We start from the raw sequence: 144179 nt of genomic DNA on the forward strand, positions 1-144179 counted from the left end.
TACTGATACAACTGTCCAAATGTGCAAGTGGGATGACTGCACATTCCTTTGATGGACCTGGGACCATCTTCACAATTATTGACATTCCATTTGTGGTGCATGTACCCACCATATTACCAACTGCAACAGATCCAGCAGCTCCAAGTCAAACATCCATCAGATTCTCATCTGCAGCAGCCCATCTGCATGTCACTACACTTGTTAACTTTAGGGTGTGGTCAATCCTTTCCCACTTCATTCCATTAACAAGTTGACCAACCTTAGTTCAATTCAGGGCAATATGATTAGAGCGGTACCATGGGAACCTGAAAACTAGGTATTAAGTAGGTGAAGCTACGACTTATTAATACATACACTAATGCAAACTGCAGCCAAGTACTAATGAGTAAAATAATCCAACAATTAACAGATCAAAGGAAAGCTTTTGAGTTCTGTCATGTCAGTTTGAATTATGATGGGAAATGTAATAATGAACTGGTGAAGGAGTCTTCATAAACATCAATCATAAAGCAAGACCAAACTGATAACCTTTTTTCTTCAAAATGAATTGAGTGGCTAATCCATTGTGGTCTTCTCCTGAGGCTCCCATCATATTGTTGGAAAGGCACAATTAAATATACATGCTGCCACGCTAAAGCCAGTACTTTGGAAAAATCTCCAAATTGCGCCATAATGTTCCAGCAAATCTACATCTGTATATATCTGACCTTGTATTATGTTTGCTAAGCATGTGCTGTCCATGAAATGCTTCACAATTCTTATTTAAAACAACCATGAAATGTGCTATGGCACCTTATTATAAAATTATTGAAACATAAATCACAGAAATAAGTCCTTTCAGCCCACCTTGTGATGCCTATTAATGATCTGGATGATGGAATTAAATGCAACATTTCCAAGTTTGCGGATGACACGAAGCTGGGGGGCAGTGTTAGCTGTGAAGGGGATGCTAGGAGGCTGCAAGGTGACTTGGATAGGTTGGGTGAGTGGGCAAATGCATGGCAGACGCAGTATAATGTGGATAAATGTGAGGTTATCCACTTTGGTGGCAAAAACAGGAAAGTAGACTATTATCTGAATGGTGGCAGATTAGGAAAAGGGGAGATGCAATGAGACCTGGGTGTCATGGGTGAAAGTAGGCAGGCAGGTGCAGCAGGCAGTGAAGAAAGCAAATGGTATGTTAGCATTCATAGCAAAAGGATCTGAGTATAGGAGCAGGGAGGTTCTACTGCAGTTGTACAGGGTCTTGGTGAGACCACACAGTATTGCATACAGTTTTGGCCTCCTAATCTGAGGAAAGACATTCTTGCCATAGGGGGAGTGCAGAGAAGGTTCACCAGACGGATTCCTGGGATGTCAGGACTTTCATATGAAGAAAGACTGGATAGACTCGGCTTGTACTCGTTAGAATTTAGAAGATTGAGGGGGGATCTTATAGAAACGTACAAAATTCTTAAGGGGTTGGACAGACTAGATGCAGGAAGATTGTTCCCGATGTTGGGGAAGTCCAGAAGAAGGGGTCACAGTTTAAGGATAAGGGGGAAGTCTTTTAGGACCGAGATGAGAAAAACAATTTTCACACAGAGAGTGGTGAATCTGTGGAATTCTCTGCTACAGAAGGTAGTTGAGGCCAGTTCATTGGCTATATTTAAGAGGGAGTTAGATGTGGCCCTTGTGGCTAAAAGGATCAGAGTGTATGGAGAGAAGGCAGGTACAGGATACTGAGTTGGATGATCATCCATTATCATATTGAATGGCGGTGCAGGCTCGAAGGGCCGAATGGCCTATTCCTGCACCTATTTTCTATGTTTCTTTGTTTCTATCTGTGCTAATCCCATTTACCCACATGAGGCATGTAATCCTACCTATCTTTCCTATTGAAATACCTGGCAAACATCTTTTGAACATAGTTATCTGCCCTCGCTGCCTCCTGTAGTAACTCATCCAGATATTCACCATCCTTGCTGCAAAAAACATAACTCTCAGATCTCTATCAATTTCTTCCCTCTCACCAAAAACATGCCCCCCAGTTCCAGACACTCCTGGCCTGGGAGAAAGATCCTGACTATCTAGCCTGTTCCTGTCTTTCATAATTTTATAAACCACTTCATGTTTACTCCTCAGCCTCGTCCGTTGCAGAGCAAATAAACCATATCATCGATAATGTTAATCACTAATGATACTTTGAGGTCCACCAAGGCCACTTAGCCAAAACTTAATGGTAGATTTTGATTCCATGGTGAGATGAGATTAATGTCATGGCAGCATTTGACCTGATGTGTCCACATATGAAAACTTGAGGAACTACTCAAGGAAATCAGTAGGAAAGATCTCCAGTGATTGTAGTTATGCCTAGCACAAAGGAAGATGACAATAGCTATAAGAGATCAATCAATGCTGTTCGGGACCGTGTACCAGGTCCAACAATGTTCAACAGCTTCATCAACAAACTTCTCTCCTTAGTAAGCCCAGAGATGTTCATTGATAATTGCACATGGTTGAACGCTATTTGAAATTCCTTAGATAATGAAACCATCTATGTGTGCATGCAACACATCCTGGGCAACATTCCAATTTAAGCAGATATTTAACAAACAACTTTTATGCCAAGCCAGTGCCAATTACTGATCATCTTCAAAAAATACAGTTAACCGCCTCTATTTGACATCATCACTGAATTCCCATTATCAATTGGGCTGTCATTGGCCAGAATTTCAAAAAGACCTGCCATAAAAAAAGTGGTATTATTAGAGCAGGTCCATGATGCAGCATTCTTGGTGACCGCCTCACCTTCAACCCAAAACATTTCCATCACCTAAAGATACAAACCAGAAGTATCATACTATTTTGACTGCTGGATGGAGGCAGCTGCAACAATACTCAAGAAGCTCAACACAATCCAAAGAAAATAAGCTTTCCTTTTGATTTTCCATTCATTAGCTGTTCATCCTCCAATATCATACTATTATCTAAATCCCAGAGCAATTTGTCAGTGTCTTCCCAAACCCATGTCCTCACGGCCTAGCAGGATATGTACATGTGGAAGTGAAGTGACCACTGAGTTCACCGCCACATCACACGCAATTTGGACCGCCATTCCTTTATTTTTACTGGTTCAAAATCTTAGAATTCCCTATCTAACATAACTGCAAGTACCTACAAAACAAAACAGAAAAACTTGTCAGTTCTAACTACTTCATGGTAAATTCTATTTGCCAACAGAAACAGGTTATGTGAAATGTTCATCTCATTTATATTTATAAATACGTGTATACATGGGTGAGAGAAAGACAGATGTAGTTTTCCACTCACGTCTCTGTAAATACATGATTGTGACACCTCAAAACCTAATATTAATTTCACCTTTTACTTTTACATTGCAATTTTTAATTTTTAATGTACCCATATAATAGATTATATTATATTATATGGGTACATTAAAAAATAAAAATTGCAATGTAAAAGTAAACGATTTTCTCAAAGAGAGAATTATTTTGTCAGAAATCGTCTCAATCATATGCCTCTTAATTTTGTGGATAGCAATTACAAACGCTTCCAAAAAAATAGAGCTGCTGAAACCATTACTGAAAAATTGCGCTGTTGGATCTGAGAAATAAATTTTACTTAAAATAATATATAAAAACGGAATTATTTCATGAATTAACTTGCAATCACTGTGTCTTGCAGTTTAAAGGCCATAAGGTATTCTTACTAACCTTCCCAGGGGAGGCATGACAGCTTGTAATCTTGTGCTGTTATATTTCACACTTGGGTTGCAGCACACAACAGGAATCAGCAGTTCTTTATTGATTGTGACAGCTAAGCATCTGACCACATATTCTGGTATGGACTCACTATTCTATTGAGGTAGCTACTTCATGTTGGGAAGTTCAGTTGTCCTATTTTACTCTCAATTGAAGTGTGAAGGTGTTCAAATGACATTACACCGTAAAATGTTGGTGGCATTAATCGAGGGGCATTTTAACTTTTTTCAATGTTTCCTCTTGAGAGTGCTAACCAGATGTGTCATACACATATTAACCCTTAGATTGTCAGCAGAGGAACAACTCCAGGACTGTTTGGAGTCTGTAGACTGGGCAATGTTCAAGGACTCGGCAACGGACTTGAACGAATACGCCACAGTCGTTACAGACTTCATAAAGAAATGTGTGGAGGACTGCATCCCTACAAAAACCTTCTGAGTGTTTCCCAATCAGAAACCTTGGATGAACTTTGAGATCCGCACTCTTCTGAAGTCCAGACACAGGGCATTCACTTCCGATGATACAGTGGCCTACATGAAGACCAGATACGACCTTGGTAAGGCCATCAAAAAGGCCAAAAGGGATCTGCTCCAAACTGGAGGATGAGACAGATGTTCGGCAGCTGTGGCGGGGCCTGAATGCAATCACCTCCTACAAGGAGAAACCAGGAGGCAGCTCGAATGTCGGCGAAACATCACTCCCTGACGAGCTCAATGCGTTTTACGCACGCTTTGATAGGGAGAATACTGATGTGCCTTCCCGACCCCGCATTCGCTGTGATGGTATTTCAGTCTCAGTCACAGAGGCCGACGTCAGGAAATCCTTCAGAGGGGTGAACCCCCGAAAAGCACCTGGTCCTGATGGTATACCCGGTCGTGTTCTAAAAGCCTGTGCGGACCAACTGGCTGGAGTTTTTACGGGCATTTTCAACCTCTCCCTTCTGAGGTCTGAGGTCCCCACCTGCTTTAAGAGGGCATCAATTATACCGGTGCCCAAGAAGAGTAATGTGACGTGTCTCAATGCCTATCGACCAGTGGCACTAACGCCGGTGGTGATGAAGTGCTTTGAGAGGTTGATCATGGAGCAAATCAACTCCTACCTCGACAAAAACCTGGACCCACTGCAGTTCGCTTACTGCCACAACAGATCAACGGTGGATGCGATCTCGCTGGCCCTCCACTCCGCTCTGGACCACTTGGACAACAAAAACTCATATGTCAGGCTGTTATTCATCGATTACAGCTGGGCATTTAACACAATCATCCCCTCCAAGCTGGTTACCAAACTCGCAGAACTGGGTCTCTGTGCATCCCTCTGCAATTGGATCCTCGACTTCCTCATTCACAGACCACAGTCTGTTCGTATTGGTGGAAATGTGTCAGCCTCGATAACCATCAGCACGGGAGCACCTCAAGCCCCCTGCTGTGCTCACTCTATACTCATGACTCCATAGCCAGTCACAGTGCAAACTCCATCATTAAGTTCGCTGACGACACCACTGTTGTGGGACGTATCACTGATGGGGATGAGTCAGAGTACAGAAGAGAGATCGAGCAACTGTCCATATGGTGCCAGCGCAATAACCTGGCCCTCAACACCAGCAAAACCAAGGAACTGATTGTGGACTTTGGAAGGAGTAGGAGGGGGACCCACAGCCCCATCTATATCAACTATATGGTTGAAAGGGTCAAGAGCTTCAAATTCCTGGGCGTGCACATCTCTGAAGATCTCTCCTGGTCCGAGAACACTAATGCAATTATCAAGAAAGCTCATCAGCGCCTCTACTTCCTGAGAAGATTACGGAGAGTCGGTTTGTCAAGGAAGACTCTCTCTAACTTCTACAGGTGCACAGTAGAGAGCATGCTGACCGGTTGCATTGTGGCTTGGTTCGGCAATTTGAGCACCCTGGAGAGGAAAAAAGTACAAAAAGTAGTAAACACTGCCCAGTCCATCATCACTCTGACCTTCCTTCCATCGAGGGGATTTATCGCAGTCACTGCCTCAAAAAGGCTGGCAGTATTATCAAAGACCCACACCATCCTGGCCACACACTCATCTCCCTGCTACCTTCAGGTAGAAGGTACAGGAGCCTGAAGACTGCAACAACCAGTTTCAGGAATAGCTACTTCCCCACAGCCATCAGGCTATTAAACCTGGCTCGGACAAAACTCTGAACATTAATAACCCATTATCTGTTATTTGCACTTCATCAGTTTATTTATTCATGTGTGTATATATTTATATTATGGTATATGGACACAATTATCTGTTTTGTAGTAAATGCCTACTATTTTCTGTGTACTGAAGCAAAGCAAGAATTTCATTGTCCTATACAGGGACACATGACAATAAACTCACTTGAACTTGAACTTGAACTGTCATGTAACCAACATCCCACATCCTTTGCACCAGTCTAATAAATCTATTCCACATTCTCTCTAATGTCTGGACATCCTTCATAAATGTAACATCCCGAATTGAACATAATTATCCATTTTAAAAGCAACAATATGTAGACATTTAGCTTTAACAGTCTTTCCCCTTTTTAGAATATCCCTTCAATTCTCTGGTACTATCTTGAGGAGGAAGGGTACCTGTTATCTCCACCCGACATCTTTCAGCAACCTGATATGGATCCTATCCAGATTGAGTTAATATTCTGCTTTGGGTAATGTCAACCTTAAGTACTCTTTCCACTTATCCAATTTAATCCCCCGCTTTTATTTCACTCCTGTGTTCTTTATCATGATGTTGACAGTTTCCATTTCATCTAACAAAACTACAGACTCAGATTCCATATAGTACCCTAGAGATTATCTTGGCCTCCACAAGAAATGTACTCTTTTGCTCCTTATACAGCCCACTTTAGCTTGATTTCTTATCTTGAATGATATCTAGATGTTGCAGTATTAGCTAAAGTGAACATATTAAACATTGTTCTCATTCCTCTGTAGTTGGAAGATGAGAAAATGCTCAAGGCTGATCTTAATGAATTGAAATCTGCGAATATTGTCCTCTCAGTTGTGAGCTTGCATCAAATGGTCTCCTGGTTGGCAGAGCAATAACCAAAGTCATTATTGTTCTGAAAATGAAAGCAATTTCATAATTTTGGCAGTGATATTAATGTTGCTGCCACTGATTTAACATGCCTCCATAGTGTGCATCATTTGCAACCTTCTATGCCACAGCCAAGCTGAAATTATTTGAACTGGAAAGATTTCCAAAATGATACAATTATACATCCAGTCTTATGCATGGTTACATAAGGTTGAATAATGAATATTTCTGGACAAACCCATAATTGCAGTAAACTACCAAATAAACCTAGACATTTTTCCTACTTGAATATTTTAAAATATAAGGGACTTTATTATAGTTTAGTGATATAGTATAGTATATAGTAAATATACTATATTTTCAATTTTCCTTTATCATAGTTCAGCTTCTACTTTAATTATTTATTTGTGACGATCTTTCCTTACAATGTTTTAAAAGTTAATTAAAAATTGTTCCCTGGATCCCCATAGCTGAGGAGTCAATAGACAATAGACAATAGTTGCAGGGGTGGGCCATTCGGCCCTCCGAGCCAGCACCGGCATTCAATGTGATCAAAGCTGATCATCCCCAATCAATACCCCATTCCTGCCTTCTCCCCATATCCCCTGAGTCTTAAAAGTGACTAGCTACAAGGTGATTTGATGACCACACAGCTGTTGGACCCAGAAATTTCCTGGGAGTGGTGTGCAAAGTGTTAAACTCACATCTAAGATGGCTGGATAATTGTGTAGACTTCATTTTAGGTAAATGAATGTTGGCGTTCCTGCAAGACTTACTACAAATTTGAAGTTTATATATTTATAGAAGACTTCTGACCCATCTACCATTCAGCACCCACCCTGCACTTGATTCACCTATCACTTGGTAGGCTTTGCCCCACCCAACTTCTCTTTTCTAGATTTATCTCTTCCTCCCCACACCTCCCCCTCCCCCCACCCCTTCACATCAAATCGAAGAATGGCCCCAACCCGAAATATCATCTTCTGTTCCCTCCACGAATGCTGCCTGACCTGTGAAGGTTTTCCTGCATTTTGCTCACATTTCCAGCATCCATATGTCCAGCAACCATCTGTGCGGAATGGCTGAAAGAGGCAGGCTTTGAAGAAGATTGTACTGCAGATACAGAATAGCATGTGCAACCTCGAAAAGCATAAGGTACACGCAGGTACCTGCCCCACCCCCTCCCTTTGAAGATGGGTAGCCTGTCCATTCCCTTCACGGATGCTGTCCGACCTGCTGAGTTGCTCTGCTTTGTGTTTTGCTCAAGATTCCAGCTTGTGCAATCTTTTCTGCCACTTGATGACTTCCCATTTATCTTACTCGCCAATGTATTCTTATTTTTTCTGCATCCCTCATTATTTTATCCCATGTTTCTTGGAATTCTGTATTCAGCTTGATTCGTTATAGAATTATGAGTATGTCTTTTTCTAAATTTTAATCTCCTTATTTTGTCATCCATGGAGCTTTAACTTTTTCTCTGCCATTTTATCTGCAGGGAAATTGTCCAGTATGTATCTTTTCCCTGAAGATAGACACAAAAAGCTGGAGTAACTCAGCGGGTCAGACAGCATCTTCAGAAAAGGTTACGGTCTCGGCCTGAAACGTCACCTACAGTATTGCTTTTCGCCAGAGATGCTGTCTGACCTGCTGAGTTACTCCAGCTTTTTGTGTCCATCCTACCTTCCTACGCTATCTTCGCTCTGTTGTCTTCCCGTTGTCCATTAACAGTTGTTCCTGATTTCAATCTGAAATCATATCAGTGACAGCCTAGGAACATGCACCAATTCAATAAGTGAAGTGAATGAAAATAAAAACTGATGACCAGCGTGTGTGTTTAAACTTTCAAGGCATGATTTCACACTAGGGGGAGACAAAGATGAGGTAAACGCTTGGCCGGGTCACATGTTTGAACCCACCACGCGAAAAGGGTTTATTTCGGCGAGAATACAGAAGTCTGAAGCAACCATAAAGATAATTTGGTTCGATATGGCGAAGTTACTACAACAAATCATTTCAAATCTATGGCATTCAGGGAAAAAAAAAGATGTTGTTAATCATGACATCAACATTAACTTTATCTGTATACTTCATTGATTGTAACTCCGCAGATACTGTCTGCATATTCTGTTTGTTTATCAAATATTTGTAAAATAGAAAAAAAAACATACACCAGACCAATGATTACGTATCAAATATACTTCCTTAACATGTGGAATGATGGTACTATCGTATGTGTGATACACAAATCAATAAATGCAAAACCGATCGAGGCACGTTTCTTTTCATCGTTCAATGAAAGATATATGAGCTCCGCTCGTATAAACATATTGGTATGGTACTGCTTTTATGAGGCTGTGAATATTTGCTATTTTATTTTCGGGGGGTGGAGAAATAGAGAGGTCTTGTGGTTTTGTTTCAACGATTCCTTAGTCATTAAAACTATAGGTGGGACATAATTTTGAATTAACAGGATTGATGTTGAAAATAGCTGATCAAACAAAAAATTGACATACATAAAACCGTCCACCAATCCCATTGGATAACGTTACATAGGAACGAGTTCATCTTGGAGTGATAAACAGCTTTCACTGTTTCACGGTTTATAGTGCTATCAGAAGCCGGGGCTTGTATTGTTCCTTACAGTGGCCTCGGGTGGAACTCTCCACCAAACCCCAGCTGGCAGCGTCTCGCTGCAGGGTACCTGCCAGTGGCTCTGCGCCCTTCCTCTCAGCTTTCCAAATCGCAGTGTACGATTATTAACATCTCAGGTAGCTGATTCAAACTTCGGGGAAAATGATCCCGCTGTACTCGAAATTATATACATAATGAAATGTTCAAAAGCAATCTCAAAAACGAATGCAAGATGAAAGAACGTCAACAGTTAAAAACAAATCGAATGGGATGTAATAGAATTCTGGTTGAGAAAGTATCCAAGACATTATAATGCTTTGAAATGCTGTTGGCATAAAGTGGAACCTTTCAGTTGAATTAAGCGCCCGTCTGCCGTCTGCTCTTCAGTCGGATTACACTCGCCCTCTTTGATGCATTCCACCAAACTATTTAAACCTTCCTCTTTAAATTATTACAATAAAATCATCCTTGGTATGCAATTGTGTGCATTTTTGTGAATTATCGAGCCTTTCGTAAGAAAACACGAAAGCGAATTTCTATTTTTTATATAAAAATGCAGAAGCTAAAAACTTGAAGTGTAAATGCCAGGATTTCCGGGTTAGCTTTGAGATCAATTTCTGCTTCTTGTCGTTGATCTGGGTTCATTGAAGCGGGAATCTACCCACGCAGCTTTCCAAAGCAGTTTTGCATAGACTCATCTCACCTGTCCTTGAATGAACATTTGAACTCGTTTCAGCCCCACTGCGAATTAGATCATGTTGTCTGCTCTCCCTCCCACATGCATGCAGCATCGACAATGCAGTCTGTGCAGGAATCACAGTTAAATAATGAAACCAGATAATACTATTTTAGTCAAACAAGTGCAAGATTTCTAAACAGGTTTAACAAAAAAAACGCGTGTTCTTCCACTGTACATTGGAAATATGAAATAAAAGTAAAAGATTTGAACGCCCACAACCGAGACATTTTAGACCGTGTGACCGCCTTCAATGCAACATGGATTGTTATTTCACCTTATAAGCCAGACAGTTCTAATACATTTCAAATTATCCAGCTAGCTTATGTTTTAAATGTTCGTGTACGTGAATTTCCAAAATAGGACGAGATTTGATTTTCTTCCACGCTGCATGACGGAACAAGAATTGCTCAGAAATATTCCATTTGGTCAGCGGCAGACCTCTGCTGTGTTAATGTATAGTATAGACTGTCAACAATCATTTAGCATTGTGGATGGAGACGCGGAGTCCATATGCAGTTTTTTTCTTGATGGCGCCTCTTGACGGACTTAATTGCAGCAACTTTTAAAAAGTGTGTATTGTTTCCCAATTTGATTCACCACATGAACTAATTTATCAAATATTTAGAAGCAGTGATATACATTAAAATACATTATTAAATACTACCTTTATTAATAGACGTGCAAGTTATTAAAAACCACCAGATTCTATATTTGAAATGAAAGCCTACATTTTTAATTATTTATCAGAATTAAAATATAACAATACGCCAGCGTACCCACATTTAAAAATGTGTTTCATTTCTATAACTTGCAGCGGAATTTTAAGGAAAATGAAAATTGCCGCCCAAAAACATTGCAATAAGATTAAAGTCGCGATGAGAAATCGTATGCCAACTAGGGGACGACTTGCTTAATATGAATTGTGAAAAATATATATATATTTAAGGAAGAGTGTGATGAATATTTAAGGGGTACAAACTCGAGTCTCCATTTCTTTAGGTTTTCGATGTTGAACTCTAAGGGCACGTTTAATTCGAAACGTAATACCCTACCAATAACACACTATCAAACGGTCTTGAAAGGTCTAGTGTTATACTGACAGGTGCTAAATAATAATTTATAATACTACACTTCGCATAACGAATGCATTGAGGAACATTTTAAGACAATGTCGATTTAATGGGCTTGTGAATTTGCTTTGAAATAGTTTTCTGGATCCTGTGCAATGTGTAAGTGATACCATTCCTGTTGATCGTGGAGTAGTTTCTTTATAGTCCGGGGGCAGTGTTGATATTTCCTATTTCTTTCGCTTCGCAGTCCTGCCAATTATTCCTGTTGTCTGGGTCACGGGAAAAGGGAAAGATCAGACAGTTAGCAAATCCGCCATTTCCTGTAGGTTTGAGGTTAAAATTAAAACTATATCCAGAAAACAGATCAAAGTCTGCAGGTCCGCCGCGGAAAAAAATCACTTGGGTTTTCAGCTACTTGGTGTTAGCTTGAAAATATAGTGACCGCGCTATATAATATATATATATATATATATATATATACACACATCAGCTTATGTGAATTTGCAAACACTTATTCCCCGCCGCTCACTTTCATCCTAATCTACGTTTTCAATACGGAAATGCAATTCTCACAAGTTGTAGCCTACAGTCCGCAGGTAACGCAAACCGGGAAACAACAGGAAATTCAACAGAGACTAGTTTTTGAAAACAAAGATTCGCACATGCGTTGGACGGGGACGCTGCGAGTTCACGGGGTACCTATAAACTCAACAGCTGATCTTCGGTTCCACTTACTTTAGGCTACAGTCGCGAAACTGAAGAACCTTAATGCTTCTCAGCGCTGATTTCCTCTCCGCCCATCGATGTTATTAATCACCAAATGTTCACCGACCTGATGAGCATCGTGTAAATTGCCACATAAAATTTTGCAGTAAACGTGTCGACAGCTGTCTTCGTTAGGGATGATGTTGAAAGGGTTTACGATCATTTCTAATGCCTTGCTGTTGTTGGGAGACACGCGTGACGATTTCTGTTTAACTCATTTATTCCCAGATAGGTGGGCAATGCAAGGAAACGCCCAGGTTAGCACTAACAGCATATCACTAATAAAATGCAATTGTAGTTTCCGTCAAACACAAAATAAACCGATCATTGATCTTGATGCATCCACTTTGTATCAAAATGCAAACTTGGATATGTGTACGTCTTTCGACGGTGCAGCCAAACATCCAGCAGAATGTATTTGCAACTCATTTGCTACTTTGCCTTTATGAAAATGGAGTTAACCGACACGCGAAATAGAGGACGGGTGGAGAGATAACGAGATTTAACACCAATTCATGTCTATCGAGGGTTCTTTGCGTTGAAGACTATCACTATAAATATGTGACCATTTAAGATATTTGGCTGATCCAATCTATTGAATGGCGAAACCGATAAATCAAGATGCACCATAACATCATGCCCTCAATTCATTATTTAAAAGTATATACTATCAATATAAATTAAGAATTGAAAACTATTTATGTCATAATTGGTAATTGCTTTTTAATGTTTTTTAGCTTAGTAACGTTTTCAAATCACAAGTAAAGCCGGAACAAAAAAATACGTTTCTCTTTATCATTGGAGAACTTGTCACCGTGCTGGATGATTCAATCACCTGCATTGATTATATTAGAGTTTTCTTATTTAATGTTGCACCCCACGTTCTCAATTGAAATCTAATCACCCCCATTTAAAGTACATTTAAAGTAAATTGCGTTAGGAGCACGGGATTCCGATCAATCTGGTTCCCGAGACTAACTGTAAATTAGATCGTGTCTGGCGATTGGAATATTTGATTTATAAAACGAACCTCGCTTTTAGCACCTTCGAAGTCCTTACCCCATATTTAAATATCCATAAAGAACATGTACTCTGTGGGGCCTTTTGTTTAACGCGATTAACACTTGATTTTCCCACTAGCTGCACTGAAATGTAGAAATACAATTTCCACCAACTGTATGCTTCAATTGCTCGTTGGAAACACATGTTTTCAGTAATTTTTGCATTTTTTTTGTTTCCTATTTCCCAAAAAAAACCGTCTTAGTATAGATTTGGAATAAGCCTAACTGCATTGAATGGGTTTGTGCCAGGAGTTAACGGCAAAAAATGAACAACTATTTACGCGGGGTCTGATTCATGATGGTTGCATATTTGAACGGCTGACGCTAAACGACCAAACACGTTCCGAAACCAGTGTTGCTGCTTAAGAAAACAGTGTGTTAGTTGAAAAATTTAAATAGTATTCCGTTCCCTTGAAGGGCTCAAAGTTTGGATTTGAACATTTTCCCCGGATGTTTAGTTCAAATGAGTTTCGTCTGAAGTTACAGTTCTAAATCATCTCAATGGATTTGAAAATAACTAAATGATCAAAGCAACCCGCTTTTCGTAGTATTTTTTTTAATAATTAACATTAAATCGAGAAAAAAACCGTTCACCGTGCAGTGGATTCGCCTCGAGTCTGTCTCCGGGCTGAAATCGATGGGACTGTGAGAGGATTCGTCTCGTCAACATGTTATGAAATATTCAAATGAAGTCTCTAGTGGGCGCTGTCGATCCATGGAAGAGACGCAGGTCGGTCGGATCCAGGCTGGCGCCTCGCATGCCCTACCTTACATCATTGCATTTGGTGCCCAGCCCAGGCGTGTCATTCCTTCCATACAGCATAATTGCACGGAATTGCAGCAAGTCAGTAAAGAAAGCAATACGGTGCACTTCCCGTTAGCTACACGATTAATTACCCCATTAAATTTAGGTTTCGTTCTTCACTTGACTCATGTAATCCCGTCTCATTCCCCGCCCCATCCCCCAATGCAGCGTAAGGTAACTGCTCCACTGGAAAACAATTCGCAGGGAATTACGGGGAACCCACATTGTAAAGTGCAAACTTTACCAGTTCATGGAAGTGATAAAGTGTGCAGTGGCCGAGGGGCATTTCCACCGCCCACCATCTTGCATCTCCTATCATGCAAATCAAACAGTAACATGTAGGAAGATGCTGCTTTACATCGAATCACTTGGTTAAAGGTAGACACAAAATGCTGGAGTAACTCAGTGGGCCAGACAGCATATCTGGATAGAAGGAATGGGTGACGTTTCGGGTCGAGACCCTTCTTCAGACTGTTACTTTTTTTTTTGCATATATTTTATTCTATATCTCTCTATAATCACCGTCTATATCTCTCGTTCCCCTCTCCCCTGACTCTCAGTCTGAAGAAGGGTCTCGACCCGAAACGTCACCCATTCCTTCTCCCCTCAGGTGTCCCGCTGAGTTTTTTCAGCATTTTATGTCTATCAAACAGTGTAATGCGATTTGTGATAATCGGCAGAGGTTCCAATTATCAAGTGCAAATGAAATGGTGTGTGGGTTTGCAGAAAAAAGCTTATTGGTTTGGCTTTATTTGGTTACCTGTGCTTTTGGGCAGACTGCAAATAAACTCTGCGATCAGCCTTAATCCGATGAAATAACAATGGAGGTGCGAGAACGACCAGAGTGACTCTTGGCGTGTCCAATGGTAGCGCGGAGAGGGTTGTCTGTCGGGCGGAGTTGCTGGGGCAGGTGGCCGGAGGGACCAATGAGCTGGCGGCAGACGCTGAGTGCTCTCACCCTGGGTTAGTGGGAGGTATAAAGCTTTCTTGCAAAGAGCAAGATCATCACGTCCTGGATCGTGAAAGTGTCCAGAGCGATATACCCAGCACAACACACACACACACATACAAACACACACACGCCACACGCAGAGCGCGTTTGCATGCGCGCACATCGGCTCGTACCTCTGTTGACAGCGGAACAGACTCGGGCATCGCAGACAGCAAAGGTTACAAGCGGAAAGCAGCGTTGCAACTGAAATCTTTGGCTCTTACTGCTGTTACGATGCAAGCGAGTGCCTAGCTGCAGAAAAAATAAGAGTTGCAGCAATTTCAAGGAACACAAGGGGAATGAAGAGGACATTCTGCCGAGAGTAAGATCCGGAGCTCCGCTCAGCTAACAACCCCGGCCGATCAGTAGCGACAGCAACGCGACGCTCCATTTCAAGTTTCGACCAGGCAGTCTCGGACCAGAAGTGCGTTTTTTGTTAAAAAGGGATATCGTTGAGACCTTTGAGAGGAGTCGGACCCAAGAGGAGGACAGGCTAAAAATATATATTTATACCAACATTGCCGGAGAAGAGTGATCAGCGACGATGGCGATAAGGAACTCGTTGTGGAAATACTATTTGGGAGTTTTGTGCGTTTTATGCAGGATGGCTGTATCAAATTGTGAAATTTTGGCACCTATATATTGGAATTCCTCAAATCCCAAGTAAGTAATGACCCTGATCAGGCTCCACACCTGCAACTTTGCTGTTTTATTTCTTATGATATGATATATACATCATACGCAACTCGGCGTAAGGTTAGAATGACTAGCGAGGATAGTCCTCATTGCTATTGTAATCACAAAGATCGACACACGTGCAATGTATCGCAATTTAAAGAGATCCCCAATAATTAGCGAGGGGGGTCTGAGCAGTCCACAAGGACTGTTTGCTTGCTTGTTTAGATTGAAGCCGGAGGAGAATGTTTAGAAGCGGCGATCTCGGGGACTGGGACTGGGCGCCGATTGCTTAAAGATTATTGGCCTTGGTATGTCCAAGGGAAATGTTTCTGAATGTAGAGGGAGTGGGACGGATTTTACGAACGGCGGGAATTGAAAGCAGAACGATATCTGCAGCAGAGATCCAGTTAGTCCCGGTGGCTCGGCTGGGAGAACGGGATCGGAGCGTGGCGAGATTGAAACAGGATACTGCTGGGTCGAAACAGAGACCTCGCAGAGAGCTACTCATAACCCCAGAGCGCTATCTGTTCGAGCAGCGGGCAAACTGACAAGGAAGCAGGTGGCGTTAGTGCAGGGTTCGGGGCTAATGTTCGACAGTATCAAGCGATTCTACCTGATTATGTGCTGGATGAGATTCTACAGTCAATAATCAGGCAGCATCTGAGGCTTTGCCTGAATTTTTTTTACTGCAGGGTGATTATCTCCAAGAAATCTAATCTTTTACACAGACTTCACTCCATGTGTAACGCAAAAGCAGGTTACAGTCGGTATGGATGATCGATCCGAAATCTCATTGGTTTCTTCATACAGGGAGATGCGCACCTTATTTAAATAAAGGCAACATTTAAACTCAAAATATACACCTTCCCCACCCCCACGACCACCCTTTCCCTAAACTCTGCCGGTTTGCTTCTCAGACTACTAATGGTTCTGATTACACCAGGTCCCCATAGTAAAATTACAGTTACATCAGAACAGATCATTAACCGAAGATATTTAATTTGCTCAGCCTTTTATGTGATGGTGTCGTCTAATCACTTCCTCTGAAGGATAATTATCTTTTCAGATTTTCAGTTCGCAGTCTATCACTTTACACGAAGGAAAAACACAAACAGTTAAAACCGTGTACGCCTAGAACTGCCCTGTGAATGAATCAGCATCTTATCGGAGTTTCAGTAAATCCTTAGTTTGAAACTCATTGAGCAAATGTTTGTTTAAAGTGTTAAGAGTAAATGGATTATCCCAGTCCCATCTACCACACAACAGGCTAAGATAAGAAGGTTGGATGACAAATCTAAATATGCTCAGTTTTGGCCCCGCGTTAATTACCCGCCCTCTCCGGCCCCATCCCGTCAAAGTTTAATCACGAGCACACCCGCTCGGTCACTCATTTTTAAGTTACCATAGTATTTATCTCGGCATCAATGCATCGGATCACAAATGAGAGTAGAATATTTCCTAAGCGCTGGTATATGATTAAATCGTGTTTTATTACCATTATTTACTACACGGCACTCTGTGCCTGTTCGCGCTCCCTCAACATTTCATGGTTATCGGTTGCAGATTAGTCGTGTTTTACTGTCATATGTCCCAGATAGAAAAATGAAATTCTTGCATGCAGCAGCTCAACAGAATATATAAAGATAGTGCAGAATCAGAAATAAAACGCGAAAATAAATATCTCCAGAGGGCAGATGGCGGGCATCTAAATTACCCCCAAGAGCTCAACATGTAACTTGTGGTTTGCTTCTGGGCTTTGTCTCTTTGTCAAACAGAAACTCAGGGTCTCCTTCCCCGTTTAAAGAAGCATTCAGGCCACATAAGGGGGAGATGGGCAGGAAGGAGTACTGCCAGCTAAGGCCCGTTCGCTGGTGGAAATCAAGGATCGATGGAGTGTGATCAAACTCGCCCAGGTTTGGATTAGATTTAGGAGTTGGATAAGATACTGTTAAATTGATTGAGAAATCACATTACGGCTTGGCCATTTATCTTCAGTGAAGTGACACTTTCGTTCAATAAAAGTTGCATCAGTTTTCTCCAGCACGTTGGAGTGAAAGAGTAGTGGAGTTTGTTCTTACCGCGCCATCTGCTCCAAATAAAATGTCCACAAAATGCCGAGAAGCGGGTGTTGTTGACCGATGTGGCTTCGGAGTAACTCGCAGTCAGCCGACAGGTGCGACGTTTTACTCAGATTTAGCTGGGAGAAAGAAATGATCAATTACAATGTAGGAATACATTGCAAGTAGAAGATTCGAACTAACTAACTTTGCTCGACTTTTCGTGAAATAAAATCGATTTCACAAATTAAAAAAAAAACAACTTTCTCTAACCCGACACCCTCTGCTAATTTGAGTGATTAAAACACACAAATGCTGGAGGAAACCAACGGGTCAGACAGAATCTGTGACGGGAAATGGACAGACCACGTTCTTCAGACCGACCCGAGGAGTTCCTCCACCAGATTGTCTTTTGCTGAAGACTCCAGCATCTGCATTATTTTGTGTCCCCACTCTACGCTGTTCCCCCGGTTATGCACCGCACTCTTGCTCCGACAACTCTGCTTCCAGTGCCTTGCACTGGCATTCCCATCAGTTACCTACCAGGAAATAAAGTTGCGACGGGAATGTAAACGTGTATCGTTCCTCATTTTTCCCCCCCAAGGTCAATCCAGCCGCCGCTGATTTAGAGGCAGCCGGAAAGACGAGTGGTGTAATTCTAACCGGTGGTTAAAGGACAACACCGGTCAATAGCTGGTGCAGAAATCGCTCGAATCAGCAAATACTTTTTTAACTCTCAGTCTCCAGGTGCTGGGGCATTCTGTGGGAAGTGGAACTTTTGATTTGGTTCAGAACATTTCCGATTAAAAAAATGTTTATCCCAAACGAGCCACGCAGGCCCAGCGCATTAAACTGGTGATTGCAGTGAACTAATCATGTTATCCATTTCCCCCTTTCTTAGAAAATAAACCCATACAATTATTTGCAGGCAATGTTTTTTTTATATTAGCGACATGTAAGCAAATCGTTTTGATCATTGAGTTTGCAAAATTCAAAATTTAGCCTGTGGTATATTGTGTTGTTAAATATACGTTTTATATCCTGTCTGAATATTGCCCATTTTCGTAATCTCGTATATGTAACGAGAGACACATTGACGTTAAGTATAGATGACACCGTTTACATCAGTCCACAAAGTGAAAACCCCAAATTAAACTAGTGTTTTGCCAAGGTTTAACATTTCTAACATCTCTATTCAAGAATTATTTCTGAATTGAAAATCTGGCACCAGTAATTACATCAATAAAATATCGAAACCTCCTTGTAGAAGTACAAGGAGAAATTTCAGTCAAAAGGTAGATGCGTGTGGGTGAATGGTAGCTTTTAGCTCACTCCAGCGATGACATACAGATCTCTCCAAATAGTCCTACAGAGGTCACTCTTCAGATGCTTAAAAAAGCCCAAACCCAACAAGAGAGTGTAGTCAGTCAGTAGCTGACTGTGTGCCTCTTTCCCACATTGTGGTTTATTGATATTTTCTAGAGCTTCTAAAACTATATTTTCCAGAGGTTCGTGGGGTGTGGTTGATTCTGATGTAATTATTGCCAGACTTGTGCAAAATGGTTTGGAACAGATTCACAATCTGAATTGGATGATCAGAATCATAGTATTATGTCTGATTGTACATTGGAAATATTCTCACATTCAAGTTGGAGGCTTTGAGAAGTGAGTTGTACAAAGTTGATCAAATATAATGTTGGTTAACCAGTTATCTTATTTAGTTTATGCAGGTGATACTCCTACAGCTTTGGCCCAGCATTTCATTGAATTACGAAGTAACTTCCTGGACACTGCTATAAGCCAAATAGAGGGAATATTTAACATTGAAATAATGTTTTCTCATTTCCTTTAGTAAATTGACATTAATGAGGCTGAGAATAATATTGATGGCAGGAGATGGAAAGTCTAATGACATTTACAAGAAATATCTCACCAAAACTAGCAAACCCAAGTTGGGCGAGTCCAGAACCAGGGGCCACAGTCTTAGAATAAAGGGGAGGTCATTTAAGACTGAGGTGAGAAAAAAAATGTTCACCCAGAGAGTTGTGAATTTATGGAACTCCCTGCCATAGAGGGCAGTGGAGGCCAAGTCACTGGATGGATTTAAGAGAGAGTTAGATAGAGCTCTAGGGGCTAATAGAGTCAAGAAATATGGGAGAAGTCAGGCGCGGGTTATTGATAGGGGACGATCAGCCATGATCACAATGAATGGCGGTGCTGGCTCGAAGGGCTGAGTGGCCTCCTATTTTCTATGTTTCTATGAAATATAAACCTTGGAGGTAGACAAAAATGCTGGAGAAACTCAGTGGGTGAGGCAACATTTATGGAGCAAAGGAAATAGGCAACATTTTGGGCCAAAACGTTGCCTATTTCCTTTGCTCCATAGCTGCTGCCTCACCCGCCGAGTTTCTCCAGCATTTTTGTCTACCTTCGATTTTCCCGCATCTGCAGTTCCTTCTTAAATGAGATATAAACTTTGTTTTGCAGTTGTTATATTTTCCTCATGTTTCCTCTGTTTACTGGGCCTTTTAACCTGTGTGGCAAGGGTGGATCGTCTTATCTGCCCAGTCTGCTCTGCGATGTGTCGCATAGTGTTTTCATGCATTTTAAGGAACTGATTATTTTCTACAGCTTATTGGGTTGATGCAATGAACTCTCACCAGAGAATATCCATGCAGCATTGAGATTAATGAGCATCCTGCTCATAGACACGTTGTTTTACATTGGCACATTGCTCACAAATTGCTTTGTTGCCCGTTCACTCTCAGGCGAGGAGAGAGAGGAATAGTTTTGCTTGGTTGCTGTGAAGTGCTTCTATAATGCACTGAAGGCAGCAAGCACAGATCAATCTTGATAAATTCATGATTGAAAAAACCCCAAAAGTTTTTAAAATTCATTTTTGGGATCTACCAAGGCCCATCCCTAAGGTAATGGTGAACACCATTATCTCTATTACTCTCCTGCATCTCAAAAGGATGAAAGCACAATTTACGCTTTCAGTCCGTGATCTGATCAGATGAGTATTTTTTTTACAATATAGTAGAAACATATGTATAAAGTTTTTCTTTACGTGAATTGCTTTTTAAATTTCACTTATGATGGTTAATGGTAAATTGGTAGTTTTCCCCCCTCAAGTTCTATTCATTCACATCAGCCCTAAATTGAATTGATTTACAATTGTCACACCAGTTAGGGTGTGGGCATACTAATTCTTGAGAACTTGTACTGTCTCAAGGTTGTACTTAAACAAAGAGCCTATGCACATTTACTGTCATCTGATTGCTGCTGTTTCCTTATTTATAATTGTCCAGTGCAGCAGAATCTTATGATTTGGGCAAAATCATCAAGGCTAGCTGGAACATTTGACAATTAACATTTTCCAGTCAGACTAATACCAAAAATTGGTTTTCAGATGTGCAAAAACCCATTGCTATGATGTCCATACAAAACAACAGAGAGGTTTGATTTTTTTAATCTGTCTTTCACCTCTGCTTAAAAGTAAAAGATGCAAGTCTCAATTCCATTCAGTTATGTTAATGTTCTGAACCATATGCATATGGAGATCACATGCCCCAGTGCCACTGTGCACGTTTTCACCTGGGGCCATTCATCCAAATCTAATTTCTCTGTTCCTCATATCCTTTGATTTGTTATTGGCCACTTCCCATACAACAGTCACTAGGAGCTCTGTTTTAATGCAAAGGTATCCATGTTCCAATAACCATTGGTTCAAAAAATCAGTCAGTTCTTTTTTTTAATCCGTTCGCCAGTTGGTTAAAAGAGCCCATCATAAGATTCTTTATAATTCCCGGATGTCAGGGGTTAAGGGGAGAAGGCAGAAGAATGGGGTTAGAAGGGAGAGATAGATCAGCCATGATTGAATGGAGAAGTGGACTTGATGGGCCGAATGGCCTAATTCTGCTCCTATCACCTCAGACCTTATGAAGCCTCTGTAAGATTTCTCTTAATCTTCTCTGACCGACTGAGAAAAACTGCTATTTAACATGCTTCCTGTGACATGGGAATAATAATAAAGAGGCGACCTTTATTATTAAGGAATATTCTTTTATTTTCCCCCAAGAATTAATTTTTTTCTGGTGCAATTCAATGTGTCTCCAGGAAGTTGATGAACAAAGGAAGCTCAATGATAAAATTGTTTAGTTCTGATCTTTCAAAGGACTGTAGCAAAGGAACAAACTATGATTATTAATTTCTGTAAATGCTTTCAGGACGAGTAAATTTAATAAAGAGGCGATAATTTTTTTTTTTATAAATTAAGGTAATCAAGGGAATATGGAGTTAGTGCAGCCAAGTGGTGCTGTGATACACAATCAGTCCTGGTCTTGTTGAATGACAGTATATGTTCATTATGTGAGATTTTTGAGAGTGGTTGTACTGATACCATTACTCATAGCACTTCTGAATCTGACTTATTTCCTTCAGTTAGTAGTGAGAGATGCCTTCTTTAAAAGTACTGTCATGAAAGGTGTTGGTGGAGGAGGCAGTTGTTTCTGGCTTACATTTATGAGGTTTGTCTGAAAGAAATTCAGAGGTGAGCGTAACATCACTGCTATCAAATGTGGTGTTGTGCAAATATTACCTGAACTTCTTTGAATAATTCAAATGATCAAAAAACTAGATATTGGGCAGGGTCCTAGTGTACATCATGATAAACCTAACCATAAAGAAATAAAATGCTGATCTGTATTATAGACAAAGTATCTAAGTTTTTTATTTCTAAGGGAAATATTGGGGTTGCGAGCAAGCAGCAACAGCTGAAGGCATAGAACAAGTGAAATCCAAGCATCTCAGTCTGTAGAAGGGTCTCGACACAAAACGTCACCTATTCCTTCTCTCCAGAGATACTGGCAGTCCCGTTTTACTCCAGCATCTTGTGTCTATCTCGTGTGAAGTGTAAACCAGCATCTGCAGTTCCTTCCTTCACATCAACACGAGTGCAGAGCCAACAGACAGCTTTCTGTTCAAAGAACCAGAACGTCTAGGCAGTGAATTTTGCTTCATTAAGAAGCATGCCACTTTTCAAAGGGAACAGATTTTGAAAGGACAAGCAAATCCATTTGTGGTTTGTAGACACATTAGCATCTGTGCTGGTGAGGCATTTTGCATTCACTATCCTAACTTGACTAGAAGGTGTTGTGCTCTGATACGGCTAATCAATGCCAGAATAAAATTTGTTTGAGTTTTGGTAAATTAATATATTCTCAATTCACAGTCAGCTACCTCAAATAGCTCAGGTGATTCATTCCTACCAGTTGCGTGTTCAGTATTAACACATTCCTACTCTGCAAAATAATATCTTTGCATTATTGGGCTCAATGGTGGGTTGTCTAAGTAAATGCGATATATGACACAGATAGAACGATGGGGTGCTACAGTATGCTCTGCGCCCCTGGACTGGGAGGAGAATGAACCAGGGTTCCCCTTCTGATTAGCCTTAGTGAGTAAAAGCATGTGTGATGTGAGCAAAGATCATATTATCAGGCTCTCCATTCAAAGAAATGTCACTTGAATATGTCACTACATCCTACCTCGACAAATTATAGGTAGCCTTTCTATGAAGGAAGATGTTAAAAATATCACTAGCAAATATTGTGACGTTTAGGAGATATATATTATTGTAAAAAACACGAAGATCAGGTGGTTTGGGATATATTGAGATAAAAAAATGGTTTGAAAATATATTGCGCACATGTTTCTTGTTACTTGAGAAAGTCCTTTCTTTGCAGTCCTAATTAAATAAAAGTTCCAGTTCCTGAATGCTAATGACTGTTGTACCCAATCTCTTCTCTTTATCAAACTTAGTTATGTCGATTCATAAATAAGTTGCTTAAAGGTACAGAGAATACACTGGGCAAGAAACACTTTGATAAAATTGGATTTCAAAAATAGAAATGTTCAATTTGTGCATTATGCCAGCTGTGAACATAAATAATCAAGGGAATGATATTATGCAAAATGATGATGCAAATAATGAATAGCTTGATATGCTTGTAACATATTCATCTGTACAAAACATTAAATGAAACATTAAATCTAATGTATCATAGCATATTCAAATCATATTTGACAATGAGTCATTTTATGTAGATCAGAGGTGTTGTTATATTATACCACTCTTTTGAAGGTAAATGATGACATGTCTTTAGGTTTGGTACCTTGTGGATTTTAGAACAGTAAGAACAAAACTTCATTGATACATAAAAGGTCTCAAAGATACTTGACATGTTAAATATGGAGAAGATTTATTTGTTGTGGGGAGAACATAGAATTAGCAGAAACTTTTAAAATAATGGTATACCCATTTAAAGCAGAGACAAAGTAATTTTTTTTCACTCAGAGTTTGTGAGTCATTGGAACTCCCCTCCTTAGTGACCCTTAAAACAATTTAAAATGAGAAACTGCGAAGTACTGTGTACAGTTACTGCCTCACAGCGCCAGAGACTGAGGTTTGATGAGATTTGTGATAGAAAGAATCACATGTTATTAAAGTGCACATTGTCAGATTTTAATAAAGGCCATTTTTAAATATTTTGGTTTCACCATGTAGTAATTACAGCAGTGTTTGTACATAGTCCCCCATTTCAGGGCACCATAATGTTAGGGGCACAGCAATGTCATGTAAATGGAAGTAGTCATGTTTAGTATATTTAGTATACTTTGCTTGAAACTGCTTGAAGTCTGCGATTCATGGACATCACCAGTTGCTGGATGTCTTGAGATGTCTGGTGATGCTCTTCCAGGCCTGTATTGCTTATGCTTGTTTTGGGGGCTAGTCCCCTTCAGTTTTCTCTCCAGCATATAAAAGGCATGCTCAATTGGGTTCAGATCGGGTGATTGACTTGGCCACTCATAAATTGACCATTTTTTAGCTTTGAAAAACTCCTTTGTTGCTTTAGCAGTATGTTTGGGATCATTGTCTTACTATAGAATGAACCACCGACCAATGAATTTTGAGGCATTTGTTTGAACTTGAGCAGATAGGATGTGTCTACAAAGAATTCATTATGCTACTACCATCATCAGTTGTCTCATCAATGAAGATAAGTGAGGCAGTACCTTCAGCAGCCATATATGCCCAGGCCATAACACCCCCACCACCATGTTTCACAGATGAGGTGGTATGCTTTGGATATTGGGCTGTTCCTTCTCTCCTCCTTACTTTGCACTTGCTATCACTCTGATATGTTAATCTTTGTCTCAAGACCTTTTTCCAGAACTGTGGTTGCTCCTTTAAATACTTTGTGGCAAACTATAACCAGGCCATCTATTTTTGTGGCTAGCCAGTGGTTTGCATCTTGCAGTGTAGCCTCTGTATTTCTGTTCATGAAGTCTTCTGCGGTCAGTGGTCATTGACAAATCCACACCTGAAGAGTGTTTCTGATCAGTCGGACAGGTGTTTGTGGATTTTTCTTTATTATAGAGAGAATTCCTCTGTCATCAGCTGTGGAGGTCTTCCTCTCTTTCGTCTTAATGATGTTACTACAAACAGTTGATTTTGGTAAGCCTGAGGTTTGGCTGATGCCTCTAACAGTTTTATTCTTGTTTCTCAGTCTCATAATGGCTTCTTTGACTTTTATTGGCACATCTTTGTCCCTCATGTTGATAAACAGCAATAAAAGTTTCCAAAGGTGATGGAAAGACTATGTGCTGAGAGTTATCTTCTACCTGCATGAAGGAGGCAATTAAACACACCTGAGCAATTACAAACACCTGTGAAGCCATGTGTCGCAAACATTATGGTGCCCTAAAATGGGGGAACTATGTATAAACACAGCTGTAATTTCTACATGGTGAAACCAAAATGTATAAAAAATACCCTTTAATAAATTCTGACAATGTGTACTTTAACCACATGTGATTTTATTTCTATTACAAATCTCAAATTGTGGAGTACAGAGGCAAATAAATAAATGATGGGTCTTTGTCCCAAACACTGTCAACTAAACTACTTGATAAACAATGGATGAAAAGTGATGGTACGACAGGCTAGCAAGATGCATTGCAATTTGATCAGCCATGATATTATTGAGAAACATGGGAGGCTTAAGATGCTGTGCAGCCTATCGCTGCTCTGCTGCTCCTTCTCACCATATAATTGTGTTCTGAGTTTGGCCCAGAACTGGACATTGCAAATTTATCTGGGGTCACCTTGCTTTAATATTTGAGAATGGAAGAAGGAAGTATTTTTGTTGTATAAATAGAAGTGCATTGCATATACATGGTCACAGACTTTTATTAAACAGATAGAATGTTCTGGTTAAATTAAACTCATCAGGTTCATTAATTTTTTTAAAGTGCAGATTTTAGATAAATTCCTGAAAATGTGACAATTAATAAGAATATGGAATTTAGACTCAGCATAGTGCAGGTTTTGCCATGTAACAAAAGATTGAGACCTGTTGCAGACATGATTAGACTTAAGATGCATAATTGTCTTGATGATTTTGGTGTTCATAATAGAATGGGTTTTGAATGCTGCTCTTTGAACATGTTACTGTGTGCTTATTAAAATCAGGCTGTGTTAAAATCATAATGTGTTATTGTCAGGAGAGGTTTAAATTGTTATACTCTTGCGAAGTAGGCATTAATTTAATTAAAATAAATTGTTACATGGTACTGTACATGGGAATCAGCATGAAGTGATATGCGAGGTCATAAATACCACTTGAAGAGATATGATAAAACAGACCTGCACTTGCTTTAAGAATAAGCCTCACTGCAGTGGATTTTGTCCCATGTCCTTCATAAAATTGCATGGGTCTAGAAGGTGCGGCTGTCTTACAGCAAAAAAAAAACAAACGAGAAGCCTGTTTCTAGACATTGCATTCCCACCCTTATACTTAACCCCTGAGGAATTTTAATTCTGACAGATATGAAAGAACATTTCCCGATCCTACCTAACAAGATCGGTCATGGGAAAGGTACTGTTTTAATCTGTTTACAGTATGAGAGGGGAATCTGCTTATATTAACGAGTGAAACAAATGTTTATTTATGAAGTGTAGCTGTAGAGGTCATTAGAATGTGGGGCTGTGCACAAGGCAAACACAAAATGCTGCAATAACTCAGCAGGTCAGGCAGCATTTCTGGAGAAAAGGAATAGGTGACGTTTTGGGTCGAGACCCTTCTTCAGACCCTTGACAGAAGCATACCTATTCATTTTCTCCAGAGATGCTGCCTGACCTGCGGAGTTCCTCCAGCACTTTGTGTCTATGTTCGGTGTAAACCAGCACCTGCAGTTCCTTCCTGCACATTGTGCACTAAGTTAGGCTGGTAGGGGCAAGTTCCTTCTACTAATGATTGGGATGTATAAAGTAGACATTTTTATGTGAAGTATCCCATCAAAACAAACAATTCTAAGTTCCTGTGCCATTGGCCCTGTTAAGAGGGAGAACAGGTTGATCAGCTTTTTACTTAAGAGGTTTACATATAATTTATGTATTAAAGTATTGATTCAAATTATGTCATATTGAAGGAATGCAGACAGTATTGGCATGGGTGCAGAACATCTTGACATCTTATAATTTTGTTCTAACTGACAAAGGAGAAAAGAACAAAGAAAAATGCAACTTCAGTAAAATCATTGTTGGTTAGGTTTGGCAACAACTGCCTTTTGATGTTGAATAATTTTGTGCATGCACAGTAAAGGTGCTGGAGAAATGTTGGTAAAGACAGTTGAGTCTTTTCATCATATGGTACCATGATTAACTATGTGTATTGTAAACATTTTGTTGAACTTTTATATTTTAAGGCAAAATATTTACGTATAAACCTTGTAGAGTAGAAGAATTGTCAAACAGGTTTTCGTAACCACTACCATACACAGTAATAATTTGCTCTTCTTGCAGATTTTTTCCCCTTCTCGCTCTGTATTGGAGTAAGGTTGATAAACATTGCCAAAAACAAATCAAATTTCCATAATTCAAAATACTGGGAATAAAATAAAACAGTTGTTGCTGATCAGAAAAACATGTTTAATGTTTTACATTTTTCATTTAGCTTTCCTAGATTAATGTTTAGTTTAGTTTTGTTTATTGTCACGTATACCGAGGTACAGTGAAAAGCTTTTGTTGCGTACTACCCAGTCAGTGGAAAGACAAAACATGATTACAGTCGAGCCATTGGCAGTGTACAGATACATGATAAAGGGAATAATGTGGATATTTGTAGGCATGGACATGGCTTGTTTGACACATTATATGGTTTCTTGCAGAAGTATTCAAGTGTTTTCTTCTGAGAAACATCCTTCAAACATTGGGTAGAGATTTTTGGGAAGTCTCAGTACAGTATTTAAAAAGATATCATCCTCAAGTCATTGACAATAATTTGTTTAAGCTACAGCTGAAACCAGTAATGTAAAGCATGGGACAGAATATGGAAATCAAAATCTAGCTAAAATTATGTCTCTCTGATAAGTAGTGGGGTGGTGGAACCATTTTGTGTGCGAAATATAAGTGGGAACTGTTGTTGCCAAGGCAACATATAGATTTTTTTCATGCCCAAACTGACACATCTATCATTGAGATTTGAAAGGGAAAGGAGGGAAGCAGTGTTCAGAGCTGATGAGCATTTTGCTCTGTAACGGCAGGTTAGGATTAGGATGTATAAAGGGCATGTATTTCTGGCTTGGGTTGGAGGACGGTAAAGAAAAGCTGCTCAGTTCTTGTTCATTCATTGTGCGTAATATGAAAAAGGTAGATTTAATTTGCTGCTTTATTGTACACCCATACACCCAAAGCTCTAGCTTGTACCATTGGTTAGGCAAGAGATTTTAATTTTCTCCTCCGGCCCAGCAGTGGCAATTCTGTTGGCTTAAGTTCACTTTCAGATTGTTTCTTTCATCTATTTATGCCACAGAGAGTAACATGCTGAGTTGCAACGGAATATGGGAGAATTGGCAGGTCTGAAGTTATCTGAAAGGAAAACATAGTGCGATTGATGTAACCATCTTTCAGGAGCAGACTTTAGTCTATCCCTCCACGAGAAAGGCTAAGATAAACACCACATTGTCCACTCACTACTCTGATAACGACGTTTCCCCAGTGCGGCTTCCCTCCCAACACAACTGCACTGATCTTCAGTATTCAACCCAATCCTTTCCCCCCATGATCCTAATAAGAACATCCAGCTGTCTCAGGAAATGAAAGGCCAAATGAAGTATCAACTGTTAGATGTACAATCTGTTAAAATATATTTAAATTCAGTACCACCAAAGGATGGGGGGGGGGGACATGTAATCAATTACATAATTTGTTCATATGAAGATACATGTGTAACTGGTTTTAAAAACTTCACTTTGAGAGAAACTTAATGAGAGTCTGTTGGGAATTTTGTTTCCGAGCTACTGTGGAAGTATGAAAAAATACCATAACTATTTGATTTGCTCCCAATAATATTCATTGTTTCTCTATGCTCATTCCCACTTGGCCTGCTCCTCTGGAATGCAGTCCTTTAACTCTCCAGAATCTAATATTCATCCGTGAGCCTTGAAGGGTAATTGGGGCAAGATGTTGATCGACCCTTGTTTTACAGGTTGCTAATGAGTTTATCAGCAGCACGAGTTTACGTTGTGCCACTTGGAAGGGGGTTTATAGATTATAAATACCATTGATCATTCAGGAAAGTGGGCAATGGGGCAAAGATGGCTATTTCCTTCCCCCCTCAGAGACACTAGAAAAACAACTACAGAATCTTAATCACACTCAATTAACAAATTCACAGTCTGAAGAAGGGTCTCGACCCGAAACGTCACCTATCCCTTTTCTCCAGAGATACTGTCTGACCCGTTGAGTTACTCCAGCTTTTTGTACCTATCTTTGGTTTAAACCAGTGTCTGCAGTTCCTTCCAACACATCTAAGTTGGAACCTTTTTGATAAAGGTCACCTATTTTAGGCCTCAACCACTGTTAGTATCTGAGAGCGTCAAAAGTTCTTAATTGAAATTAAAGCAATCATAAGTAGAAACATAGCAATACCATTTTGTTAGTTATTGTATCAATTTGCTACATTGTTTAGACTATTCTGTTAATCACAATGAATGGCGGTGCTGGATCAAAGGGCCGAATGGCCTCCTCCTGCACCTATTTTCTATGTTTCTAATCTGTCTTTTAATAAGTGTAACTCATAGAACAATTTATATAAACAGTTTACAAAATGAAAGGCTAAAATGTAGAAGTGTGTGATTAATGTTGAAATGTAACAAGTAAAAATGCTCAGTGTTATTGACTACTGTTACAGTCCCAAATTAGGTAGAAAACATCTTGCCAATGTGAAAATCATTTAGAGTTCCTCTTTTTCCAGAAAAATCAAAACTGTGAGGCCAAAAACCAACGTTTTTCTGATAAATTATTATTACAGAGAGAGGTGGAGACTTAAATTTTCCTTTGGTCCTGTAACTGAAAATCAGACATTACGTATTTGCCAAAGGAAAAATGAAATAAGCAGAGGAACTATAAGCATTTGTTAACAAGACTATAAGTAAAGTGTTGCTGGTTGATTTAATGTTGAAGGCAGCTTTCTTCAGGAGAAGACCTGGAATTACTTCCGTTGACCAGGTCACACTTGCATTGTACCCATTCTAATTCTCCATTAAACAAAATTAAGACATAAAAATCCAAGATTGTAAATTTCTAGACAAGCCGTCAACTGATGGATAAATTATTCATAATTTACGATACAACCTCTCCTTGAATTCATCTTGAATCTTAACTCATTTACATCAAAGCTTTCTTTACTCAGTTTGATTTCTGAAAACATTGGAGCACTTATTCTTTCTCTTCTGAGTAAATCTTATTCAAACACATTGTGTGAGCTTACTGACTAGAATTTGGTCAGAAGCAGCTCACAAGGTATTCACTTTGTAACAGGGAGCTTGGCAAAATAAATATTAAAACCAGCCTTGTACTTTCTGAAATTGATCAATGCGCATATTTTAACAGGGTAGTTAGAAATGACTATAATCTTTCCACAGCCTTCCTGCAAAGGTCAAACTGATTATCAATAGACCATTCCCCAGGCTCTGTTTGATTATCTTCATCAGATATATTATTCTACAACATAACACTGTGGACTTGTCAAGGAAACAATGGAGCTGAACTATGTGCATCCATGTAATCGTGATGGTCCATTCTAACTATTTCCAGTGATTTGAAGATATGTGTGTATAATGTGAGTTGATAGCATCAGCTGGTTATCAGTAACAAAGAGCAATGTAAACCGGGCATATACATATTCTGGCATCAGGGATGTTGCTGGGTTCAACTGTGGCCACACGGACACTCACGGTGGGGTGAATGCAGTGATATATTTTATTTACAGTGACAAACACGTCCAGGACTGTATGGGGCATCAGGGTGCATGTTTGGTGGTGCTGGTGATCTCAGGCATGTCCTGGTAGCTCAGTCCTGGACTTGAAGTGGTAGATGTGGCGATCTCAGGCTTCTCCCTGCAGTTCAGCCTTGCCTTGGTTATCTTTGGCATATCCTGACAGTTCAGTCTTTGCCTCTGTGTGTGGGCACAGCCCCTCATTGTCCGTGGGCAGGAAGAGGCACTGGCACCTCAGGCTTGCCCTGGCAACTCAAAGGCAAGACAATGGAGCTGGTGGCTTCGGGCTTGTCACAATGGCTCAGTCTTTCTCAAACCTGTGACAGGGGGAACACAGCTAGCAGGGAGGCACCCCCACTTTCTCTCCTTTTCACTGGACTGTCTGGGTTTCACAAGGAGTAGGCCGACGAGGTTTAGGTGGGGCAATCTGATGTTAGCTAATTGTACCCATTTGTTACCAATGATGCCGAGGATGGGCCTCTCCTGACCTGTCTGCCAGTGATACACATCAGAGCGGCAACCGAGGGAGGGGGTGTTGTCACAATATCTAAACTATGAAGTCATCTTACAGTAAAACAACTAAATGTTGAATATTGAACAAAATCGCCAGTCAATATAAAATGTTTTAAAATATGTTTGGACACACAGATATTGTATATTGTTTAAAAGCTGGATTGGTTCATGTCTAAGATATTCACACATTTAATATAGAAATTAGCAATTATGATTCAAACCTATGTATCATTCAGTTGTTCAAAGACTTTAACATCAAATGCAAATTATATCAAGCACTAATCTTGGAGAGCTGAAGCCCCCTGTGAATTTGAAGCATTTGGTCTTTATTGACCTGATAAGCACAGTAAAATAAACAGTTTGGTTTGGTAGATCAATTTAAGAAAGCAGAATTCTAGGAGTAATGACTGTATTTATCTAAGGATATGTAATACATTTAATTTCTGTAACCACTTATCCTTGATCTGTTGTTGTAATATTAATTTATATAAATGATTTATATTAATGCATTCTCTTGGATTTTGAGGTCCTTTTGTCTCACCGCTGGAACTTAATTTGTATTCTAACTGTTGACAGTCAGTGTATGAAGTAATTGTATCATAACTCAACAAGGTAAACATAGAGCCATTTCAACAGCCACCACTTCACAGTCTAGGGCTTGGGACCTCTGCCAGATTGTAGCTTGTAGGTGCTGAGAGTGCTGAAATCCTGTCTGGGCCCTTTCTCCATCAGCCCATTAGGCTGGGTATATGTTTGCAAAACACGTCCACTAAAATCCTACCTCTAGGTTACTGAATTCGTTTTTTGAAGAAAATACATTGAAGCTTACTTGGAATTGTTTGTCTCTCTACATAGATTGTAAAGAAACATTTTTTAGTTCTACTTGCAAACAACAAATATTTTAAATTGTTATGATCCTTTCTATTTTATAGTATGGATAACAATGAGTTCATGCGACTAAATCAGAGCTTTTCCGCTACTTATCTAGCTTCCTTTCAAAAGCACTGTGCCCTTATCACAAACCCATAGCAATCTATTATAACTTTCTGGAGCATGTTTCAGTGGTAGTTGGATTAGTGTCTCAACAGTTTAAATAGTTCTATTTTGTTTCCCCTTTGCCAACTGATAGTTCTTACAAACTAGAGAAAAAGGGAATGAAAACTGGGACGACAGCCAATGTAATTTCAGTTTCTTGTTTTGTACAAGTTCTAGGAGTCTTTTACATCAAAGCAAGGCTTTGAAAGCTCCAAATGTACTTGTTGAAATCTTTTATCATGATTGGCAAAATAATTCAGCTGTGTTTTCTCAAAAAAGAACTAATTTTCAATTGGCTTTGGGCCAAAAGGATACCTGAGAACATGACTAGATGAGAGAAAATACTGCAGTGAGGAACCTTTCGATTTACTCTGCCTGTTCTGGTTTTGGTAGACCTAGCTTTATAATAGAAATGACATGTGCAGCACATTAGTGATGCAGCTCAATTTATTATTATTGCAATTCTTACCAATTTATGCACCAGTTTATGATGTATTGGCCGTGTTTGAAAAAGTTTTATTCAAAACTTTTTACAATTAGATCCAATCACCCTTGCCAAGGTTTGCTGTTATCCCTTAAGTCATTTCCTCACAGTTATGAGCTAAGTTTATTTGCACTGCTTGGAAATTTGATATCAGCATGACTTGTAAATCTAAATGTAATATAAATAAATGAATTAAAATATGTTTGTAAGTTAGTGTGACAACATAGCTATGAGTCTGCCAAGCAGAAATGAGGCCCCATGGCTTTGAATTTCGCCAATAACCGAGATTTACCACCTTTCCTAGCATTATGACTAAAGAGCACCTCATAGTAGAGTTGTTTAAGAAAGAACTACACATGCTGGAAAAATCGACGGTAGACAAAAATTGAAGGTTCGGAGAGAGGAGGAGAACTTCTTCAAAGTAGACATACCTTGAGGAGATTTTGCAGTGGAGTAGATGAAATGTTTAAGAAAGAACTACAGATGCTGTAAAAATCGAAGGGAGCGAGGAGGAGAACTTCTTCGAAACTTCGCCTATTCCTTCTCTCCATAGATGCTGCCTCACCCACTGAGTTTCTCCAGAATTTTTGTCTTCCTCTTAATAGAGGATCTGTTCCCACCTAGTGTCTCCTGGACGAGCACAAATTGAAATGAGGAAGTCTCCACTTTGATCGCCAATCAGTATCAATGACAAAATTGCCTGAATTTTTCACATTAGATTATTTTCAATTGTGAAAATGGACCCTAAGAGTCAAGGTCCAGGAAAATGCAGAAATATTAGTAAGATCTTTCATTAGTTTAGTTTAGAGATACAGCGCGGAAACAGGCCCTTCGGCACACCGAGTCCGCACCGACCAGCTATCTCAGCACATTAACACTATCCTAGACACACTAGGGACAATTTACACTTATACCATGCCAAGTAATCTACAAACCTGTACGTCTTGAAGTGTGGGAGGAAACCAAAGATCTCGGAGAAAAACTACATGGTCACGGGGAGAACGTACATACTCTGTACAGACAACACCCCTAGTCGGCATTGAACCCGGGCCTCTCGACCTGCATGTGCTGCACGGCAGCAACTCTACCACTGCCGTATAAGAAATTGCAGTTGGAAACCATCAAACCAGTGTATATATATATATATATATATACCAGCCATGACTGTTTTTCAGTTTCTTTAAACAATTTTACATTCAATCATGTAGAACTTTGCATGTGGAAGTAAGAATCTTCTGTTAAAGCACTATAAAATTTCACGAGTAGTAAACACAAGGAACTGCAGATGCTGAATCTTACATTAAAAAAGTGCTTCAGCGTGAAGAAGGTTCTTGACCCGAATCATCGCCTATCCATGACCGCTGGATATGCTGCCTGACCACTGAATTATTCCAGCACTTTGTGTTGGATTAATGTTGTAATTTAGCTCTCTTGTTTCATCTACTGCATAGATCTAGAGCAGGTTGAGGAAATGTTAGTGTCCTATTGACTAGTGTGAGTGGAGCAATGTTAATAAAACTCTGTTTTATAGACTTGGCAGAAAACATCACAGAAACACATGTAATTTAGAAACATGTAAAATCTTCAGATTTCCTCAATTGAAATTTTATTGTAAGTTTATAACATTGTTTTGGTACAAGCTTGCAAGAGAGTCTATGTCATTAGGTTTAGGGCTATTCAAAACCATGTTTTCATGTCTAATAATTGCCGTTATAAGTACAGTTCATAAATCTGTATTGAAAATGTATAATGAAGAGCTGGTTAGTCACCTAGGATATGCTTGCTTGACACTAATGAGAACTAGGCAGAGTCTATCTGCTGAGATCAATGTTGAGGTATTCACTGCCATTGCCAGAATGCATCTGACCACCATGAATGCTACAAAACGATAAGTAAAATCTCAGGAAGGATAATGCACATTTTTCTAGCATCTTCAAAAATTTCATAATTGAAGCCTGGTAATTGCAGATCTATGGTAATTTTCTACAAAAATGAACTCCAGGAATGGCAACTAACTGCTTTAACAACCAACTATATAACAAAATGCACTTCCTCTATGATTCTAAAGAAAATCACCAATAATAATTAGTAAGAATTTTTTTTGTATTATATAATTTTTTTTTTCTTGTGATCAACTCAATATATTGTGTTTACCTTTGATTAAAACCAGCACCTGTAGTTCTTTCCTACACAATTAAAGTAATATATGGCACATTTAGTGTGAATATGTAAAAACATCGTAGAAATGAAATAACACACTAAATTATAAGTACGGACCATTTGAAGGATAACTGGGAAGAATAAAAGATGATTACAGATTTATTTTAACAGTTTGTAGCCTCAGAGGATAAATAATTTGCTCCTTGGCTAGACCTCCACCAGTAAACTCTAAAAATAGGATTTGCTTTTTTGACATTTCATTCTTAACTATCTATCTAACATTCTTAACTAACTATCTAACAGATTGTGATCAATATTAGTGGCGATTGTTCCAAGTCCAAATCACACATTGACAAGAAGCTGACCACAGACAGGACAAGGCCTGATAGTTAACAAGCTTAAATATTAATAGAGAATGCTAATATGACTGCAGAAACAAGATTGATGAATGAGAAACCTAAGCAGAGAGAAATTTGCACAAGAATTTTAGATTCACAGTTGTTGCACAATTTCTACTTTTGTGTCAAGAACAGTGCCGTCTTTCAAAATGATGTCTTAAAATTACCAAACTCATCTGATCCTTTTAAAACAGATGAACAGCTTAAAGACAAAAAATATTTCACCATATAATCAGATCAGTGCCATTTAGTCCATTAGTCCTTGGCTGATTCCAACTTTCTGAATCATTTTTCATTTCCTTTGCAACCAAGAATTCCCTTTAAAAAAGAATAGATTATTACTTCAATGGTTTTGGGGGTGGTCTGAGGGGTAAATTTATCACAGAGGGTGGTGAATATTTGGAACCTGTTGCCAGAGGAGGAGGTGGAGGCAGATACTGTTACAGATATCTAAGGCCAGGATCTGGTGTTAGGTGAAGTAAGCTGAAGACACTTTACATGCCGTCTCTTTTGGAAGCAGGTGATTTTTAACACAAGTTAGGTGGCTATTTTTAAACAGTGGCAATACCTCCTTTGCCAGTGCTGCACAAACATCATGTAAGACTTTAACCTCCCACCAATCATTATGACAGTTTTTGGCAAAATAATTTTTAAACATTCACCAATTGTTAATGTTTCGGCAATCGTTTTACCTAAGTCAAGCTGAGTAATATCAATGCCCTATCATGGTGCTTTTTATCCTTTTCTGTAACTCAGTATTATATTGAAGTTGCCTCTGAATGGACATAATACCCAGCACTGTGCTTCAGTAATGTGTCTTTTTAAAGAGCACTTACTGCTTCACTAGCATGCATTTGACACTTTCCAGAGTCGGCTGTGCTTTTTGTTTCCCTGGGTTTGCCAGTTGGCAGTTTAATGCCAGTATGTGCCAGGTTTTAGTGCTGTGTCCACGCAACTATGAACTAGGTTAAAGATAGACACAAAATGCTGGAGTAACTCAGCGGGATAGGCTGCATCTCTGGAGAAAAGGAATGGCTGATATTTCGAGTCAAGACCCTTCTTTTGTATCTACCTTCTTCAGACTGATCTAGATATGAACTAGGTTAAGTGTGTCCAAGCCCTATATCACATAGGGAGCCTTCTCTTCAGAAAAGAGAGGAGACTGACATGAAAACCAGTTCAGGTTCAATTTTAATCCCAGAATTCATGCATGAACTCTCAAACTACTGAAAATTTACTGGAATCTTTTGCTCTCTGAAAAATCAGTTGTAAGCAAAATAGCAAACAAGGGACAATAAAACGTGAGCCATTGGCAAATATTATTCTTTTGCCGATCAGTAAGTACCAAGGAATGATAAAATAACTGTGATCACAAGGGAGCTGTGGTGACCTGTTCAATTCCACGTTAAGTTTGTAAATTTATTTAAAGCCTTAGCAGCCTCACCCCAGCCCGTGATTGTGTATTGTAAAGGTGAGCAAGCAGCTTGATTTAATTATGCAAAATTGATGGACCTGTAAACCAATTATAACATTGGATAGAGTAATGTAATCAATGCAAGACCACTGCTGATTGTTTTTCCAAGAAGCAACTATTAGAAAGATAAACGTGATAGTGACTTTTCCATGCGTCCATATTTCTGATCAAGGCCGTGCTGAGGATTCCTTTGTTGTGCAGTTTGAATGCCAGGGTTTTTGTTTTGCTACCTCTGGTGTTAAAAAACACATATAACCTGTCAACTAATCCCCTTCTTTGTTGTAAGATGCTATCTCTGACTGTTTCTGTCAGCATGTGGTTCCTATCATCTTTTCAGAAGCTGAGTTTCAGTACAGCAGATTGAATTCTCCACTTTAAAAAAAGTGTAAGTGTGTCAGGCGAAAGGAATAATTAAAAATTATTGAGCATAACATTAATGACTGATCCTCCCATGTCCTTGGCAATAAGAGTCTCCCATGCGATATAAAATTAATGTGTTCAGCATATTTTTCAGACTAGAATACCTCAATCATATCAATTCAGGGATTCCTCTTTCTCACAAATTAATTTTAAATATATTGAATCTAAGCAGAATTTTCTCCTGCAAAAATATTCAGAATTAGATTTTCGTGTAACATAGCTGCAGCAATCATTTTGGTCAAATATATGTGGTCACAATATCGCAAATCAATTCCACTCTAGTTGCAAGATGAAAAATAATCCATGAAATGGAGTTGCTTCATTGGATAATTTCATAGAGAAATACATTGGGATTTGCAATTGTTAATGGAATACAAAGATATTGCATCTTAAAAACAAAACTGATAGTTATACTTGAGTTTACCACTAAGTAAACAACATACACATGTTGCAGTTATCAACAGAAACCAATGCTGAACCCAATTGTTTGTTCAGGATTTAGAGTGATTAGACCAAAAATAACATGCCAATATCAGCCCATAGGTTTTAGTTCAAGTTCAAGTTCACATTGTCTTACATGGACTTTACATGGTCAGATAGCACATCCCCATATGCTCCCGAAGTTTCATCAAATAAGATTAGGTGGTGTTTGCAGGGAATGTTGTTTTCATCAGTTTATATCAATCCTCACAACCCAGACAGTGGGACGTGCAATTGGCCTTAACATACCCAGCATTATGCCTTGGATGTGTCCTTTGAGTGGTGGCGCATTCTTGCTTTTGATTTCCCCAGTGAAGGCAATGCACAGTGCTAACAAAAATTGCATCTAAGAGAATAAAACATCGCTAGACACTTCATTAGAATCTGGCAATGGACTGCAAATATTTGGAAATGTTATTCAAAGACTTAAGGTTAAAAATTGTCTTTACAAAAAAGTAAAGAAACAGTTAGGAAGGAATATTCCCGAAAGTTAACCATCAATACATTCCAATGACATTCGTGCCATAGAGGGAGTACAGAGAAGGTTCACCAGACTGATTCCTGGGATGTCAGGACTTTCTTATGAAGAAAGACTGGATAGACTCAGCTTGTACTCACTAGAATTTAGAAGATTGAGGGGGGATCTTATAGAAACTTACAAAATTCTTAAGGGGTTGGACAGGCTAGATGCAGGAAGATTGTTCCAGCTGTTGGGGAAGTCCACAACAGGGGGTCACAGTTTAAGGATAAAGGGGAAATATTTTAGGACTGAGATGAGAAAACATTTTTCACACAGAGAGTGGTGAATCTCTGGAATTCTCTGCCACAGAATGTAGTTGAGGCCAGTTCATTGGCTATATTTAAGAGGGATTTAGATGTGGCCCTTGTGGCTAAAGGGATCAGGGGGTATGGAGAGAAGGCAGGTACAGGATACTGAGTTGGATGATCAGCCATGATCATATTGAATGGCGGTGCAGGCTCGAAGGGCCGAATGGCCTACTCCTGCACCTATTTTCTATGTTTCTATGTTTTCTAATATTAGGCAATTTGAAATCAGGGGAATAATAGAGGTCACATTTGAAAAAGTGCAGAGATATTGGGGTTATGTAAAACTGGAGGAGATCACAAAAATAAGGAGACATCCAAGTTCAGGAAACAACGATACAAAAGAAGAGTGAATTTTGTGTCCCTGCTTCATTGCGTAAAATTACAGATTTAGGAAATAGCAAAGACAACTTGCTTTTACATGTTAATAATTTCAGTGCCATTCCCTCTAAAGCCAAATAGAGATACACGAGAGGAGATGATTCCTTTCAGACCCCCTCAGAAAATCCTTTAACCTGCAAGTTAGTTCATAGGAGAGATCAATTACAAAATGACTAACTAGTATACATGCTTCTTAATGGCAAGTTGTTCCTTCATGTTTCATGTTTGGCCCTGTGTACATTTGGTTAGATGCTGTGTAAACATCTATCAGCTTCATGGGACAAAGGCACTTAGTTCTGAGCCTCGGAGTATTGTGTCGGCTGCTGTGAATTTAAGGAGCTGCTTCGGAGTATTAACTGCAGCAAATATATCTAAGAGCAAGGATTAGTGATGGTGTAGAGATATGAATGTGGCAAATGAAAGTTATGAGTATAAATCACCAAGACAAATCCTCCAAAATTGGAGGTACTTTTCTGAATAAAATAAATTGCACAACGCTGGACCTTTATAACAATTTATAAAATGTCTTGGATTAAGCCTTTTTATGTAATTATTTTATTATGACTGTGCTCTTACCTCCTGTTCTAACCAAACATATCTGGTGAACTATGTACCTTAAGCTTAACATGCATTCTAAAGGGAATCTATTATAAAGTTTAAAATATTTTAAATTCTTCAATAAACTACAATGTTTTCTCATTTTAGTACAGTTAATAACATGGCAATTAGAATTCAGGAAAATAAGTCATTTGTTTTTTAGAAATTATGTTTTTAGAACATGATTGTGGAGTTGATAGTTTAAAAGGGAAATTGTCCAACAAAGAAAGATCAATAAAAAATATTTTCCTTTGCTTTCATTTGATACCACATCACCCTGTAATATGTTATTGCAGCCAGTTACTTATCAAGTTCCAACTTCCTGGCATTAAAAAACGTGTGAAACTGAATATTTGTGCTCTTTGGCAAGTGATGTCATATTTATTGATGTGTTCCAATCTTGTGCTTTTATTTTCAGGTTTCTACCTAGTAAAGGATTTGTGATGTTCCCACAAATAGGAGACAAACTTGATATTATCTGCCCGAAGGTGGACTCCAGGATTACTGGACAGTATGAATACTTTAAACTATATATGGTGTCGAAAGATCAAGCAGACAATTGCAACGCTGTGCTCAGCCCCACACCTTTACTCAATTGCAACAAGCCGGATCAAGATGTCAAGTTTACCATCAAGTTTCAGGAATTCAGCCCTAACCTCTGGGGACTGGAATTCAGAAAACATGAAAACTACTACATTATTTGTAAGTATTGCAACTTACAGTATTTTTCTAGGAATAAGGAAAATGGAATGAACCATGAGCACAAAGAAACATTAGAAAAGACCTTTCAAACCTTTCATGACACTGGACAGAGAGATTGGAAGTGATTACAGACAGTGAACTTCAATTGAAATGTGGTCATGTTCATATTGCAGAAAATATATCAGCTGATTTATATGCAGCACCAAATCGCTGAAATAATGGCTCAGTAAACTTTTTTACTGGTGTTGTTTGAGAGATAAATATTGACTAGGACATGGGGAAAGTTCACCTGGTCTTTTTCATAAGACATAGGAGCAGAATTAGGCCATTTGGCCCATCTACTCTACTCCCCAATTTAATCTTGCTGATCTATCTTTCCCTCTCAACCCCATTCTCCTGCCTTCTCCCACACATTAGTCTTAGTTGGCCTACTTTTTTATATAAATACATTGCCAAGTGGCCACATTCTGACTTGCGGACTGTTCAAGTTTGGAACAGCCCTCAGGAACAGAACACTGCCGTAATTCTGGGAGGACGTCTACAAATGAAATAATTATTAATATTTTTCAATGAGAAAAGGGGTAAACAACTGAAAACACTTAAAACAATTATGGCACAGATATGGGCTGAAGGGCCTGTTCCTGTGCTGTACTGTTTTATGTTCCAAGTGATCAAAAATACGAAACCAAATCCAAATAATAAAGAAGTGCGATAACCTTTCTTAAGAACGGTCTTGACCCGAAACGTCACCCATTCCTTCTCTCCAGTCTGCTGCCTGTCCCGCTGAGTTACTACAGCATTTTTGTTTCTATCCTCGTTGTAAACCAGCATCTGCAGTTCCTTCCGACACAAATTAGATAACTTACCCTATTCTCCTATTTCTTCGATACATTGCTACAATTTCCATTGACAGGAACAGGATCTGAGATGTGGGACATTGCCACGGACTCTTGTTCTGCCATTGACCTCAATGTGGAGTTGAGTGGTGGAGTTCTTCCAGAACACTGGCAGGGTTCGGCCAATAGATTTGGACTCCGGTGCATATGTGGGAAATCTAAAACCTAGCCGCACTGAAGCTGAAAAATACCGTGTGGATAAAAATCAGCAAAATCTCATTCAATTCTTCAACAAAATATGGAAACTTCATGGTTTTTTGATATGCATAGGAAAGAACTGCAGATGCTGATTTACACTGCAGATAAACACAAAAAGCTGAAGTAACTCTGAAGCAGCACCTCTGGAGCGACGGACTGGGAAACATTTCGGGTCTGAAAAAACCCGAAACACCACCCATGCTTTCTGATATTCTGTATTCGTTTTCACTACATTCTGTTTTGTATCCAACCAAATTCGTTTGAGCATATCTGCCACTATCAATTCCATCTCTTGCCGTTGTGATCTGAAACATTGTGTACAGGCAGCTTTCTTTTGTTGAATCAGCTGTTATATTCCTTCGGCAATTCATATTGAGTTAATAGCTCTCTGCATTTATACAAACTTGGAAGATAAAAAGGATGATTTCCTTGTACATAAATGTGCTAAGGGAATAAAACAGGAAGATAGAGCCAAGATGGATGGCAGCTTATTCCACACGTTAATCACTTAAGGTGTAAACGGAAGTCTCGGCAGGAAAATGCTGCATGCTAAATTTCAATCCTCGTTAAAATGCGAAAGGAATTGCTGTCTACAATTCAATCACTAATTGTAAAGGAAAAGCCTAATTATTGCCTAAGGTCTTGGCAATTAACAAAAAAATGAAGCTGAGATTGAGCACAAAAGGAATTAACATGCTAATATAAGAAATCTGTAACCAAAAGCAATTTACTGTGAAATACCTGGAATCTGCACAGCAATATATGAATGAAAAAATCCTAATGTTAAATTGTTTGCCCACGAATTTCAGTTTCAGAATCTCAGCAAAAATGTTTAATTCTGGTGTTTTGATATTCAGGGTCACCAGGGTAAACGATTTCAATACGGGGAACTATATTCTAAAATAGTGTTTGGCTTTGGGAAAAAAATTAATAATTTAGAGTTTCCCTTTGCTCCTCTTATCCCTGTAAAGATCAGTGAAGGATGTATGCATAATGGTCCACAACAGATTTGTTCCCAGATAAGTGGATGGCAAGAACTCTATTACAAACAGGATAGTACAGTGATATTAAAACATGCAGCATTATTTTTTATTTATTGACATGAAGTTCAGAATGTCTTTCATTTCTTCTAATGAGCAGTTAGATTCAGGATACAATATGAGACCATACAACTTCAATTACAATGAAGCAATGAAGAGTTAGATATGGATGTATTTGGTAGCATTTTGCTTCTGCTGCATGTCTATTAATAGTACAGAAGCATTGCTTCTCACATTCTCATGCGGTTGTGGATGTCAATGAGTATTAATTCCCTGCTGGTGAGTTGAGTCTGTTCTTCCAATCAATTCTAAATCCAAAGATAGACACAAAAGCTGGAGTAACTCAGCGGGTCAGACAGCATCTCTAGAGGGAAGTTTCGGGTCGAGAACCTTCATCAGACTGTTCCTAAATCCAACTCAAAAACAAATTGGTTTGAACAAGTTTAGTTGTTTTAGAAACACAGAAACATGGAAAAATAGGTGCAGGAGTAGGCCATTCGGCCCTTCGAGCCAGCACTGCCATTCAAGAGTCAAGAGCCATACATACTCTTGTCATACTGGAAAAAAGGGGACCTGTTGGGTCCCGTCCACTTAACGCATGGTTGCGGGAAGGAGGGGGAAATGGCAGAAGGAAATGGCAGAAGAGTTGACCGGGTAGTTCGGATCTGTCTTCATTAAGGAAGACACAAACAATCTCCCAGATGTACTGGAGGACAGAGGATCTAAGGGGGTAGAGGAACAGAAATAAATTTTCATTAGGCGAGAAATAGTATTGGATAGGCTAATGGGACTGAAGGATGATAAACCCCCTGGGCCTGACGGTCTGCATCCCAGTGTCCTCAGGGAGGTGGCTCTAGAAATAGTGGACACATTGGTGATCATTTTCCAATGTTCAATAGATTCAGGATCAGTTCCTGTGGATTGGATTGTATAGCTAATGTTATCCCACTTTTCAAGAAAGGAGCGAGAGAGAAAACGGGGAATTACAGACCAGTTAGCCTGATGGTGGTTGGAAAGATGCTGGAGTCAATTATTAAAGAGGTAATAATGGGGCATTTGGATAGCAGTAAAAAAGAGTAGTCCAAGTCAACATGGATTTATGAAAGGGAAATCATGCTTGACTAATCTTCTGGAATTTGCTTGAGGATGTGACAAGTAAAATTGATGAAGGGGAGCTAGTGGATGTAGTGTATCTAGACTTTCAGAAAGCCTTTGATAAGGTCCAGCATGGGAGACTGGTGTCTAAAATTAGAGCACATGGTATTGGGGGTAGGGTGTTGACATTGATAGAAAATTGGTTGGCAGTCAGGAAGCAAAGAGTAGGAGTGAACTGGTCCTGGCAGGCAGTGGTGAGTGGAGTGCCGCAAGGCTCGGTGTTGGGGCCGCAACTATTTACCATATATATTAATGATTTGGAAGAGGGAATTAGGAGCAACACTAGCAAGTTTGCAGATGACACAAAGCTGGGTGGCAGTGTGAACTGTGAAGAGGATGTTCGGAAGTTGCAGGGTGACCTGGACAGGTTGAGCGAGTGGGCAGATGCGTGGCAGATGCAGTATAATATAGATAAATGTGAGGTTATCCACTTTGGTGGCAAAAACAAGGGGGCAGATTATTATCTCAATGGGATTAGGTTAGGTAAGGGGGAGGTGCAGCGAGACCTGGGTGTCCTTGTACACCAGTCACTGAAAGTTGGCGTGCAGGTAAAGCAGGCAGTGAAGAAAGCTAATGGAATGTTGGCCTTCATAACAAGAGGATTTCAGTATAGAAGTAAAGATGTTCTTCTGCAGTTGTATAGGGCTCTGGTAAGACCACATCTGGAGTATTGTGTACAGTTTTGGTCACCTAATTTGAGGAAGGACATCCTTGTGATTGAAGCAGTGCAGCGTAGGTTCACGAGATTGATCCCTGGGATGGCGGGACTGACATATGAGGAAAGATTGAAAAGACTAGGCTTGTATTCACTGGAGTTTAGAAGGATGAGGGGGTGTTTATTATAGAAACATATAAAATTGTCAAAGGACTGGACAAGCTAGATGTTGGAAAAATGTTCCCAATGTTGGGCGAGTCCAGAACCAGGGGCCACAGTCTTAGAATAAAGGGGATGCCATTTAAGACTGAGGTGAGAAAACACTTTTTCACCCAGAGAGTTGTGAATTTATGGAATTCCCTGCCACAGAGGGCAGTGGAGGCCAAATCACTGGATGGATTTAAGAGAGTTAGATAGAGCTCTAGGGGCTAGTGGAGTCAAGGGATATGGGGAGAAGGCAGGCACGGGTTATTGATTGGGGACGATCAGCCGTGGTCACAATGAATTGCGGTGCTGGCTCGAAGGGCCGAATGGCCTCCTCCTGCACCTATTTTCTATATTTCTATGTTTCTAAGATTAGTTAAGCATGATTTCCCCTTCATAAATCCATGCTGACTTTGACCGATCCCATCACTGCTGTCCAAATGCGCTGCTATAGTATCTTTAATAATTGACCGGTGTAATTCACCATTTTCTCTCTTCCTCCTTTCTTAAAAAGTGGAGTTACATAGGCTACCCTCCAGTCCACAGGAACTGATCCAGAGTCGAGAGAACATTGGAAAATGATCACCAATGCATCCACGATTTCTAGGGCCACTTCCCAATGTACTCTGGGATGCAGATGATCAGGCGCTGGGGATTTATCTGCCTTCAGTCCCAACAGTTTACCTAACCATTTCCTGACTAATGTGGATTCCCTTCAGTTCCTCCCTCCCACTAGATCCTTGGTTGCCTAGTATTTATGGAAGATTGTTTGTATCTTCCTTAGTGAAGACAGAACCAAAGTACTCGTTTACCTGTTCTGCCATTTCCTTGTTTCCCATTTTTAATTCACCTGTCTCTGATTTTAAGGGACCTACATTTGTCTTCTTATAGAAAACTAAGACGATAAAATTGTCTTTTCAGGTGTCCCCAGTCTTGCCCAGACTCTAATTATGACACCTTAATTAATTTGCAATCCTTTTGTTCCTCTAGGAGGACAGGATTCTGACTCAGGGACTAGAAATGAGCGAACATGCAAATGCTTTGGGTCAACAAGTAGATCTCATTAGTTCAGCTTACAGTTGGATGATGATGACTCGCTTTGACAGCATTCAGTTCATGCAGCGTTTTGAAGTGCTCTCTGCAAATGTGTTGTCTGATAGCGTCTGACTTAATTAAGTAAGTCCATGTAGCTGCACAAAGCCAAACCTGGGAGCTAAACCCTGTCCTAACATTTGGAGCCTGGTATGAACAAGTCATCCAAAACATTTCCAATAATTATGAAAATCAAACCTATATTTGGCTCATATATAGAAGCATTCAATACAATAAGACTTGAGGCTACCATCTTACACAAGTGGATTTAATACCATGCTTCTGGTCAATAGTATGATAAATATTGTCTTTATATAATTAAGGTCCAAAACTTTTGTCCCAATGAGATGTTCACAACAGGAAATTTTGTTAAGCATAGCCAGAATTTTAAGTAGAAACTGATGTGCTAACATAAAGTTCATAAAAAATTCACAATAGAAATGTCTAGGTGTTAATTAAATTGATCTCATAAGTAGATTTTAATGTAACTTGCTGCATTTGACATTTAGCAATATTCATTAGATTGATAACTGAAATTGTACAGGGAAACTAAGTGCATAAATGAGAACGTATAGAAGGAAGACATGCACCTATATCACAAATGTCAGGACATTTTCAAAACAAGTTAATGAAAGGTAGTTACTGTGGTGATGTAGGGTACTTGCTGCAATTTATACACCGCAAGATTCCGCAACTATTATCAGACAACTGTTGTGTTTGGTTCAAGGACATGTATTGGCCTGGATATTCAGAAGAATTTATCTGATTATTTTGGGAATGTTTTTTCTGGAAATATGTGCCTGAGAAAGCATCGGTCCAATATCTCATCCAAAAAACAGCACTTCCATCTGCCACGGTCTCTGAATTTTGCATTTATATTTCTAGAGTGAAATTGCACCCACAGCTTCTGACTCAAAGCCAGTTGTGTTACTAGGAAACAATGGCTGAGAAATACTGTAACTGCAGACCCTTCAGGTAGACCACCACTGGTTATCTACAAGATTTGTAGTAGTTACTTTATTGTAGAGATTGATCCTTTGAAGTTCATATGATTTTAATTTATTTTTGGTGCTGAGGGTGGCAGTTGCTTCATTCATCCACCACAGATGGTAATACAGAAATTGAGTAAATGCAAACATAATCTTGTTAACTGCAACATAAAGGCAGCCACATGATATCAATGGCAGATTGTGTTTTACAAACATTATTTTGTAGCCTTTGATCTAAAAATGCCTGACAAACACATGTTTTATTGAAGCAGACAAGTGGAAAATTGCTGCAGATTTTTACAGAGTAAAGATTCTTCTTGTAAAACAGTGAGGTTCATCAGTGGGGCACAACCTGACTGTGGCACTTTATTAAGTTTACTGGAGTATGGTTTGTAGTCAAACCAAATAGCTTCATGTACATCATAGTTTTAAAACCAGCCATTGTGCAGCAGAGTGGTGTGCTTTCTCATTAGTTACACTGTAGTCCAAACTGTCAACTGGCATTATCTCAGTGAATGCAGACATCGACTAACCAACCGATGACCTCCTGCTTAAAACAGTGCATTCTGCCTGACTGGAGCCAGCAGGGCAATCATCGGGTCATTAATATCATTGCGTCTATTTGCAATTGGACAGTTATCAGAAGTGAAAGCCGTTGGATTGAAAAGGGCTAATTTTCATATTGAATTATTTTCGCCGAATAATTAAAAAACCCATCCCTCTGTTCTTTCAAATCCAGAATGCCAAATTATCAGATTGCAATATTCCTTAAATCTGTGATATTTCACATTTGAATGGAAATGTTTTCCAGACAAAAAAAACATTGGTTCCGCATCATAGAATTTGAGATTTTGGTGATTGTAGTTTTTGGTTAGCTGCGGTTATAGAATGGCATGATTTGTGCTGTTCCATAATTAATTAAGGTGTCCATTTTGTACACCAGTGCTTTCAAATGACAGAACTTTTCAAAAAATGTTTCTGTTACTTGAAAAGTAACATGCTGATAAAGAAGAATTTGATTGATATTTAAGCAAAGCAATACCTCAATCTTAAAACAACAGGATAAGGAATGTGAGAATGTTCCAGTGTAACCAAGAACTTTAGAGAGTGAGAATTCTCAATTAATAGTTGGCTAACATAATATTCAAAAGTGCAGCTTCATTGACCTTTATATTATTTGCACGATTGGACGTCAACATTTAAGGAAACAGTAATTTAGGGGAATTATTTAAAATAAATGAACCAATCTCTAACTCGGCAGGACAATTATGGATGTCAATAAAAGGAAATGCATGGGTTGAATATGGTTTTTAATCTTAATTCATTTAGTTCAATTTATTTCACATTTTTGACTAATCGACTATTTGCAAATTGAGATTTTACACTCTGATCCATTAATAGGTAGAATTTAGATTCTCAGAATATAAAAATAAAATAGAGGGAATTAAATTGTGAACCCACATATGCACTCACTGTAGACAACTGCAGACAAAGAATGTCTTCAGAGACTTATTGGCTCTGAGACAGCGCGGCCTAGAGCACGTTATAGTTCATTTAAAGTTACTCCAGCATTTAGTGTCTATCTTTGGTGTAAACGAGCATCTGCCATTCCTCCTACACCGCTCATGCTGCCATTTTGTTTTCTCCCTTCTCTCTTGCTCTCTTGCTAATGCTTGATAGCTCACCAAATTTAACCCAGCCACTGCGAGGCAGATTCAAATGGAAGGCTTCCCTAACCAGGTTCATGACTGATACCATTTGGCAGCAAAGGAGGGAGTTTTCATGAGTAAAACATTGGTGAAGTGGTGTTAAAAATATACAGCTCTAAACAGACCATTGTGTGCAAAGAACAATTAATGAACTATGTCCTTTTAGCTTAAAACTCAACCGAAACATCTGAAGAGGCACATTATAAGTATGTGGTGGCATGTCTTTAGTGTGTAGGAAGAAAATGCAGATGCTGGTTTAAACCGAAGATAGACACAAAAATCTGGAGTAACTCAGGCTGCATCACTGGATAGAAGGAATGTGTGCCATTTTGTGTCGAGACCCTTCTACAGACGTCTGAAGAAGCATCTCGACCCGTTCCTTCTCTCCAGCTTTTTACATAGAAACATAGAAAATAGGTGCAGGAGTAGGCCATTCGGCCCTTTGAACCTGCACCGCCATTCAATATGATCATGGCTGATTATCCAACTCAGTATCCCGTACCTGCCTTCTCTCCATACCCCCGGATCCATTAAGCCACAAGGGCCACATCTAACTCCCTCTTAAATATAGCCAATGAACTGGCCTCAACTACCTTCTGTGGCAGAGAGTTCCAGAGATTCACCACTATCTGTGTGAATTTTGTGTCTATCTTTGACATGTCTTTCTTGTTTAGCTATCAATCAAGGCAATTCCAACTGTATCATCGAAAGAAGAAGAATTGAGAAATTCTTGTTTAATTTACGTGTAGTTTTAGGTTTAGTTCATATTAGTTTAGTGTCATGTGTACTGGGTACAGTAAAAAAGCTTTGGTTGAATGCTAATGAAGGACTGATCAGTAACATGATTGGGTCTTAACATAACAGGGTCTTGGTGAGACCACACCTGGAGTATTGCGTGCAGTTTTGGTCTCCAAATCTGAGGAAGGACATTATTGCCATAGAAGGAGTGCAGAGAAGGTTCACCAGACTGATTCCTGGGATGTCAGGACTGTCTTATGAAGAAAGACTGGATAGACTTGGTTTATATTCTCTAGAGTTTAGGAGATTGAGAGGGGATCTTATAGAAACTTACAAAATTCTTAAGGGGTTGGACAGGCTAGATGCAGGAAGATTGTTTCCGATGTTGGGGAAGTCCAGGACAAGGGGTCACAGCTTAAGGATAAGGGGGAAATCCTTTAAAACCGAGATGAGGAGAACTTTTTTCACACAGAGAGTGGTGAATCTCTGGAACTCTCTGCCACAGAGGGTAGTTGAGGCCAGTTCATTGGCTATATTTAAGAGGGAGTTAGATGTGGCCCTTGTGGCCAAGGGGATCAGAGGGTATGGAGAAAAGGCAGGTACGGGATACTGAGTTGGATGATCAGCCATGATCATATTAAATGGCGGTGCAGGCTCGAAGGGCCGAATGGCCTACTCCTGCACCTAATTTCTATGTTTCTATGTTTCTATGATTACAATCGAGCCATTCACAGTGTATAGATACATGATAAAGGGAATAATGTTTAGTGCAAGATGAAGCCAGTAAAGTCTGATCAAAGATAGTCCAAGGGTCTCCAATGAGGTAGATAGTAGTTCAGGACTGTAATAGAGACAATGTAGAAGAGATAGTAGATAGCGGAGAGATTTTGGATGAAATGGTTTTTGACCTATGCTTGGCTAGGTTCTGAAATTCCCACTGGGCAGAGAAGCCAGATATACTTTCAAACTGACAGCTTTCACATGTGATATCATGGATTGTAGGATAAAGGGTTTTTAGTTGAACCCATTCTCCCACAGTCGATGACAGCACATGTGAATCCATTATCTCACAATCTTTTCAGCTTTCATCTAAAATCCATTATCCAAAAACTGCAAATGGCCCTGTATCCCTTGCGATATAGGCTGATTTCCCATACAAATGCTGTCAAAAATCTTCCACCACATGGCTTTCTGATCTTATTGGTGCAAATCTTAGGATAAATGAATCTAGGAATGATATCTTTTGCACCACTTCTTTTTCAGGATGTCTTTTTAAAATTACTGCACACTATAGAGCTCCCAGGGAGAACTGCAAATGGTACAGTTGTCCTGCTGCCATGATGTAAATTACCCCGTCCCTGCAGTCTGAGCTAAGATCATCATGCTGGATCATTTTTATTCCTGGATTTTACAATGATGATGTTGAAGCTTATATAAGACATTGAAAGTTATTGGATACTCCTTTTTATTTGTGTGTTCAGTAATTACTTCAGCATTCACTATTTATGTTAAGAGATAATTGGTTTCATGGCTTCCTCAACCCTCAAGGCTGTAAACCATCAACACGTGAAAAGATAGAATCCAAACAATGCTTTAGAGTTTGAAGTGCTATTGCTTTTGATTTTAAAGTCCCAACTCCTTTACCACAGTGAAAATATTGTCAATTTGTAATTGCTGGTAGCATTTGATGCTGCGTGATAGCTGTGGAAAATACAGGAGTGTTGTTAAAGGCATGGGAAGTGGCGAGTGTCCCCCTTGCACACTTTCTCTTTGCCACGGGCAACGTTTGAAGCTCACATTTATTGCAGACAATCATGGCCCCAAGAATCTGTGCTCATTAAATCAAGACACTCGAGTTTAAAGAATTCCTTGTCGTCCTTGAAGGACTTGGGTATAATGTGAGACAATTACTGCGGAGCTCGTTGCTTCCATTTCAGATAAGTGGCCTTATTGATGAAGGGTGTGGGGGAGGTGAGTACTATATTCTCATGCCTACCAATAGAAGGTTAGTCTTTGTGCGCTGATTAAAAAAAAACTTGCCAGTGTTAGGAATATTCATAGGCACCCACCATGTCTTTGTTTCACGGCATAGAGAAATCCCCCAGAAGGAGAAGGCGACTGCATAAAACTTGACATGGCAGTGACCTTTCCTGTTAGCTAGACAAATCAAGTTGCCCCTGTCAAGCGACCCACTGTGTTAAAGGTACTGTGGTGTCTCTTAAAGTAATGACACATACAAGAGTTGTAAAATCTTCAATCCATTCAGTTACCATACTCACTTCTATTTGACTGGAGGAAGCTTTTCATATCTGATGCAGATGCTACTTTGATTTGATGCTACTTTGAAATAAATGTACTGGTACATTCCCACATGTATTAGAACTATATAAGAATTGTCTTCAAAGGCATGATATTGGATCAATTCTGATGTACTTCATGGCACTTATTAAGTTTCATGTCTAACGAAGGCATTTGAATTAACTAATTCAGTGAGATAAAACATCAGATTCACTCCTGGTTGATATTTCATTGGGTGCAAGCTAATTAGCTGAGAGGTTGAAACTAGAATGGACATTCATTCGTGTTTTCCACAGTCCTAAATTGTAGAATGGTTGTTTTTGCCACCAAGAGAGCTCATGTTCCTTTTAGTATTCTTCGCATTCAACAATTCATCTGCGCTGTGTAATCCAGTTACTCCATGTCTAGTCCCAGTTCCTATAAAATTATTTTTACATCATTGCAGACTAAACAAGAGTGCATTTCGTGGAACACACAGAGTACAAAGAACTGTGTTTTCTTTTATTCATCAAGAGAAAGTGAATAGGGATTACAAGTGGTGCAGTTGAATGGACCCTTTTTCCACAGTCTGCTTAACAAAGGAGGGATTTTTGGGGGAGGAGTCCTTGTCATTCCGGCTCCTTGTTGCAGCAAGCTTAAATGTTACATTCAATTTATTTCAACCTTCTGCGTGAACATTGCTCTCTGTTTAAAAAGCTGGAGTATTGTCCTTGAGATGTCATGAGCAGCTGATGTTAGATAAATAAATGTCGTTTTACTATAGCTACATTTGATCTATGATCTATAAGTCAATTTGATAAATCAAATACCCATCAAGCACTGATTTGTGTCTTCAGGTTGACTAATGGGATAGTAAGTACTAGGTACAGAACTCTTAACAAGAGTAGATGAATCCTGGTTTTTGTTATTGTCCCAGAGACGTAGATAAAAACTGCGGTCCAACAGAGAGCTGATACAGAATTAAGTTAGCACAATCATTTAGTTTGAACACTAAGGTTTTGCTCTTAAATAACAGAGCTGCAGTATTTTAAATTATTTTTGCCATTTCATTCGTCTAAAACCTGCTTTGCCAGTGAGGTTGGGCTACGTAGCACCATTTGTTACATACCACGGCTATGTCATGTACAATATGTGAGTACACTTGCAGCTTGATGTAAGAGAGAATTGTGGTGGGGGTGTTGTGTACTTTGCAGCATGTATCATTCGTGGCAGAGTTGCTGGTGATGTCATTTGAGTTTTTCTCACTGACCTTGACCTCTCACACGAGATCATTGAACTCCTGGTGGCACTGCATCCGATATCGTGCAGTCCAGGGCCTTACTATTTTGCAGGCCAGTGGCGGAAGAGGATCTTTCTCCTTTTCTTACCATCAGCAAATCGATATATCCACTCTGCCCATGTTTTTCTGCAGCTCCTCAGTAAAACAACTGCCACAAGTTCCAGCCACTGTGAACAATCACGATGAGAAGCTTTTAACACCTCTATTGAATTTGGCCCCAGTGTTGATGTGCCAAGGCTAGCTGGTCATTGAAATTGTGATAATGAACAGAGGGCTTGAATTTCATGCACACCCTGCAACAAACTGCATGTGCACAGATTAATTATAAATTATCATCCTGGGCATATTTTATTACTTGGATCCCATGAACATTAATGCTCCTGGTGTTTCACGTTGAAATACTAGATGAGTTGTTATCGAGGAAGATGGTTTGTGCCAGCATCCTGCACAGTTACAGATTCCAGGATGGAGGATATGGCATTTACTTGCTCTGTGATAGACCCAAGTCCCAGCTCGTTACACGGGATTCAATTGGTTTAGTCCAGGGGTGGGGAACCTGCAGCCTTCTAGGCCATTAAGTGCGGCCTTTTGCATGAATCCAAATTTTGCAGAACAAATCCTTTTATTTTTATTAATATGTTTTTGTTTGTCTTTTATTATTTAAATTTTAATCTGTAAATGAACGTATTTAAAATACCAAAGAGTAATAGAAGATTCAACTAAATAATCCTCCCCGACTGACGGCCCTAATTAAAACATTAGCAAGTCATGAGGGCTATTTTAACACTTGTTATGCTCATGATTTAGTTCTAGTGTGACTCTAGAATGTACGTTAATCTCCCTGCCTGACTGGCGCCACCACCGCCTGAGGCTGGTTGACAAGAGGGGAAAATGTCGGGGAGAGTCCGTTGGCCATCCAGTCTTCAGTATTCTCCTTCAAAATGAAATTTCAGACGAACATTTTCCCCAGTTAGCGAAGGTCATTGATGAGCAGGAAGATTCATGTGAATCATTTGAAGAATACGCAGCTGTTATAGACTTATTGATTAAAGAATACAATGACAGGTTCACTGACTTTGGGAATCATGACATCACACTCAAATTAGCATTTCAACCTCACCTAGTTGATGTCTCCTAGGCTCCAATGGGTCAGGCAGCATCTGTGGAAACAGTGTTATCAGGTCCATGAAAATTTGTGAAGGGACCAGAGCTAACCACAGTTTCCTTGTGACTGACCCACTGTGTTTCCAGCATTTTTTGTTAAAATATATGTACATTTTTTAAGATGTTTATAATATTTATTTAAATTATATGTTAAAATACTTTTTGACTTTGAAAATCCTCCCAAGGTTTCAAGATTAAAATAATTATGTGTTTAACCATTTGCTGAATAAGTTTAAATTGACATTGCATATCAAGCTTTTCAAAACAAGAAAAATAAGACTGACCAATTGGAATTAGAAAAACAGATAAAACAGTTAGATCTAGAACATGCGGCTGACCCAACCATTGCAAAACATACTAAGATAGCTGCACTACTATTTAAATTAAACCAGATTATCTCGGCAAAAACTATTAGGGTATTTCAATATACTAAACAAAAAAAATTGAATTTGGTGATAAACCACACAAGCTACTAGCACGTCAACTTGGCAAATTAGAGAATGACCGTATTATACACAAAATTAGATCAGAAAAAGATTTGCTTACATTGCCTAAAGATATCAATGAAAGATTCTTACAATTCTACCAAACACTATATTCATCAAAAACACCAGTCGATTCTGCAAAAATGATAAGCTTTCTTGAGAATTGCAATTTCCCATTGGAACAAAAGTGAAATCATGCCAATAAAAGATCAAGACCCTTCTCAACTCCAGCATTTTCCTTTCAGAATCGTTACTGAAATTTTCAGATATCTTGGAATTTATGTGACTTGAAAGTATTCCTCTTTGTTTAAAATAAACTTCCCATCATAATCACTAAATTGTATGCCTACATCCAATTTTGGAAAACACTTCCTATCTCCCTTATTGGTAGATTAAATGCCATAAAGATGATTTTCCTTCTGCAACTTTTATACTTATTCCAATCAGCACCGATATATCTCCCTAAAAGCTTTTTTTTTTTAAATTGACTCTATTGTCACTAACCTTATTTGGGACTACAAAACCCACAGAATACACAAAAAACATTTGTGCAAATCCAAAGAAAATGGAGGATTAGCTTTACCTAATTTTATTTTTTATTACTGGGCAACTAGTATTAAAAATATAACATTCTGGTTGGACGATACATGCAAACATGTAAACTGGTTAAAAATGGAGAGGGAAGATTGTTTACCTTTTTGTATAGGCTCGATCCTCCTATCTCCAATGCATTTGAATAAGTCAACGTATGAGCAAAATCCGATAATACATAGTTCTGTCCGTATCTGGAAACAGCTGAAATTCAGTCTTAAATTGAGAAATATGTCTCTCCTTCTTCCTATTGCAAACAATCCCCTCGTTTAAACCGTCTACTTTAGATGTTCAATGGAAGAACCTGGGAATCAGTACTGTGGGAGACCTCGATAAGAAGGGCACTCCCTCTTCTTTTCAAGAACTACAGGAGAAATATGACTTGAATGCCAATAATCTTTTTAATTACCTTCAAATCTGAGATTACATGAAAACATATACACAAGACTGTCTGTCCTCTTATGGGTCCAGATATATTAGACAATTGTTTGAATAGACATGCCGATACAAGTAAGTTGATATCTTACATTTATAACACTCTTCTAAATATTGACACCCCATCCTCTGAGATTTATAGGCGAGCATGGGAGGATGAGCTGGGTTCACCCATTTCGAAAGATATATGGGAGGAAAGCCTACAATACATACACTATTGTTCTTTAAATGCCAGGCATTGCCTGATACAATTTAAAGTATTGCGTCGGTTATACTACTCAAAGACCAAATTGAACAAGATCTTCCCAACTGTCTCTCCTCTTTGTGAAAAATGTCACTATCAAGAAGCCACCCTAACATTCTTTTGTATCCTGTATAAAAATACAAAACTTCTCGAAGGAAATATTCAATATCATTTCTAAAACAATTAAAATTCAATTGGAGCCAGATCCAAAACAAATAATATTAGGAATGTCAGAGGGCTGCCCCAATCTAACAATATCTCAAAGACGCTTCCTTGACTATGGCTTAATAACTGCGAAAAAACATACTTAAATTCTGGAAATAGATAACAGTCCCCCACAGTGAAGATGTGGACACTACATCTAGAAAAAATAGGGCTTGTCTTGACTGACAAACCAAATCAATTTTCCAAAATATGGTCTCCTTTTATTGAATATCTTCACAACATAATGGTTGAACACAAACTCAAAACCGACGCTAGGGTCAGGTGAGCGCGCGTATGGAAGGGCAGTGGGATATATCTCCGCTTCTTTCACTTCTTCGTTAGTTCTGGGGTTTTTCTTTTTTCTTTTTCATGTCTTTCTCGAAATTCTTTCTTTTCTTTTTCTTTTCTTCTTTCTTTCCTTTTTTCTTTTTTCTTATTTAGTTATTAGTTTATAAAATGTTAAAATTGAAGCAGTACGAAAATTGTATAACTGTTTTGTTGATTACTTTCCCTTTGTACGTTTGCTTCTAATAAAATAAATATTTTAAAAAAAAGACATCTGTGGGGATGTGAAACGGTGTTTCCTGCATTTAAATACACCTCGATGTGGCAGTACTATATTAAGACATCTAAAGAACTTCAGTCAGATAAGGCTGCATTTGGTTAACAGCTGGAAAGGTATTGCAGCCAGCGTCCAGCACTTAAACAAGCAATTATTTAATATTGGCAACTGCACATTGATGCATGTTCCAGCAGAGAAGAAATGATGCCTTGATCTATATCCTTGATCCATGAAGACACTGTAAAGCAGGGATGTGGTTGTGGGGTGTGCGGATGCATGCACACAGAAACTAGCATTTATCTATAATGTTTACATTAATGACAATGATGTACCTTTTGTTGAAGTATAACGGTATAATCCAGCAGTCAAATTATGCTCAAGCTCCCCACAATATCAATGTTAGTGAGAAGGTAGTCTTATGATGAAGGGACTAGTGTTGGACAAACCAATGGGAAATACTGGCCTGTTTTTTTCAAGGAGCATCAGTTGATATTTGATATCTACCTGAGAGAGTAGCCTGAACCCTGCTTTAAAGAGTAACCCGAACCCTGCTTTATTGCAAGATGGTGCTTTTGTCAATGCAGCTCACAGTCGGTACCGGAATGGCAGCCTAGATTTGTTGCTCCTGTCTCTGGAGTAGGAATTGAACCCATAATCTTATTGATTCTCTTCTGAGGCATAGCTAATACCTTAGGCTGACTCCAGCCATTCGAGTTGTGTACTTGTCCGCTGTAAAGGCTAGAGATACAGATGCTTGAAAATACTACGTGGGGAAAATTAATTGAATGCCAGTTTCATAAGGCAAAAACACAGCTGGGTTTTATTTTGAATGTCAGAGTAGAATCCATTCAGCTTCTGATTAAGTGTCAGTGTTGCACATATTCTCTCAGCCCAGTTCTGCACTTCAGAAAATTGATTTGAAAAATTGGGATATATAAATAAAAACACAAATGTCATCAGTCTGGGACCGCAGGTGGACACAGAGGTTTATATTTTAGGAAACTATGCTTTGAAATGCTAACTTATCTCAATTGACTTTCTTATCCTCCATGCTCCCCACTTTTAGTTTCCAGTTGTGAACTGAGTTGCTGATGCATTTTGAAAAGAAATAAGTGCTCCCCTGTGATTGTTTTTTTCAGAGAGTGTGAGAACTTTCTCATCGCACTACAGGTTTGAAATACTTGGATGCTGACCTTTAATAAATGGCAAAACTATTCATATAGTCAGTGCACCTGGTGATGGCCAGCAAGTTGCAGGGAAATGGAGGCAAGTTTTATGGCTGAATTTTGAGTGACCTAAAAGCAGCAGATAGAATGGCCTGGCATCCTGAAAAAGTTAAAACATTACTTTCTGATCATGGGATAGTGGGGAACTGAAATCCGCTGCTTCAGTTCAGGTCCTTCTGATTGTTGACAGCAAAACCAAAGGTACAGTAAAAAAATCCAGAGCTTTATTCAGTCAGTGATTAAACAGTGTTACTCGTCTGAAAGCCCAGATCACTCAAGTGTATATGAAGCACAGTTGCTTTATGAAGCATAGTCTCCGGAGAAGTAGGGTAATAAATGATCAAACGAAGGTGCATTACAATGTAATGTTACTTCTCTTTCATTGGGGATGGGGAGAATTCAGAAGTGGCACATGTATAAGCATATTTCTCTTCTGTTTATTAATTCATATAATCATTCCATTTTTAAATTGTGTACAATTTTGACAAGAACCTCATGCCAGCAGCTGTAGTTGTTCTTTCTGACAGGTGCAATAGCTAGATAAATAGTAAGAAGCCAGCAGTAATATTCTCTTTGGAATTATGATGTGAATCACAGCCTTCGTCTTCTCCATCACAATGAACTCCATCACATCCTCCCCCACCAATTGAAAATTGCTAGTGATTTTCTTCAAATCATTAGGCCCTAACGTGGACCAGTACCACCATTGCTGTGATAACGTGAAAACTGTGCAATCTGGCAAAAAGCAGACAGTGGATTAGATCACTTCAGCAATCCGTGCAGCAGCAGAGTTTGTTATTTTTAAGCTGTCATGGCTCAGTCTGAAAGACACTGCAGTGAGCCTACTCGATTAACTGCCAGATTACCCTCGGTTACTGGTGCAAATTATTGTCATACAATGTTTGTCTCAACTCAAAGAGCACTGCTGGATGTTGATTTATTGATTTAAATCTAACTCTATGGAGCAGAACAGCAACCTGTACTGCCACTTTGATTTTCTAACTTTTAAGCATCGCTTTACCAACTATTGGAATTTTATTGGATAAATGGCCAAAGCTCTCAACATTAAAATCTTACAATGAGCCGTTTTTGTTTTTAATGTTGTATGCAGGAGCAATTAAACTTTATTTTGATATTTCTAAATTGCCTTAAGTTGGAATTTCAGCTGTCTTTTACTACTGGAGGACAGAGCACAAAGTTTCCATAATCTGACACAAAGGTGTAAGGAATTAGGCAGTGATCAGCCCGTGACTGCTTCAGGATTTATGATCGTATGGTTGGATTTGTTTGTTTGGTGTCAGATTAGGGAAAAGGGAAGTGCAGCGAGACCTGGGTGTCCTTGTACACCAGTCACTGAAAGTAAACATGCAGGTACAGCAGGCAGTGAAAAAAGCTAATGGCATGTTGGCCTTCATAACGAGAGGATTTGAGTATAGTAGTAAACAGGCCTTCCTGCAGTTGTACAAGGCCCTGGTGAGACCGCATCTGGAGTATTGTGTGCAATTATGGTCTCCTAATTTGTGGAAGGACATCCTTGTTATTGAGGCAGTGCAGTGTTGGTTCACAAGGTTAATCCCCGGGATGGCGGGACTGCCATTTGAGGAAAGATTGGAAAGATTGTAGTCACTGGAATTTAGAAGGATGAGAGGATATGTTATAGAAACATCTAAAATTATAAAAGGACTGGACAAGCTAGATGCAGGAAAAATGGTCCCAATGTTGGGGGAGTCCAGAACCAGGGGCCACAGTCCAAGAATAAAGGGGAGGCCATTTAAAACTGATGTGAGAAAAAACTTTTTCACCCAGAGAGTTGTGAATTTGTGGAATTCTCTGCCACAGTGGAGGCAAATTCACTGGATGAATTAAAAATAGAGTTATATAGAGTTCTAGGGGCTAGCAGAATCAAGGGATATGGGGAGAAGCCGGCATTGGTTACTGACTGTGGATGATCAGCTATGATCACAGTGAATTGGTGATGCAGGCTCGAAGGGCCAAATGGCCTCCTCCTGCACCTATTTTCTATGTTTCTATGCTTCTATGTAAATGTACAATGCTGCTTTCTGGACTCTGAAATATGGAATCACCTCAAAAAGCCAATCGACTACTTTCAAGAATGTGCTATTTTATCTTTGAAAATGGTACATGATGGATTTAAAACTCACTCAGTGAGGGCTTGTTTATTTTCAAAGCAGTTAAACAGTTAAGGGTGTGGGAAGAAACTGCAGATGCTGGTTTAAGGCGAATTAGACACAAAGTGCTGTAGTAACTCAGCAGGACAGGCAGCATCTCTGGATCTCTGATGGAATGGGTGATGTTTTGGGTTGAGGCCTTCTTCAGTTAAAGGTCTCGACCCAAAATGTCACCTATTCCTTTTCTCCAGAGAATGCTGTCTGGCCCGCTGGGTTACTCGGTTTGTTGTGTCTATCTTCGGTTTAAACCAGCACATAAACAGTTAAACCGTTGACTTGGGAGCCAGGTTAACATTAAAGGTTGAAAAAAATATTTTTTTAAAAGGAGAGAGTGTGCTGGCGCTTACTCAGTCTCTTCCACTTCTGCAGCCCGTTGGGAATACTTTGCACTTGCTCCAGTGTTTGAGTTGCACGCAGCTTTCAACAGGTGCTAATGTGATGAAGCTCCGGTGTCCTGGGCATCACCAGATGATTTGTCTCCTTTCGCGAATGTAACGCAGACCTTTACACTGGGAAGTTTTCTTTATAGCTTGACCCCATGCAGCTGGATATGTGGGCAGTAGTTGGGCTGTCCCTATGAATTTTTCAAATAGTTCGCTCAACACCCAGCGCTAATTGTTAGATATATGATGTGGGCCGTATTGCAATGTGACTCCAGTGAGGAGTGTCAGATTACTGCCAGTAAACAGCTTTTTATTATTTGTCCAATGCACCTCCCACCCCAGAACAGAGAAACCAGACACCATCTGAAGCAAATATAAAGAATCAAATGAGATTTTTAGTTGTCGGTTGCTCATTGCTTTGTAGCTTGACCTCAAAACCTGTCACATTGAACAATATGTACGGTTAATTTTTTTCATATATTTTGAATGGATGCACTTGTTATCTTGCTGAGGTGGCCACTTTGCATACTGACATGCTGAACAGGCTACATTTGTAAGCCTGTGCCTGATCCTATTTCACAGCTAACAAATGGTGCACAGATCAAGGCGCTGGCTTTTTCTGACTTTTCCAGTAACACGATGGGGTGGCACGATGGAGTAGCGGTAGAGCTGCTGCCGTACAGCACTAGAGACCTGGGTTCGATCCTAACTAACGGGGTTTGTACGTTCTCCCCATGACCTGCATGGGTTTTAGTAAAATAGAAACATAGAAAATAGGCCCTTCGAGCCATTCACTATGATCATCCAAAATCAGTAAAAACAGCTTTCTCCGGGATCTCCGGTTTCCTCCCACACTCCAAAGATGTACAGGTTTGTAGGTTAATTGGCTTGGTAAAATTTTCCCTAATGTGCGTAGGATAGTGTTAGTGTGCAGGGATCGCTGGTCAGCACGGACTCGGTGGACCGAAGGGCTTGTTTCCGCGCCGTATCTCTATAAACTAAACTAAACTAAACATCCAGGGTGGGAGGACAGGCGAGACGGATGGATCAGGAATTTTTCAACTGTTAATACTTTGGATAGGCAGGTATGGAGGAAGGGAAAACAAAGAAGACAACAGAAAATAGTAGCTCATTAATAACTTACAACCAATTCCATGTAAGGCTTTAATTAGGGTGTCGGTGATAAAACATTTAGTTTGGTGAATGTCTGCACTAGAATAATTTCAGACAGTCAGGGTATGTGCTTACTTGTATAGGATCCCACAATATAATTTGAGGGCCAACAAATTAAAAATAAGAAGAAGCTACATATAGCATTCAAACTGGCATCATAGTTAATTTTAATTGCACAGTTAATTTTAATTCTGTTTTTATATCCTCTTTGTTAATTATTTTTGTACAGAGCTGCAAGGTCTATCATAATTAGTGTAATCTGCCTTCATAAACTGCGACCAAAACTCTTCCCCATTTAAGAGTGAATTGTTAGTTTTTAATATTATGTCGTAATTGAGCGCAGTACTCTTGAATGGATTTGTTCATATAGGTAAACATTTTAGTTACGAATTTCCTCTTCCAATTTGCACATTTCAGTTATTCCAAAATTAACTTAATTTAATGCTGCATTTACCCTAAAGGCATGTTTAGAGTTTGTTGAGTGATTGTTGGGGGAAATCAAGATTAGAGCAACATAGGATAAGTGTCAAACTTCCTCCATCTTTAGTAGTTTTTCTACTCAATAGAAACTCAGCTGGCCGTAGATCTGGGTGAACAATGACCCCATCACATGCTAATGCTCAGTTTGCAACTGTGGGTAGTATTCATGCATGAACTTTCAACATTCCCTCAATTCCCTGGTAAATGGGTGAAACCAGCATACAGTAAATGGCAACTCAATGCCATGTACAGCTGATGGAAAATGTTGTACCATAGAATAATTTAATCTTTTAAAGTCCATAATGTTTAATTTGAGTGTTTATTTATTAATTAAAAAGTAAACAGTGACTTGTTGTCTTGGAGGAGGTCCTGTATTAGTAGGAGAATTAATCAACATAAGTAGATATATTTATTAACCCCGGGTGGCTCGGCAAAGTTGTAATTTCAACTGCATGCATTAATTCAGGGGATTCACACTGTCAGGCCCACTAACCCCCTTCCCTCTCCAGCAGCCTTAATGGTATGTTCAGTCCTCATTGCTATTTCTGATATATTAAAATTTGTCTGTTGTCTCAGGGACTAGATCCCATGGCATCTTTCCAAGACGAGCTGGGGAATTTTCCTCAGTGCCCATGCCAACATTTAGCTTTCAAACAGAGAACTGAAAGACAATTAACTGGTTAACTGCTTCGGTTCTATAAAGTGGCCATTGCTTTTCCAATATTACTGCAAGGGATATCGTTCAAAAATACATAATTTGTTGTAAAGCAATTTGAGATAATGCTGTAGTGGTGAAACGTATTATATAATGGAAAGATCCTGTTAAATTATCATAAATTGAAAAAAAAACACATAGGAAATAAACTAAAAGCATGTCAAATACTGAAACACTAGTGCTTTTTAAAAGCCCCATGGTTGGTAAGAGAGAGCTTGTTTTGGGGTTACTAATACGTTATGTGGGGCATTACATTAGTTATTCAGGCTTTGTAGTATTTGTTCCACCCATCCTTGTTGCCATTTTCAAAAGTGTCTGGATGTTAAATTGATGTCTGATCCTGTCTAGAAAGACACACACTTTCCCAGGCTCCATGTGGATTGATTTATGAGCATATTTTAATGGCTAACCTACTGAACAGATCACATTACAATAAACTATTTACGTGGTACCTGAATCTTGTTTGAAGAACTAATGGTGTTTGGGATTAGTCTTCATAGCCTGGTTTCACCTTCCAAGCTATCGTAAGTGTACACCTGTAATTAAATGACCTGACCAAATGACAATGATAACATCGGAAGAAGGGTTTTGACCTGAAACGCCACCTATTCCTTTTCTCCAGAGATGCTGCCTGACCTGCTGAGTTACTCCAGCTTTTTGTGTCTGTCTTCGGTTTAAACCAGCAACTGCAGTTCCTCCCTACACATAATAACCTCTTTATTAGCCATTCCAGTGCTCTGATGTTTGCTGTTCCATGTGTGGGTGCTGTTGTAAGGGAGTTGTCCTCACAGTGTCGTTTCATGGGTCATTAAAAACACCTCCAAAATTGATAGGCCTGGTTTATACGCAGATTTCCTTCGTGCTATTGATTTTCTCATCTAAAAGCAATATGCCTCCACAATTCTCGAAATCTGTTGATGTGGGACCACATTACAGGCCTACTTTTAAGTGTCTTTCAGAAGATTGGATTTCAATAGCTGATAAATTACCAAGCTTCTTTATATCATTGGGATAAGGGAAGTGAACATATTGGATAAAATGCTGCAGTGTTCCGACCTGTTGGTGTATCTACAGTAATTATTTAGTGACTTTATTGTGGCAATGGACATTTTTATGGATGCACTGGATTGAATTTTGAGGATTGAACCTTTCATTTCTTCCCCCCCACCCCAGCAACTTCAAATGGTACTTTGGAAGGACTGGAAAACCGAGAAGGAGGAGTGTGCCAAACCAAAGCCATGAAGCTTATCATGAAAGTTGAACAAGGTAAGAGTCGAGGTATTTTTGGGAGATGTGAGCATTTGTCTATTTTGCTCACGTAGTTATAAACTGGTATTAGTCATTGTGATAATTAAAGGCACAATACAGACTCTTCAAGAGAGTAAAGATTTATTAGTTGTCTGCAGCCAACAGAACTGAAGGGTGTGCAATATTTAACCGCTACAACTTTTCTAGAGTTCTCAAGTCAGCATTTGTTGTATAAAATGATTAGAAGTAGTCCAACAGATTGTCCTAAATTTTAATTGGATAGTTGCAAAGTAAATTACATTACGACAATCTGTTTGTATTTTTTCCATCAGGTTGGTCGACCAAGAGATAAGCATGAGTACTTTTTAATTTGTGGGAAAAAATAACTTTACATTTACTGTTATGATTGAAGAAAATTCAATTAGCATTTTAAAATAAAAATAAATAATCATACATGCTGACGTGCTTATCTTTGTTTTCAAGTCAATAATGAGAAATTTATTTTGTAGGAAATTGGAGGTTCATTTGAATGTAAAGGTTGTTAATTAAAATAAATACTGAAGAAGCATATTTCTTCCTTGTAAAAAATGTTGACAGTAAAGTTGAATCGAAGTTGGTTTTGTGTAACATAATTTTAATTTTGAAATACAATCTGTGTGGTCATGAGTAACCCCCTCTTACATGTTTAGAATATGCAGAGCAAAAACTTGCAACCACTTCCATGCTGCTTTTTCCAAATAGTGTCTATTCAGCATTCTGTCAGCTTCCTCTGTTTGATTGAGCTATCATCTGCAAAAATTTTGCCTGTTGTTGGTAGGTTTCTCAATCGCTGTTATAGATGGCTTTTGAGTGTCAGCATCTAAATACCTAATGTTTGCACTTTCTATAAGCTCTAGCCCGGGAAAGGGCCAATTTAGACAGTGAACATCGTCATGCTGCCAAGGGTACACGTATAACAATCTAAAAATGAAATAAACCAACCAAGCTTCTGTAAAAGTGAAAGTTTTAAATTGCTTGTTTTTCCACAACTGCTTGCACGTTGAAATGAATTACACTTCACCTCATATGTTGAGAGGGACTGAATATATACCTATCAAAACCTTCTCAATAATTAGTTCTGCTGGTTCATTTTGTAAGTCTGAATACAGAAATAGAAACTTTATATTGAACACTCTTGCCCATTAAAGTGACTTCCACATCAAGTAAACAAAGCTAAAGGCAAACAGACTTTGCTGCAGTCATGGTGCTAGTGTCCACAGTGGCTTCTGTTTGTTGCCCTTGAAATAAAACATCAGTGTTGAGGGATCTTCCTCTTTGTCTGACTGATGAAGGTATCTCAGCGCTACGGCATGTAACTGAAACAACCTTTTTAAAAACTTTTTAGATGCAAATTCTATGGGACGAAATGACAAAGCACCCAGTGGTCCCGGGAAAGGACGAGACGGCGCCACAAGCAAGCCCACCCAAAAGACTGAGAATGAAGGTAATAGAAGCTGATTGTAATGAAGAAACCTCATCTTTGAGCTGCAGTTGTGGAACTTAATTCATCAGCCTTAAAAAAAAAAAAACATTTTATGGGCATGTTACCCACAAAGGTCATAGATGAGAGTAAGCAAATGGCAAAACTCCTCATTTTGGGGAAATCCTGAGGGAATTGCAAAAATATTTTTGTGCCCTTATGTAAGCCACAATAAGTTGCAACTTAATTTAGCTAATTTCTGCATGAACGGGAAGTGTTGATCATGTAGACAGCTTGCCCCTAGAATCACAGAGCACAAAAGGAGGCCATTCAGGCCCTCATCGTTGTGCTGGACCTTTGAAAAATCAACCAGATTATACCTGACCAGGTCCCCACTCCCCTCCCAGCCTTTTCTTTCAACATCTGCCTGCCAAAGTTTCCATTTCAAATGTATGGGCAAAATCACTGATCACTCCGCTTACACTGGCCTCTCGGCCACTCATTTCAGATCTTAACAGCTTGTACATTCTAACAAAGATCAGCTCCAGTCTAGGTCTTTTGGCTTCAGGTTGGGACCCTTCTTCAGTGTGAAGAAGGGCCTCGACCTGAAATGTCGTCTGTCTATTTCCCTTCACAGTTGCCGCCTGACCCGCTGAGTTCCTCCAGCAGTTTGTTTTATGCTCTAGTTCTTTTACTTCTTGTTTTAATTCTACCCTCTGGTTACTGACCAGCCAGTGGAAATAATTTCCCCATAATGGTTCAGTCAAATCCCACCATAATTTTGATTAACTCTATTAAATGTCCATTCAGTCTTCTCAGCTCCAAGTGGAAAATGCTAACTTCTTTTGTGTCACAGCTTGATTGTGGCCCCTCATATGCATAATACTTTAAAATCTCCTTGGCATCATCTAAAGCGCTTGATGTCCTTCGTTAGTGAGGTGCCAAAATTCAATAGCACGTTCTAGTTGAAGCTTAGCCGATGAATTATAAAGGTTCAACATTACTTCCTTACTTTTTATATTCCATGTCATTCATAAATCCAAGATTCCTGCATGGTTTCTACTCAGCTTTTTCAATTAATGCCATCAGCAGCAAAGATTTGTGCGTGCACTTTGGAGCTCTCTACATTTGTGCTCCCTTTACAATTATATCATCCAGTTTGTGTTACTTTTCCTCAACCCTACTCAATAAATGCATCCCATCATACTTCTCTGCATTAAACATTTTGCTCATTTCATCAACTTGTCAAAGTCCCAATGAAGCCAGCTGTCTTCCTTAAATGTTTATTACGTTTCTGAGTTTTGCATCATCTACAAACTCTAACATTCCTGAATCTCTTTATTTAACAACTGTAAACTGATTCTGTGGAAAACTATAGGAGCGAGATATCCGCAGAATTCCAATCTTAAACTGCAGCTGGCTGATGCAAACAAGGCAACTGGAAATTCACCTTCATGAGTGCAGTTCTTTGCATTTGGATCAAAGTAAATGCTGCAGTTATTTTCTCCCTATTTCCTATATCTTCATAGACTCTATTCCTCGTCCTTTTGGACCATCTCTGTCTTTCCACTTTGTTGAAAAGTGAACTGCAATGTGGAATTACGATAGAACCAAATGAAAATTAGGGGTTCGAATATTCTGATTTGCTTCCAAATGGAGTTTAGGTTGTGAGCAATTCCAGATGATTGACAGATAATAAGAGCTTGTATTCACTGTTCTTTCAAGAGAGGAAAGCTTTTAATTTCTTCCTGTGCTTCTCCCTCACTGTGTCAGGCCAGCACTCAGCTGCAGCTTACACGAATCACATTAATTTAAATGTGATTGATTCCATCATCTCTATCAGAATGTCTTGCTTTGCCTCAGATTCAAAGGATTGGAACTGCTAAGTAGAATTTTTTTCACAAAAGGGAGGGCAGAGATGGTATATTTTTTCAAACTGTAACTCTGCACATTGATCTGTTCATTATTTCAAAGATTTATATTCATCTTTCAAAGCCACAGGCTTTATATGTGCTCATGAGAAAATAAATTAATGTTTCTTGGAAAGAAAATAGCACCCTATGATTTTGTGAATGACAAGAATACAAAGAGATCAATGTAAAGTTAATATCCACATAATAAATAAATCCACATAATAATTTCAGATATGAAGTAGTCAATAAATGTGTGAGTTTCAGTGCATAGTTCCACATAATCGTGACGGTAGATCTCTATTTCTCCAGTGAACAGCTGAGAAAATCTGATCAATGAATGTGGGTAGTGCCTTGTTCCACCAAAGCACTATTGTACTGACACCATTTGTTTCTATCTCAATGACTATGATGCACTCACGTGAGTTGGCTCATGATATATCCACAACACATTATTAATACAATAGTGTTCAAGAAGGATTTACAGATGCTGGAAAATCGAAGGTAGACAAAATTGCTGGAGAAACTCAGCGGGTACGGCAGCATCTATGGAGCGAAGGAAATAGGCAACGTTTCTGGCCGAAACCATGCCTATTTCCTTCGCTCCATTGATGCTGCCGTACCCGCTGAGTTTCTCCAGCAATTTTGTGTACCTATTACAAACAATAGCTTAAGTGTTCTGATGACACAACGAACTACAGATGCTGGAATCTTGAGCAAAACACAAAGTACCGGACGGAGTAACTCAGCGAGTCAGGTAGCATCTGTGGGAGAAATAGATAGGCACCGTTTTGGGTTGGGAGCCAAAATGCAGCCTATCCATATACTGCAAGGACGCTGTCAGACCCACTGTCTAACCCACTGTGTTAAGCTTATGCAGTCTGCTTTTGACCGCCAATTCCATCTGTTCATGCCTGCAATGACAAAAAATAATACATGGGAACTGAACTCACTAGAAATCTCTTGGGTTCTAGTTTATCAAAATATTTTTATCTTGCTGGTATGTTTCAAGCAATATTCCTCTATTGTGCCTCTCATCATCTCTGAATATTTTATTGGTCATTGCTACGCGGAAACTAACAGAAGCCTGCAATTAACCCAATGTTCAATCTTTTGGAAACTAGAATTGCAAATTTTCTATTCCACTTTGTGTGAAGAAATCCTGTCACTCCTGAATCTCCTGACTAGCCTGGCTCTACTTTTGCCCAATACCTTGGATTTATCTCCAGATGGAACAGTTTTTATTCACTTACAGTATGTTTTCAATCATTTCATCACTTGGAACATCATAACAGGAAAATCTTTGATTTAAATTTTAAAGATTGTAGTTTAGTTTAGAGATCCAGCATGGAAACAGGCCCTTCAGTCCACACTGACCATTGATCTCCTGTTCATACTAGTTATCTCACTACACATTTGAGGCAATTCACAGAGGCCAATTAATCTACAAACCTGCACGTCTTTCGGATGTGTGAGGAAACCAGAGAACCCAGAAGAAACCTACGCAGTCACAGGGGGTTTCGTACAAGAATGTACAGATTCCACACAGACAGCACCCACGGCCAGGATTGAAGCCAGGTTCCTGGCGCTGTGAGGCAGCAGCACTACCAAGCAAATTCTGAAAGACTCATGCCCTCTTGCAATTTTAATTTCCAAGTTTAAATTGTTTAATTGCTACTTCTTGATTTACTTTGTCTTCTGAAGCTCCCCTTTTAGTCAGGAACTTCAACAAAACTTATAATTAACAAAAACTGAAAATAAAAATGTTGCATAGATTCACAGCCACATCTCCCTGCAGGGAGCAGCTCCCGATGTCAACAAAGCCAGTGGGGATGTTGGTCAGGTGTGAACCTCTGTAAGGCAGTCACAGGGTTGGAAATCATAACACATGTAAGGGTGCCTACCATGAGGCCAAATGGAAATGCATGTTTGCCAAACTGTCCAGTCAGGGAACCATTCAGATTTTGGCAGATGGGGTGGAAATAGTTCCAGCCAAGTGAATTTATAAAGATTATAAACTTTGGCCGAAACATTTTTGGATCCACAAGTTAAAAACTGTCATACATTTTATTAAAATGGTCAAACAGATCTGAAGTTGTAAACTAGATAAGTGCAACATGTTTTCTGAGTGGCCTGGTTGGCTTGTTGCTCAACGTATGAAATGACTAATACTAAGCACCAGCAGCCAAGGGCTGAAGCAAGTCAGACATTATGACTGGGGACAATTGTCTCAAGGATTTACATTTTCTTATTCTCACCCATGATGCCTCAGGCAAGTCTACGTCTGTTTTAAGTGAAGCTGTCAGTTTGTGACTGACGAAGATTTATTGATTTTAAAAAATGGTTCAAGGAAAGCCTGTAAGCATATATTGTTTTAAATATTCATTGCTGACCACGGGCTTGTGTTTAGGAAGCCTATAGTAATCTCATTTGTCACATAGTATCCTTGGTTGCAAACAATCAATAGTGAACTTAATATTAAAAAAAATATTTAAAACCTAATTTATTTATTTGCAATCTGTTACGTCTCGATCAATGTGTACATTAGCAATATCGCCCAGAGCATTCTGTGAACAGACAATGTTAGAGCATGAAATACACTTAATGGCAAATGGTTAACTTTAATTTGATAGACCTTTTGAATCGTCGTCAAGAGTTTTTTTTCATCAAAAATCTCAGATAGAACAATGAAATTCTTACTTGCAGCAGCACAACAGAATATATAAACATAGTACACTGTAAACAATATAATAAACGAGAAAAGAAGTTCAGTGTGTTTATATATACACATACCCACATATACATATATATAAATATACACACACACATATGTACACATAAAAACGAACAATAATAGTGCAATAATAACAAGAATAGTTTATGTAATCTGGCACTTATTGGAGGTTGTAGTGTTTAATAGCCTGATGGTTGTAGGGAAGAAGCTGTTTCTGAACGTTACAGTTGCTTCGAATAGGATGCCAGGGATAATAAAAATGCGGGTAAATGAAGCTTGGTCACAGATTAGCAACAATAGTAAATGATTGGATACGCAGGAGGGGCTGACAGGCCCGTGTCTGACCCATACCTGCATCATATTGAGGGGTGGCCGGCCAAGTTAAATGCACACCATCAAACCTCACCAGTAATTTTGTGAAAGCACAGAGACTACGTACGGCTTCTTGAAGGAGACCCAAATGTATTTACAATTAATCGAATGTCATTCTTGCGCAAGATGATTTTAAAAGACTTTGGTCAAGAGTACATTATTCACCCAGTTCTCTTTTGTTCACAGGCGGGACAAACTCGTTCAGTACTAACAACAAGCCTTCCACTGCACCCAGGGACACCCAGAGCAGGTTCCTCAATTCCGATGTGGCCTTATTTGCAGGCATTGGATCGGGCTGTGTGATCTTCATCATCATCATCATTATGTTGGTGGTTCTGCTGTTGAAATACAAGAGGCGACACAGAAAACACTCTCCACAGCACACCACCACCCTCTCGCTCAGCACGCTGGCTACCCCCAAGAGGGGAGGCAATAATAATGGTTCTGAACCCAGTGACATTATCATCCCATTAAGGACTGCAGACAGCGCCTTCTGTCCACATTATGAGAAAGTCAGCGGAGATTATGGACATCCTGTATATATAGTCCAGGAGATGCCACCACAAAGCCCAGCAAATATATACTACAAAGTCTGAGATAAAAGGACAGAGGCTAGTTTGGGATCCTGAAGAATACTCTTGGCCTGTTGCAACCTGGGTCTTCTGCTGAAATTAGTGGTGACTCTTTCTCTTTGCACCAGGATTGACTTTAAATATGTAGAAGAATTAAAGGGGAAAATGGAAGCTTTGCAGGAAATTCAGCTGAAGAGAGAGCTGGTTAGTGTCTACGGTTTGTGTAGGAATCTGGTTAAAGTTAAGTACCAGGAGCAGCAAGTTGAAGGAAAGTTGAGTCAGGGACTCAACCAATTTGTTCCATCTTCTACTTTCACCATTAATTTATGGACCACATGTTACAAACATACAGGAAGCAAAATGCAAAATTGATGTTTGTACTATCTATCACTGTATTTATAACCAATAAGGTTTTATGCTTTGGATATTCAGCAATAGAAAATAGTCAGTCTGTACTTTCCCTAGACTGTTAACTTTTATATTAACCGGATTTCATAAATCCACCTCTGTCCTTGTTCTTGTGCTTTTGATTTTTTCTCCCTCTTCTTGTTTTCCTGTTACCAGTATTACTTATTAACCTGAAGGCCACTTTGCCTTCGAACACAATCACTAGAACTTCAGGAACTTTGTAGAACGTACCACAATATTAACCTTAACTAATCATCCCAGTCACCAGTGGTAGACATCGCACAGCAGTTACATTGTAATCAGTTAGACATAAGAGTTGGCGACGTGTTATAAATGAGCAGGAGACTACACGTTCATCTGTGACATTTAACTGCATTTGCAGTGGTATGCTGCTGCCTTTTTGAATCTGAGAAGGAAGTGTAGAGATATAGATTATTTAGGGAGCACTTTGGTACTAAAAGTTCCAAGATATAGGCTGGTAGACATGGTAACAAGCACAGTGCTGTAGGGCTGCACTTTAAATTAACACAAAAAAAAAATATTTTGAGGAAAACTGATAGAGAGAGAGCGAGAGAGAGAGAGCGAGAGAGAGCGAGAGAGAGAGAGAGAGAGCGAGAGAGAGAGAGAGAGCGAGAGAGAGCGAGAGAGAGAGAGAGAGAGAGAGAGAGAGAAAGTGAAATGCCTCTATATGCATTGCGCATTATTAGAGGTATGAAGGGAAGGGCCCACGTCAGTGAATAGGGGCATCAGTGGGGCTAGTCATGATACTCATTAGAACAGTGCAACAGTGGTATTGAAACACAGAGGAAGTATACTGCCTTACAGTTTGATTCCTTTAATGCTTTGTATGAATAGACTGTGGAGCAGTCACTTTTACATGGTACAGCTTCTCGTACTGTAGCTGGCACAGTTCTGCAGCTTGAGTGACCTTTGAGGGTCACCCATGAAATATTCATTAGACAAAAAAAAATACACTACATAAAATGGAGAAGGGAGTAGAGGAATTAAGTGATTTAATAGCAGAACTGGTCAGTAGGTTATTATGGGTCAATTTTTGTAGTCAGAATTGCTCTGTAAGTATGCATGGTGGGTGGGTGAACATTAGACTCTCTGGATGATCATAACACAACCACAAAATGTTTGGACACTTGCCTCTGGGAATGGAATCTTGTTTCCATAAATAAATGACTAAAATAGAGTCCTCGTAAGACTTCTTCAACAACAAATGATGAAAATGAGTCCTGCTTCGGAATTGCAAATGCAAAAGGACTTTGTAGCCTTGATTTATTTAGTGTAAACACAAGCCTAATTTTTAGAAAATACTTTTTAAATGGTTGAGGCCTGGAATTGTCAATGTCTGTTTCAAAATCATCTTCAGTCTGGGGGGTGGGCAGCAGCAGAGAGTTTGTTATTAATCTCCATACTCCGCAGCTTAAAGTTCAAAGATCACATACAAATAGCTGCACAAAGCCGGGTCTCAGGAATCCCGTAAGGGAACTTGCAAAATGGTTGCCCAACCTAATCCTTGAACCTGAAAATTATGTTAGCAACACAAGTGAAGCACTTTTGCATATACATAGGCTGTTGCCATGGTGATGAAGTACATTACATGTGCATCTGATTTTCTACCATTTCCATGCAAAGTGGTATTTTTCTGGGCCTTTGGGACAATCGACACGCTGGCGGAGACACTTCTCAGTTGTACAAGATCATGTTTTGCTCTTTATGAAGTATTTTATGGGTTATCTATGTCTGACTGTGTTGTCATTTTAAAACAGACTATGTAAATGGCAGGTGAATTTCAAATTAAAAAAAATAAAGCCAATGTGGGGGTAAATGGGCTTGCTGGTTTATAGAATGTGCCGTACTGTGTCCAGTGTAGAGTAAGTCACTTTAAACGGATTGCTTTTGGATCGTCTTACTCCACTCCATCACTCCCAAAACTAACCTCACTCTAACTGCCTTGCAGACACAATCATCCCCCTCACCTGGTTTTAGAAGTTGTACCACACAGTAAACTGATGTTAAGCGTGAAGCTGTAAATACGTGGGATATTTTTGTGTGTAAGGCTTTAGGCAGGGCAGGAGAGAGTTAAAATAGCCTTATTTACCTTTTTAGCAACAGAAACTCACATTAGAGCATGGCCTAATCTCCCCTCAAGTAAAATGTTCTGTGTAAATAGAAGATTTTTTTTAAACAGATTCTAAGGAGGAAGTTTTGTATAAAATCTGAACTTTTTGCAACGTATTTTTAGCTAAACTTTGTTTTCAAGGCAGTGTCACTCCCCTTTGCACTGTTAAAAATGGAGCTAAAAGAAAATTGGTAGATTTACCAAATTGACCGCTGCATATTTGTGCCATAAATATTTATTTAATTGTTCCTTTGTCCAGTTTGTACACACAGTATTATGCTTGCTTTATAAATATTGAATGTTGCTTTTCCTCATGTTCCCACTTTTTATAATGTTCTTTAAATCATCTTTTTCTGAAGTGTTTAATTTTCACCTTCACTCCCCTGTTGTCCAAGGAAAAAAGAAACAAAATTAAAATCACATTCCACTAGTCTGTTACAAACTGAAATTGTTTTTAAATAAAATACTTTTTTTTCCTATGGAAAACTGCTTGGGGTTGAGTTTTTTCATCCTACGCTCTAAGAGCCGCATGGTGGCGCAGCGGTAGAGTAGCTGTCTCACGGTGCCAGAGACACTGGTTTGATCCTGATTACAGGTGCTGTCTGTACAGAGTTTGTACGTTCTCCCCATGACCACCGTGGATTTTCTCCGAGATCTTCGCTTTCCTCCCAAACTCCAAAGACCTACAGATTTGTAGGTCAATTGGCTCGGTCTCAAATGTAAAACATTGTCCCTAGAGTATGTAGGATAGTGATAATTTGCAGAGATTGGACTAGGTGGGCTGAAAGGCCTGTTTCCAAGCTGTATCTCTAAACTAAACTAGACACTTTCTGAAATTTGGCACAAAACAAAGGTCGTTTTTAATATAATGTAGAAGATTTAATTTTTTGAAGCCATTCTTTTTGGTGCCGCTGGGTTAGAGAGAGGGGAAGGCCTATATCTGATGACTATCACCTTGGAAGTGTAGTAGTAATTGTGAGCATAAGATTGGGCTTGGCTTTAATGCTCCATTCCACCCAGCCCACTGACAAAGCTCTGCTTCAACAATTTGCACTTAAATAGCATCTTTATTGTAAGAAGATGCATTTGATGGCAACCTAATCTGGAAAGTAAGTAGTGTACAAACTAAATGAAAGGGAATCACAAGATGGTGCGAAAAGATTGGCTTTAAAGCTGCTCTTCAGGAGATGAATGGAAACGTGCAAAGAAATTATAGTATGTGAACTGAACAAAAACACAAAACTGAACAGGATATCAGAAACCATTATGATCATGCTCCAGTGTGGGATTTGGTGGTGAAAAACTTTAACTTTTGCAATGCATCAGCAAATTAATCATTTCCTTTCCTGCAACCTTGTATGCGAGCACATCCAAATCGCTGTCAGGTTTTCCAGCACATGATGTTCTAAAGAAGAGCGTTAAATTGAAACATCAGCATACCTGCAGCAAATCCTGTTTGGCTGAGGATTTTCTAAAGACATCCTTCTCCCCATTTCCTTGTTGGAAGAACATGCGTTGTGAATTGCTGCATAACAATACTCGCACTCCTTTACCATGGATGAATAAAGATCTTCCAGTTTCCATCTTCCTCGCATTGTGAGGATGCACACTGGTACACCTTCATTTATGTGGAAGACCTTCCTATGTGGAAACATGGAACTGTGGGGGCTGATTTACAAAATTTCGGATCAGGACCCTTCCTCAGACTGTAATCTCAAGAAGGTTTCTGACCCAAAAAGTCACTCGTCCATATTATCCAGCGATGCTGCCTGACCCGCAGAGTTATTCCAGCACTTTGAGACCTTCTTATGTAACTTGACAAAGAAATTCAGAACTACATAACTTCAAATCTGAAACAAGTGAGATTGATTGACTTAAAGACCTGGAACCTTGTTTTCTCATGACTGAAGTAATTCTTCTGTTTTCCCTGAAACAACAATGCACTAAATTCTAACGGAGAAACAAAGGAACATTAAAATAATTTTGCTCAAAATCTACAAAAGTTCCTTGCAGGGTGTGGAGGGGAGGTATATATATGCATTATATGTTAAAATTTGTTGAATATACATGGCAAATTTGTGGCCCTCACTGTTCCTTACATGCATCATACAGTATGAGAAGTGCAAAGTGGTGGGAGCTTTGCACATGGTATTTCGTAACACAAACTTGAGGAAGTTGGTCCGCATCTAAATACCTAATGCTGGGATTCATGGAATGGACACCGCAGTGGCCGCTTTTATGATGGCTTTACTAACATCACATTATCATCGGAAAAAAATCCCAAGGTCTTCCTCAATGGCGGACTTCATGAAAGCTTTCAAATTACAATTGAGCAAGGACTCCCCCCCCCCCCCCCACCACCACCACTTTTGAAGCCCGTTTATTCATTGGAGCCCAACTCAGTTCATTCAAATGCAAATGCATTATTGCCGTGATGGTGTGAATATTCATTGCACACCAATTGATGTCAGCGCCCTGCAGTCAGTGGCCTTTTGAATAGGCTTGGTGGGGAGGGCCATGGGACAGTTTTGATGCAAAGACACTGAATGCTGTGGCAGTTGATTTTCGTAGGGATAGTAAAGTTTCTCGCCCACAGGCACCTACCTGACTACACACAAACCAGGACACTCAGATGTCCATTTATCATTGTTGTCACCCACCAACTTTACACCTCCAGAGAAATTCTCAGTGTCGACCCTGTTCTCATGAAAGATCCAAATCCACCAGACATTCAGCAAGTCAGAGCAGGATTGCTGTTTGTTTTTGTCCTCTTTAACCCAGGCACGTCGGGGCTGGTAGTCTCACTGTGTTGTCAAGTTGAGATCAGCTAACTGCTGATAGAGTTTTCTTTCCTGATGGCTAAATTCTCAGCAGAGCTGATGTGCACCTTTAATAAACAAAGTGATCCAGAAATGATTTTACAGCATGGACAAAAATAATCGGACATGGGAATTTTCTACATTCTTCCGAGAGCTCTAAAAATAGTACGGCTGAATGCAAGTCTGTCTTTGAGCTGCATTCTTTCATAAATAATGGTGTCAGACACTTAAATTGCTACCATAGCAATTTTGAGCAAAATCTCCAGGATAATTTTGCAGTGTCATTCTCACTATGACAACTACTAATATGAATAACTTACATGAATAGGAACACAGTGCTCCTTGCCTGAAGTTGACAGTTCATTAAATGTCGAGTTTGTTCAACAGAGAAATGTTGAGGAGCTGTGGCTGTGATCGGGGGTTGGTGGAATCACGCTGTGAAGAACTGTGCACATTTTAAGCATTATATCACTTTCATTTTCAGGTCAAGGGCCAATGAAAAACATGTAGATAGGTTGCTATTCAGAAATTGCTGTGTTTGCAAACCTTAAAAAATGTTTACTATATACAGTACTTGTATTCTAAGTAATTAAACCATGTACCTCTTTTTATTCAGGGTCACTGACTAATTTCCATGTGCTCTGAATATTAGATATGAGGTTTAAATGACATAAGAGAACAAGGTGTTGTTGAGAACATACAGGGCAAGATTAGCAAGTTTGCTGATGATACAAAAGTTAGTGGTTTTGCAGATAGTGAAGATGGTTGTGAAAGATTGCAGCAGGATCTGAATTGATTGATCAGGTGGGCGGAGGAATGGTTGATGGAATTTAATATGGAAAAAATGTGAGTTGTTGCATTTTGGGGCGTCAAACAAGGGCAGGACCTACAAAGTAAATGGTAGGCCTCTGGGTAATGGTGTAAGTAAGTTTATTTTATTGGCCAAGTATTCACATACAAGGAATTTGCCTTGGTGCTCCGCCCACAAGTAACAACATGACATACAGTGACAGTTACGAATGACTCGGAAAACACTAAACATTAATAATAATAAAACATTAATGATAGGGTTTTCACAGACGACACAAATGAACAACACATACAAAACAGCAAGGAACAGTACACCGTGGCCACCATCGTCGGCGCCAGCAGCAGCAGCAGCTACACTGCAAGCAGCTACACATGGTAGAGCAGAGGGATCTAGGAATACAGATGCATGGTTCCTTGAAGGTTGAGTCACAGGTAGATAAGGTGGTCATAAAGGCTTTTGGCACTTTGGCCGCTGGTACAAGACATTGGTGAGACCGCATTTAGAATATTGCGTTTAGTTCTGGGCACCATGTTATAGATAATAGACAATAGGTGCAGGAGTAGGCCATTCGGCCCTTCGAGCCAGCACCGCCATTCAATGTGATCATGGCTGATCATCCCCAATCAGTACCCCGTTGTCAAGCTTGAAATGGTTCAGAAAAGATTTATGAGGGTGTTGCCAGGACTAGAGGGTGTGAGCAGAGAAAGGTTGAGTAACACAGAAACATAGAAAATAGGTGCAGGAGGAGGTCATTCGGCTCTTCGAGCCAGCACCACCATTCATTGTGATCATGGGTCTCTATTCCATGGAGCGCAGGAGGATAAGGGGTGATCTTATAGATCGTATAAGATCATGAGAGGAATAGATTGGGTAGATGCACAGTGTCTTTTGCCCAGAGTAGGGGAATCGAGGACCAGAGGACATGGGTTCAAGGTGAAGGGGAAAAGATTTAATTAGAATCCGAGGGGTAACTTTTTCACACAAAGAGTGGTAGGTGTATGGAACAAGTTGCCAGATGAGGTACTTGAGGCTAGAACTATTCCATTGTTTAAGAAACAGTTAGACAGGTACATGGATAGGACAGGTTTGGAGGGATATGGACCAAGTGGGACTCATGTAGCTGGGACATTGTTGGTCTATGACTCTAAAAGAGCTGTCTTAATGATTAGATTTCAGAATTTGTTTATGAACATGAACATACAATGCAATGGCATTATCAGTTTTTTTCCTTTGTAAATATGGCCTTGTACTGGATTGAGAGGTTATCGTAGCAAAAACAGTCATACTTGGCTCCTTTAGGACAGACCACTTCAAATGAATAGCTTAGAGGATATTGTAATGGGATATACATTCTATTTAAAAGATAAAATAGCTTCTTTTGTTTCTTTAAAAAAAAAGTTAAAAGCTTCTTTAGTCCTCAAAGTGTTGTTAAAAGACACAAATATACAAAAATCATGAAAAGAATTAATACTTAAATAACAGGATAGAAGCACATAAATGTTACCTGTTCACTGAATGACAGGACATGCTTTCAAGGTATTGAATAGCTCTGAGTACTCTATTTAACGCGTGTAGGAAGGAACTGCAGATGCTGGTTTAAACCAAGATAGACACAAAATGCTGGAGTAACTCAGCCAGACAGGCAGCATCTCGGGAAAGAAGGTATTGGTGATGTTTCGGGTCGAGACACCCTTCTTCAGAATGAAGTGTGAAGTCATCAATCATTCCTTCTCTCCCGAGATGCTGCCTGTCCCGCTGAGTTACTCCAGCACTCTATTCAGAGTCAGAGCATTTAGTTTGGTTTTTAAAACAATAGTTGGAATAAAATAGTGCTATTTAGATCCAGTAGTGGGGACAAGCCATAAGAATGTGTTAGATTTTATGAATTGCAGCTTCAGTAAATACACCTACTTGGCTACATTGTTTTTTTAAGTGTAGTTATTGGTTGTTAATTAGTGAAATTGAGATTAGATGTTAAATCCATACTGTTTATTTGGCCAGATGTTATAGGTTCAGATAAAAGGTTCTATTCAAATGAAATGAAAGCAAGTTAGATATCGCTCTTAGTAGCAATGTTACAAAATTTTGAGATTTTAAAAGTTTGATCAACCAAAATGATATAACTTCTGAAAGTGCACTATGTAAACCTCCTGCTGTTGCAAGATGATGGTCAAATGGGAATATCCATTCTATTGGCTGCTAATGAGCACCAACAATCTCTTGAGAAACTATTAAATAACAATGAAGAAAGTATCCTTCATCTCATAGGTACCAGCAAGCTCAGTGTACCTGCATACATAAATACACCCCCAATCTTCGATCTGGTGGGTATGCTGTCAGCTCCAACTTGTACGCAACCATGCCAATTTTGCTTTATGAGATCATTCCCATAACAAGCTACCCTCATGTCAGTTATGACCCAGAGACCGAGCCAGAGATTGAGTAAAGGCTGTGTTCTTTGTGCTGAAATCAGCTGCTAAAACATAATCGACTTAAAGATTCTTCTCCCATTAGGAAAACAGTAGCTGAATATCTGCATAATAATTTACTGATATACATTCCACACTACTATGAGTCTAGGCTTTTAGAACGGTCAATAAAAGACACCTTGCCTGATGTTGGTCAACAACGGAAGAATAACTAATCATTTATTGTCCCACTTATGGTACTATAGAGAATGACAAAGCAGCACAAACAGTGTCAATTGCGCTATAACATAATCGCTTCTCTGAGCGCAAACTGAAAGAAACACAAACCTCTGCTACTTCTGTTTACAAGTAGCTCACGTGTCTTCTTCACAAACTTCCCATACAATCGTGCAGAGCTAGCTGCACGAGAAATAGGCTGAACTAGCCATCACTTGCGACTTCGAATAAATAGGAGCTTCTTTCAGCCGCCTTTACCATGGACACTCTGAATGAGTAGGCAAATTTGGCACTATTAAATTTAATGTTGCCTCATCCTCAATATCGTAAGAGGCATCTACTGATAAACCCGAGTCTTGTCAGCTACAAAATTTGCGTGCCATCTATAAAGTCCGTGACACAATGCCCTTTTGATACGAGTAGGGCAGCATTAGCTTTAGAATCTTTGTAAATGGCCTTGGCCTAAAGTTAACCCCTAGATAGAGCCTATACTTCCCACCACTGGTTTTGTCATCAAAACACCAGATATATCTGTGCCCCTCGTGTAGGGATATGGCAAGTATGCATCTTCAAGATTGATTGAGGCCCTAATCCTCTGAATCAGCTAAAGTGCTGAAAGACAATTATCCATCTTAATGTGGGTAACCAAACACATGATCAGACTAGCCAAATCCTAACCTGATTTGGCATGCTCCAGTTTGCTACAACCTTGAGAAATATTAGAAATATACCCCTCTTGTTCCTGGGCAGTCTACTCATCCTTTGTGAGATGTCTCTGTTTCCACTTGGATAATCATCATTTCCTTTATTGACCGTATCGACGGAAACTTTTGGCTTCTCTTGCCGCGGAAGATGTATCTATCTATCTATCTATCTATCTATCTATCTATCTATCTATCTATCTATCTATCTATCTATCTATCTATCTATCTATCTATCTATCTATCCCATAACATATAATTAGCTCCTGATGACTAGAGCTGAAACACAACATCCAATTGATGTGGGAGTACGAGTTCCCTGCAAACTCTTGACTGTCAGAGTCACCATGAATCCTCAGCCTTCTTCCTCAGAGTGGAAAATAGGAAAATGCAACCCTGAACCAGGAGTTGCTCCGCAGTCCTCTGACTGAAACCACCTGTGTCAGTCGCCAGTGTGCTCAACACTCTCTCTTCGACCAGCCACTCAATCCGGAATACTGGTATTGAGAGTCTACAGATTATTATATATATATTTTCTATTCACAACATGAACCTGCAGGTCAGATAAACATGCTTCATGCCAGACCGGCTTCCTGCTGGTAGCTACCTATCCCAGAGAGGATGGCAATGGTGTCTCCAACGAACTGGCAACTCTACTAACTGAGATGAAAGAATTAAACATGTGTTGAGGGAAACCTCAAACTATCTCACTCTACTGAGCAGCCTGATAACCTCAATCACAGATGTTGAGGCAGAGCTTCCCTGGTCAATATGTTCCATATGACCAGCCATTTCCAAGATGGTCTACCCTGAACCAGGGTAGCCAAGCTGTTCCTACTTGGAGCTTACAGAGGTTGCCATGAAAGGCACCCTGCCAATGTCTTTGCATCAACCAGATCTTCTACAGAGACAGTGAAAGATACTAGACATCATATGCTGCCAATGACTCCAAACCTGGTGCGACAGACTGCTCCATTTCGGAGTTTTACGGCGGTTAATAAAGAGACCTTACCTGCTAGTGTCTCTGAGCCCAGATCAACCTGTTTGTTGGAGCTTCAGCGAAGTTTCATTGCAGATCCTGTCTGACCACATTGTCAGCCCCACGCTTGCCAAACAGCTCGTTTCCGGAGCTCAAAGGCAATATTGCTGTACAACGCATGCCAGCCAGCATTTCAGAGCCCAATGGGACAGACTACTTCTTCGGCCTACAGCCTCTTTAGAGCCTTGCAGGAGCTTTACAGTGCAGGTCACACTTCCAGTTATTTCCAGCCTAGTTTGACAGGCCGCTCCTTTGACCTCTTCAGCTTCATTGGAGCCCTAGCGGAGCTCACTAAACAGGCCACGCCTGCCATAACTCCGAGCCTGCCTCAACAGGCCTTCTGCCTTTATTGGAGCCTTTGCTGGAGCTGACTGTGCAGATCGCGCTGCCAGAATCTCCCAGCCTGGATCAACAGGCTGCTCCTTTGGCCAGCTGCTACTTTGGAGCCTCAGCGGGGCTCACTGGACAGGTCACGCCTGCCATACTGCAAGCCTGGTTCAACAAGCTGTTCTTGCGAGGCCAGCTAGTGACTCCCGACTGCTCATTTCCGGAGCTTTCACGGTGCGTCTGCTCCATGAATACAGGGTGAAAACCCACTGGAATATTGGAGCTTTACCCACATAGAATGGTACTCCACCCCCGCAGCCACCTTAAATTCCCCCTGCAAGTCTTTGCGTTACTGGCCCTGTACAAATGAGCCATTTTGGGAATTATCTCATGCCATAGCATTTTGCAAAGACAACAGCCCCAGCTGTGTATTACAGAGAAGTGTTAATACAGTTATCTGCACTTCCGAGAGATGAAACCCATCTTCTGACTTGCAAAAGGCCGTAATGACTCCAGAGCGAATTTTGGACGCCTTCATTTCATCACTGGGATATCTCAACTGAAATTGACGTATGGAACATCCAAAAAGTCTGGCAGTTTATGTGAACTGGCATATGTCCTGGATACTTTTAGCCAGAACTTCCTCCAGTGAATCTCCTATCCCCAAAGCCCCATTCTGCCACGGTAGTCAAAGACCTGGCCGAGCGGCAGCCGCTATTATAAAACCGCCAGCTCCAGCTGAGCCTCCTCGGCAGCCGCTATTTATAGCGGTCAGCTTCTTATCGAGCCTCCGCCATGGTCGCTGACCCGGGCGAGCCGGCAGCCACTATTTTTTTTAAATGCCAGCTCCTGCTGAACCTCCGTGGCAGTCCCGGCCACGGTCCCTGCCCCGGCCGAGCCGGCAGCAGCTATTTATAGCCGTCAGCTCCTGCTAAGCCTTCACGATGGTAGCTGTCCCGACCGCGCTGGCGGCCGCTATTTATATTCCGCCAGCTCCACGGAGCCTCCACGGCGGCAGCTGCAGAAGCTGTGCCAGTTTCTCCAGGCCCACTGCCCCTATTTTCGGAGCGGCGGCCCGTTCCTGAAAGAAATTTTTTCTCTTACCTGTCAGAGCAGTTTCAAACAGTGAGTCAATACGTCCACGCATGCGGGCTGGCGGGTTCTTCATGTAGTCACTCACATGAATTCGAAATTAAATTTTCAGTTATTATAGATTGAAGCATGCTGAAACAAATATGAAACAATCTTACTTGGATAACCTGAAATTAAAGCATATAATTAGTTAGTTACCTAATTGTAGCTAATTACAAAATTCAATTACAAGATCTAAACATCTATCCATTTCTTAAGAAAAGGTTAACATTTTTAAATAGCCTAAGTGTCCAAAAAACATTCGCACAAGAATTCACAATATAACATGATTTTAAAATCTCATTGTCATGAATTTACAGGCCAAGTGGAAGGAATTTAATGTTTAATTCCCGTAAATTAAGGCGCATTTAAATCATCTTGCGAGTGGGTTTTTTTGTGGAATGCAATTGATTGCAATGTTGCGTTTGCAGTGAATTTGAACCCCATATCGGCAGGAAAAACACTGCCGGTTCGTATGGGGCCAAAATCACATTTTTGCCAAGGAAATTTTGATTAAAGTCGTCCTAAGAAGTCGTCCTGTAAAATAGACGACTTACACTTTGTTTCGCCCCCTACTTGAGATCCGTCACGTTGTAGGCGTTGACGGCGTTAGAAGTAGCTTTTTATTTTAATCCAGCGATTAAATTGTCCTGCGATTTAAAAAAAAAACATATCGATAACGGAAGTCCGGTTGATTGTTCTGCAGCAGCTGGCAATCCAAGGAAGTTCACCTCCATTTTAATCCCGCCCTCCCCCCTCAAAGGCGCTAAAGTCGCACACACGGCCGGTAACAGCACTGCAGCGCCGCTGAAGGTAAGTTTTGTAACAACACTACTCTTAGGGCTAATGGAATCAAGGGATATGGGAAAAAAGCAGGAACAGGATACTGACTTTAGAAGATCAGCCATGATCATATTGAATGGCAGTGCTGGCTCGAAGGGCCGAATGGCCCACTCCTGGACTTATTTTCTATGTTTCTATGACAGATTCTCACACTCCCTGGTCTATGTACCAGGTTTCCAGCCCACAATTCTGGTCTATAAGTCTATTAATTTACACGACCAGCAGTAATAAAAGCTTGTTGTTACACTTGCTGTGTCAAAATTACTTGTTCCATTTGCTGAGTTAGAATTTGACTACATCTCATAATTAGGCTGTAAAGCACTCAAACGTTCATGTCCATTTGTCATAGGAGCAGAATCAGGCCATTCGGCCATCAAGTCTACTCCACCATTCAATCATGGCTGATCTGTCTTTCCCTCTCAACCCCTCGACCACCTTACTAATCAAGAATCTGTCAATCTGCATCTCATGATACACAAAGACTTGTCCTCTACAGCCTTGTGCGGCAACACATTCTGCAGATTGGCCACCCTCTGGCTAAATAAATACCTCCTCATCTCCTTTCGAAAGATATTCTATTATTCTGAGGCTATGACCTCTGGTCCTACGCTCTTTCATTAGTGGAAACATCCTCTCCACATCCACTCTGTCCAAACCTTTCATTATTCGGTAAGTTTCATCCTTCTAAATTCCAGCGAGTATAGGCCCAATACTATCAAGCGCTCATCATATTTTAACCCAATCATTCCTAGGATCATTCTCGTTAACCTCCTCTGGACTTTCTCCAGAGCTAACACCTGAAAGTGAAAAACAAACATGAAAGGTGTGTGCCTTAATGCGAGGAGTATTCGTAATAAGGTGGATGCAGTTAGTAGTTAAGGAATATGATATAGTTGGGATTACGGAGACATGGCTCCAGGGTGACCAAGGCTGGGATCTAAACATGCAGGAATATTCAATATTTAGGAAGGATAGACAGAAAGGAAGAGGAGGTGGGGTGGCATTGCTAGTTAAAGAGAAGATTAATGCAATAGCAAGGAGAGACATTAGCTTGGATGTTGTAGAATCGGTATGTGTAGAACTGTGAAATAGCCAAGGGCAGAAAACGCTTGTTGGAGTCGTATACAGACCACCAACCAGCAGTAGGGACATTGGGGGTAGCATCAAGCAATAAATTAGGGATGCATGTAGCAAAGATACAGCAGTTATCATGGGTGACTCTATTCTACATATAGATTGGGCCAACCAAATTGGTAACAGGGCTGAGGAGGAGGATTTCCTGGAATGTACACGGGATGGGTTTTTAAACCAATATGTAGAGGAACCGTCTAGAGTGCAGGCCATCCTAGACTGGGTATTGTGTAATGAGGATGGATTAGTTAGCAATCTTGTTGTGCAAAGCCCCTTGGGCAACAGTGACCATAATATGGTGGAATTCTGCATTAGGATGGAGAGTGACACAGATAATTCAGAGACCAGGGAACGGAACTTAAAGAAAGGTGGTTTGAAGGTATGAGACAGGAATTGGCTAGGATAGACTTGTAAATTATGCTTAAAAGGTTGACGGTGGAGATACAATGGCAGACATTTAAAGACCGCATGGATGTCGTGAAAAAATAAAATAAAATGTGGAAGGTGGCTCAACCATGGCTGACGAGGGAAATTAAAGATAGTGTTAAATCCAAGAAAGAGGCATATAAATTGGCCAGAGGAAGCAGCAAACCGGAGGACTGGGAGAAATTTAGAAAAAAATAACATGAAAGAAAGCTTTCGGGGTATATAAAAACGGACTCTAAAAGCTTCTTTAATTATGTAAAAAGGAAAAGATTAGTGAAGCCAAAAGGTTCCCTTACAATCAGAGACAGGTGAATTTATAATGGGAAACAAAGAAATGGCAGAACAGTTAAACGAGTACTTTGGTTCTGTCTTCACGAAGGAAGATGCAATCAATCTCCCAGCAATAATAGAGGACTGAGGATCTAGTGGGAGGGAGGAACTGAAGGGAATCCAGATTAGTAAGGAAATGGTGTTAGGTAAACTGTTGGGACTGAAGGCAGATAAATCCCCAAGGCCTAATGGTCTGCATCCCAGAGCACTCAAGGAGGTGGCCCTAGAAATCGTGGATGCATTGGTGATCATTTTCCAATGTTCTCTCAACTCTGGATCAGTTCCTGTGGACTGGAGGGAAGCCAATGTAACTCTACTTTTTAAGAAAGGAGGGAGAGAGAAAATGGGGAATTATATACCAGACCTGTAATCGGTGGTGGAAAAGATGTTTCAGTCGATTGTTAAAGATGCTATAGCAGCGCATTTGGAAAGCAGTGACATGATCAGTCAAAGTCAGCATGGATTTATTAAAGGGTAATCATGCTTGAATAATCTTCTGGAAGTTTTTGAGGATAACAAGTAGAATGGATAAGGGAGAGCCAGTGGATGTGGTGTATCTGGACCTTTAAAAAGACATTGACAAGGTCCCACACAAGATATTAGTGGGCAAAATTAGAGCACATGGTATAGGGGGTATTGACATGGATAGAGAACTGGTTGGCAGACAGGAAGCAAAGAACAGGAATTAATGGGTCCTTTTCAGAATGGCAGGCAGTGACTAGTGGGGTGCCACAAGGGATTTAGACGAGGAATGAAATGTGACATCTCCAAGTTTGCGGATGACACAAAGCTGGGTCGCAGTGTGAGCTGCGATGAGGATGCTATGAGGCTGCAGGGTGACTTGGAAACGTTGGGCGAGTGGGCAGATGCATGGCAGATGCAGTACAATGTGGATAAATGTGAGGTTTACCACTTTGGTGGCGAGAACAGGAAAGCAGATTATTATCAGAATAGTGTCAGATTAGGAAAAGGGGAGGTGCAACGAGACCTGGGTGTCCTTGTACATCAGTCACTGAAAGTAAGCATGCAGGTTCAGCAGGCAGTGAAGAAAACTAATGGCATGTTGGCCTTCATTGCGAGAGGATTTGAGTTTAGGCCGCACTGCAGTGGTACAGGGCCCTGGTGAGACCGCACCTAGAGCATTGTGTGCACAATTTGAGGAAGGACATTATTGCTATTGAGGGAGTTCAGCGTAGGTGCACCAGGTTAATTCCCGGGATGGCGGAACTGACATATGAGGAAAGAATGGGTCGACTGGGCTTGTATTCACTGGAATTTAGAAGGATGTGAGGGGATCTTATAGACACATATAACATTTCAAAGGATTGGACAGGCTAGAGGCAGGAAAAATGTTCCCAATTTTGGGGGAGTCCAGATCCAGGGGTCACAGTTTAAGAATAAGGGGTAGGCCATTTAGGACAGAGATGAGGACATTTTTTTTTCACCCCGAGGTGTGAATTTATGGAATTCTCTGCCACAGAAGGCAGTGGAGGCCAATTCACAGGATGTTTTTCAAGAGAGAGTTTGAGTTAGCTCTTAGGGCTACAGGAATCAAGGGATATGGAGAAAAAAAAAAGGAACAGGGTACTGATTTTAGATGATCATACTGAATGGCGGTGATGGCTTGAAGGGCCGAATTACTTGAAGAACTATTTTTCTATGTTTCTATGGAACACATCCTTCCTGATGCAGTATAATATAGATAAATGTGAGGTTATCCACCATGGCAGAAAAAACAAGGGGGCAGATTATTATCTCAATGGGGTTAGGTTAGGTAAGGGGGAGGTGCAACGAGAACTGGGCGTCCTTGTACGCCGGTCACTGAAAGTCGGCTTACAGGTACAGCAGGCAGTGAAGAAAGCTAATGGTATGTTGGCCTTCATAACAAGAGGATTTCAGTATAGGAGTAAAGAGGTTCTTCTGCATTTGTATAAGGCTCTGGTGAGACCACATCTAGAGTATTGTGTACAGTTTTGGTCTCCTAATTTGAGGAAGGACATCCTTGTGATTTAGGCAGTGCGGCATAGGTTCACGAGATTGATCCCTGGGATGGCAGGACTGTCGTATGAGGAAAGATTGAAAAGACTAGGCTTGTATTCACTGGAGTTTAGAAGGATGAGGGGATATCTTATAGAAACATATATAATTATGAAAGGACTGGACAAGCTAGATGCAGGAAAAATGTTCACTGGATGGATTTAAGAGAGAGTTGGATAGAGCTCTAGGGGCTAGTTGAGTTAAGAGATATGGGGAGAAGGCAGGCACGGGTTATTGATAGGGGACGATCAGCCATGATCACAATGAATTGCGGTGCTGGCTCGAAGGGCCAAATGGCCTCCTCCTGCACCTATTTTCTATGTTTCTCTGTTTCATCAGATATAGGGCCCAAAACTGCTCACAATACTCCAAATGCAGTCCGATCAGTGCCTTATAAAGTCTCAACATTACATCCTTGTTTTTATATTCCAGTCTTCTCGAAATAAACGCTAGCATTGCATTTGTCTTTCTTACTACCGATTCCACTTGCAAAGCAACTTTTTGGGAATCCTGTACCAGCACTTCCAACTCCCGTTGTGCCTCCCTTTCTGAGTCCTCTCCCCAGTTAGAAAACAGTCTACGCCTTTATTCCCACTGCCAAAATACATGACTCCACACTTTGCTGCACTATATTCCATCTGCCAGCTCTTTACCCATTCTTCCAACCTGTCCAAGTCCTTCTGCAGAGTCCCTGCTTTCTCTACACTACCTACCCCTACACCTATTTCCGTATCATCTGCAAACTTGGCCACAAAGCCTTCAATCCCCTCATCGAAATCAATAATATACAATGTGAAGGGTAGCGGCCCCAGCATCGACCCCTGCGGAACTCTACCAGTCACTGGCCGCCAACCAGTAAAAGCCCCCTTTATTGCCACATTTTGCCTTCTGCCAGCCAGCCAACCTGCTATCCGTGCTAGTATCTGCCCTTTGATACCGTGAGCTCTCATCTTGCTTTGCAGTCTCACATGCGGCACCTTATCGAAGGCCTTCTCAAAATCCAGCTAAACAACATCCACTGACTCTCCTTTGTCTGACCTGCTAGATACTTCCTCAAATAATTCCAACAGGTTTATCAGGCACGATCTCCCTTTCGCAAAGCCATGCCGGCTTTGGCCAATATTTATAATGTGCCTACTCAGGGATGATCTGAAGACATGAAAGGCATCAAAACTGCAAGTTTTTTTAGTTTTGTCTATTAAATTAATACTCTATGGTATGTCGGTGGTGCACTGGTTAAGTTACGAGACAAGTAATCCAGAAGCTTGACTAACAATATATGAATAGGATGCCAAATCCCACCATGTAAGTTATGGAATTTAACTTCAATGAACTTCATCCTAATGGATAGGAAAAGTTTTGAGGGACATGGGCCAAATGCAGGCACATACGGTTAGCTCAGGAAGGCACTTTGGACAGCAGGGATGAGTTGGGCCAAAGTGCCTGTTTCTGAGCAGGACAGCAATATGACACTATGAGTTAATAATCTGTAATTTAAATAAAACGACTTTTAATAGTGAAAATCTTGAAACTATTGGATGGCTGTTAAAAATTACACAATAATGTCCTTTAGTGGAAGAAATATTGTCAGCCTTACCCAGACTATAGAAATGTGGTTGACTCTGTGAAAGTTATACCAAGTCACTGTATCAAAGCAATAAGTGGTTTTATCTGACAACCTAAGCACCAAATACAGATCCGGTGAAGTCACTTCCAACCAATCAATCTTACAAAGTTCTTCTCTCAAACATTTTGGAAGTGAAAACTAAATTACAAGAGTTGTTCCACAGACTAGTCAATATGACATGATCATATTCAGAGAAGAATACCTTACGATGTCAGACTTCTTCACTGTGGACAGCTGCACAGAGATGGTGCTGCAATGTGTGCAGGCGGAAAAGTAGCCCAGACCCATGAAGTCTCCTGCAATCAGATCAAATGTGGGCAAGGAAACATACTCCTCATTAACACCCACTGTCCCCCATCTGGTGGTGAATCTGTGATAGCAGAGTCAGGGGATAAGGGGAGAGCGTAGGAATGGGCTACAGATTGGGGATGATCAGCCATGATCACATTGAATGGCGGTGCTGGCTCGAAGGGCCAAGTGGCCTACTCCTGCACCTATTGTCTATTGTCTATTGTTTGTGAAACTCATTGTCACAGAAGGACTGTGGAGGCCAAGTCAGTGGATATTTTAAAGGCAGAAATAGATAGATTCTTGATTAGTACAAGTGTCAGAGGTTATGGGGAGAAGGCAGGAGAAAGAGGTTTGGAGGGAGAGATAGATCAGCCATGATTGAATTGCAGAGTAGACTTAATGGGCTGAATGGCTTAATTCTATCCTATCACTTATGACCTTATGATCACATGATAAACATGAGCTGCGTAAAAGGAACTAGGGAGGGCACAGAAAGTGGGTGGATGACTACAATGCTGAGCAGCAATAATGTGCAGTAAGGGCCAACTCCTGCACCTACATTTCTCCACCCGAAATGTCACCTATTCCTTTTCTCCAGAGATGCTGTCTGACCAGCTGAGTTACTCCAGCTTTTTGTGTCCCGCATCAGAGCTAGGCTCACTTAAGTTGCAACTGATCTTGGAGGATTGTGCACAATAAATGATTGTCCATTCCTCAATAATGAATATGGACACAAAATGCTGGAGTAATTCAGCGACTCAGGCAGCATCTCTGGAGACGAGGAAAGGAGGAAATGATAGTAGCATCCATAGATGTTGTCTGATCCACTGAGTTACTCCAGCATTTTGGGTCTATCTTCGGTGTAAACCAGCATCTGCAGTCAGGGCCGGCCTTGAGCCAATTGGACCAATAGCTCCCAATTGGGCCCCGCGCCTAAAGGGGCCCCGCGCTAGAGTAATCTACTCTCGGCTCGAGAAGATCTACCCCGGGTGGAGGGGGAGAGAGGGGTGGAGAGAGAGAGAGGGGTGGAGGGGGAAGAAAGGGATAGACGGGGAGGGGGAATAGAGATGGGGGAGGTGTGTCGTTCCCTCATGGTCCCGGGGCATCGCTCTCGCCCCTCCAGTCGCCGTGCTTCATGCACACAGCCCCGGCTCCCCCCCTCTCTCTCCCCGTGAAGATGCGGTGAACAACACAGGGAGGGCCGAGCCGGGGGTTGGAGCAACGCTTACAAACCTCGGCCTCAGCTCACATTCGTTCGCCCGGACCCCGGCATCTGCTCCCATCACCGGCCCTCTCCCTACCTTCTCTCCTTCCCTTCCCTTCTTCCCTCCCTCCCTTCTCTCCTTCCCTCCCTCCTTTCTCTCTCTCTTTTCCCCTTCTCTCCTTCCCCCCCTGCCTTCTTTCTCTCCATTCTCTCTCTCTTTTCCCTTCTCTCCTTCCCTCCCCCCTTCTTTCTCTACTTCCCTCACTCCCTTCTCTCTACACACACACACACACACACACACACACACACACACACACACACACACACACACACACACACACACACACACACACACACACACACACACACACACACACACACACACACACACACACACACACACACACACACACACACACACACACACACACACACACACACACACACACACACACACACACGTTTGGATGGGGTAGAAGCCCAAAGGGTAGGATGGGGCTGAAGCTCAAAATTTAATGCCTGGACTGATTTTTCCCCAATAGTTCTTGCTTTTCCAGGATCTCGTTTTTTTTCCATTTCACAGTCACTAAAACAAGTGGTATTGTAACTATGCACTTTTCAGATGTGATGCACACATTTTATTTGTTATTTGTAGGCTTACATGTATGCAATTTTATATTAATATGTAGCTTAGACCTGTTTGGTCCATTAACTCGCATGCACTTTTTAAGTGCACATTTTGATGACTTTCCATTCTGCTACAGAGATATAAAGTCTATAATAGACTTTATTTGTATTTCTATGATTCTACAGACCTTGGCTGGGAACCTGGGGCTCACCAAAATTGTTCCCAATTGGGCCCTGCACCTCCTAAGGCCGGCAATGTCTGCAGTTCCTTCCTACACTTTTCCTCAACAACAGTGGGCCCAGTATATGAATGCTAAGAAAAGACTCAAACATTTGTTATCCTGCATGGCTAAAAGTGCAAAATAGATTATGCACTTTGGCTTGCTACTGGGATTCTTCCATCCCAAACCTAGACTTTAGTGTATTAGAATTACTTCACATGATATCAAGAGGTGTTTGAAAGCACTGGGTAAGGACAAGGTCTTGAGATCAGACACCAGTCTAGCAGTAGTATTGAGACTTGCTCTCCAGACCTGCACACCTGGTCAGTCCAGCACAGTTTTTAACTGGCATCTGTATCACAAAGTGGAAAATTATCTAAAAAACAGCAGAACAAATCCAATTTCACTGTTTACAGACAATAAATTGCCTGTGATCATCAGCAAATGGTGGGAAATATCGTTGCCAATGCTTCCAAGCAACGCTGTCTACCAATAACCTACTCATCGCTGCCCATTTAAGTTTATGACAGGACCATTATACTCAAGACCTCTTCATGGCGTTAGTTTAAACATGGACCAAAAAGCTAAAGTTGTGAGCTGATGTGAGAGAAACTGCTTTTAATATTAAGGCAGCATTCGTTTGAGTGGCACCAAAGGTGGGAAGGAGGGAATGGTGAGGGGCAATGAGGGCAGAATTAGGGGGGGGTAGTGAGGGGACATAAGGGGGACAGTGAGGGGGATAGAGGGGACAATGAGGGGACAGTGGGGGGATAGAGGGGACAGTGAGGGGACAGTGACGGGGATAGAGGGGACAGTGAGGGGGTAGTGAGGGGGTAGTGAGGGGACAGTGTGGGGACAGTGAGGGGACAGTGAGGGGACAGTGAGGGGACAGTGAGGGGGACAGTGAGGGGGACAGTGAGGGGACAGTGAGGGGACACAGTGAGGGGACAGTGAGGGGACAGTGAGGGGACAGTGGGGGGTGAGGGGACAGTGAGGGGGGGGTAGTGGGGGGATAGGGGGACAGTGAGACAGTGAGGGGGATAGAGGGGACAGTGGGGGGATAGAGTGTGAGGGGATAGAGGGGACAGTGAGGGGGATAGAGGGGACAGTGAGGGGGATAGAGGGGACAGTGAGGGGGATAGAGGGGACAGTGAGGGGGATAGAGGGGGACAGTGAGGGGGGGGATAGTGAGGGGGGGGATAGAGGGACAGTGAGGGGGAGGGGGACAGTGAGGGGGATAGAGAGGGACAGTGAGAGGGGACAGTGAGGGGGATAGAGGGGACAGTGAGGGGGATAGAGGGGACAGTGAGGGGACAGTGAGGGGGATAGAGGGGACAGTGAGGGGGGGACAGTGGGGGGATAGAGGGGGCAGTGAGGGGGAGGGGGACAGTGAGGGGGACAGTGAGGGGACAGTGACGGGGACAGTGAGGGGGGAGGGGACAGTGAGGGGACAGTGAGGGGACAGACAGTGAGGGGACAGTGAGGGGACAGGGGGGGGATAGAGGGGACAGTGAGGGGGACAGTGAGGGGACAGTGAGGGGGATAGAGGGGACAGTGGGGGGGACAGAGGGGACAGTGAGGGGACAGTGAGGGGGTAGTGAGGGGGATAGAGGGGACAGTGAGGGGGACAGTGAGGGGGGGAGTGAGGGGGTGAGGGGACAGTGAGGGGACAGTGAGGGACAGTGAGGGGACAGGGGACAGTGAGGGGACAGTGAGGGGACAGTGAGGGGACAGTGAGGGGACAGTGAGGGGACAGTGAGGGGGACAGTGAGGGGGACAGTGAGGGGACAGTGAGGGGTGAGGGGGGTGAGGGGACAGTGAGGGGGGTGGGGGACAGTGAGGGGACAGTGAGGGGGACAGTGAGGGGGTAGTGAGGGGACAGTGAGGGGGTAGTGAGGGGACAGTGGGGGGATAGAGGGGACAGTGAGGGGGATAGAGGGGAAAGTGAGGGGGGAGTGAGGAGGGGACAGTGAGGGGACAGAGTGGGGGGCAGTGAGGGGACAGTGAGGGGAGAGTGAGGGGACTGAGGGGGAGATAGAGGGGACTGTGCGGGGGACCGAGGGGACAGTGAGGGGGATAGAGGGGACAGTGAGGGGGACAGAGGGGACAGTGAGGGGGATGAGAGGGGACAGTGAGGGGGATAGAGGGGGTAGTGTGGACACGGTGTGGAACTATATCAACAATATACCCAAGTATATTGCATCCATTTTTATAGCAATAAGACCTTGCCCAACAGCACTGACCAGGGGAACTGCACTGATGTGTTCCTGACCTGTAAAACCTGAAGATTAGATTAGTCTACCTCAGTTCTTGCGTCTGCTCCCTGAGTATTTCAATTCTGGTCCCTCACCTTGTGCCTAGTCGGGTAGTTGGTATAACGCCTGGTTCAATGTGGACTCTGATCCCATGTGGTGGCAGGGTCTTGGGGCCTGGTGTCTGGAGGGCCGCGAGGCTTTGAGAGGGTCCCAAACGTTGGCAGTTGGAGGGCTCCAAGGTCAGTTTTTCGGTAGATCAAGAGGAAGGGTCGATATCCTTTCCCTTGTGAAGTGTCAGGTTACTTATTTTAAGGAGTTGGGGCGGTACTCGTTTTTTTTTGGTGGCAGCTGACGCCCAGAGCTGGGACGGCAGCCAGCATGGCAGGGTGCCAGATTAGACAGGAATGCAGCTGTGAGCACTCTCTGGTCCGAGTAAATCAAGGGGTGGGAATTGGAGGACAGATGAACCTACCCTGTTGTACTCCATGGCCTTATAGCACACAGAGAGTTCAGAAGAGTTTTTAGGTTACTAACTTCACACATCAGTACATTGTGTTGCTGCTGCTTCATTTTTGCTTACTCAGGTGTACCTTTGCACTCTACTCACAGGTAACAAGCTGTGTACCATGGATAAATAGGATTGATTGTTGACAGAGGTTAGAAGCAAGCTGAGGCACCACCTTTGGTCATTGTGCCTCATTAACAATGGATGGCAATCTCAAAAGAGATATTTTAATTCTCCTTTCTCGTTTGTTACTGTTAATCAATAATGAATCTGTGATAGGACATGCACCAGGAGCAGTAATTCTGAACAACAATCTCTTTTGCAGAAGCTTAGCAACATTCATAAAAATATACCATATCTATTAGGTCACCTTTATTGGCAGACCCTTTCCTTTCCTTTCAGTGAAACAAAATGGCTGCAATAATAAGCATAGTGACATTTGGTTTTCTTTAAGATAAATGAAACTAACTACATTAAAACAGAAGATAAGCATTTTACAGATCGTTTTGTTTACTGCTTCCACACAGACACACCCAACAACTCTCGACAAAATTGTAATAACCAACTTAATCCTAACATCTCGCTGAGCACAGCACATTTATTTACTTAGTGATGTATTCGTCTTATGTCTTAGTCTAAAATTTTCACTGTTTGTCAGAAGTAATCACAATCAGCGGAAGCACGATAAATGATCAAGTCTCTCAATGCAAGACTCAGAAGGAACTCAGTGAGTCAAGCAGCATCAGTGGATGGGAATAATCAGTCAAATCTTCCCCTCTCCACCCATTTCTGCTTTCTGCTGTGTTGTGTCTGAAGGAACTGCAGATGCTGGTTTAAACTGAAGATAGACACAAAAAGCTGGACAAGTAGCATCTCTGCAGAGAAGGAATGGGTGACGTTTCGGGCTGAGACCCTTCTTCTGACCAGCACCTCATATTCTACCTAGTTATAGAAACATAGAATATAGGTGCAGGAGGAGGCCATTAGGCCCTTCGAGCCAGCACCGCCATTCATTGTGACCATTCATCGTCCCCTATCAATAACCCGTGCCTGCCTTCTCCCCATATCCCTTGAGTCCACTAGCCCCTAGAGCTCTATCTAACTCTCTCTTAAATCCATCCAGTGACTTGGCCTCCACTGCCCTCTGTGGCAGTGAATTCCATAAATTCACAACTCTCTGGGTGAAAACATTTTTTCTCACCTCAGTCTTAAATGACCTCCCCTTTATTCTAAGACTGTGGCCCCTGGTTCTGGACTCGCCCAACATTGGGAACATTTTTCCTGCATCTAGCTCGTCCAGTCTGATAATTTTATATGTTTCTGTAAGATATCCCCTCATCCTTCGAAACTCCAGTGAATGCAAGCCTAGTCTTTTCAATCTTTTCTCATATGACAGTCCTGCCATCCCAGGGATCAATCTCGTGAACCTACGCTGCACTGCCTCAATCACAAGGATGTTCTTCCTCAAATTAGGAGACCAAAACTGTACACAATACTCCAAATGTGGTTTCACCAGAGCCCTATACAACTGCAGAAGAACCTCTTTAATCCTATACTGAAATCCTCTTGTAATGAAGGCCAACATTCCATTAGCTTTCTTCACTGCCTGCTGTACCTGCACGCCAACTTTCAGTGACCGGTGTACAAGGACATCCAAATCTCGCTGTACCTCCCCCTTACCTAACCTAACCCCATTGAGATAATAATCTGCCCCCTTGTTTTTACCGCAAAACTGGATAACATCACATTTATCTATATTATACTGCATCTGCCACACATCTGCCCACTCACTCAACCTGTCCAGGTCACCCTGCAACCTCCTAACATCCTCTTCACAGTTCACACTGCCACCCAGCTTTGTGTCAACAACAAACTTGCTCGTGTTGCTTCTAATTCCCTCTTCCAAATCATTAATATATATGGTAAACAGTTGTGGCCCCAACACCGAGCCTTGCGGCACTCCACTCGCCACTGCCTGCCATTCTGAAAAGGACCCGTTCACTCCTGCTCTTTGCTTCTGGTCTGCCAACCAATTTTCTATCCATGTCAACACCCGACCCCCAATACCATGTGCTCTAATTTTAGTCACCAGTCTCCCGTGCGGGACCTTATCAAAGGCTTTCTGAAAGTCTAGATACACTACGTCCACTGGAACCCCTTCATCCATTTTACTTGTCACATCCTCAAAAAATTCCAGAAGATTATTCAAGCATGATTTCCCTTTCATAAATCCATGTTGACTTGGACTAATCCTTTTACTGCTTTCCAAATGCCCCATTATTACCTCTTTAATAATTGACTCTAACATCTTTCCCACCACCGAACTCAGGTTATCTGGTCTGTAATTCCTCGTTTTCTCCCTCGCTCCTTTCTTGAAAAGTGGGATAACATTAGCTATCCTCCATTCGACAGGAACCGATCCTGAATCTATTGAACATTGGAAAATGATCACCAATGCGCCCACTATTTCTAGAGCCACCTCCCTGAGGACCCTGGGATGCAGACCATCAGGTGCAGGGGATTTATCATCCTTCAGTCCCATTAGCCTACCCTATACTATTTCTCATATAATGAACATTTCTTTCAGTTCCTCTATCCCCTTAGATCCCCTGTCCTCCAGGACATCTGGGAGATTGTTTGTGGCTTCCTTAGTGAAGACAGATCCAAAATACATATTCAACTCTTCTGCCATTTCCTTGTTGCCCATAATAATTTCACCCATGTCTGGCTTCAAGGGACCCACATTTGACTTTGCTACTCTTTTTCCCTTAACATATCTAAAGAAGCTTTTACTGTCCATCTTTATATTCCTTTACATTATATTCCTTTATATTATAGTTAGTCCACAAACCGACAACAAGAACATCGAATTTGCCAATTTCAAGTAACCTGCTACATCTCCATCCTTTTCTCTCTCCTGATCCACTCAGGACCAGTCACACACACCCTTATTTTCAACCAACCGTTCCCACATTTCTTCCAATGGGACCCCTCCCAGCACTGACCACATTGCATTTCGTATTTGGTTCCATGCTTCCTTATCATTTTCTAGCAGATTGCATCTTACACTTACAGATGGATTGGTTGTACTCATGTACACATAATACGTAGAAGCGTACAACACAGGAACAGGCCCCTCGGCCCTCACTATTTGTGCCGAACATGATGCCAAGTTAAACTGATCTAATCTGCCTGTACATGATCTACATCAGTCAATTCCATACACTTTATGTGCCAATCGAAAAGCCTCTTAAATGCCACTATCTGCCTCCACCAACACCACCCCTCCCTATACGTTCCAGGAACCCACCAACACCACCCCTCCCTATATGTTCCAGGAACCCACCAATCTCTGTGTAAAAAACTTGCCCCGCACATCTCCATTAAACTTCCCCCTCTCACCTTATAGCTAAGCCCCCTAGTGTTGGACATTTCCACCTTGGGAGAAAGGTTTTGCCTGTCTACTCTGTCTATGCCTCTCAAAATGTTCTATAATTCTACCAAGTCTCCACTCAACCTCCGATGTTCCAGAGTATAGTATAGTATGATATGTATAGTACGATTTAATATGGTACCACATAAACAAACCTTTTCACTGTATCTCTGTACATGTGACAAAAATAAACAAATACCATTAACACCATCTGCAGCCCTTTGCTGCATCCCAGCCTCTTTTGCTATGTCCATCCTTCCCTTCCCCGTTTTCCAATCAACCTCCCCTCAACTGTATCCACCTATCACTCATCAGCTCTTGTCCCACCCCTCCTCATCACCTCTTTATAATGCCTATCCTGCCTCTACTCTTTCAGTCCAACCTGAAACGTTCCCTCCACTGCTGAGTTTTGTTCAGCAGCTCCTGTTTTGCTCCAGACTCCAGCATGCGCAATCTCTTAGATAGATGCAAAATGCTGGAGTAACTCAGCGGGACAGGCAGCATCTCTGGAGAGAAGGAATGGGGGATGTTACAGGTCGAGACTCTTCTTCATACTCAACCCAAAACATCACCCATTCCTCCTCTCCAGAGATGCTGCCTGTCCCGCTGAATCACTCCAGCATTTTGTGTCTATCTTCAGTTTAAACCAGAATCAAGTTCCTTCCTACACATGCTGCCTACACATCGCTTATGTCTCTCAGGACCTTCAATTCACTGCAGCCAGTGACTGATACTTGACACAGGATCCACAATTGTTACTTCGTTATTGTATTTTTCAAAGACGACACTGAATAGTTCATAAAGCTGCCACATCGTGGAACATTTCTCAACTTCAGTGATTTTTCCATTGCTTCAATATAAATCAACAAACATTGATTATTTCAATACATCGTTTCCAACTTAGACATCATAGCATCTCAGTCCCACCATACAATTACATGTCCCCACACTCCATGCGCTCTGGCCAAAGAGTTTCATCCTTGTGAGTCCATTAGGCTGATTTTGTGAAGTGGTTTGGCACTCTATTGATAGTAATATGCTGATGCTTCTTCCTGGGCATTGGTGTGCAAGTATCCTTTTTGAATATAAGATAGACACAAAAAGCTGGGGTAACTCAGCGGGTCAGATAGCATCTCTGGAGAAAAGGAATAGGTGACGTTTTCGGTCGAGACCCTTCTTCAGACTCATAGAATATCCTTCCTGAATATTGTGGTTGCAGTAAGTCATTCGAAGCAAGAAGCAGCCCTGTACTGATGGCCCATTAGCCCCTGTGCATGAATATTCCTTCACCTTCATTTGTATGTTGTGCCCATCAAACAAAAATTAAAATTCAGATTTATCAGGCACCTTTAGTTTTGTGAATAGTCTCCTGAGAGCTTTGACTATGGATATAGAGGAGGTGATGTCACATATCGAAAGCTCCATGTTTAGGCAACACACTACAGATTCTACGAATGTAAATGTGATCCATGGCCTGTTACTAGGATATTTGTTATTCCAAATCTACCATCACACAAAGTTATTTCGAGACACTGTCAGCAGTAGTTTAAGTCTAGACAATTCAATAATGTTATCGTAATTATCACACCCAATAAATAGTCCGGTTATGTTGTCCACACGGATCAAAGGCCTTTCAATGTGACCAAGACACAATGGCCCATGAAATGGTCTTGATATGGCAAACATTGACAGGCCAAATATTTTTAGGTTGGCAGATGGCATGAAAATTGGTGGTACTGATGTCAATGGGATGGACAATCTTAGTGTACCGAATGATATTGACCAGCTGGGCAGAGCAATGGCAGAATTTAATTTTGATAAGTGCAAGATGATGGCTAAGTTCAGAGTAGGACATCCGATGTACCATAAATGTTAAGGCTCTAGGGAATGTAAAGGAATAGGGAGATCTTAATGGATGTCCATAGATCCCCAAAGGTGGTGGGATAAAGAGTGGTGAAGAAAGTGTCAAAAATCATGAGAGGAATAGATCGGGTAGATGCACAGAGTCTCTTGCCCACAGTAGGTGAATTGAGGCCCAGAGGACATAGGTTTAAAGTGAAGGGGAAAAGATTTAATAGGAATCTGAGGGTTACCTTTTTCACAGAAAGGGTGGTGGGTATATGGAACAAGCTACCAGAGGAGGTAGTTGAGGCAGGGACTATCCCAACATTTAAGAAACAGTTAGACAGGTACATGGATAGGACAGGTTTGGAGGGATATGGACCAAACATGGGCAGATGGGACTAGTGTGGTTGGGACATTGTTGGCCGGAGTAGACAAGTTGGGCCGAAGGGCATGTTTCCACACTGTATCACTCTATGACTCTATAGCACAGGATGTTGGCCTTCTTTAGACAGACATAGAATATACGAGTGCTGAGGTCATGGCACAGCTTTATTAAATAATGCTTAGGCCACAGCAGAGACTACTGTATGTGGTTTTAGTTACTGTACTATGGAAAGGATGTGACTGGAGAGGGTGCAGGTAAAATGTACTCGGATGCTGCCTGAGGTGGAGCATTTCAATGACAGAAGAGATTGGACAGGCTGGATTTGTTTTACTGGGATTGGCAGATGCCAAGGGGAAATCTTGTGAAACGTGTACAAAGATTTTAAGGGGCATGGATAGATAGATATGGCAGATAGTAAGAAACATTTACTTAGAATGAAAACATTTAAAACCAGAGGGCATGTTTAAAATGATGAATAGGGTTAGAAGGATCTGAAGAAATGTATTTTCACTGTGGTTGTATTGCAGAACACAGTTGAGTTTAGTTTATCGTCAATGTACAGCAAAAATCTTTTTTTTTGTGCTATACAGTCAGCAGAAAGACAATACATGATTATCGAGCCATTTACAGTGTATAAATACATGATAAGGGAATAACGTTTTGTGCAAGGTAAAGCCAGCAAAATCCGATAAAGGATAGTCTAAGGGTCACCAAAGAGCCCCTGTCCCACTTAGGAAACCTGAACGGAAACCTCTAGAGACTTTGCGCCCCACCCAAGGTTTCTGTGCAGTTCCCGGAGGTTTTTGTCAGTCTCTCTACCTGCTTCCACTACCTGCAACCTCCGGCAACCACCTGCAACCTCCGGGAACCGCACGGAAACCCTGGGTGGGGCGCAAAGTCTCCAGAGGTTTCCGTTCAGGTTTCCTAAGTGGGACAGGGGCATAATCCAGCACCTCTCTCTGGTCATGGTATGATGATTCAGTTGCCTGATAACAGCTTCCTAAGAAGGTGGTAGAAGCAGGTAGTTACATATTATTTAAATATGAGGGTGAACAAGGCATAGAAGGCTATAGAGAATTACTTGTAAATGGCAAGATCATACACTGTAGATGCGTCCATGTCATTTTCAAAGGGCTTGTTTCTGTGGTGCAAGACTCTTATGATCTACAATCACTGCAGTATATCATTATTGGTACTAAAAGTAGTATACAGCTGTTAGCACAAACATGTCTAAAGTGTCTGATAGTGATATCCAAATGACAACACCATTCAGTGATGAGATTTGATCTAAATATCACACTTTGTAATATAATGCTTAAACTCAGATGTCATCCTATGCCAATCGAGTCATTAACAAATTCTGCAATTTTCTATGAGCTCAGTAACCAACTAACATCAGATCTGTGCAGTACTGCTGAAAATTATTCTCCTTTCAACATTAGATTTCCTTCTTCATTTAATTCCTTTTGAAAATTAAAATACGTATGGAAATATTCAGGCATGCGTGACTTAATCCGAGGCTATTCTTACTGAGTACCAACTTGCAGATGCTTTTAAACTGAATCATCTACAGGCATATTATTGAATGCTTCCACTGTGGAAGTGTTGATCACAAGGCTCAATTTCTTAAGCTCATGTGTAACGACTCAAGTACCCATCCTGCTTCCCACCCTGCTTCCTTCAAAGATTCTATACCCTACTCCCAATTCCTCTGTCTATCCCACATCTGTGCCCAAGATGAGGTGTTCCATACCAGGGAACAGGGGTTCCTCTCTCTCTTCATAGATGAGGCCCTCACTCCCAGCAACTGTGCCCTTGTTCCTCCTCCCGCTAGTCGCAACAGAGACAGAGTCCCCCTAGTCTTGACCCTTCACCCTATCAGCCGTCGCATACAACACATACAGTAATCCTCCAAAATTTCCGCCACCTCCAACTGGATCCCACCATGAGCCACATTTTTCCATCTCTACCCATTTCCGCCTTCCGCAGAAACCGTTCCCTCCTTCATAGCAAAATGATTTGAGTATAGGAGCAGGGAGGTTCTACTGCAGTTGTACAGGGTCTTGGTGAGACAACACCTGCAGTATTGCGTACAGTTTTGGTCTCCTAATCTGAGGAAAGACATTCTTGCCATAGAGGGAGTACAGAGAAGGTTCACCAGACTGATTCCTGGGATGTCAGGACTTTCATATGAAGAAAGACTGGATAGACTCAATTTGTACTCGCTAGAATTTAGAAGATTAAGGGGGAATCTTATAGAAACTTACAAAATTCTTAAGGGGTTGGACAGGCTAGATGCAGGAAGATTGTTCCCGATGTTGGGGAAGTCCAGAACAAGGGGTCATAGTTTAAGGATAAGGGGGAAATCTTTTAGGACCGAGATGAGGAAAACTTTTTCACACAGAGAGTGGTGAATCTCTGGAATTCTCTGCCGCAGAAGGTAATTGAGGCTGTGTCTATTAGACACCTGTGGGAGCAACACCTGGTTCAGGGTTGCATCATGATAATTTCCGCTCAATAGAGGGGACTGTTGGAGATTGTCTCATAAGTGACTCCAACTATGTGGATATCGATAAAGCAATTGAATCCCTGAACTAATGGGATATGCTTCTTTTTAATCACGTGAACAAACTATGCTCCGTATATCGGAGGCATTAACAGGCGGCTCCAGCCATATGCCTGTGACAACACCGGGCAGGGTTGCAGTATTTCTCCCACTCTGTCAAGGGGAGTATCGGAAAGAGGTGACTCTGATTATGATGCCGGCTCGACTGGGTCATATGGGGGCCAGAGGCCTGAGGAAGCAACACCTGGTTCAGGGTTGCACTCTATTTCCTCCCCTGAAATACTCCGTTGAGGCTCCAGAAGGGAGCAAGGGTTCAGAGTCACTAGCAGGCGCAACCTGTCTGGCAAGTACAATAAATAATGATGATTTAAAGGGGCTGCTGAGATACCAGCAGCAGAGGATCACAGCAGTGCGAAAAGCCGACGGCCATCCGTTTCCACTTCAGAGTCACTGGCAGCGCCGGTCTGCACAGCTAGTTCTGAGTTGGCTCCTAGAGGAGCAACTTGGCAACCCCGAGTCATTAGCAGCCAATAGAATGGATATTTCCTTTTCATCATACAGCAAGAGGCTTACATACTGCGTGTTCAGAGTTATAACATTTAGTTGAATATGTCTGGATATTTGCAGATAGAATCCTGAACAGGGTTGCATGAGTTATTATCCAACTCAAAGCCAATTCGGACTATGGTCCGATTAAGAGCAATGGCCATGTATGCATGTTAGCATCATGTTGTTAATAACCCATGCCTTTTTACCATTTATGGTTTTATCTGTTTAAGTGTTTCACACACAGATTGGGTTACTGCATGAAACCACATAGCTTTGAAGGCTTCACGCAGTCACTCGCATGTTTGAAATAAAATAGAAAGATTAAACGAGAACGTACCGTTTGAAGTTTGATCTTTATTTCATGAGAAGTTGAAGTGAGGAATATAACCATATAACAATTACAGCACGGAAACAGGCCATCTCGGCCCTTCTAGTCCATGCCGAACACTTACTCTCACCTACTCCCATCTACCTGCACTCAGACCATATGAATATGTGCCCTCCACTCCCAACCCTGATTCTCATAAAAGATCATCTGGTAACTCTAGTCTCGTTAGTCTTTCTATAGTTTAAGTTCTGCAACTGGTCTGTGGTTTTATACAGTTGCTCTGAAGATTGATGCGCATGCGGGCTGGTGGGCTCTTCACGTATTCCCTCACTTCAACTTCTCATAAAATAAAGATCAAACTTCAAACGGTAAGTTCTCGTTTAATCTTTCTATTCTAAATTAGATATAACAGTCATCATCTTCCCAACACTAAGCACTGACCTAATTAAAACAAAAATATTTGTTATTAGTTCGCCGTCATTTTTTCTGTCAGTCTGCTTATGTTCAGTTGATTTATCTGAACAGGGTGCCTCTACACAATTATTCCTGCATTTATTAAGTATTTTACCAAAAATACTTTCTTTACTTCTATCTTTTTCTTAAAGCTAAAAAAAAATGAAGCGGCTTAAAAAATGTATTAAGATATATGTGTTGTGTAGTATTGTAATTTACCGTACTTCTAATAAAAATAAAATTATTAAAAAAAAATAAAAAAAAAAAGTATTTTACCAAAAACAGGACACAATTCTCTCTTTTGGAGCTCAACTTTCCCCCGGAATTCCAATCCTTCTATATCTCAGGGCTTCTTTAGCTTTGGCTTATGGGTTTTTTCATGTCACCTTTAGAGATTTCCTTGGGCTGAATTACTGCCCTGACATTCTGTCCCGTTAAACTCTCTAATTACTCGAGGTTAAACCTTCATGCTTTCCGCTACATGACATATCTCATCTGTTTTCTTTAAGGTCAAGTTTGTTTCTTGAAGCAATCTTCCTTGCATTCTTGTGTGTGCATTTCTAAATATGTCTACCTCTGGGTATTTCTATAAGCATAATTGCGTGAAACTTATAACCTGCAGTTAGTTTTTAAGGCACTGCTTTGATCATACCAGCAACTTGTCTCATTCTGTTGATTTTATAACTCTCAGACTGATTACTGCATAGAAACATAGAAAATATGAGCAGGAGGAGGCCATTTGGCCGTTCGAGCCTGCACTGCCATTCAATGTGATCATGGCTGATCATTCACAATCAGCAATCCGTGCCTGGCTTCTCCCCATATCCCTTGATTCCGCTAGCCCTAAGAGCCTACCCCTTATTCTTAGACTGTGCCCCCTGGTTCTGGACTCTCCCAACATTGGGAATATTTTTCCTGCATCTAGCTTGACGAGTCCTTTTATATTTTGACAAGTTTTTATAAGAAACCCTCTCATCCTTAAAATTCCAGTGAATCCAGAAGCCCAGACTTTCCAATCTTTCCTCATATGACAGTCCTGCCATCCCGGGGATTAACATTGTGCACCTACGCTGCACTGCCTCAATAGCAAGAATGTTCTTCCTCAAATTAGGAGGCCAAAACTGCACACAATACTCCAGATGTGGTCTCACCAGAGCCCTGTACAACTGCAGAAGACCTCTTTACTCCTATATTCAAATCCTCTCGTTATGAAGGCCAACATGCCATTAGTTTTCTTCACTTCCTGCTGTACCTGCATGTTTACTTTCAGTGATTGGTGTACAAGGACACCCAGGTCTCGTTGCACTTCCCCTTTTCCTAATTTGACACCATTGATATAATAATCTGCCTCCTTGTTCTTGCCACCAGTGGATAACCTCACTTGGAGGTAAGTAATTCAGCTCATCAAATCCATCCAATCTCTGTAAATCCAGTTAATCCAACTGCCCATTCTTAACTTGTAACATTGCCTTTTCTTTTCTTTCAGAAGTTTAACAGCTCCCTTTTGAATTCTGCAATTGATCATACTTCCACTGCTAAACCTGCCATTGCATTCTAGACCCTTACCATGGGCTGTGTAAAAAGTTATGTCCCATTCCATCTTTGGAATCTTTTGCCGATCACCTTCTTATCCCTTGAGCAGATATGAACCGTTTCTTTCTATTCACTGTGTCTTTACCATACATGATTGTAAATGCCCACAACATGCTCAATGCCAAGGAGAGCAACATCGACAGCCAATCCACAGAACTGATGTCTTTCATTCATAAAATAATTTTGTCAATTCCTTCTGCACCCTCCATAAAGCTTTTACATCTTTCCTTAAGTGTGTTGCCAGAACTGATCACATAACACCCGTGTTGGAAGGAATTGCAGATGCTGATTTAAACTGAAAAAAAGCTGGAGTAACACAGTGGAGCATCTCTGAAGAGAAGGAATGGGTGACGTTTTGGTTCGAGACCCTTCTTCAACACTCGTTGTCAAATGAGTGTTTTACAAAGGTTCTTCATGACTTCCATAACTCCAGGATCACTAAACAACATCTCCCAATCTCAGACATTCTCCACAATAAAGAGCAAGTTGCATTTTAGACAGTTACATTCACCTCCCCGACCACCACATATCATTTCTTCTTTCAAAGGAAGCATCTATAGATGTGTAATGATGAGAAATTACCCTTTTATCATCTAAAGTAACATAAAGTAAGCATATCAACATAAAGCGACAACTAATTTACAGACTGGATGCAAGGAACTGCAGATGCTGGAATTGTCTTGTAATGTATTGTATATCTTTATTGTCATTTTCCTGAGTACTCACATACCCAGAGGAAACAAAAAAACGTTGCTCAACCAGTGTCCATTCAGTGTGCAGTAAAAATAAATAGAAATAAAAATACATATATCATGAACAAATTAACACTCTACTCTCTACTAAACATCAACAGGCGTTCCGATCGGCAGCGGCACGGCAGTGGCTCTGCTGCAGTGTGTCCAGGTTGATGGTTGGTGTGCGATACTTTGGCAATACTTTGGCAGGGGGCAAAGTCCGTTTATCAGTCTTATAGCCTGCGGGAAGAAGCTGAGGAGCATCCTGCTGGTTTTGCAGCTAATGCTCCTGTACCTCTTCCCAGATGGCAGGATGGAGAATATGTGATGTGATGGGTGGTAGGGGTCTTTGATGATGGAGATGGCTCTGCTGATACATCTCTTCCTGTATATGTCCAGCAGGAAAGGGAGTGGAGCACCAATAATCCTGCTGGCGGTCTTCACAATCCTGTCTAGTTGGTGCCGTTCGTACGCCTTGCAGCTCCTGAACCAGGAAGTGATGCCGTAGGTTAATGTGCTCTCGATTGTCCCCTTATAAAATGTTCGTAGGTGTGTAGTGGGGAGACCTGCTTTACGTAGTTTTCGGAGAGGGTGTAGTCACTGTTGGGCTCTCTTGACCAGTGCTGTGGTGTTGGTCGTGGACGTCAGGTCATCTGACAGGTGGAGTCCTAGGAACTTCGCGCTGCTGACCCTTTCCACATCAGCTCCATCGATGTGCAGAGGTGTATGGTGTTGTTTTTCCGCCCTCCTGAAGTCAACCACCATCTCCTTAGTTTTTCCCACGTTGAGAATGAGGTTGTGTGATTTGCACCATCCTGTGAACAGCTCTACCTCCATCCTGTACACTGACTCATCATTGTCACTGATGAGACCCACCACTGTTGTGTCATCAGCGAACTTGTTGATGAAGTTGTTGTTGAGTCTAGCAGTACAGTCGTGTGTAAGCAGACTAAACAGCAGGGGGCTTAGGGCACAGCCTTGGGGCGAGCCAGTGCTCACGGCTATGGTTTTTGATGTCCTATTGCCCACCCTGACTGTCTGCTGCCGTTGCGATAGAAAGTTCAGGACCCAGTTACATGCGCCAGCATCAACCCCCAATAGCTCCAACTTCTCCACCAGCTGCTGCAGAATATTGAGTGGAACACAGGCTCAGAAGACCAGGCAGTATCTCTGGAGGACATGGTTAGGCAACGTTTTGTGTCAGAACCCTTCTTCAGACTACTAACAGACTGTTTTGTTTGATGTTTACAAAGAGACACACTTGAGAATTTCATCAAATGTAAATCGACAAGCCTGCTCATGCGACTGTAGAGGAAATAACAGCACATACTGGTTTAAACCAAAGATAGTCTGAAAAAGGGTTTCAACCCGAAACGCCACCTAAATCTGGGGGAGCTTTCTGGAGAGCGCTAGTATGGATGTTGTGGGCTGAAGGGACTGGTTTCCAGAGGGCTAGTATGGACATTGTGGGCCGAATGGATTCTTGGGCTGGTGGCTCAGTCACTCAAGCCTGTTTTGCAGGCAGCTCACTCACTCACGGCTGCTGGGCTGGCAGTTGACACGGCTATTCCTTGAAATTCCATTCCAAGCAGGGTGGAAGGCCACCAAATTCAAGTGCAGTTTCATACGATTTCAAGCAGGGTGCAAGGCCACTAAAGACAGCGAGTCGTGACCTCTCCCTCCTCCATCTTGCAGAGACTGAGCCACGCCCACACTTCTGGGTTTTATAGTCCCTCCCCCCCTCCCACCAGAAGGGTGTGTGGCCTTCATAGCGTAATTGACAGAAGAGAGAATTTCAACATTTTTTAAACACCAATAGCTCTTTTATCTTTCATTGATGTGAAAAATCCTCTTGGTCTGCGAAGCGGAGGGGACCTCTGAGTAAGATGGCCAAAAATCACAGTCATAAGTGGCAGCGTTTTTTTTCTAAAATCAAAATCCAGAACAACAGGAAGTGGTCAAGATCAGACTTTTAGTAATATACATTATGACATTTATTTTTACGAAATCATTCTTTTGTCTTTAAAAGCTCAAAATCCCAGAGTTATTGCTAACATTAATTCAACCCTCAATTTCATTTTTGTTTTAAATTGTACCTAAAACCCAATGTCTCTCTGTCCATCTGTTAAAACCAAACCATTTAAAATATAATCCCTACCAGTGTTTTACTTCCTTAATGCCTTGAACCACAGCATCAATCTATCTGTTCACTGTCCTGATTGATGTGTATCCTATTGTAAGATTAAGAGCAGATTTTAACTCACACTGTCAGGGTGGTGATCAGCAGAGATGAATGTCACATGCATGTGTCTGTCTACAGCATATGTAATGTCTGGGTATGAGGTTGGGCTATTGATGTTACTTCATATCTTGTCCTGCAGCAACTCTTTAAGGGAAGATGGACACAAAAAACTGGAGTAACTCAGTGGGTCAGATAGCATCTCTGGAGAAAAGGAATCTCCTACCTGTAGGAAGGAGATGAGGCAGAATATCTTCAGGTGAGTCTGCGGAATTCATAGCCACAAAAGGCCATGGAGGCCAAGTTAATGTATATTTTTATGGCAAATTTGATGGATTCTTGATTAGTACGGGTGTCAGAGGTTATGGGGAGAAGGCAGGAGAATGGTGTTGAGAAGGAAAGAATCATCAACCATGATTGAATGGCAGAGTAGACGATGGGCCGAATGGCATAATTCTTATAAATCCCGATCACTTATGAACTAATGAATAAGTGATGGTTCGGTTCGAGACTCTTCTTCAGACCTATTCATTGTCTCCAAAGATGCTGTCTGACCCGCTGAGTTACCCAGCTTTAAGTGTCTATGGTACACAAAAAAGCTGGAGAAACTCAGCGGGTGCAGCAGCAACTATGGAGTGAAGGAAATAGGCAACGTTTCGGGCCAAAACCCTTCAGTGTCTATCTTCAGTTTAAACCAGCATCTGCAGTTCCTTCCAACACAATTCTTCAACACAGTTCTTCAAAATTGCAGGAATGCCATTGAGGATAACCTCACATTTATCCACATTAAACTGCATCTGCCATGCATCTGCCCACTCATCTGTTGAAGTTACCTTGCATTCTCATAGCATCCTCCTCACAGTTCACACTGCTACCCAGCTTTGTGTCATCTGTAAATTTGCTAATGTTACTTTGAATCCCTTCATCTAAATCATTGATGTATATTGTAAATAGCTGCAGTACCAGCACCAAGCCTTGCAGTACCCCACTAGTCACTGCCTGCCATTCTGAAAGGTACCCGTTAATCTCTACTCTTTGTTTCCTGTCTGCCAACCAATTTTCTATCCACGTCAGCACTCTACCCCCAAGACCATGTGTCCTAATTTTGCCCACTAATCTCCTATGTGGAACCTTATCAAATGTTTTCTGAATGTCCAGGTACACTACATCCACTGGCTCTCTCTTGTCCATTTTCCCAGTTACATCCTCAAAAAATTCCAGAAGATCAGTGAAGCATGATTTCCCCTACGTAAATCCATGCTGACTCAGAATGATCCTGTTACTACTATCCAAATGCGCCACTATTTCATCTTTTATGATTGACTCCAACATCTTCCCCACCACCGATGTAAGGCTAACTGGTCTATAATTCCCTGTTTTCTCTCTCGCGCCTTTCTTAAAAAGCGAGATAACATTCGCTAACCTCCAATCCACAGGAACTGATTCTGAATCTATAGAACATTGCAAAATTATCACCAATGCATCCACGATTTCTAGAGCCACTTCCTTAAGTACCCTGGGATGCAGAACATTAGGCCCTGGGGATTTATCAGCCTTCGGTCCAATCAGTCTATCCAACACCATTTCTTGCCTAATGTGGATGTCCTTCGGTTCCTCCGTCACCCCAGATCCTCTGGCCACTAGTACATCAGGAAGATCGTCCTCTTTAGTGAAGACGGATCCAAAGTACCTGCTCAACTCATCTGCCATTTCCTTGTTCCCCACAATAAATTCACCTTTTTCAGTCTCCAAAGGTCCAAATTTGGTCTTAACTAATTTTTTCCTCTTCACATCCCTAAATAAGCTTTTACTATCCTCCTTTATATTCTTGGCTAGCTTACCTTCGTACCTCATCTTTTCTCCCCTTATTGCCTTTTTAGTTATCGTCTGTTGCTCTTTAAACATTACCAAATCTTTTTGCTTCCCGCTCATCTTTGCTACGTTGTACTTCTCTTTTATTTTTATACTGTCCCCGACTTCCCATGTCAGCCACGGTCACCCCTTACTCTACTTGGAATTTTTCTTCCTCCTTGTAATGAACTGATCCTGCACCTTCTGTATTATTCCCAGAAATACCCACCATTGTTGTTCTACTGTCATCCCTGCTAGGGTACCTTTGCCAGCTCCTCCCTCATGGCACCATAATCCACTTTGTTCAACTGTAAAAGGACACCTCCGATTTACCCTTCTCCCTCTCAAATTGTAGATTAAAACTTACCATATTATGGTCACTACCTCCTAATGGCTCCTTAACCTTGTTTCCTTATCAAATCCGTTTCATTACACAACACTAAATCCAGAATTGCCTTCTCTCTGGTAGGCTCCAGTATAAGCTGCTCGAAGAATCCATCACGGAGGCACTCCACAAACTCCCTTTCCTGGGGTCCAGTAGCAACTTGATTTTCCCAATCTACCTGCATGTTGAAATCTCCCATAACAACCATAGCATTACCTTTACAACATGCCAATTTTAACTCTTGATTCAACTTGTGCCCTATGTCCACGCTACTATTTGGGAGCCTGCAGATAAATCCCATTTGTGTCTTTTTACCCTTACAATTCCTTAGTTCTATCCATACTGACTTCACATCTCCTGTTTCAATGTCACTCCTTGCTAGGGACTGAATTTCATTCCTCACCAGAGCCACCCCACCCCCTCTGCCCAACTGTCTGTCTTTCCGATAGGAGGTATACCCTTGAATATTTCTTTCCCAGCCCTGGCCCTCTTGCACCTATTGCAGCCATGTCTCTGTGTCTCATGCTCGTCCACTTTATTTCTTATACTTCGCACATTCATATACAACACTTTGACCTCCGTATTCACCTCCCCTCTCACGCCGCTCACAATTGGCCCTGACCTTACTCTGTTATCACTTCTCGAACTTTCCTTCGCATTAATTTGGGAGTCTTTTGTAACTTTTCCTGTTACTCACTTCCCATTTAACTCCCAATTTGTCAATCCCTCCCCCCCACTATTTAGTTTAAACCCGCGCATGTAGTCCTAGTAAACCTGCCTGCCCCTCCAGTTAAGGTGTAACCAATCCCTTTTGTACAGGTCACCCCTACCCCAAAAGAGATCTCAGTGGTCTATAAATCTAAATCCTTGCTCCCTGCACCAGCCCCTCAGCCACACATTAAGAACCCCTATCTCCCTTTTCCTGTCCTCACTAGCACGAGATATTGGAAGCAATCCAGAGATAACCACCCTAGAAGTCCTGCTTTTCAGTCTTCTTCCTAACTCTCTAAACTCACGTTGCAGAACCTCCTTCCTCTTCTTCCCAATGTCATTTGTACCTATGTGCACAACTACAGCTGGCTGTACACTTTCCCTCTTGAGGATGTTCCTCAAACAAATTGCTTTGCGGTCCTTACAAAGTGCTCAGTCCAGGTGGGTGCTCTGGGTTACTGTTGGCCCCAGATGTACAACCATAGGTGACTTCAGGTGATTTGGGAGCTTTTAAAATGGGAGACCATATTTAAGTAGGTGTCATCCAGCAACTATTCTTGGTCAGAGGTACAAAATCTTCAATAGCATTTTATTTTTGAAAAATGATACGACGTGCTGCGATATCTATCGACAAATTGATAAACCTGGTACTTGAACAATCTTTGACACTGCTCCCATGATAAATAATTTGTGCAAATATATAAATCATTAAAATAAAAAGGATCGCAGCACAGATTTCTGAGGCATATTATGGCACGCATTCCTCGCATCTATTTGCTCCCACCATTTGCTCCCGTCATCAGCTTTCTGTCAATCATACCACAACAGTTCCTTCAATACTAAAGTTAGACACAAAATGCTGGAGTACCTCAGCGGGACAGATAGTGACTCTGTAGAGAAGGAATGGGTGACATTTCGGGTCAAGACTCTGAAGAATGGTCTCGACCCGAAACATCACTCATTCCTTCTCTCCAGAGATGCTGCCTGTTCCGCTGAGTTACTCCAGCATTTTGTGTCTATCTTCGGTGTAAACCAGCATTTGCAGTTCCTTCGTATACCCTTCAATACTAATCTGCCCTTAACAAATGCCCACTGAAACTCACATTATTTACCATCAACAGCAGTTATCTGATATTGCTCCAGGAGTACAACATATATAGAATTAGATGTGGGCCATAATTTAATATAAACAAGCTATGAACAATGAAAGATATGAGGCTTTATATTATTGGATGGGAGGATAGTCCTGCAGGATTACAAAATATGAATTTGATGGCTATCAGATTAAAAGGTCACAATCATTCTTTGGGGAACTACCAGTGTGACATTTATTGTTGAAAAATATCTGACTATTTTTGGGGAATGAATTTAAAAACATGAAATGATTTAGGAAAAAAAAAATCCAAGCTAGTGTACTTTCATAAAAAAACATGTAAAATGTAAAAAGATTGTGACAGTTATTGGAATGGATTAAATGAATCTTCCAAGTTATTGACTAAAAAACTCCCAAAATAATTCACAAGCGTTATGTCCACTATATTAATTTACAACATGCTGAAGGAAGCTGATAGTGGATTGAAATAAATAATGAAAGAGAGGATTCTGATAAATGACAATAAATTGATATATCCCAGCAATAAATTTCTCAAAGGTCATTCATCATAACGGCAGCATTCAAACATGATCTGAGTCTGTTTTTTTTCAGTTTGATACTTTTCCAGCATCAGTCCTCAGCATCTACAACAAGCTATTTTACTTCGGAGTCACGTGAGTGACTACGTGAAGACCCCGTCCAGTATGCATGCGTGTCATATCGTCTATCGCATTGCGTGACGACTGGCAGGGTGAATGTTATTCTCCTGCCAGCAACACACCTGAGGTAATTTTTAAAAAATACTTTCAGGTTTTTAAAATCTTCTTGCAGGAACCTCCACTTAGAGGTCCTGCTAAAAGTCCGGGGCTAAGTCGGGATGGAGGGGAAACCCCAGTCTCGGACTTCAGGGAACCCCGGTCATGGGGAATCCCGCCCACGGACCTAGGCGCTCGGAACCGCGGAATGCGGGTAGCGAGCGGCGGCAAATTCACCTTTGAGCCGCTGGCAGTAAAACCAGTGGATTCATACTGGTGGAGAACCTGCTCGGGAGACCGCGGGAAACGGACGGCGGCGGATTCGCCCTCGAGCCGCTGGCTGTGAAGCCAGCAGCTTCATATTGGTGCCGGGGGCACCTGGATAGCCGCTCCGGAGCCTGCGGGATACGGGGAGCGGACGGCGGCAGATTCGCCCTCGAGCTGCTGCTGTGGAGCCAGTAGCTTCATATTGATGCCGGGGGCACCTGGATAGCCGCTCCGGAGACCACGGGGAGCAGATGGTGGCAGATTCACCCTCGAGCCGCTGGCTGTGGAGCCAGCGGCTTCATATTGGGGCCGGGGGCACATGGACAGCCGCTCCGCAGACCGCGGGAAACGGGGAGCGGACGGCGGTGGATTCACCTTCGAGCCGCTGGCAGTGGTGCCAGCGGCTTCATATTGGTGCCAGGGACAACGGGACAGCTGCTCCGGAGACCGTGGTATACGGGGAGCGACCTGAGAACCTGCTCCGTAGACTGCAGGATGCGAGGAGCGGATGGCAGTAAGTACTGTGCCGCTGGCAGTTAAACCAGTGGCTTCATATACCCCCCCCCCCCCCCCCACCCCCCCCCCGTAAATCGGATATCCCCCCCCGACTTTGTAATCCCGGCTGCAGTTTGGCGATCCATTTGATAGGGATCGCGGGGATATCCTGGCTGCAGTTTTTGCGGGGATACCCAGATTGGGGGTGGGGGGGGGGGGAAAGATGCTCCGATATATGGAGCCTAGTCACCAGGGGGTGACATGCTCCGATATATGGAGCCCTAGTCACCAGGGGGTCCTGGGACACCCATAGCAGCACCTTATTGAGGGCTGCATAATGCAACTCCCTATAGAGGGGTGCATTAGGAGTCACTTCTGGGCTGAATCTGAAGACAGGGGTTTGGCTGCAAGAAACCACAAGTGTGCTGGGGATGCAGGAACAACACTACCAGCAGCAGGAGCTCGACGAGTGGCCATCGGGTTCAGGAAGGATACATCATCACGCAAGACCTCACATCGTTGACGGCAGCACCCCTACGCACCCACCAGCAAACCACGATGAACTGAAGCTGGTGAAAGCTTGAAGGCCGTACAACCAGGACAAAGGTCTTTTTTAGGCCACAGCCCAGAACGGCCTTCGTTGGAAGATGCGCCAACCTCATACGCGAGCTCCTCTACCTCCAGGAGCAGATGTAAAATCATGCACACATGTTTGAGGCAGCTCCTGGTCAGGTTGCATAAGTCCTCTCATTCGGATAAAGGTATGGAACCTCATCGATGATGTCTCCAGTCACGGATACAAGTTGGTAATATTTAACTGGTTTGAATATTTACACTGGTTTGGGATAACACTAGATTAGTTTATACTGTACACAGGTATGGTTGAAGTTGCCTTTCAAGACAAGGCTCACAAGAATGGGATGCGGACTGATCATTGTCAACAGCCCCAACCCGCATGTGCAATATAGACTTTCCTGAATAACTTCCATGTGATCATTTCAGCTCAAAGGATTGAAGATATTTGAAATTGAACTGGATGAGGCAACGATTCACTCAGAAGTGTTACAATGGGCTAACTCCAGTTTCCAGATTATTGACCAAATCACTACTATCAGTGCTTCGGCTGCACAGAGCTAACAAATAAGTAGCATGGCCAATCTGGTTGATATTGAACATACTGTATTTTACTAAATTAGCCTTATCAGCCACATAGCTACATTTGAGGAATTGGTTCCCACCCGTCCAGTTAAATTTAAATTAAGTTGATACCAACTGAAACTATTGATTGTTGGGATACAATCATCCATTTATTGGTCTGGGATCAGCTCTGAGACAAAAAATTAGACCTCTGCTATTTTTAGCTGAAACAATCAAAGTCACAATGATGGACAGCTTTGCTCCACTAAAACCTCTTATCCGTAAATCTTCAGTCATTTCCAAACTGATGCTATTGGCCAAAGATGGATAATTTACTAATACCATCTCTAGTTACGGAGGTTGAAGGGATTAGCATGAGTTATCAAGTGTTCAGTCATGGTATCAACTGCCAATGGACACCAGGTGTATTCTGAGCATTAAAGAGTGTGTAGATATGCATATACGGCATGCACAAGTCCAAGGTGATACACTTTGGTGGTGGTATATGTTAATCACAAAGGTACAATCAAATCAAAGTATCCGGTGATAGTTTTACCAAACCGCATTTAGCACTGGTGTATTATTATGCAAAATCAATGACAACACAGAATGAATGTGTGATCACAAAGTATTTAATGACAATGTGGATTGATAGAACACTAACTATTGAGTAGCTTGCATCCAGTTTCAATCAACAGTGAACGAGGCATACAGTGGCGAAGGGTGCATTCTCGCTACACAGGAAGGAATGTTCTTTTATGTCTTCCTCCATTTGGCCTCAATAGACGGGTTTTGCAAAAAAAAAAAATCAGCAAGATTCCCGCTTCCGGGTTTTCATAGTGCCTGCCTGGGTTATACACCTATGGCTCCTGCTGAGGCGAAGAATGAACATAAAACCTTACATGGTTACTCCGGATAAAAAGATGCTGGTTCAGTTGTGATGTTGAAACCATCCTCTGCATGATATAATCAATCATAGACTTACAGACTCTGACGGATCGTTTCGCAGCTTGGGTTGTCAAACCATGAGCATTAAGAGTGCTCACTACAGATTGCAGGGATAGCACCAAATAGCAGCATTCTGCATAGGAGATTGGAAACATTGTTTATGCTTCCTTACGTTTAACTCAGCACGGATGACTGACACATTAAAATTCAGTTTTATGGGATTATAACATTAAGTTACTATTCCATTACTGTGCCTTAAGTACCTCCTCATCATTTGGCTGTGGAGTACATAAACCACGCTGTCCAATCTCACCCTCTGATATCCAAAATATGAAGGTATCGTCAGCTTAAACCCTCCCAGGTTTAGGGACGCAGAGATATGGGTTGTTAACATTGTACTACATCACTTCACCGATGGGCATCAGCAACATCCCTGCCCATGGTCATACTCGCGTACTAGTGATTAAGCCATGGCACTGAGTACAGCGCTATGGGTCCAGTCATTGCAACACTGGATAGGATGATCACATCTGCGGGCTATAATAACATTTTGGTTTATGATTAATCAAGCAGATCAGACAGGGACACAAGACCAAACTACAGTTGAATATCCCATGGACCTTGGGTTGCGTGTGATCACGCATTTACACCAGTATGTCAAGGTTCCTAAGAGCTTTATAGACTGACAGCAATATTATTAGTTACATAAAATCTTGTTAGAAGGAATCACTATGAACCTTCTCCAGATGGTTATATGGGTCCGGCATATACAGGAGTGTACATTGACATTGAGTCTCACTTCTCCAGGACCGCTATATCTCAGCAGCAGGGATGGACCACATCCTAGTGGTTGCAGGATGGTCAAACTATTGATCTGTCCAAATATTCAAAATAAACCTATTTCCAGATCAGGGGTATTTGCCAACTCTATGTTAGTTTGGTTCATACTTCCTCCAGGCTGAGGGAGGTTACTATTGCCACTATTATTCATTAATAGCATCTACATGTCTATATCTATGTCATGTCTGAATGCATTCTTAATGCTCACTCATCATTGGCCTACTGATGCAGTGTATGACGCCTGGACTCGGTTCCACGGCATGAAATCACAGAGCTTTAAAATCTTCACGTAGTCACTCACGTGACTCCGAAGTAAAATAGTAAGATTAAACGAGAACGTACCAGTTTGAAGTTTGATCTTTATTTTATGAGGAGTAACGTTGAGGGATTACGTGCCCACCGCTCCCAGCCCTCTGTCATAAAGTTCAACAGGTATTATGGTTCTCTTATCTTACTATGTTCAGTTCAAAAATTGTTTTCTGTGATTTCACACCGCTGCTTTGAAGATTGACACGCATGTGTACTGAACGGGGTCTTCACGTAATCCTTCAACGTTACTCATAAAATAAAGATTAAACTTCAAACTGGTAAGTTCTCGTTTAATCTTACTATTTTACCTTAGTGCACTGCGAGTGGAATGTTACCTTATAGGAGGCGCTGCCTAATGGATTGGTTATTAAACTGGAGACAATTTGCTCCTTTTAACTAAAATGAAGCTGTAAAATGTAAAATAAAAAGTAAATTCCCCAATCAGCATCACTAATTATTTTTCTTGACAGTTATCATGATTTTGTTTGTAAGATCCAACTGCAGCCAAATTCGTGGTGGTGTTGCTCTCCTTGATCAAACATTAATGCAAGTGGTTGTGAGCTGTCGTGGGATGTTCTGAGGTTGTGTAAACTGCCACAAGAACTTAAGTTATTTCTGCATTTCAAGCAAAATATTTTAAAGTTAGAATAGCAGAATTAAGAAAGAGGCTGAATATTCTCCCAGACAGAATTACAAATTACCATCAGGCGGCTGGTGTAAAGCAGCATCTGCAGTTCCTTCCTACATATTTTGTAATGCCTGGACCAGTTTAAAGTGAAACTCACCTCAACTACAGCCCATGTATTGGTGTCCTGATAACTACATTGGGCTGGTAGTTCATTGGAGAAATGCCAACATTGGTTGTTGTACATTCCTTCCAGTTCAGCTCATCCCTGACATCTGGACCTATGTTTTGAAACATAGACACACAAGATGAGCTGGGGGTCAGATGCACTGATATTAGTTCTCCATTTCACCTGGTAGTATAAATGGCACCAACACATCTCTTCCAGATGAACACACCTTTAATGTATCCTTTCAACAGATCAACGATGACACACCTACATGAGGCCCAACAGCCTCTGATGACCCTGGGATTTCAGTGTCCAGAAGGACATCAGAGCATCCTTCTAGAGGGTGAATCCACACAAAGTATCCATTCCACATGGTGTACCTGGCCATGTGCTACCAACTATGTGTGGACCATCTACTGGTGTATTCAAGGATATCTTCGACCTCTCGCTTCTGCAGTCAGAGGTTGCCACATGCTTCAAGAGGAGTATGGTGAAATGCCTCAATGACTATCATCTGGTAGCACTTAACATCCACCGTAATGAAGTGTTTCAAGAGGTTGGTTATAGTGCAAATCAACTTCTGCCTCAGAAATTATATAGATCTGCCCATCAAAAGTCATCAGCTAATGCTACATCACAGGATCTTCTCTGGACCAGATGGATAGCAGGAGCAAATATATCAGGCTGATGTTCATTGACTACAGCTCAACATTTAACACAATCACCACCTCCAAACTCATTACTAGGCTTCAAGACCGAGGCCTCTGCATATCCCTTTGCAGCTGGATCCTTGACTTGCTCATTGGCAGAGCTCATTCAGTGCAGATCAGTAACATCTCTTCCTCACTGACCATCCACATGGGTGCACCTCACGGTATGCGCAGCTCCCTGCACTACCTTCTTTATACCCATGATGGTGTGGCTAAGCATAGATCCAATCGCAACCACAAATTCACTGACAACACCATTGTGGTTGGCTTAATTACGGATGGTGGTCAGTCAGCATTCACAAAATATAACATCTGGTTGAGTGGTGCCACAACAACAGCCTCTCACTCAACACGAACAAAGCCAAGGAACCTCTGCACACCTTATCCTTCCATATCTCTAGTCTCCCTCTCCCCTGACTCTCAGTCTGAAGAAGGGTCTCGACCCAAAACCTCACCCATTCCTTCTATGCCTGTGCTGCTGAGTTATTCCAGCATTTTGTGTCTATTCAATGAACTAATTGTTGACTTCCAAAAGGGGAAGTCAGGAGACCACATGCCAGTTTCAATGGAGGTCAGCAGTGGAGAGAGTTAACAGCTTCATATTCCTAGGCACTAACATCTCGGTTGACTTGTCTAGGGCCCAGCAAAGTTCAAGTTCAAGTTCAAGTGAGTTTATTGTCATGTGTCGCTGATAGGACAATGAAATTCTTGTTTTGCTTCAGCACAACAGGACATAGTAGGCATTGACTACAAAACAGATCAGTGTGTCCATATACCATTATATAAATATATACACACATGAATAAATAAACTGATTAAGTGCAAATAACAGATAATTGGTTATTAATGTTCAGAGTTTTGTTGAGCCTGGTTTAATAGCCTGATGGCTGCGGGGAAGTAGCTATTCCTGAACCTGGTCGTTGCAATCTTCAGGCTCCTGTACCTTCTACCTGAAGGTAGCAGGGAGATGAGTGTGTGGCCAGGATGATGTGGGTCTTTGATGATACTGCCAGCCTTTTTGAGGCAGCAACTGCACTAGATCCCCTCGATGGAAGGGAGGTCAGAGCCGATGATGGACTGGGCAGTGTTTACTACTTTTTGTAGTCTTTTCCTCTCCAGGGCGCTCAAATTGCCGAACCAAGCCACGATGCAACCGGTCAGCATGCTCTCTACTGTGCACCTGTAGAAGTTAGAGAGGGTCCTCCTTGACAAACCGACTCTCCGTAATCTTCTCAGGAAGCAGAGGCACTTATGTGCTTTCTTAATAATAGCATCAGTGTTCTCGGACCAGGAAAGATCTTCAGAGGTGTGCATGCCCAGGAATTTGAAGCTCTTGACCCTTTCAACCATCAAACCGTTTATATAAACGGGACTGTGGGTCCCCATCCTACTCCTTCCAAAGTCCACAATCGGTTCCTTAGTTTTGCTAGTGTTGAGGGCCAGGTTATTGTGCTGGCACCATATGGACAGTAGCTCAATCTCTCTTCTGTACTGTGACTCATCCCCATCAGTGATATGCCCCATAACAGTGGTGTCGTCAGCGAACTTGATGATGGAGTTCACACTATGACCGGCTACTCAGTCATGAGTATAGAGTGAGTACAGCAGAGGGCTGAGCACGCAGCCCTGAGGTGCTCCCATGCTGATGGTTATTGAGTCTGACACATTTCCACCATACGAACAGACTGTGGTCTGCGAATGAGGAAGTCGAGGATCCAATTGCAGAGGGATGGACAGAGACCCAGTTCTGCGAGTTTGGTAACCAGCTTGGAGGGGATGATTGTATTAAATGCCGAGCTATAATCAATGAATAACAGCCTGACATATGAGTTTTTGTTGTCCAAGTGGTCCAGAGCGGAGTGGAGGGCCAGCGAGATCGCATCCACCGTTGATCTGTTGTGGTGGTACACAAACTGCAGTGGGTCCAGGAGTTGATTTGCGCCATGATCAACCTCTCAAAGCACTTCATCACCACCGGCGTTAGTGCCACAGGTCGATAGTCATTGAGGCACGTCACCTTACTCTTCTTGGGCACTGGTATAATTGATGCCCTTTTGAAGCAGGTGGAAACCTCAGTCCTCAGAAGGGAGAGGTTGAAAATGTCCGGAAAAACTCCAGACAGTTGGTCCGCACAGATTTTTAGAACATGACCAGGTATACCATCAGGTCCAGGCGCTTTTAGAGGGATCACCCCTCTGATCACCCCTCTGAATGATTTCCTGACATCGGCCTCTGTGACTGAGACTGAAGTACCATCACAGAGAATGGGGGCTCGGGAAGGCACATCAGTATTCTCCCTATTAAAGCGTGCGTGAAACGCATTGAGCTCATCAGGGAGTGATGTTTCGCCGACATTCGAGCTGCCTCCTGATTTCGCCTTGTAGGAGGTGATTGCATTCAGGCCTCGCCACAGCTGCCGAACATCTGTCTCATCCTCCAGTTTGGAGCAGAAGTCCCTTTTGGCCTTTTCGATGGCCTTACCAAGGTCGTATCTGGACTTCTTGTATCATCAGACATGAATGCCCGGTGTCTGGTCTTCAGAAAAGTGCAGATCTCAAAATTCATCCAAGGTTTCTGATTGGGAAACACTTGGAAGGTTTTTGTAGGGATGCAGTCCTCCACACATTTCTTAATGAAGTCTGTAACGACTGCGACGTATTCATTCAAGTCCGTTGTCGAGTCCTTGAACATTGCCCAGTCTACATACTACTCCAAAATTCAAGTGGTCTTCAGAACTCACTCCCTGAAGTTTCCTGATGCGTTGGCCTCTTTGTGCCTTGACCTGAATCCTGCAGTTGTTCCTCTGCCCACCCCCCCCCCCCCCCCCCCCCCCCCCCCACCCCCCCCCCCCCCAGCTCTGGCAAAGCATGTAATCGCAAAGGTTTGCCAGTATCTCTAACTTCTTAGAAGTTTATAGCGACTTTGTATGTCACTGCATACTCCAACAAATGATTACTGATGCATTGCAGAAAGTAATATGACTGGGTGCACCAGGGGCTGATACAGCAATTCCTACTGACAGGAACACAACAGGCTGCAGAGAGTGGTGGACTCAACCCAGTCCATCAAGGGCGCAATCCTCTCCATCATTGCAAGCATCTACATGTGATGCTGCCTCAAGAAGGTTGCCTCTATTATCAATGATGTCCACCGTCTGGGCCATGTCCACTTTTTGCTGCTATCATCGGGTAGAAGATGCAGAGGCCTGCAGTCCCAGTATAATCTGCAAGGCGCTGGTCAGGCCACATTTGGAGTATTGTGAGAAATGTTGGGCACCATATCTGGGGAAGGATGTGCTGGCTCCGGAGAGGGTCCAGAGGAGGTTTACAAGAATTATCCCAGGAATGAGTGGGTTAACACATGATGAGCATTTGATGGCACTGGGCCTGTACTCGCTGGAGTTTAGAAGGATGAATCATTCAAACTTACCGAATAATGAAAGGCTTGAATAGAGTGGATGTGGAGAGGATGTTTCCACTAGTGTGAGAGTCTAGGACTAGAGATCATAGCCTCAGAATGAAAGAGCATTCCTTTATGAAGGAGATGAGAGGAATTTCTTTATTCAGAGGGGGATGAATCTGTGGAATTCGTTGCCACAGAAGCTGTGGAGGTCAGGTCAATGGATATTTTTAAGGCAGAGATTGATTAGTATGGGTGTCAGGGTTTATGTGGAGAAGGCAGGAGATTGGGGTTAGGGGGGGGAGAGATAGATCAGCCATGATTGAATGGTGAGGCAGACTTAATGGTCCAAATGGCCTAATTCTGCTCCTATCACTTATGACTTCATGATTTCCCAAATTTAACAACTGACCCAAGTCACAACTAGGTTCCATCTGCCAACGCTCCACTCAACTTTCTCTCTGATTTATATTGTGCAGTAGTTTTAGACAGCCTTTCTCACTATCCACACTCCACCAATTTTTATGTCATCAGCACATTTCCAAATCATTCCTCCTATGTCCACATAATGGATATATATCATAAACCACAAGGATCCCAGGATTGATCCCTGTGTGATCTCATTAATCACAGAATTCCAATCGGCAAAGCTTCCTATCTGCAAGTCAATTCTGGATATAATTAGACAGCTCATCTTGGATCTCATGTGCTTGTACCGTCTGGAGCAACCTTCATATGGAACTTTACCAAATCCATGCTGAAATTTACCACCCAGCCTTCATTAATTATGAAAAACATGAAAGTTCATTGATCCCACTCAACATGTATTTTATAATACTTCAATCATATTTCACTAATTTTTCATATTTTTATTAGTCATAGAGTGATACAGTGCGGAAACAAGCCCAACTTGCCCACACCGGCCAACATGTCCCAGCTACACTAGTCCCACTTGCTATGCTTGGTCCATATCCCTCCAAACCTGTCCTATCCATGTACCTGTCTAATTGTTCTTAAACAATGGGACAGTCAGCCTCAACTACCTCCTCTGGCACCTTGTTCCATACACCCACCACCCTCTGTGTGGAAAAGTTGCCCCTCGGATTCCTAGTAAATGTTTTCCCCCCTCACCTTGAACCTATGTCCTCTGGTCCTCGATTCCCCTACTCTGGGCAAGAGACCATGTGCATCTACCCAATCTATTCCTCTCATGATTTTGTACACCTCTATATGATCACCCATCATCATCCTGTGCTCCATGGAATAGAGACCCAGCCTTTCTGTTATTATAATTTTTGTTAATGATTTGCAACAATTCTATCAAACTACTTATTTAGTTTTTTTCCTCACTGATACTTTTGCTTTCCCCTGTTCTGTGGTATTTCCCTCAAATGACCACGTTTACCTCTTCCTGATCAACGTGATTTGGAAAAAAAATAATTCTCACAAATGATGTTAATTTTTAGACTCAGGAATGTTCTGAGTGGAAACCTTTGCATTGGGCCCAGGATATTTGACTCAAAGGATAAAAAGGTATTTATTTTCACACATTAAGCCATTGTGGTCTCCTGAGATTTTTATGGTTTGTCTTTGACTTTTTCTGACGGTCCTGCTTATTTTTTGTGGTGGTTTACAGTTTACTCAGGATTAGTCAGCTTAGATGTACCTGTATTTTTTCCATTAGGACATTTTAATGAAAATTAAAAATTAAGTCTAGTTGAAAGGCAAGGCTATATTTGAGTGAGCAACAAAGATACTTGAGAAATAAGATACAAATTGGAGCATATTAAAAAATAAAAACAAGGAGGTGATAAAACATTTGTTATTTTGACATTTGGTGTATCATTTTTTTCATGAAAACTGGCTCATGATCCGGAGGTAGATCAGTCCCTGTGGCAGCTGCCAGAGCTTCCAGGTGGCCAGCCTGGCCTGGATTCCGGCATATCTAACCTCTTGATCTGCATCTGCACTCAGCACAGGAGCATTCTCGAATTTATGGAGCTCAGGAGCCAGAATTACATTCATGAATACAAAACCAAATCAATATTCCAAACAGAATTTAAAAACGTAAATGGGACCAAAAACATTCTCACCTTTCTGATCATCTTTTTTGTGGCTTTGTTTACCTTGCTGCCAAATTAGGGGAAGGCTGCTCACCTGATTATTCTTCGGTGTGTATTTTCCAGACACCTTGAATATGGTTACCCAAATGGCTATTTTCTTCTCATATCTAACCTAATGCCTCAGATTAGATATTGATAGAACAGGTTTGGAGGGATATGGACTATAGGCGGGCAGGTGGGAATAGTCTTGCGAGGACATTGTTGGCCGGTGTGGGCAGGTTGAGCCGAAGTGCCTGTTTCCGCACTGTATCACTCTGTGACTATGACTATGACATTCTGAATATTTTCCACCCAACATCGTATCACGGAATTGTGTGGCACAGAAAGAACCCTTTCAGCCCACAGTGCCAGACAATTCTTTGAAAGAGCGATATAATTAAATTAAATTCCCACTCTTTCCAAAGCCTGTCTTATTCAGTTAAATATTCAATTCCCTTTTAAAAGTTACAAATAAATCTGTTTCCAATATCTTTTGAGGCAGTGCAATCAGAATTATAGCAACTCCTGGCAACAAAAAAAAAAAATCTTATATTCTTTTCTGGTTCTTTTTCAAGTTATCTCTAATCCATGTTCTTAAACTATTATCCTTTCTACCATAATCTCCCATAAAATAGAACAGTTATTACCGATAATAACAGTGCAACATACTACTTAGAAAGTTGTTCCTGATGAGTGGTACCATGGGACATATTGTGGAGGCAAGGCTTGTACACTGCCTTCAGACCTCAATACATTAAAGTCAATGGAATGGATTTTGGAGGCAAACTGGAACACTGAAGGTTGTCACAAAGGATCAGTGTTTTCTCTTGACCACCATTATGTTAAAAAAAACAGTTAGACAGGTCCATGGATAGGACAGGTTTGGAGGGATATGGACCAAGCGCAGGCAGGTGGGACTAGTGTCGCTGGGACATGTTGGCCGGTGCGGGCAAGTTGGGCCGAAGGGCCTGTTTCCACACTGTATCACTCTATGACTTTATGACTTAAGGGGTTGGACAGGCTAGATGCAGGAAGATTGCTCCCGATGTTGGGGAAGTCCAGAACAAGGGGTCCCACTTTAAGGATAAGGGGGAAGTCTTTTAGGACCGATGAGAAAAACATTTTTCACACAGAGAGTGGTGAATCTCTGGAATTTTCTGCCACAGAAGGTAGTTGAGGCCAGTTCATTGGCTATATTTAAGAAGGAGTTAGATGTGGCCCTTGTGGCTAAGGGGATCATGGGGTATGGAGAGAAGGCAGGTATGGGATACTGAGTTGGATGATCAGCCATGATCATATTGAATGGCGATGCAGGCTCGAAGGGCCGAATGACCTACTCCTGCATCTAATATCTATGTCTATGTCTATGACCTACACTTACTATAAGCAGGGAATTGATCACAGCTGGAGAAGGGTCTTGACCTGAAACGTCACCTATTCCTTTTCTCCAGAGATGCTGCCTGACCTGCTGAGCTACTCCAGATTTTTGTGTCTACAGGTAAAATTGATCACGGCCTCTTGTCAAGGAGCTGACACAGGGTTTTAATAAATGTCAAATGAGCAGAATTTCTTACTTTGTGCTTTGTGCTAATCTGTTATATGAGATTGAGATATGGCAGTAACGGTGCAAAGACTGAGCAATGGAAGCTATTGTCAAAGGTGCTCTCTCGTAGCATTGACTCACCAATAGACTGTGGATCATGACAGAAACCTCCTCGTGGCAATTCCCAGAAACGACAACACGATCCACTCTGTGACGTGTCGGGCTTCCAATTCTGTCAACATGTTGGACGACGACGGAAGCCAACAGCGAGATATGCGTGGATTTGTGGCGAACGAACGAACGAATAGCCCACTTACTGACTCTGGATTTTGCCAGGATCACTTGGATCCATCCCTCATCACTCCCTTGGTCCAGACATGGAATTAGATCCAAATTCCAGTGGATTTCACTCAAGTGTTTGGAGTAATACCAGACAAACAGAAAATTGTTGCGATTGTCACAAGATCCAGTACTTCACAGTAGGAGTTCATGCCAGTGTTTGTAGGATCACTGCATTCTCAATGATTTGCCGAGTCCAGTAGCAACATTTAGAACTTTTTTTTTCAAGCACCATGGTTTATACAGCATCAGAGCAAAGAATTCAAATATCTGCAGAACATAACTAAAAACTGAATGTATGATAGTCATAGTGATACAGTGTGGTAACTGATTCTTCAGCCCCATCTATTTTGCTCATGATTTTATACCTCTATAAGATCACCCCACATCCTCCTGCACTCCAAGGTATAGAGTCGCAGCCTACTCAACCTCCCCCTATAGCTCAGACCCTCTACACCTGAAATTATAACTAACAAAACAAAGAAACCACTGAACCGTAACTAAAAGACTGAAACTGAACATTACCAGAGACTCAACTAAAGGGCCTGTCCCACTTAGATTATTTTTTGGCGACTGCCAGTGACTAGGCTGTCACCACATTTTGTATTGTATTGTATTCAAATTTATTGTCATTGATTCAATTTGAGACAACAAAATGAATTTCCCTTACAGGCAGTATCATATAAAAAAAAATCACAAAAAAATCACATGGTCGCCGGAGTGTCGCCTGTATGGTCGTGAGTAGTCTCCTTGTGAATATGCTCGTGAAGCTTACCCCCCTTAGTCTAGTTCAGTAAAAACACTGAATCAAGCACTGGATCAACTAAACCTTATTGTTGAACGAAAGACAAATCCACCTATACGATACTTAAACCACCGTGGGTTCGATCCTTGTCTCTGCCTGGCCAAGCCCTTCAGCCTCGTGCAAGCTGACACTACCAAAAGGTCACGCAGTCACAAGTGCCCTTCCAGAAGATCGACTACGATCCAGTGGGGCTACCTTTTATAGGTCAATGAACCATGAGGGGCCAAACTACATAGGGGTGGCTCTCCTTACAAGCCAATCACACATATCGATTACATTGAAATATTATTGACAGTCCCCCAACCCAATTACTAAGTCCCAAACAATGTTTCTACAGAAGCTTCTGGAAGGAAGTCAATTAATCAAATAACGCAACATTCTCCCGGGTAATGTAAATAATTCAAACAAGGCTTCACACTTCAGCCAATCCTCAAACAGCAGGAAAACTGTCCTGCAATATTATAACCATATAACCATATAACAATTACAGCACGGACCAGGCCATCTCGGCCCTTCTAGTCCGTACCGAACACTTATTCTTACCTAGTCCCATCTACTTGCATTCAGACCATAACCCTCCATTCCTTTCCCGTCCATATACCTATCCAATTTATTTAAAAATGATAAAATCGAACCTGCCTCCACCACTTCCACTGGAAGCTCATTCCATACAGCTACCACTCTGTGAGTAAAGAAGTTCCCCTCATGTTATCCCTAAACTTCTGTCCCTTAATTTTCAAATCATGTCCTCTTGTTTGAATCTTCCCTATTCTCAATGGAAAAAGCTTATCTATGTCAACTCTGTCTATCCCTCTTATCATTTTAAAGACCTCTATCAAGTCCCCCCTTAACCTTCTGCGCTCCAAAGAATAAAGACCTATCTTGTTCAACCTTTCTCTGTAACGTAGGTGCTGAAACCCAGGCAACATTCTAATAAATCTCCTCTGTACTCTTTCTATTTTGTTCACATCTTTCCTATAATTTGGAGACCAAAAGTGTACACCATACTCCAGAATTAGCCTCACCAATGCCTTGTACAATTTTAACATTACATCCCAACTTCTATACTCAATGCTCTGATTTATAAAGGCCAGCACACGAAAAGCTTTCTTTACCACCCTATCTACATGAGATTCCACCTTCAGGGAACTGTGCACAGTTATTCCCAGATCCCTCTGTTCACCTGCATTCTTCAATTCTCTACCATTTACCACGTACGTCCTATTTTGATTTGTCCTGCCAAGATATAGCACCTCACACTTATCAGCATCCATCTGCCATCTTTCAGCCCACTCTTCCAAATGGCCTAAATCTCTCTGTAGATTTTGAAAATCTACTTCATTATCCACAACACCACCTATCTTAGTATCATCTGCATACTTACTAATCCAATTTACCGCACCATCCCCAAGATCATTGATGTATATGACAAACAACAGCGGAACCAACACTGATCCCGGAGGCACCCCGCTAGTCACCGGCCTCCAACCTGACAAACAGTTATCCACCATTACTCTCTGGCATCTCCCATTCAGCCACTGTTGAATCCATCTTGCTACTCCACCATTAATACCCAACAATTGAACCTTCTTAACCAACCTTCCATGAGGAACCTTGTCAAAGGCCTTACTGAAGTCCACATAGACAACATCCACTGCTTTACCCTCATCAATTTCCCTAGTAACCCCTTCATCTGAAAAAAAATCAAGAAGATTAGTCAAACTTGACCTTCCAGGCACAAATCCATGTTGACTGTTCCTAATCAGACCCTGTTTATCCAGATGCTTATCTTTGGTCGCCGCTGGATTTTCAACATGGTGACAATTTTTCGGAGACAGTCGGCAACTGTGGGTTTTACGCCAATGAGCATAGCTTGAATTCTCCTGACGTAGGTGCTGTTGTACTTGTCGCCAAGTTAATGTAGGTTGTCGCCAGGTGACGGAGGTTGTTTCTGGTGCTGACCATTTTATTTTTGTTGTTAAGGTATTGATTCTATTTTAAATTTTATGTCGTATGGGGGTCCAGTTGCAGGTTTATCAGCGACCTGCTATGACTATGACAGTCGCCGGCAGATGCCTAAAAATAGCCTAAGTTGGACAGGCCCTTAACACTTTAACAGAATAGACACTGGTGTAAAACAAGCTTCCTTATCTATGAATTGATGCCTTTTGAATACTGCTATCCAGGATGAAATGTGTTACATTGCTGTGAGGTCGGCTGATACCTGACTGTACTTCACAGAGACACAGCTTTTGCAGCCCCCTGTCTTATCAGTAACAAAAATAGTGGGAGTCTCACACTTTGTAAGCTCCCACAGGGTTCTAGTTCAGCCATCTTTAACTGCACCATCCATATTCCTCATTCAGAAGTGTTGTGTTTTCGGATGATTGTGTAATGTTCATTTCAATTCACAGCAAAACTGCAAATGAACATTGCACAATCACCAGAAACACTACACTTCCAAAGGAGGAATATGGATGGAGCAGCTGAAGAAAGCTAGACTAGAACACTTCACTAGACTAGAAACAACCATTTCATAACTAAATGCAGCCTTCTGGCAAGGGCTGATGTGATACATAAACATGTCAGGTAGTGATCATCTCCAACAAGAGAGTTTCTAATTACACATCACCCACCACCATCTTCCTGGGCAAAGACCACCACTGTCCAAAAACTCAACTGATCCAGCCACAAAAACACTATGGCAATTATATCAGGTCATATGCTGGGCCATCTGTGTGTCTGACACTGGTAACATCCTGAGGTATTTCCACCATCTACAAAGCACGTCAGAAGGTGAGAGACTATTCTTCATTTGTCTGAGTGAGGAAAGGACCAACAACTCTCCCAAAACTCAATATCATCCTAGACAAATCAGCCTGCCATGAACCAAGCTAATCAATCATCCATTCCACTGCCAGCCTCCAACATGAGCTGCAGGAACTTGCACAGGCTGCTCTGACCACACCTCCAAAAGCTGCATCTAGCTGCCATGAAGGACAAGGGCAGAAGGTACATGGGATCTTCATCACTGACAGGCTCCCCTCATAGTTTCACACCATTCTACATTGCAAACAGATCTCTGGTTCTTCACCATTACTAGGTTTCAAACCTGGAAACCTATCCCTGACTACACTGCAGTGGTTCAAGATAGTGGTTCTCTAAACTAAACTTACTTTCAGTCTGAAGAAGTGTTTCGACCTGAAAAGTCACCCTTGCCTTCTCTCCAGAGATGCTGCCTGTCCCGCTGAATTACTCCAGCATTTTTTGTCTATGATGTAAACCAGCATCTGCAGTTCCTTCCTAAACTAAATGACCTTCTCATGGGCCTTTGGGGATGGGTAATAAATGCTGGGCTTGCCGATGATGCCCAGATTCAAGTAGCGAATAAAGAAAAAGATCATTATATAACCTCCCTCTCTCACTGGCTTTGTTTTGAGCTGAAACGTCTCATCACTATAATCTTAAGCGTCTATCTACTCTTTATCTGATATGCTTGAACGTAAGAAATCAAAGCATGAATAGACGGGTCAGATAGCATCTGGTGATGTTCTTCAGGGAAAAGGGAAACAAGAGATATAGACGGTGATATAGACATATATAGAACAAATGAATGAAAGATGCAAAAAGTAATGATGATGAAGGAAACAGGCCATTGCTACCTGTGTGTTAGGTGAAAACGAGTTACAGCTAATGAGACTCAAGATTACTTTGAAGCTGGTATGACTGGGTGGGGGAGGGGCAGGGAGAGAGGGTTACTTGAAGTTAGAGAAATCAAAACTCTACCACTGGATTGTAAACTGCGCATGCAAAACGTGAGATGTCGTTCCTCCAATTTGCGTTTGGCCTCACTCTGACAAAGATAGACACAAAATGCTGGAGTAACTCAGCGGGACAGGCAGCATCGGTGGACAGAAGGAATGGGTGACGTTTCGAGTCAAGACCTTTCAGACAGGTTTGGCAACCCGGAGATCAGGTAGGTCCAGGCAGACTAAGTGAAGGTGTTCAGCGAAATGATCGCCCAGTCTACGTTTGATCTCACCAATGTAAAAGAGACCACACCTTGAACAATGGATATGGTAGATGAGGTTGGAGGAGGTGCAAGTGAACCTCTGCCTAACCTGAAAGGACTGTCGACGTCCCTGGACAGAGTCGAGGGAGGAGGTATAGGGATAGGTGTTGCATCTCCTGCAGTTGCTGAGGAAGGGGATGGGCTTGTGTGGGATAAAATGGTTGAGCCCCATATTTGTAAGTAGCGACACTCAGTTCCAGAGTCTCCCAGAATGTTTTAATCAAGTAAGCTTTCACTCTGCTCAATTCTAAATGTTCAAATCACAAATTTCTGGAGGAACTCGGCCGGTCAGGTAGAATCTATGGAGGTTAATGCATAGGCAACGTTTTGGATCAAGACCTTTAGATTGGAGTAAGGGGGAAAGATAAAAAAAGAGCAGGTGGGGGCAGGACAAACCCTCTCAAATGCAACCTGATTGTTACTATTTTCAAAGACTTTAGGATCAGAACTAAAATGCTTATTGGAATGTGCATTTCTGAATCTTGGCGATAATTAAACCCACTGGAGTTCTGACAAGAAAACAAATGGTTACATTTGAGCAAATTCATGCTGGCCCTCTCCTGTCATTCTCTTTTACACATTCTACACTGCAAAGTTGTTTTATTGCCTATTGGGATAATATGCTTTGGTTAATCTCTATACATAGTGTGTCATAAACGCCTTTTATGTTTGAACCACTCAGCCTGGCTAATTTAGGTATGGTTGGCTATTCTTTTATGCATATGTAACTACACTACACTATTTAATTCTACAATCTGCAGGCGAATACCTAGGTACTAATATTTTTCAAGGATAGACAAAGTGCTGGAGTAACTCAGCGGGACAGGCAGTATCTCTGGAGAGAACTGATGGGTGATGTTTTGGGTCGAGACCTTTCTTCAGACTGTCACAGAGGGGGAGCAGCGAGAGAGGGTGTTGTAGAACTCTCATCGGAGAGAGGAGGAGAACTTCTTCAAAGTAGACTTACCTTGAGGAGATTTCACAGTGAAGCAGTCGGAAGAAGGGTCTTGACACCACTTTCCTTCTCCCCAAAGATGCTGCCTGTCCCGCTGAGTTACTCCAACATTTTGTGTCTATCTTCGGTGTAAACCAGCATCTGCAGGTCTTTCTTACCATCATTGTCCTGTGTTTGTGCCTTCATGAAGTTTGGTTCCACATTTAGCTCAAACTGGATGACACAACTCACTTCATCGTCTGATTATTCTTTACCGTTTAAAATCAGCTAATTTAGAATTTCAACACCTGAATATAGGAATTAAACGAGCAATTATCACCTTCCACTTCAGACCATTGGTGGATTATATTCGTTCTAGCTCTGTAGTGATTGCAATTTGGTGATAATCTACCCTGAGGAACATTTTGCATCATGTGATGGACTAGCAGATATGTTATTACATTGTATACCAGATTGTATAAACTGACAAAGACACAGAATAATGCATGCGCTCCTGTTATTTCCTCACTCTCACCAGCAACAATGATATTGAAAAAATGTTTCAGTATTTAATCGTTTTAAAGGTTTTGCTTCAGTGGGCAATTTGTGACATTGATTTTCTACTCACACTGCATTATTTAAACCTGCATAGACGGGAAAGTCATGTAATGTGACCTAATTATGTTAGTGGGATATCAGAAACACAGTCTATTTCAAAAATAAAGTGACAGCGTTACTAATCTGTCCAAAATAGAGTGATAACAATGTCACAAAAGCGATGGACAAGCGTTGTATTAATGCTTGAACTTGTGGAATAAAGTTCACACAATAAATTTCAAAATGATTCTGGGCAACACTTATCTCTCAATAAAAAAACCCCAATGCTGGTTAATAGTCACTATCACCTTGTCGACTGTATGACCTTGCTGAGTACCGATTGTTTGTATTACCACAGTGATCAGACTACCTGAAGAAGGGTCTCGACCTGAATCATCACCCTTTCCTTCTCTCCAGAAATGCTGCCTCTCCCGCTGAGTTACTCCAACGTTTTGTGTCTATCTTCAGTGTAAACCAGCATCTGCAGTTCCTTCCTACACTGACTATCTTACCAGTTGTGTATAATTTGGACTGTTGTATAATGCAGAAGGTTCTAAGTGGATTTAAGTTCTTCATTTTCTTTTCTTCTAAGTTTTAACTTTCCTTTTGAACCTCTGTAAAAAAGTTTTTTTTTTCAGATGAATGTCTTGCATAGTTGATGCAGTAAGGGCACATTTAATGCCAATTCTTGGTTGCTGCAGGAAAGTAATTGCAGGTTTTCACCACAGTTGTGCATTTCTTTGTCATTGAAGATTTTGTTAGGTTACTTCAGCAGGTATTGCAAATTAAACACATCAATGACAACTGGAGGCGCATGAAGGGCAGGCTGAGGAGGACGTTAGTGACAATTAATGATGAAGAACATTTCTAGACCAGTTGGGTTTTTACAACAACCTATTGGCTTTTATAATTCATTTTAGTGGAGTTGTCCCAGTTATGTCCAGTTTCATATAATTTAATTCATACATTGTCATCATGAGATTTAAAATATTGACCTTTGGTGTACTCGAGTCACAGAGACATATAGTCATAGTCATACAGTGATACAGTGTGGAAACAGGCCCTTCGGCCCAACTTGCCCACACCGGCCAACATGTCCCAGCTACACTAGTCCCACCTGCCTACATTTGGTCCATATCCTTCCAAACCTGTCCTATCCATGTACCTGTCTAAATGTTTCTTAAACGTTGGGATAGTCCCAGCCTCAACGACCTCCTCTGGCAGCTTGTTCCACACACCCACCACTTTTTGTGTGAAAAAGTTACCCCTCAGATTCCAATTAAATCTTTACCTCTTTACCTTGAACCTATGTCCTCTGGTCCTCAATTCCCCTACTGTGGGGAAGAGACCTGATCTGTTCCTCTCATGATTTTGTACACCTTTATAAGATCACCCCTCATCCTCCTGCGCTCCAAGGAATAGAGACCCAGCCTATTCAACCTCTCCCTATAGCTCACACCCTCTAATTCTGGCAACAACCTCATAAATCTTCTTTGAACCCCTTCAAGCTTGACAATATCTTTCCTATAATATGATGCCCAGAATTGAACACAATATTCTAACTAACTCAACTGTCCCTGCCTGCTTCAAAGTCTCCACTATTTTCCCTGCACCCAAAAAGGCAAGGATTACATGTCCTAATGACGACAGGCCTGTCGCACTGACCTCTGTAGTCATGAAGACACTCTAAAGGCTTGTGCTGGCCAAGCTGAAAAATATCACGATCCCCCCTGCTGGATCCTATGCAGTTTGCATATCGGGCCAATAGATCTGTGGATGATGCAGTCAACCTGGGCCTGCACTTCATCCTAAGGCACCTAGACCACCAGGGTTATGCAAGGATTTTGTTTGTTGATTTTAGCTCTGCATTCAACACCATTGTGACAGAGCTACTACACTCCAAACTTTCCGAGTTGACTGTGCCTGAACCCCTCTGTCGGTGGATCACCAGCTTCCTAACAGTCAGGAAGCAGCATGTAAGGCTGGGAAAGCACATCTCGGACTCGCAAATGCTCAGCATAGGAGCACCGCAAGGCTGCCTGCATACTCTCTGCTCTCCTCTACTCTCTCTACACCAACGACTGCACCTCCACAGACATCTCTGTCAAGCATCTCAAGTTTGCAGATGACACAACCCTGATTGGACTGATCCAGGATGGGGAGGAATCTGCCTACAGACAGGAAGTGTCACAGCTGGCATCCTGGTGCCGTCGCAACAACCTAGAGCTCAATGCTCTTAAGACAGTGGAATTGATTGTAGACTTTAGGAGAGCTCCCCCTCCCCTCACCCCACTCACCATCAACAACACTACTGTCACATCTGTGGAGTCTTTTAAGTTCTTGGAAACCATCATCTCCAAGGACCTTAAGTGGGGGGCTACCATCGACTCCACAGTCAAAAAGCCACAACAGAGGATGTACTTCCTACGGCAGCTGAGGAAGCACAATCTGCCACAGGCAATGATGGTCCAATTCTACACGGTCATTGTAGAGTCTGTTCTCACCTTCTCCATCATGGTCTGGTTTGGCTCAGCCAAGCATGACACCTGGAGGCTGCAGCGAATCGGCTGATCAGCAGATAAAGTTATTGGCTGCAACCTTCCCTCCATTGATGAACTGTACACTGCAAGGGTCAGGAAGCGAGCGGGCAAGATCATCTCTGACCCCTCTCACCCTGGCCACAAACTCTTTGAATCACTTCCCTCTGGAAGGTGATTCCGGACTGTCAAAGCTGCCACAGCCAGACATAAAAACAGTTTTTATCCACGAGTAGTTGCTCTACTCAACAGCCAAAATTCTGTAGCCTCCTTTTGATCTGGTATTTTGTTGGTTCACATGTTTAATCAATGGTGTTTTATTATTAATGTTTTATTATTATTAATGTTTAGTGTTTTCTGAGTCATTCGTAACTGTCACTGTATGTCATGTTGTTACTTGTGGGTGGAGCACCAAGGCAAATTCCTTGTATGTGAATACTTGGCCAATAAACTTACTTACTTAAATGCGGTCTAATCAACGTCTTATACAACTGCAACATGACCTCCCAACTTCTATACTCTGACTGATGAAGGCCAAAGTGCCAAAAGCCTTTTTGACCACCTTATCTGCTTGTGACTCGACCTTCAAAGAACCATGCACCTGCTCTATTACACTACCCAGAGGCCTACCATTTATTGTGTAGGTCCTACCCTTGTTCGACGTCCCAAAATGCAACACCTCACACTTCTCTGTATTAAATTCCATCAATCATTCCTCTGCCCACCTGGCCAATTGATCCAGATCCTGCTGTAATCTTTCACAACCATTTTCACTACCTACAAAACCAACCACTTTTGTATCATCAGCAAACTTGCTAATCTTGCCCTGTATGTTCTCATCCACATCATTGATGTTGATGACAAACAGTAACAGGCCCAGCACTGAACCCTGAGGCATACAACTAGTCACAGGCCTCCAGTCCGAGAAGCAACCTTCCACCATCACCCTCTGCTTTCTTCCATGGAGTCAATTTGCTATCCATTCACCCATCTCTTCTTGGATCCCACACAATCTAACCTTCCAGAGCAGCCTACCATGCCGGACCTAATCAAATGCTTTACTGAAATCCATGTAAATAACATCTACAGCTCCCCCTCATCTACCTTTTTGGTCACGTCTTCAAAAAACTCAGATTTAAGAGACACGACCTCCCACGTACAAAACCATGCTGACTATCCCTAATCAGCTCTTGCCCGTCCAAATGCTTGTATAACCTATCCCTTAGAATACTCTCCAGTAACTTTCCAACTACAGATGTTAAGCTCATCGTTCCCAGCATTTTCCCTGCTGCCCTTCTTTAAAAGTGGCACAACATTTGCCACCCTCCAGTCTTCCGGCACCTCTCCTGCATTTAAGGACGACGCATAAATTTCAATCAGGGCTCCCGCAATTTCCTCTCTGGTTTTGCACAATGTCCTCGGATATATATGACCAGGCCCTGGAGATTTGTATACCATCATACACGATTGTACCTTCAATACTTCTTCGACGGTAACACTAACTGCTCTCTAAAGACACTTCCATTGACTACCCCATCCTAACGTCTTTCTCCTCAGTAAATACAGAGGAGAAATCCTCATTGAGGACCTTGCCCATTACCTGTGGCTCCACACAGAGGTGACCGCTTTGATTCCTGAGAGGACCAACTCTCTCTATAGTTATCCTTTTCCCCTTATGTATTTATAAAATCTCCATACTACTCCATTATTTTAAACACTACATTGAAGTTCATGTACTAGATCTCCACTTGCCAGATGATCTCATGTAGGCAACTCTATAGAAGCCCAAATGATATGTCTGACTATCTAGTGGTAAGAGAATTAACCTTGATTTCCTTTGCTGCTTGCCATCTATTGCTCCTTCCTACATTTGCTGAAGTGAAGAGAATGTGGTTTAATTGTGATGCCACTCATGGAATAAAATAACTTCTTCATTTGTGAGCAATGGTCTTTTGAGTAAAATGTTGGACAGCTGCACCTTATCTGCTGCTGATAGACACAACATGCTGAAGTAACTCTGGGGTCTCAGTGTATCTGAAGAAGTGTTCTGACCTGAAATACCACCCATACCTTTTCTCCAGTGACTTGCTCAGTTACTCCAGCATTTTGTGCCTATCTTCGGTATAAACCAGCATAATCAGTTCCTTCCTACACATCTAGCCTGCTGCTGTTGTGGGAAGAACATTTTGTTCAATGGTTTGATTAGAATTAAGCTATAATGCGCGATAAGTTCCATTAATTATTTTGTCTTTATAAAACAACTATTTCAGTTAGTCATGGGAATGGAACATCAACAATCAAGAGCCAAGAGTGTTTTATTGTCATATGTCCCAGATAGAACAATGAAATTCTTACTTGCTGCAGCACAACAGAATATGTAAACATAGTACATTGTAAACAATAAAATAAACAAGAGAAAAAAAAGTTCAGCGTGTGTATATACACATACTCACAAATACACACACACATATATATAGGTCTGCTCCCCCAACGCAACCGTTCCCGACCCGTAGCCCCCATGGGAGACGTGGTCCTCCAACTCAAGCTGTCCCCGAACATAAGAGTCCAGCACTCAGCAGTGCGGCTGTTTTTAAATGCCATCTTTGAGGCGAGAGGCGGGCGCCAGCAGCCGTTATGGTCGCTGGCCAGCAGGAGGCGACAACATTCACCAGGGGCTGGGTCTGGAGCTGTTTCTGTGAGTGAGAAGCAGTGTTTTTTGAAATATTGGGAGAGGGAGAGGATTTGATTAAAAATGTGTACATAAACACCACAAAATTTAATGAGGAGTGGATACTTGGAATGAAAAGTGAGATCTCTACAGAAATGGAAATAATCTCGGCGTTTCTGGGTCTGGTGTTGGCATAGCAACGAACCCTAGGCTGGCACCCACAAGTCAGGCTGAAACACACACACACACACACACACACACACACACACACACACACACACACACACACACACACACACACACACACACACACACACACACACACACACACACACACAGCCAGCTAGCCAGCCACAGAGTTTTAATATACATATATATATATATATATATATATATATATATATATATATATATATGTACGTACAGTATGTGTGCATGTGTATATATATATATACACACACATACACACATACTGAACGTACACACAAAAAACAAACTGCAAATGTTAGCAAGTGAAAATTCTACACTTAAGATCGCATGCAAATAACATGAATTTCAAAATAGACACAAAATAATGGAGTAACAGCGGACAGAGTGCATCTCTGGAGAGAAGGAATGGGTGGCTTTTTGGGTTGAGACCCTTCTTCGGATTTAATCACCCATTCCTTCTCTCCAGTGTTGCTGCCTGTCCCGCAGAGTTATAAACCAGCATTTTGTGTCTATCTTTCATTTAAACCAGCATCTGCAGTTTTTTCCTACACGGTTTTCAAAATAACTGTTGTGAGTCAAGTTTCATGAAGTGTTTTCATTTTTTTATGAAGGTAATCTTCAAAAAAATCGGGAGAACAAGAAAAAGCCCTAACCTGTAATGGCGAACTACCAGAATTAGTCAAGTACAAAGCTTTGAGTGGATATTTCTAACCTGACAAATTCCTGGCATAACCTAGCACACTGATTTTCCATTTAACTAATCTCACTTTAAACTGAACTGTTCATCCTTTCTCTGATTCAGTCATGGAGAAATTGACGGAGCTGAAAAATGAAGCAGGAATTGCAATGCACGTCACCCAAGGTTGTTTGACTTAGTGCAGATTTAATTATTCATGACTGTAGTGCATTTCTACAACAAACCATGATACAGTATATTCTGCTTTAGTACATGTCCTTGCGATGTAACTTTGCAGTGGCTCGAGCCAGCAAAGTGCAAACCAAAACCATACCTTCACAAGTTAAAGAGCAGTTGTTCCCAGCTGCCACTGAAAGTCAATGTAAGGATTGGTATTGGTATAACCTTATTATTGTCATGCTTACCGAGATACAGTGAGAAGTTCAGTTCAGTGTAGTTTATTGTCAAGTATACCAAATGCCATGAAAAGCTTTTGTCTCGTGCTAACCAGTCAGCAGAAAGATAATACATGATTACAATCGAACCATACAGTGTATAGATAAATGATAACGGAAAAACGTTTAGGGCAAGGTAAAGCTGGCAAAGTCCGAGCAAGGATAGTCTGAGGGTCATCAATGAGGTTAATAGCAGTTCAGCACTGCTCTCTGGTTGCGGGTAGAATGATTCCTCGGAATGAAATTCCTCATGGTCGGAAAAGCCTTTGTTTACATGCTATCCAAACAAATCAGATAATACTATTTATGAATATAATCAAGCTTGACAAGAAGATACAAGATACATTTATTTGTCACATGTACCAATTGGTACAGTGAAATTTGTGGTCAAGTACAACAAGTGCAGTGAAGAGAAAAATAACAGAATATATATTTTTCAGTGTTGAAGCGTTCAACAGTTCCAGAGAAAAATGGCAATGCCCACAAAGAGTTTGCTTGGAAAACCAGGGCTGTACCCTAGCTTTCTGAAGTCTGATAATATAGGGGAAGAAGCTGTTCCTGAGACTGGTGGCACATGCTGACAAGCATTTTAGAAATGTTACTTGAAGTAATGGTGGATATGCGCAGAGATTGGCCTAATCTACCATTGCTTCAAGAAACATTTAAGAGTCTATTCACCACCTCTGTATCCACTACCCATCTGAAAGAAGCCTGGTCTACTGAGCTGAATTTCGAGGTGTCTGACAACATTTGGAATGAAGGTCTGACCAGAATCCAAACTTGTTCAATCAATGTCAGGTATAAACTGATTCAGTTTAAAGTCATGCACAGACTCCATTACTCAAAGACCAAATTACATTGAATCTACCCTACTATTACTCCGTTATGTGACAGATGCAAAAGTGCAGATGGTTCTTTAACACATATTTTCTGACTTTGTCCTCATATACAAAGATACTGGTCTAAAATATTTAAGTGGTTTTCTGGGGTCTATGGAAAAGATATTCTCCCTGATCTTTTTGGATGCTCAGAGACTTCTTTGTACTCCACGTCTGAAGAACAACAAGCACTGATGCTTGGTATGGTGGCAGCCAAGAAAATGATCCTAACAGACTGGAAATCATCTACACCCGCCTGCTTCGAAAAATGGCTCAATGAAATGATACTAATCATACAGATGGAAAGGATACGCTTCTACAACTCCAAGGTACCAAACAACTTTTTAAGTGTTTGGGGACCATTTATCAGCCATCTCAAAGTCCAATAATTTCATAATTTCATATTATCTGCAGTGATGTAGTCCTGTGACCTTTACTTCTGCTTTTGCAATGCATGACTCTGTAGCACCATGTGGATTGTACCAATACTGTTATGTCTGGCGGCTTTGTTTTATTTATTTATTTATTTAAAAAAAAAAAATCCCTTCCTTTTTTTTCCTGTAGTCTTTTTCAGTTTTTATTTATTTTTTTTTGTTTGTTTTGTTCTGTTTTGTTAAAAAATTGTACAAAATAATAAAAAAATATTAAATACTAAGAAACATTTATCTGAATAGACTTTCTCCATTGATGAGATTGCAGAGGACAAGAAAGATCCTTTTCGCTCTTGGGGCTAGAAAACTAATCAGGTCTCTTATAAAGCAGCAGTGGAATGAAACCACTGACGAGATTAACTTGTATTGGTATTTCTGTCACACTTGTGTGTGAGAATCTCTGGCAGCAACAACAGACTGATGGCAAAAGGAAAGAGTCCTGACCACTGTCTACCTCTACTATCTATGTCTTTGGTGATCCTTGCACTATCCTTGATCGGACGTTGCTGGCTTTACCTTGCACTAAAAGTTATTCCCTATACATAGAAACATAGAAGATAGGTGCAGGAGTAGGCCATTCGGCCCTACGAGCCAACACTGCCATTCAATGTGATCATGGCTGATCATCCAAAATCAGTACCCCGTTCCTGCTTTCTCCCCATATCCCTTGATTCCACTAGTCCTAAGAGCTACAGTATATCCAACTCTCTCTTGAATATATCCAGTGAATTGACCTCCACTGGCCTCTTTGACAGAGAATTCCACATATTCACATCTCTCTGGGTGAAAAGGTTTTTCCTCGTTTCAGTCCTAAATAGACAATAGACAATAGACAATAGTTGCAGGAGTAGGCCATTCGGCCCTTCAAGCCAGCACCACCATTCAATGTGATCATGTCTGATCATCCACAATTAGTACCCCGTCCCTGCCTTCTCCCCATATCCACTGACTCCACTATCTTCAAGAGCTCTATCTAGCTCTCTCTTGAATGTATCCAGAGAACCTGCCCCCACCGCCCTTTGAGGCAGAGAATTCCACAGACTCACAACTCTCAGTGGCCTATCCCTTATTCTTAAACTGTGACCCCTGGTTCTGGACTCCCCCAACATTGGGAATTTTCCCCCTGCATCTAGCATGTCCAATCCCTTAAGAATTTAATATGTTTCTATAACATACCCTCTCATCCTTCTAAATTCCAGTGACTATAAGCCCAGTCCATCCATTCTTTCACCATATGTCAGTTCCGCCATCCCGGGAATTAACCTGGTGAACCTATGCTGAACTCCCTCAATAGCAAGAATGTTCTTCCTCAAACAAAACTGCACACAATACTCCTGGTGTGGTCTCACCAGGGCCCTGTACAACTGCAATAGGGCCTCCTCACTCCTAAACTCAAATCCTCTCACTATGAAGGCCAACATGCGATTTCTTCACTTACTTACAGTGACTGATGTACAAGGACACCCAGGTCACACCTTTTCCAAATCTGACACCATTCAGATAATAATCTGCCTTCTTGTTCTTGCCACCAAAGTAGATAACCTCACATTTATCCACATTATACTACATCTGCCATGCATCTGCCCACTAATGCAACCTACAGTATCCAAGTCACCCTGCATCCTCATAGTATCCTCCTTGTTGTTCACACTGCCACCCAGCTTTGTGTTATCCGCAAACTTGGAGATGCTACATTTAAATCCTTCAATTAAATCGTTAATATAAATTGTAACTAACTGGTGTCTCAGCATTGCGGCACCCCACCAGACACTGCCTGCCATTTTGAAAAGGACCCATTAATTCCTACACTTTGCTTTCTATCTGCCAATCAGTTCTCTATCCATTTCAATACCATGTGCTCTAATTTTGCACATTAATCTCTTGTGTGGGATCTTATTAAAGGCTTTTTGAAAGTCCAGATACACGACATCCACTGCTCTCCCATATCCATTCTACTTGTTACATACTCAAAAAATTCCAGAAGATTAGTCAAGCATGATTTCTCCTTCATAAATGCTGACTTTGACCGATCCTGTCACTGTCTTCTAAATGCACTGCTATTACACTGTAAATGGCCCAATTGTAATCATGTTTTGTCTTTCTGCTGACTGGATAGCAAGCAACAAAAGCTTTTCACTGTACCTCGGTACGTGACAATAAACAAAACTGAACTGTAACTGACCGAACTAACAGACAACGGTGGGCATATGCAGTGCTATGGTGATTATTGAGATGCTATTTTCCTGTGTAACCTGCCTCCCATTACCCCATTCACCCTTCATCCTGCAATCTCTTTCGATTCACAAGCATCATCTCTCACTACCTTTCTGTCCTCATCATGATCCCACACTTTGCTTTTCTTTTCATACATAGCCAAATATTGTTGCAGGGCAGCTGTGCAGTCCTGGAAGAAGGTACTCAGCCTCTTGATTTGACGGCTCAAATGTTGGATGGCTCAAACATCAGCAATTCACATACCACAGAAGGCAGTTTCGGACGTTGAGGTTGTGAATCACCAGACATGAGGTCTGATAGGAGGTGGGTATCATGTGCCAACTTCTCTGAGGGCCCGATCATTCTGCTCGAGGGGACTCAGGATTTGAGAACTTAAAGAGAGATGGTTTCTGAAAACCATGACCTCCAAGTTCAAGGAAAACTTCTTCCCAACACTGGCTGCACTGAGGACTTCTCTTTTTTTTTGCATTAGTTTTATGGTTATTAAGTTATTGAATTTTTGCTCATTATATATTATCAATGTTTCTTGTGTTTACGGGGTTTTTAAACTACTGTGCGTAAGAATTTAATTGTGTTATTGTCAGTATATCTGACAGTTAAACACTTATAACTATTGACTCTTGCCATTCACCACATACGACAATGCTTGAGTCCTTGTCTTTCCTGTGTAAAATCTTCAGGAGCATGGAGTTTCCGTGACTAAGGGCAGACTGGGCGATAGTTTCGCTGAACACCTTCGCTCAGTCCGCCTGGGCCAACACAATTCCCCGGTTGCTGAACACTTTAACTCCCCTTCCTATTCCCACACTGACCTTTCTGTCCTGGGCCTCCTCCATTGTCAGAGTAAGGCCCAGCGCAAATTGGAGGAATAGCAACTCATATTTTGCTTGGGCAGCTTACACCCCAACAGTATGAACATTGATTTATCTAACTTCAAGTAACTCTTGCTTTCCCTCTACCTCCGTCCCCCCAACCCTAGTTCTCCTACTAGTTTCACTGTTCTCCTGATTAATTTTATTGTTTGTATGCCTCGTTGTCATCTTCCCCTCAGCCAACTAAGGACCACTGTACATTTTGTTGATCATCATCTGCTCTGATCTATTCTGATCACACCTTACATGTTCTTTGTACCCTTCCATATCTCTAGTTTCCATCTCCCTTGCATCTCAGTGTGAAGAAGGATCTCTACCAAACTTGGCACCCATTCTTTCTCTCCAGAGATGCTGCCTGTCCCGCTGAGTTACTCCAGCATTTTGTGTTTACCTATAGAATTTCAGACCCTAATTTGTTTACGATTTGTATGAAATCTGAAGCACATTCTTTGTCAGTGGTCCCAGCTGTTTCCAAATCTGCAGGCCAGGCATTACAGTGCATCTGATGTCAATGCAGCAGCTTCCATTTCAGCCGGGTTATAATCCACTTAACATATGAGTTCTGCAGCTAGGGATGAAGCACCAATCATGCAGGTTCAGGCAGTTGGCTTCAGGGGTCTGGACGTGTGTACATCGGATTTGGGGACATCATACTATTCCAGCAATTC

At 41.4% G+C, this 144179-nt stretch overlaps 1 protein-coding gene and 1 long non-coding RNA gene across 3 annotated transcripts; one reads left to right on the forward strand and one right to left on the reverse strand.

Moving 5' to 3' along the window:
• Nucleotides 1-10286: 10286 nt before the first annotated feature.
• On the reverse strand, nt 10287-17922 carry LOC129698323 (uncharacterized). The gene is made up of 2 exons (XR_008723665.1): nt 17640-17922; nt 10287-11530 (listed from the first exon to the last, which is right to left on the reverse strand). It is a non-coding gene; the product is annotated as an uncharacterized LOC129698323 (long non-coding RNA).
• On the forward strand, nt 14873-73074 carry LOC129698321 (ephrin-B2-like). 2 transcript variants are annotated; one of them, XM_055637402.1, is made up of 5 exons: nt 14873-15546; nt 40147-40430; nt 63708-63800; nt 65167-65265; nt 70444-73074. In XM_055637402.1, the coding sequence occupies exons 1-5, from the start codon at nt 15428-15430 to the stop codon at nt 70851-70853; spliced, it is 1005 nt and encodes a 334-aa protein (XP_055493377.1). In that variant the 5' UTR covers nt 14873-15427; the 3' UTR covers nt 70854-73074. The 2 variants fall into 2 exon arrangements, with proteins under 2 accessions (XP_055493377.1, XP_055493378.1); XM_055637403.1 differs by lacking the exon at nt 65167-65265.
• Nucleotides 73075-144179: the final 71105 nt, after the last annotated feature.

The sequence above is a fragment of the Leucoraja erinacea genome, chromosome 6 (genome assembly GCF_028641065.1).
Source record: "Leucoraja erinacea ecotype New England chromosome 6, Leri_hhj_1, whole genome shotgun sequence".
NCBI classification, from domain to species: Eukaryota; Metazoa; Chordata; class Chondrichthyes; order Rajiformes; family Rajidae; genus Leucoraja; species Leucoraja erinaceus.

What these genes read in the sequence shown, in the direction of transcription:
- LOC129698321 (XM_055637402.1), top strand. Translation starts at nt 15,428, where the DNA reads ATGGCGATAAGGAACTCGTTGTGGAAATACTATTTGGGAGTTTTGTGC. An exon ending in TGGAATTCCTCAAATCCCAA is followed by an intron (nt 15,547 to 40,146) that starts GTAAGTAATGAC and finishes TTTTATTTTCAG; the next exon opens with GTTTCTACCTAGTAAAGGAT. An exon ending in TGAAAACTACTACATTATTT is followed by an intron (nt 40,431 to 63,707) that starts GTAAGTATTGCA and finishes CCCCCACCCCAG; the next exon opens with CAACTTCAAATGGTACTTTG.